The sequence below is a fragment of the Pristiophorus japonicus genome, chromosome 8 (genome assembly GCF_044704955.1).
Source record: "Pristiophorus japonicus isolate sPriJap1 chromosome 8, sPriJap1.hap1, whole genome shotgun sequence".
Lineage (NCBI taxonomy): Eukaryota > Metazoa > Chordata > Chondrichthyes > Pristiophoridae > Pristiophorus > Pristiophorus japonicus.
The window spans coordinates 5,218,361-5,362,539 of NC_091984.1; the positions used below are offsets into that span (position 1 = coordinate 5,218,361).

A 144,179-nucleotide genomic window follows, 5' to 3' on the forward strand; every position below is an offset into this window, starting at 1 on the left:
GACCATCTCAGCACTTTGCTCCGCTGCCCCCTCGGTGGTGGCCAGTGGGAGCCTGATGAACGCGTCAGCGCAATTTTCAGTGCCGGGCCGTGCTGGATGGAGTAGTCATAGGCAGCCAGCATCAGAGCCCATCGCTGTATGTGAGCTGATGTGTTTGCATTGATAGCCTTGCTGTCTGACAACAGGGGTGTTAATGGCTTGTGGTCCGTCTCTAATTCAAACTTCCTACCAAAGAGGTACTAATGCAATTTTTTTCACATGAGAGTCACATGAGAGCGCTTCCTTCTCGACCATCCCATATCCCCGTTCTGCTTGAGAGAGTGACCTGGAGGCATAAGCCACAGGTTGTAGTTGACACTCAGCATTGCCCTGCTGCAACACGCACCCAACCCCATAGGACAATGCATCACATGTCAGATCCAATTTTTTTTACAGGGGTCGTACAGGGTCAACAACTTGTTTGAACAAAGTAGGTTTCGCGCCCCATCAAAAGCCCGTTCCTTACAGTCCCCCCAAAACCAATCGCAACCCTTACGCAGGAGCACATGTAGCGGCTCCAACAATGTGCTCAAGTTCGGCAGAAAGTTCCCGAAATAGTTCAACAGCCTTAGGAATGAACGCAACTCCGATATGTTGCATGGCCTGGGTGCTCGTCGAATCGCCTCTGTTTTGGATTCGGTGGGCCGAATCCCATCTGCAGCAACCCTCCTGCCCAGAAACTCAACCTCAGGAGCTAAGAACACACATTCAGACTTCTTGAGTCGCAGGCCTACCCGGTCCAGTCAGCGTAGCACCTCCTCCAGGTTGTGGAGGTGTTCCTCGGTGTCTTCCTCAGTGTCTCGACCTGTGATGAGGATGTCGTCCTGGAATACGATCATTCCAGGAATGGATTTAAGCAGGCTTTCCATGTTGCATTGAAAAATTGCGGCCGCTGATCGAATGCCAAATGGGCACCTGTTATAAACGAACAGTCCCTTGAGCGTGGTGATGGTGGTCAGTAGTTTAGATTCGTCGGCCAGTTCCTGGGTCATATAGGCTGAAGTGAGGCCCAACTTGGTGAACAGCTTGCCGCCTGCCAGCGTGGTGAAGAGGTCCTCTGCTCTCGGGTATTGATCTTGTAGGGACACCCGATTGATGGTGGCCTTGTAGTTGCCACAGATCCTGACAGAGCCATCCGCTTTTAGGATGGGAACGATCGGGCTCACCCAGTCGCTGAATTCAACAGGCTAGATGATGCCCTCTCTTAACAGCCGGTCCAATTCGCTCGCGATTTTTTTCCCGCGTCACATACGGCATCGCTCTGTCTTTGTGGTGCACTGGCCTGGCGTCCGGGGTGATGTGTATCACTACTTTAGTGCCTTTGAAAGTCCCGATGCCAGGTTGGAATAGTGAATCGAATTGTTGTCGGACTTGTGAGCACGAACTTCGCTCCACCGAGGACATTGCGTGAACATCCCCCCCATTTCCAGATCATCTCAGCTAACCAGCTCCTCCCCAACAGAGCGGGACCATCGCCTGGGACAATCCAGAGCGGCAGCCGATTCAATAACCCATTGTGTGTGACAGCCAACATTGCACTGCCTAGCACCAGAATGATTTCTTTAGTGTATGTCCGTAATTGTGTCTCAATATGTGCTAATTTGGGTCTACTGGCTTTACGTGGCCATAGCTTCTCAAATTGCTGAACACCCATGAGTGACTGGCTGGCCCCAGTGTCCATCTTCATGCATACTGGGATACCGTTGAATAAAACCCTCATCATCATTGGTGGCGTTTTGGCGTATGAACTGTGAAAATTCGCCATATGGATCCACTGAACCTTGGTGTCCATCAATTTGCCCCAAAAGTCATCCTGCCTCAAAGAACCCTCTTCTGGTCCATCCGCCTCATATATTAGTCTGGTTGCAGACTTCCTGCACATTCGAGCTAAGTGGCCACTGAGATGGCAGTTCCTGCAGACAAACTCTTGAAATCTGCAAGATCTAGCTGAGTGTTTTCCCCCACACCTCCAGCATGAGTTAAAGTTTCCATTGTTGGGAACAAAGGGACTATGGCCAGGCATTCCGCGCTGACTGTCCCTTTGACTGCTCTTAAGTAACCTATTAGTGGGTGTCAATGGCCCCATCCCGGGCCGCATTTTCCACTGTGATGGTGTGAATGTCCGTTCAGCCTGCCATTGTCTCTGTTGAAGTCCTACTCTCGGGTCTATTGCTGCCTGGGGAGTGTCGGACTGCCTGCCTGCGGGGCTCTGAGTCGCATTGATGATATTGACTCCCTGATCCATCGCTGCATTAGAGGCAGAATTGCGCACATATCTTATTTTCGTCTCTTCCTCCCCCGCCATGAAAGTTTGAGCTAACAACGCCGCCGCTTCCAAGTTCAAATCCTTGGTCTCAATTAATTTGTGGAAAATTCCCGCATGACCGATGCCCTCGATAAAGAAGTCTCTTAGCATCTCCCCCCTGCAGGCATCTGTGAACTTACAGAAGCTGGCCAAACGCTGGAGGTCCGCTACGAAGTCCGATATGCTCTGTCCTTCATGACGTCAGTGGGTGTAGAATCTGTGTCAGGCCATATGTATGCTACTCGCCGGTTTGAGGTGCTCCCCGATCAATTTGCTAAGTTCTTCAAAGGTTTTGTCCGCCGGCTTTTCGGGTGCTTGTAAGTCCTTCATGAGCGCATTAGTCTTTGGTCCGCAGCTGTTCAAAAGATGAGCCCTTCGCTTGTCGGCCGCTGCATACCCCAGCCATTCTTTCATAACGAAGCTTTGCTGAAGCCTCTCAACAAAATCGTCCCAGTCTTCCCCAACACAGTACTGTTCCTCTGTGCTACCGGTGGCCGTTCCCGTGGGTAGTGAATTCCCGTTTCTCGTCGCCAATGTAAGGTCCTTACTCTACAGTATGAAACCACACGAGGCACATTCTGGAAACAAGGTCACTCTGTGTCTTTAACTCTTTAATCACAGGACTCCAAAAGACGATGACCCTGTGTGGGACCTCCCTTTTTATACCTGTGTGATCAGGTAAGGAGTGTCTCCCACAAGTTCATCCCTTGTGGTCAAGGTGTGCATCTAGGTTGAGTGTATACAGTAATACAGAGGTGTTACATTGTGGTTACATACATGACACACTACATCATATGCACTGCCCTCATCGAAATTCCTCGTTACCTCCTCGAAAAATTCAATCAAGTTAGTCAGACATGACCTTCCCTTGACAAATCCGTGTCTTTCTAAATGTAGATTTATCCTGTCCTTCAGGAGTTTTTCCAACAATTTTGCCACTACTGAGGTTAAAATGACTGGCCTGTAATTACTTGGTCTATCCCTTTCTCCCTTCTTAAACAAGGGTACCATATTAGCATCAGTCATCTAGCACCACACCTGAAGCCAGAGAGGACTGGAAAATGATGGTCAAATCTCTGCCATTTTGTCTTTTGCTTCGCTTAACAGCCTGGGATACGTTTCATCCCAGCCTCGGGACTTATCCACTTTCAAAGCTACCAAATCGCTTAATACCTCCACACCAACTATGTTTATTTGAGCTAATATTTCACACTGCTCCTTGATAGCAGTGTCTGCATCACCCCTCTCTTTTGTGAAAAGAGACGCAAAGTATTCCTCAAGAACCATACCCACATCTTCCGCCTCCACACACAGATTACCCTCATGGACTTTAATAGACCACTCAGCTTGCCTTACTGCCGAACTCTGCCCCCACTATGACCGACTTTCGGTCCAACATCAAAAAAAATCCGAAGTGCTGAAAATCAACGGAGAGGCCGCCTCAACGATCCCGGCGGAAAAATCTTAAAGTAAAAGGAAGTGCGGCAGCTTTCTGGTGGCCCTGAATTTCGCACCCACTTTCTTTCAAAGGCAGACTTACAGACAAAAGAAATATTGTAACTTGTTAAACATTCACAGTCAGGAAAACTTGCACACTTTCACACAAACTGAAATTGCAGTATCCTTTAAGGTTCCTTTCACTCAGTAAACTTGAGATTTATTTTTCTCGGCACAGAAACTGGTCGGTTCAGTGTCGGTTTCAATATTAAGTTTCTTTTTGTTCCTTCGCCTTTTAAACTATCGTCTCAGCAGCTTTTCCTGGCTCCACAATTCCCTGTTTTTTTTTCCTTTTGCTGATTTTTCAGATGGATTTGCCTGCACCTTAGATCTTTTTCCCTCTCCATCTCCCACTGTCTCTCCTGCTCTTTCTGCTTCTCCTCTCTCACCTCACCTTTCCTATAACGTTCATCTGCACCTTTTGTACAGAACTAGGACACATAGGCAAGTAATCCCCTTCCTTTCTCTACCTTAATTTATCATCTACGTGTCCCTGAATAAACTTCACCACCTCTTCATAAAACGATATCTCACTCGTCAAACATTCTGACACTAACATTTGAGTATCCTTAACATTCAACTTACTTAGCTTCTTGAACACTAACTAATTTTGACATCTTTGTGTACCTTTGATTACTGGTGGTTGATTAGATCTCCTACAGGTCCATTAGGTTACCTCCCTAAGATCTGTGGTTGTGCACCCCAACAGACACCGAGGTCCTCTGTACACCAAAATAAACATTAGTCATAAGCCCTCGTGGTCACCAGATTTGTAGGCGGTTTTAACCTCAAACCTAATGATTGGGACATGACTACATATTGGTAATGGTAGATGTTTTATTGTTATACAGCAGAAATCAATTCAGCCGGCAAAGACAAATTTTAACTGACAGTAATTACAGTTGTGAAGGATATGAGCAAAATCAGTCACTGGACAGTGTCGCGTGCAATGTCACCGTTATTTCTTTGATCCGGTCTGGCAAAGAAGAGCGTTAGCCTTTCGCCAGCATGGATTCACTCCTCAATATCACTGTACCAGAGAGACGTTAAGTGCATTTGGCTAGTGTAACTCCATCTCTACAGGTACCATCGTCCTCTTCTCTACATCTGTACATCCCAGGTCAAACAGTATCTGTTTTAAGTCTCCTTTTTTGAGGTCAGTTGACTCTTCTTATCCAATCATTTGTGGCAGATGCAAGACTTCTAGATGTTCCCCCATTCTCTTGTTCTGGGGACAGTTCCATATCTGGTTAATCCAAAAGTGGTCACTCTGATGCAGTCTTTGTATGTTCAATTATGTAGTCATTATCTCATTTTAACCTGTAACATTACTTTTACAATAACAGTACGCAGCTGCAATGGTAGTTGCTGCAAAAGCTCGCTGTAACCCATTCCGACTCTGCAAAAACGTCATAGAACCATACATATCTGATAATTTCAAGAAAATAACTTGTCTGGACCTTGCATGGTCTGACCATTCCTATAAAAACTTGTCTGGACTTTGCACAGACTGATAACTACCAACAGTAATGTCTCATCAGCAGTAAAGCAAGATACATTTTATAATCAAGCTTAATTCATTTAACAATCTTACAAAAGCAAGGTTCACAAATGTTAATACATTTTATAACCTCACAATGATTGTAAACATTTCAACCTTCTCTTTTGCACTCACGTGCTGGGCTCCGCTATCATTGAGGATGGGGATATTCATGGAGCCTCCTCCTCCCGTTAGTTGTTTAATGGTCCGCTACCATTCGCAACTAGATGTGGCTGGAATGCAGATCTTTGATCTGGTCCACTGATTGTGAGATCACTTAGCTTTGTCTGTAGCATGCTGCTTCCAATGTTTAGTGTACATGTAGTCCTGTGTTGCAGCTTCCCCAGGTTGGCACCTCATTCTTAGGGATGCCAGGTGCTTTTCTTGGCATGCTCTTCTGCAGTCCTTATTGGACCAGGGTTGGTCCGCTGGCTTGATGGTAATGGCAGATTGAGGGACATGCCCGGCCATGAGATTACAGATTGTGATGGAAAACAATTCGGCTGCTGCTAATGGCCCACAATGCTTCATGGATGCCCAGTTTTGAGCTGCTAGATCTGTTGAATCTATCGCAGTTATCATGGTGGTAGTGCCACAAAACATGATGGATAGTGTCCTCGGTCTGAAGACAGGACTTTATCGCCACAATAACTGTGGTCATGGCTACCAATGTTGTCATGGACGGATGCATCTGCGACAGGTAGATTGGTGAGGACAAGTTCATGTGGGTTTTTCCCATGTGTTGGTTATCTCACCGCCTGCCGCACTCCCCGTCTGACAGCTATGTCCTTCAGGACTTGGCCAGCTCGTTCAGTAGTGGAGCTACCGAAGTACTCTTTGTGATGGACATTGAAGTCTCCCACCCACGGTATATTCTGTGCCCTTGCGTCCCTCAGTGCTTCTTCCAGTGTACTAAGCTTAAATAAAGAAGATTATGAAGGTATGAGGGTAGAGTTGGCTAAAGTGGACTGGGAAAATAGACTAAAGTGTAGGACGGTTGATGAACAGTGGCATACATTTAAGGAGATATTTCACAACTCTCAAGAAAAATATATTCCAGTGAGGAGAAAAGGGTGTAAAAGAAAAGATAGCCATCTGTGGCTAACTGAAGAAATAATGGACGGTAATCAATTAAAAACAAGGGCATACAAAGTGGCCAAAACTACTGGGAGGACAGAAGATTGGGAAGATTTTAAAAGCTAGCAAATAATGACTAAAAAAATAATTAAGAAAGGGAAAATAGACTATGAAAGCAAACTAAAATGAAATATAAAAACAGATAGCAAGAGTTTCTATCGGTATATAAAATTGAAAAGAGTGGCTAAAGTAAATGTTGGTCCATTAGAGGACGACAATGGGGAATTAGTAATGGGGAACATGGAGATGGCAGAAACTCTGAACAAATATTTTGTATCAGCCTGTACGGTAGAGGACACTAACAATATCCCAACAGTGGATATTCAAGGGGCTATAGCGGGGGAGGAGCTTAACACAATCACAATCACGAAGGAGGTGATACTCAGTAAGATAATGGTATTAAAGATGAATAAATCCCCTGGACCTGGTGGCATTCATCCTCAGGTCTTAAGCGAAGTAGCGGCAGGGATAGTGGATGCCTTGTTTGTAATTTACCAAAATTCCCTGGATTCTGGGGAGGTCCGAGCAGATTGGAAAACGGCAAATGTAACGCCCCTATTTAAAAAAGGAGGCAGACAAAAAGCAGGGAACGAGAGACCAATTAGCCTAACATCTGTAGTTGGGAAAATGTTGGAGTCCATTATTGAAGAAACAGTAGCACAAAAATGGAAAGCATAATTCGGTCAGGCAGAGTGAGCATGGATTTAGGAAGGGGAAGTCAAATTTGCTGGAATTCGTTGAGGATGCAACGAACAGGGTGGATAAAGGGGAACCAGTGGATGTGAGTATTTGGACTTCCAGAAGGCATTTGATAAGGTGCCACATAAAAAGTTACTGCACAAGATAAAAGTTCACGGGGTTGGGGGTAATATATTAGAATAGATAGAGGATTGGCTTACTAACAGAAAGCAGAGAGTTGGGCAAAATCGTTCATTCCCGGGTTGGCAATCATTAACGAGTGGGGTGCCGCAGGGATCAGTGCTGGGATCCCAACTATTTACAATATGTTATGTATTCATGTGTGTATCGTCCTGGTATCTTAAATGTAATGTAAGCACAATGCTACACCACAGAGGGCGCTGTGGTGGGAAACCTGGAAGTACCTGAAACAGGCGCTATAAAAGGCTGACCACCACACCTGAGAGGCACTCTGGAGCTGAACAATAAAGGACGAAGGTCACAGCAGTTAGATTTACACCAGACTGTGTGGAGTCAGTGATTTGTGTGCTACATACACCACATTGGCGACTAGGAAGCAGACAAACTCCATGCAACCATGGCTACTCTGGGCTCGCTAAATGATTTTACCGTGGGCAATGATTGGGAGGCCTTCATGGAAAGGTTCGAGTACTACTTCACAGCAAACGACCTGACGGATGACAAGGATGCAATGAGAGATAAGCGTAAGGTGATATTGCTCTCCAGTTGTGGAGATGAGGTTTACTGTCTCGTCAGGGATTTGCTGGCACCTGGGAGCGCCAGGGACAAGTCATACAAGGAACTGACTGAACTCATTCGTGACCAGTTGAAACCGAAGGAGAGCATCCTCATGGCCAGATACAAATTTTACCATCACTGCAGACCTGAGGGCCAGGATGTCAACAATATGCTGCAGACCTCAGGAGACTCGCGGCGCCGTGTGATTTTGGCGCACACCTTGACGAGGCTTTGCGGGACGTTTTCGTTATGGGGATTGGCCACGAGGGACTCCTTCACAAGCTGTTAGCCACGGAACCCACAGTCACTCTGACAAAGGCCATCGCCATCAGCCGGGCACATATGACCTCGACTTGCAGCACCAAGCAAATAACCCACATAGTCTTGAACCCGGCAGGCACTGTCCACAGGATAGCGCCCACCACGGACAAAACTGCAGAACGTGGTTCTGCCCAGGGCAGAGAGCACGGACCTCGGGATCCTGGAACTCAGTCCGCTGAGGGGGGCCAATCAAGCAGAACCATGCTGGCGTTGTGGAGGAAGCCATGGGGCTCACCGGTGCAGGTTTGCGGAGTATACGTGCAATACCTGCCACGTTAAAGGCCACCTTCAGCGTATGTGTAAAAGAAATCGGACTCACCGTGTGGCTAAGGAGATGGGGGATGATCCATCATCCAGCGAGGAGCAGGCAGAAGATGATGAGGTGTTGGGACTGTACACGTGTACCGACAATTCGCCCCCAGTGATAAGGGAAGTAAAAATCAACGGAGTCCCTGTGAGTATGGAAGTGGACACGGGCTCGGGTCCGTCGTTGATGAGGCGGAGAACTTTTGATAAACTGTGGATTAACCCAGCTGCACGACCCAAGCTGGTCCCGGTCACGGCGAAGCTGCGGACCTACACCAGGGAACTAATACTTGTTCTTGGCAGAGCGATGGTGCAGGTATCCCACAGGAACAAGACGCATGGTTTACCTTTGTGGGTCGTTGCAGGCGATGGGCCGACACTCCTCAGCCAGAGGTGGATGGGAACGGTCCGTGGGAACTGGGAAGACTTCATCACTCCACAGGCTGCTGCTCCCCGGGTTGCTGCCGTGCCCCAGGTCCCCAGAGAACAGCGCCGACCGAGCTGGAGCTGCATCCTCAATCCACCCACAGGCAAGCCCCAGCCCCGGACCTCACACAGAGATCCTGCAGCCTCAGCCCCCACAGGCAAGCCCCAGGCCCGGACCTCAAGCCACAGAGATCCTGCAGCCTCAGCCTCCACAGGCAAGCAGCCCTGCAGAGAGGAGCCTAGTGGGGGGGTGGGGGGGAGGTGAGCCGGCGGGGTGCGAGGGATCCAGGATGGCCGGCGGATCGGAGGGGCCCACGCAGAGGGAGAGTCGGGCGGCGGCAGCAGCTGGAGGTCGGGGACCACGGCGGCCGCATGGGAGGCCGCTATGGAGGCCGCGTGGGAGGCGGCAAGTGCGGCCGCTGGAGAGGCCACGACGGTCGCAGGGGAGGCAGCTACAGTGGCCACTGGAGAAGCGACGACGATGGCTGCAGGAGAGGCGGCAAGTCAGGTGGCAGCGGAGGGGAGTGGAGGCTGCGACGGCGGAGGGCATCCGGAGCGGCGGAGCGCAAGATGGTGGCGGCATCGTGTCCAGAGCAGCAGAGCATCAAAGATGGTGGCACCCAAGGAGAAGCCTCGTGGAATCCTCCTGCATCAAAGATGGCGCCTTAAAAAGGAAATGCACCCGGGAATCTTAAAAGGGCCTTACCATGAGGTGGTCCCCACAAAGGACTTCTGCAAGGCAGAGCGAGTCTAAAATGAGCTATGTTAATGTGAGATGGTGAATTTAGAACAAGAATTAATTTTTTTATGCTGAATGTCCACTGTATTTGTGTAAAATAATGGATATGAAGTACAATTAATGATAAGGGCTAACAAGGAAATCAGGGATCCGTTACCAGTCAATAACTAGTTAATGTACCAGATAACATGTACCATACTAATGCACTGTCTCTGCCTACCTGCCTTCCGTTGGACAAGTGTGATGTTATGTATTGATGTGTGTATCGTCGTCCTGCGTCCTGGTGGGGGGGGGGGGGAAGTGTGATGTTATGTAATGATGTGTGTATCGTCCTGGTACCTTAAATGGAATGTAAGCACAATGCTACACCACAGAGGGCGCTGTGGTGGGAAACCTGGAAGTGCCTGCAACAGGCAATATAAAAGGCTGACCACCACACCTGAGAGGCACTCTGGAGCTGAATAATAAAGGACGAAGGTCACAGCAGTTAGATTTACACCAGACCTTGTGGAGTCAGTGATTTGTGTGCTACATACACCACACAATCTATATTAACGACGTGGAAGAAAGGACCGAGTGTAACGTAGCCAAGTTTGCTGATGATACAAAAATGGGAGAAAAAGCAATGTGTGAGGAGGACACAAAAAATCTGCAAAAGGAAATAGTCAGGCAAAGTGAGTGGGCAAAAATTTGGCAGATGGAGTATAACTTTGGAAAGTGTGAGGTCATGCACTTTTGCAGAAAAAATCAAAGAGCAAGTTATTATTTAAATGGAGAAAAATTACAAAGTGCTGCAGTACAGCAGGACCTGGGGGTAATTGTACATGAAACACAAAAGTTTAGTATGCAGGTACTGGAAGTGATCAGGAAGGCCAATGGAATCTTGGTCTTTATTGCAAAGGGGATGGAGTATAAAAGCAGGGCAGTCTTGCTACCGTTATACAGGGTATTGGTGAGGCCACACCTGAAATACTGCGTACAATTTTGTTTTCCACATTTACGAAAGGATACACTTGCTTTGGAGGCAGTTCAGATAAGATTCACTAGGTTGATTCTGGAGATGAGGGGGTTGACATATGAGCCAAAGTTGAGGAGGTTGGGACTCTACTCATTGGAATTCTGAAGAATGAGAGGTAATCTTATCGAAATGTATAAGATTATGAGGGGGCTTCACAAGGTGGATGCAGAGAGGATGTTTCCACTGATAGGGGAGACGAGAACTAGGGGGCAAACTCTTAGAATAAGGGGCCACAAATTTAATACTGAGATGAGGAGGAATTTCTTCTCTCAGAGGGTTGTAAATATGTGAAATTCGCTGTCACAGAGAGATGTGGAAGCCGAGACATTGAATAAATTTCAGACAGAAATAGACAGTTTCTTAAATGATAAGGGGATAAGGGTTATGGGGAGCAGGCGGGGAAGTGGAGCTGAGTCTATGAGCAGGTCAGCCATGATCTTATTGAATGGTGGAGCAGGTTCGAGGGGCTGTATGGCCGACTCCTGTTCCTATTTCTTATGTTCTGATGTTCTTATGTTCTATTTCTTACGTTCTTCCAAGTGGTGATCAACATGGAGGGGTACTGGTTCAGCAGCTGAGGGTGGTAAGTAGTAATCAGCAGGAGGTTTACTTGCCCAAGCTTGACCTGAATCCCTCCGAATTCATGTGTTCTGGAGTCAATGTTGATTGGGCTAATCAAACTGGTAGCAATACTGTGGAGGAGAATTTCCTGGAATGTGTAAGGGATGGTTTTCTAGACCAATATATCGAGGAACCAACTAGGGAGCAGGCCATCCTAGACTGGGTCTTGTGTAACGAGAGAGGATTAATTAGCAATCTGATCTTGCGTGGCCCTTTGGGGAAGAGTGACCATAACACGGTCGAATTCTTCATTACGATGGAGAGCGACACAGTTAATTCAGAGACTAGGGTCTTGAACTTAAAGAAAGGAGACATCGATGGTATGAGATGTGATTTGGCCAAGATAGACTGGCGAATGATACTTAAAGGATTGACGGTGGATAGGCAATGGCAAACATTTAAAGATCACATGGATGAATTACAACTATTGTACATCCCTGTCTGGTATAAAAATAAAACAGGAAAGGTGGCTCAACCATGGATAACAAGGGAAATTAGGGATAGTCTTAAACCCAAGGAAGAGGCATATAAATTAGTCGGAAAAAGCAGCAAACCTGAGGACTAGGAGAAATGTAAAATTCAGCAGGGGAGGAGTAAGGTTTTAATTAGGAGGGGGAAAATAAAGTACGACAGTAAGCTTGCAGGGAACATAAAAACTGACTGCAAAAGCTTCTATAGATATGTGAAGAGAAAAGGTTAGTGAAGACTAATGTAGGTCCCTTGCAGTCAGAATCAGGTGAATTCATTATGGGGAACAAGGAAATGGCAGACCAATTGAACAAATACTTTGGTTCTGTCTTTACTAAGGAAGACATGAAGAACCTCCCGAAAATACTAGGGGACCGAGAGTCTAGTGAGAAGGAGGAACTGAGGGAAATCCTTATTAGTCAGGAAATGGTGTTAGTAAAACTGATGGGACTGAAGGCCGATAAATCCCCAGGGCCTGATAGTCTGCATCCCAGAGTACTTAAGCAAGTGGCCCTAGAAATAGTCAATGCATTGGTGGTCATTTTCCAAAATTCCATGTCTCTGGATCAGTACCTATGGATTTGAGAGTAGCTAATGTAACCCCACTTTTTAAAAAAAGGAGGGAAGAGAAAACAGGGAATTATAGACTGGTTAGCCTGACATCAGTGGTGGGGAAAATGCTGGAATCAATTATTATAGATGTAATAGGAAAGCAGTGACAGGATCGGTCCAAGTCAGCATGGATTTATGAAAGGGAAATCATGCTTGACTATTCTTTTAGAGTTTTTTGTGGATGTAACTAGTACAGTGGATAAGGGAGAACCAGTGGATGTGGTGTATTTGGACTTTCAAAAGGTTTTTGACAAGATCCCACACAAGAGATTGATGTGTAACATTAAGGCGCATGTTATTGGGGGTAATGTATTGACGTGGATAGCGAACTGGTTGGCAGACAGGAAGCAAAGAATGGGAATAAACGGGTCCTTTTCAGAATGGCATGGAACGACTAGTGTGGTGCCGCAATGTTCAGTGCTGGGACCCCAGCTATTTACAATATACATCAATGATTTAGATGAAGGAATTGAATGTAATATATCCAAGTTTGCAGATGACACTGGGTGGCAGTGTGAGCTGTGAGGAGGATGCTAAGAGGCTGCAGGGTAACTTGGACAGTTTAGATGAATGGGCAAATGCATGGCAGATGCAGTATAATGTGGATAAATGTGGATAAAAACAGGAAGGCAGATTATTATCTGAATAGTGACATATTATTAAAAGGGGAGCTGCAACAAGACCTGGGTGTCATGGTACATCAGTCACTGAAGGTAGGCATGCAGGTACAGCAGGCAGTAAAGAAAGCAAATGGCATGATGGCCATCATAACGAGATGATTTGAGTATAGGAGCAGGGAAGTCTTACTGCAGTTGTACAGGGCATTGGTGAGATAATTGTGCATAGTTTTGGTCTCTAATCTGAGGAAGGACGTGTTTGCTATTGAGGGAATGCAACGAAGATTCACCAGACTAATTCCCGGGATGGCAGGATTGACATATGAAGAAAGACTGGAACGGCTAGGCTGATATTCATTGGAATTTAGAAGAATGAGAGAGGATTTCATCGAAACATATAAAATTATGATGGGACTGGACAGGTTAGATGCAGGAAGAATGTTCCCGATGTTGGGGAAGTCCAGAACCAGGGGGTCACAGTCTAAGGATAAGGGGTAAGCCATATAGGACCGAGATGAGGAGAAACTTTTTCACCAGAGAGTGGTGAACCTGTGGAATTCTCTACCACAGGAAGTTGTTGTGTTCAGTTCGTTGGATATATTCAAAAAGGAGTTAGATGTGGCCCTTATGGCTAAGGGGATCGGAGGTATGGAGAGAAGGCGGGAGTGGGGTACTGAAGTTGCATGATCAGCCATGATCATATTGAATGACGGTGCAGGCTCGAAGGGCCGAATGGCCTGCTCGTGCACGTATTTTCTATGTTTCTATGTTTCTATGACTCTCAGGGGCATCCCTCGCGACTGTATACCACTGTGCCTCCACCTCTGGTGAGTCTGTGCTGCCGGTGGGATAGAACATATCCAGGGATAGTAATGGAGGAGTCAGGGACATTAGCTGAAATGTATGATTATATATGAGGCTGTTAGTTGCATGCAATATTTGTGTCCAATTCTGAGTGTTGCACTGTCGGAAGGATGTGAAGCCCTAAGAGTGGGTGCAGCAAAGATTTAAAAGAATGCTTCCAGGGTTGAGGGACTTCAGTTGCATGGCTGGGTTGGAGAAGCTGAGGTTGTTCTCCTTAGAACAGAGATGGTTGAGGAGATTTGATTGAGGTTTTAAACATTATGGGGGGTCTAGACAGAGTAGATAGAGAGAAACCGTTCCCATTGGAAGAAGGGTCAAGAATCAGAGGACAGAGATTTAAAGTGATTGGCAAAAGAACCAAAGGCGACATGAGGAGAAACATTTTTATGCAGCAAGTGGTTAGAATCTGGAATGCACTGCCTCAGGTGGTGGAGGCAGATTCAACAGTGACTTTGAAAAGGGAACTGGATAAGTACCTGAAGGGAAAAAAAAATGCAGAGCTACGGGGAAAGGACAGTGGAGTGGGAGTAATTAAAGGACTTTTGTAGAGAGCCAGTACGGGCTCGACGGGCCGAATGGCCACCTTCTATACTCTAACCGTTGTATATTACAATTCAAAATAACATTGTAGCAGTATACTGGACTCTATTTGCTGGCCACCACATTATTTGCTGGTCATTCACACCCATTAAAGCAGAAAAATGACAATTAAAATGTTATCTTGGTTCAAAATGATAACCTAAGGAAAAGGAAAATCATAAAATTAGCCATCAAAAATTACGATGTGCATAAAATGGATAGCACACATGTGCTTGTGAGAATGGATTATTATCAATGGGAAAGCTGAATTGCAAGTATTTAGCAAGAAGTTATAGCCTGCGCTATCATTAAGCATTATGATAGTTAATATAGCTTTGTTGCATCTTGTATAAATAATTTAAGGTGCTGAAGTAACTAGATCGTGTAGTGCAAATTGCATTAGTACATTTGCTTTTCATTGAATAGAAATTTGCTGATTAGATAAAAGGTTAAAGCTGTTCCCTACATCTATATCGGAGTAATTTCTAATGTTGGAAGCTAGCTCACTTTTGGTTGAGTTTACTTGCAATGTAAATGATCACATTATGAAAAGATTAAATGATTCGAGCTCACCATTTTCCTCTGAAAGGGCACATTGCATTCCACATGTCTTCAGTTTGCATCGCTGCTATAGGAACAGCACTGTAATTTAGGTAATTTGCATTCCACATGCCAATGCCACGGAGTTTTAATTTCCTCAAGATAGATGCCTTTATTGAAAAACTTTCTGGATCGTCAAACCAGACCTCATGGTATGTAATATTGACCTGCCATAAAAATACAAAGAGAGTTACACAAATAGGAGCAAGGTTTGACTCAGTGCACAGTTCCAGACACAATACTGAACATCTTCAGCAGCAATATGCACAATACATTAAACTTGTACTTACATTAAAAGGTGAGGTTAGGTGGGCTGAGCTAAAGAAAGATGAAAAGGTGGATTTTTCCAAAACTTAGTTGAAATGGATTATGAAAATCACTGCAAACTAATAGAAACTAATTTTTTGAAAAAGTCTGGCTACTGATTCTTCATTCAGTTCACAGAACTTCAAAATGAATAAATTTCAACGTTTTTAGTATTAATGATACTAAAGTTGCCAAAGTCAATGCAAGTACTGACCTTGAAATTACACCGTGGGATACGGTACAATTAATTTAATAGGTTAATGATGCCGTTAAAATAGCGCAAGGCTGATCATTTGATTGAATTAAGTGTTTATCCGCTAACACTCCACAACATGATTTCAAGCCAATTACATAACTATGTTACAGCACTTCAAAGAAACTTATTGTGTGACGCACTTTGAGATGATCTAAATAGACACGATCAAGTACAATATGAATTCCATTCTTAACATCTATTACAACAAGAACAACAACATTTATATAGCACCTTTAATGTCGTAGAGCATCCTAAGGTGTTTCACAGGAGCGTTACCAAATAAAATCTGACACAGAGGCACATAGGGAGATATTAGGACAGGTGACCACATGCTTGGCCAAAGAAGTGGGTTTTAAGCAAGGTGTTGAAGGAGGAGAGGTAGAGAAGTTTAGGAGGGGAATTCAGGAGCTGAGGGCCTAGGCAGTTGAATGCCACCAATGGCCTTCATAAAAGGGAATTCAAAAGTCTTCTATAGGCATCCAGGTATTATACGGGTAAGAGGATGGGTGGGACAAAAAAGGAAACTTCTGAATGGAGGCTGAGGGTATGGCTGAGGAACTAAATCTATCTTCATCAAGGAAGAAGATGCTGCTCAATTCATAGTGAAAGAGGAGGGAGTGGGTATTGTGTATGGAGAAAGAGTCAAACTGAACACTCTGAGCTCAAAGCGAAGTGTGACCTTAGTCCTTTATTGCAGGTCTCCAGAGTGCCTCTCCAATCTGTGAAGCCTCCTTAAATACCTGTGCTCCCAAGGGATTATGGGATCGCTTGGGACTCCGGCGAATGAGCTCTCTGGTGGCTGTACAGAGTAAATACAAGTCCGCATATATAACAACACTCACCCCCCCCAAAGTCAATAATGTAACTATTTACAATGTGAATCGATCTGGGGCCCTTCTTGCCCTGGTTGATCGTCTTGGTGTGAAAGCTGATGTTGTTGAATCATTTATTGGACCCCAGCTGAGCTGCTGTGCAGCTGGCCTTGCTGGGCTGCATGGTGTGTTGGGCCCTGCAGGGCTGCTGTGAATGATGGGTTCTGCTTCGTGGTGCTGGTTGACACTGGTTTGCATGTTGGAGGAATCAAAAAAGGTAGGGTCCAAGGTGGGTTGCTCAGGATATTCCGTGAATCTGAGTTTGATTTGGTCCAAATGTTTACGGTGAATGAGTCTATTTGAAATTTTGACCCGAAACACTCTGCTCCCCTCTTTGGCCACTATAGTGCCGGGAAGGCACTTGGGACCTTGTCCATAATTTAATACAAATACAGGATAATTGATTTCAATCTCGCGTGACACATTTACGCTATCATGGTATGCACTTTGTTGAATCCGCCTGCTCTCTACATGTAGATCAGAGTGAACTAATGAGAGCTTGACTTAAGTGCTCTTTTCATGAGCAGTTCAGCAGGTGGGATCCCAGTCAATGAGTGGGGTCTCGTGTGGTAGCTAAGCAGGACTCGGGATAGGCGAGTCTGCAGTGAGCCTTCAGTTACCCTTTTCAAGTCTTGCTTGATGGTTTGCACTGCTCTCTCTGCCTGACCATTGGATGCTGGTTTAAATGGTTTGATCCCATTACGGGTCATGAATTCTTTGAACTCAGCACTGGTAAAACATGGCCCGTTGTCGCTCACCAGGACATCGGGTAAAGCCGTGTGTAGCAAACATGGCCCGCAGGCTTTCAGTCGTGGCAGCTGACGTGCTAGCCGACATTATCTCACATTCAATCCACTTGGAGTATGCGTCTACAACCACAAGGAACATTTTACCTAAGAACGGGCCTGCTTAGTCGACGTGTACCCTAGACCATGGTTTTGAATGCCAAGACCATAAACTTAGCGGCGCCTCCCTGGGTACATTGCTTAACTGCGAGCATGTATTACATCTGTGAACGCAGGACTCCAAGTCCGCATCGATACCGGGCCACCACACGTGGGATCTGGCTATTGCTTGGATGGGTACTGTGGAGGTCATTGATGAAAGTGTCTCTGCCCTTCTTGGGGACTACTACTCGATTGTCCCACAGAAGGCAGTCTGCCTGTATAGACATTTCATCTTTGTGCCACTGGAACAGCTTTATCTCTTCCTGCATTTCCACTGGGACACTGGACCAGCTCCCGTGAAGCACACAGCTTTTGACTAGAGATATAAGGGGTCCTGCCTTGTCCAGGTTTTGACCTGCCGGGCAGTGACGGGTGATTGCTCACTCTCAAATGCTTCCATAACCATGGCTAGATCTGCGGGCTGCGCCATTTCCACCCCTGTGGTGGGCAATGGCAGCCTACTGAGAGCATCGGCACAGTTTTCTGTGTCTGGCCTGTGGCAGATGGTGTAGTTGTATGCGGACAATGTGAGTGCCCATCTCTGGATGCAGGCCGATGCGTTGGTATTTATCCCTTTACTCTCGGAAAACAGGAATATGAGTGGCTTATGGTCAGATTCCAATTCGAACTTTAGCCCAAACAGGTATTGATGCATTTTCTTTACCCCATAGACACACGCTAACGCTTCTTTTTCAATCATGCTATAGGCTCTCTCAGCATTAGACAGACTCCTGGATGCATAAGCAAACGGTTGCAGTTTCCCGAAATCATTAGCTTGTTGCAATACACACGCGACGCCAAAGAGCTAGGACCATGTGATGCATGTTCATATGGCGTCGGGTGTGTATTGCAACAAGCTAATGATTTGTTTGAGCATAACAATTTTCTCGCTTTTATAAAGGCATTTTCTTGGCTTTTGCCCCAAACCCATTTGCCCCTTTTCGTAGTGAGACATATAGTGGTTCTAGCAGTGTGCTGAGATCTGGTAAGAAGTTACCAAAGTAGTTCAAGAGTTCCAGAAACGACCACAGCTCCGTCACATTCTGTGGCCTCGGTGCATTCTCGATTGCCTCCGTTTTCGCGTTGGTTGGCCTGATGCCATCCGCCGCAATCCTCCTTCCTAGGAACTCCACTTCAGGCGCCAGGAAAACGCATTTCGAGCGTTTTAACCTGAGCCCCATGTGGTTGAGTCAACTAAGGACCTCCTCCAGGTTCTGCAGGTGCTCGACTGTGTTCTGACCTGTGACCAAGATGTCGTCCTGGAAGACCACGGTGTGCGGGACCGACTTCAGTAAACTTTCCATGTTTCTCTGGAATATCGCCGCCGCTGATCGGATTCCAAATGGGCATCTGTTATAAACAAAAAGACCCTTGTGTGTGTTGATGCAGGTGAGGGCCTTCGATGATTCCTCCAGTTCCTGCATCATGTAGGCTGAAGTCAGATCCAGCTTCGTGAACGTCTTTCCTCCGCCAGCATTGCAAAGAGATCGTCGGCCTTTGGTAGTGGATATTGGTCCTGTAGGGAGAAACGATTGATAGTTACTTTGTAATCGCCACAGATTCTGATGGTGCTGCCTCCCTTGAGGACTGGGATAATAGGATTGGCCCACTCGCTGAACTCGATCGGTGAAATTATGCCCTCTCATTGCAGCCGATCTAGATCGATCTCTACCCTTTCTCTCATCATGTACAGTACTGCTCTTGCCTTGTGATGGATGGGTCGTACCCCCGGAATTAGGTGGATCTGCACTTTTGCTCCTTGGAATTTTCCGATGCCTCTTTCGAACAGTGAAGGAAATTTGTTTAAGACCTGGGCACACGAAGTGTCATCAGTGGGCGATAGCACACGGACATCGTCCCAGTTCCAGCGTATCTTTCCCAGCCAGCTCCTGCCGAGCAGCGTGGGAACATCGCCCGGTACCACCAGAGCGGTAGCTTGTGCACCGATCCATCGTAGGAGACCTTTACGGTAGCACTGCCGATTACAGGAATCTGTTCTTTTGTGCAAGTTCTTAGTTTTGTGCAAACTGGAACTTGAGGCCTTGTTGCACCACATCCTTTAGAAAGTCTTTTTGCCCATGATGGACTGGCTCGCACCCATGTCCAGCTCCATTGACAACGGGAGTCCATTTAGTTCAACATTCAGCATTATCGGGGGACAATTCGTGGTGAATGTGTGCACCCCATGTACCTCTGCCTCCTCTATCTGAGGCTCGAGTTCATCGTGATCCTCCGTGGATCTGTCCTCCTCTGCAACATGATGGTTTGTAGGTTTGACAGGCTTAGCAGCTCGCCTGCACACTCGTTGGAGGTGTCCCATTGTTCCACAGCCTTTGCAAATGTACTCTTTGAATCGGTATGAATGGAAACGATGATCACCCCCGCAGCGTCAACAAGGTGTTAACGGCCTTGCATTCATCACCCTTGATGGTGGTCAGCTGCGGACGTGTAGCTGCAGGTATGTGTGACTTGCCCTGTATGTTACGATTCAAAAACAACATCACTTTGTTCACAGTACTTGTAGCAGCATTTGTGTGCTGAGAGATTTGCTTCATATTGTCACTGGTGGCAATGAATGCCTGGACTATCGATATGGCCTTACTCAAGGTTGGGGTCTCGACAGTCAAATGTTTGTGAAGTATCGGTTTGTGGCCAATGCCAGTTACAAAAAAGTCTCTGAGCATGTGCTCCAAATGTCCTTCAAATTCGCAATGTCCTGCAAGGCGTCTTAGCTCGGCGACATAACTCGCCACTTTCTGGCCTTCAGACCTTTTGTAGGTGTAGAATTGGTACCTCTCCATCAAAACGCTTTCCTTCGGATTCAAATGCTCTCGGACCAGTGTGCACAAATCGTCATATGATTTCTCCGTGGGTTTCGTTGGAGTGAGCAGATTTTTCATGAGGCCATACGTTGGTGCCCCACAGACGGTGAGGAGGATCGCCCTTCATTATGCAGTGCTCTCTTCCCCATTTAGCTCGTTGGCCACGAAGTATTGGTCGAGTCGCTCCACAAAAGTTTCCCAATCATCTCCCTCCGAAAATATCTCCAGGATATCCACTGTTCTCTCCATCCTTGGGTTCGCTATCTGCATCTCGTCGCCAGTTGTTGTGTATGGCGAAAGAGTCAGACTGAACACTAAGCTCAAAGTAAAGTGTGACCTTAGTCTTTTATTGCAGGTCTCCAGAGTGCCTCTCCAACCTGTGAAGCTTCCTTAAATATCTGTGCTCCCAAGGGATTATGGTATTACTTGGGACTCCAGGGGATGAGCCCTCTGGTGGCTATACAGTGTAAATACAAGTCGACATATATAACAGTGGGGATACTGGATGGAATAAAAATTGATAAACAAGAGGTACTACTAGTAAGGCTGGCTGCACCAGGACTGAATGGGATGCATCGTGGGATGCTGAGGGAAGTTAAGGGCGGCATCGCACAGGTACTGGCCATAATCTTTTAATTCTCCTTAGATACAGGAGTGGTGCCAGAGGACTGGAGAATTTCAAATGTTACACTCTTGTTCAAAAAAGTGTGTAAGGATAAATCCAGCAACTATAGGCCAGTCAGCTTAACCTCGGTACTGGGGAAGCTTTTAGAAATGACAATCTGGGACAAAATTAACAGTCACTTGGACACGCATGGATTAATTAAGGAAAGGCAGCACAGATTTGTTAAAGACAAATCGTGTTTAACTAACTTGATCGAGTTTATTGATGAGGTAACAGGGAGGGTTTATGAGGGCAATGCAGTTGATGTGGTGTGCATGGACTTCCAAAAAAGGCGTTTGCGAAAGTGCCACATAATAGGCTTGCCAGCAAAGTTGAAGCCCACAGAATAAAAGGGACAGTAGCAGTATGGATACAAAATTGGCTAAGAGACAGGAAACAGAGAGTAGTGGTGAACGGTTGTTTTTCAGACTGGAGGTAGGTATACTGTGGTGTCCCCAGGGGTCGATACTAGGACCACTACTTTTCTTGATGTATATTGATGACTTGGACTTGGGTGTACATGGCACAATTTCAAAATTTGCAGATGACACAAAACTTGGAAGTATAGTGAACAGTGAGGAGGATAGTGATTGACTTCAAAAAGACATAAACAGGCTGGTGAAATGGGCGGACACGTGGCAGGTGAAATTTAATGCAGAACACTTTGAAGGGAAACATTTTGGTAGGAAGAAGGAGGAAAGGTAATATAAACTAAAGGTTAATAAACTAAAAGGGGTGTATGAACAGAAAGATCTGGGGGTATATGTGCACAAATCGGTGAAGGTGGCAGGGCAGACGGAAAAAGGAGTTAAAAAAGCATACGGGATCCAGGGCTTGATAAATAGAGGCAACGAGTACAAAAGCAAGGAATTCAAGATGAACCTTTATCAAACACTGTTTAGGCATCACCTGGAATATTGTGTCCAATTCTGGGCACTGAACGTTAGGAGAGTTCCGAGGGCTTTAGAGAGGGTGCACAAAAGATTTACAAGAATGGTTCCAGAGATGAGGGACTTCAGTTACATGGATGGATGAGAGAAGCTGGTGTTGCATTTCTTGGAGCAGAGAAGGTTGAGAGGAGATACGATGGAGCTGTTCAAAATAATGAGGGGTCTAGACAGAGTAGATAGAGAGAAAGTGTACCCATTGGTGGAAGGATCGTGAACCAGATGTCACAGATTTATGGTGATTGGCAAAAGAACCTAAGTCAACATGAGGAAAAACTTATTTTACGCCGGGAGTGGTTAGGATCTGGAAAGGACTGCCTGAACGGTTGGTGGAGCCAGACACAATCTTGGCTTTCAAAAGGGAATTGGATAAGTACTGAAAGGCAAAAAAAATTGCAGGGCTATGGGGAAAGGGCGCGAGCGTGGGACTAGCTGGAGTACTCTTGCAGAGAGCCGGCACGGTCTCAGCAGGCTGAATGGCCTATGTCTGTGCTAAAACCAGAAAACACTTTATTTTATACTTTCCAGATGATACAAAACTTAGAAATGTGGTCAACGATGAGAACGATAGTAACAGACTTCCATTTGCTTTATAAATGGAAGCATAGAGTACGAAAGCCATTTTTGCCAAACTTTACAAAACATTTGTTGGGCCTATTAGGAGTATTGTCTTCAATTCTGGATAACAAACTTTAGAAAGGATGTCAAGGCCTTAAAGCGGGTGCAAAAGAGATTGGTTATAATGACACCAGGAATGAGAGACATTGGGGGCGAAAATGCCCTTTTTTATGGCCCCGTTAACGTCTCCGGGGCAGTACCACCTCCGTGGGCAAGACAGATTTTGCCCAGGGAGATGGGCACGACCATGGCTGTGCTGTGCCTCATGGTTATGCAAGCGGCGATGACATCATTGCGCTGCATGGCGACCCATCACCGCCCCATGCCGACCCATTAGCACCCCACATGGGAAACTGCCATGCAGGCCGCGAGGCCGCTGCAAGCAAGTGTCAACGCCAACTTTGTGGGTTGCGAAGCTGGCCGACCTCCGCATTCAGGCTGGTGCTTAAAGGGGAAGCCGACTCTTGGATTCTCTCGATGATGGCTGCCCTAGCTTGGTCCGGACTGCCATTGTGCCGGGATGCTGGCCATTATGGAGCATCCGCGTAGCGCTTGACTCTCACCCCAGTAGCACCCCGATTACCGCCTGCAAAGAAAGTGGAGCACGGGAGATTGCATCCGCCTTCCTTTCAGGGGGGGACTTCTTCTTTGGGCAATTCCATGGCAGGGGCGGGACTTCCATACTGGGCGCTAAAAGTCCCGGCCCCGGAATGTTACTGCCCCCAATCGGGGCACAGGACAAATTTGCCCCTTTTATTTCTATGGAGAGACTAGAGATGTTGGGTTGTTCTCCTTGGAATAGAGAAGTTTAAAAGGAGATTTGATAGAGGTGTTCAGAATCATGAACGGTTTTCATAGAGTATACATGTGAGAGACTGTTGCCAGTGGCAGAGAAGTCAGTAACCAGTGCACACAGGTTTAAGGTGATGAGCAAAAGAACTAGAGGAAAAGATTCTTCACAAAGCAACTTGTTGTGATCTGAAAGGCACAGTTTGAAAAGATGGTGCAAGCAGATTCAATTGTAGCTTTCAGACAGAATTGGATAAATTGTTGAAGCGAAAAAAATGACAGGGCTATGGGGAAAGAGCAGGGGAGGGGGACTATTTGTGTAGCTCTGTAAATGAGCCAGAGTGGCATGATGGGTTGAATGGCCTCCTTCCTGTGCTGTATCACCCTATGTCCGTTTCCACAGTAGAAGATACAAAAATCATACCAGAAACAGTGGGGAACCAAGGGCTAGAAATTCCACAGCCTGTTGTTATTTGATAAATAACATCATTTTTGTGAAGAAATAAGAATAAAAATATTGCCGTTTTTAACAGAATATATTTGACAACAAAATCAGCCTGTCATTAAACAACAGCGTTGCACAAGGATTCACGGTGGAAACCGCGATCTCACCAACTTTAGCCCGAGGCCTATCAATGCTAAAAATACAGGCCCTGGGAGGGGAGAAAACACACACAAATAAAAAATTGCAAAAAACAAAAAATCAAAAATCACAAAACATTTACTCGACCATTAACTAAGTAATTGCTGCAAAAGAATTAAAAAATAAAAATGTTAACTTACCTTTTTTGCAGGTCTTCGGGATTGGTTCAAGGACAGAAAACACAATCGGAAAAATGAGGTTATTTTCAGGTTGGCAGGCTAGTGGGGTGCCGCAAGTCTCAGTGCTGGGGCCTCAGCTTTTTACAATCTATATTGATGACTGAGATGAAAGGACCGAATGTAATGTATCTAAGTTTGCTGATGATACAAAGCTAGGTGGGAAAGAAGACTGTGAGGAGGCTTCTCAGCTTCGATGTGGGGGGGTCATCAGCCAGGTGGTGAGGCCATATCGTTAGTCACCAAATCCAGCATTGACCTTGTGGCTGCCTGGTAAATATGTCAGATACAGCGCTCTCATGCAGCATGTGAGCCTCATCGATGTGCCTGGAAATTTGGCATTCACTGCCATAATTATCTGGTTGTGGTCGACAACGAGTTGGACCTTCAGGAATTGAAATCCTTTTTGGTTGCAAAAAACCTCTGCGTCCTGAAAAGGTGCCTGTATGGCGATGTGCGTACAGTCTATTGCTCCCTGCCCCTTGGGGAAGTTAGCAATTCGGTAGAATCCTAGACCCCTGTCAGGCTGAGCTTCCGTGGTCATAAGGAAGCTGATAACGTCCATCCTACATGTGTACAGAGCTTCAGTGACCTGTCTAAAGCAGTAATGTGTGGCATGTTGAGATATAGTGCAAATGTCGCCAGCGGAGGCCTGAAAGGAACCCGATGTGTAGAACGACAGTGCCGCGGTCAGCTTGACCTCGACGGACAGTGCGGTCTTGATGGTGCTGGCAGGCTGAAGATCTGCCGTGATGAGCTGGCATATCTCACTGATAACTACTTTGTGGAAGCACAGTCTCTGAAGGCAGGTGTTCTCGGATAAGTCGAGGTAAGACTGCTTCTCCCTGTAAATGCTGGGGGTGTATGATCTGGTCCTCCTCATCAGTCTGGCATATCTTAGATTGGGCACATAATGCTGTGGATTAGACCTTGTGCCAATTGAACTCTGCAGCATCTGCGTTGTCATCAAGGCAGGCTGAGAAATGGCTGGCCCCATTCCAATAACTATAAGTATAATGCCCATTGTTCACAAGCAATAACTGTCCCCACTAAGCCACCTAACGTAAAATCCAATCATCCACAGTATGATAAGATGTCTGTTCAGATGAACTCATCTTAAATGAACTCCAGAGTACATCCAATCTCCCCAGAAGTTGAAGCAGCCCTTTCAATGAAGCAACCTGCGATTTACAAAATGGTGTCCACACCACTGTGATTAGTTCAGGTCAGTTCAACTATTTCACAGCGGATTTTTCGACGAGTGAAATTGTGGGCGATATGTGTGCGAGGTGCTGAAAGTCACGCTGGGGATATACTGGGCATTAGTTTCGGCAAATGTAATGTTTACGACAAAAAAAATTGGGCGGCAGGTATTATTTATTTACGTGCAGAGAGTATCGCTGGCCGATATCTTGGGCTTTGGTTTGTTCATTCTGATGTTTCCGCCCCAAAAAATTGTGGTGGGTGGTATTATTTTTTGTTAGCGTTACCTACATGCCAAAAGTAACGCTTGGCGATAAGTGATTAAGAAATGGGCGCCAGTTTCCATTTTGTGGCTAAATGGACGATATATCGGCATTACACCTCATTTCAGCGTTAAAATGGATGTTAGTGGGCGGAATGCATGCAAAGATAATGGAAAATCTAGCCCATAATTTCATGAGGTTTAGATTAGCCAAGGGAAACAACAGGGAGCAATTTGGGGTAAAAATACTTAATTGCAGGAAGATCAATCTCAGTGGGATGAGAATGGATTTGTCCCGGGCTAAATTGGATCAAAGATTGGTCGGCAAAACTGCAGTGGAACGGTGGGATGCCTTTAAAGCGGAAATAGTTCGGGTACAGTCGAGGTACATTCCCACTAGGGGGAAATGTAGAGCAACCAGAGCCAGAGCTCCCTGGATACTGAAGGGTGCAACATTCACGAGAATCCCCCCTCTAGTGTTTGGGCTCATTTGAAAGGAAATTCAATTTGGACTATCTACCGGAAAGTTTGAAATACAAAAGTGCTTATGGAAAAACTACGAAATTTAATCGAATTTTGGACTTTTACAAGACAAATTCAAGCCTCTGGACAGGCCTAAAGAACTAAAGAAGCTAACTTGATTATTGGAACTGTCTGGGTGTGGGACTAAGTTAACTTGTTTGGAGGAATGGACATTCAAAAATCCTTCTGCACAAGAGACATTTACATTCCAACAATAACTCAGAGATGGCTAGCCATCAAACCAAACTGAGAAAAGCCATCTTCAATATGAATAAGAACAAAGGGCCCACTACAGCCTGTATGCGAAAAACTAATCAAGGAAGGACATTGCGATTACCAAGCTAATATTTCCATCAGGAAATAGATTTAGAAATGCAACCCACCCAAGACATATTAACTTTTAACAAGCCCGCCAAAATATTACAAAAAGAAGTCAAGCCTGCCAAATTTTAAAAAAGAATCCTGGACTGATTTGGCGCAAAGTTTTAACAGAGGGTATGACACACTTTGCCATACAACCGAGACCACGCTGATGTCATCAAGAAAGGAGAGAAACCAACGCGACAGTTGTAAACTAACTTCTCCAGCCTCAAAGTCCTGAAGCCCTGAAGGAAGGAAGAACATCACCATCGCGACAGCAACCGACCACAGCCAACATGGTGCCAACGAAAAACCACGCGATCGACCAAACTCGAAATAAAACTTCAACAGGAAGACACCAAAGAATCGACAGTTTCCACTCTCCTATCTAAGGCCTGACTACCAACAGGTGAAAACATTACCTAAAGAGACTTTGGACCTATTTCTAATGAAGAAAACCGGGTACTTACCCCATAGATCCAAAACGCGCCTTACCGCATCAGCGGACTCAACCCAACTGAAGATTGCACAGTAAGATGTCTTCTCCGACGTTCGGGTAAGGCAAGCAGAACCTACAGAATTCAACGAACCCCGAAATCGCGAACTACTGCTAACTGACCGGAAAGGATTGGTAAGCATAGTCCCTGCCTGCCCTGGAGTCTAACCTAGCTAGGATTAGGTATTGGGAGGTGGGAGGGGTAATCTTTACTGTAATCCCCTTTGAATGTGTAATGTATTGTTCTTTATTAGAGTGATTATAAGTCTGACATTGTATTTTCTTGTCTGTAATAAAATCAAAGTTCTTTTGCACCAAACCAGTTGTCCTTTGCACTTTATCACATCCCCCCAAATAAACCCAGAGTCGAGAACCCGAGGGAGTGGGAGCGATTCGAACCGCTCAAGTAGGTCAGAGGTGAACCTGACCCCCGGGACCACCCCTTACAGTGGCGAATGAGATAGAGAATAAGATGAAGCAGAAAAAGAGCGCTTATAACCGATGTCAGACTGAGAATACATCTAAGAATCAGGCTAAATATAGAAAGTTCAGAGTAGAATTGAAAATGAAAATAAGAGGATCAAAGAGAGAGTATAAGAATTGAATGGCAGCTATCATAAAAGGTAATGCAAAAGTCTTCTTTAGGCATATAAATATTAAACGGGCATTAATAAATAGGGGTGGGGCCGATTACAGACAAACAGGAGACCTAGACATGGAGGCAGAGAGTATGGGTGAGGTACTAAATGAGTTCTTTGCATCTGTCTTCACTAAGGAAGAAGATGCTGACTGAGACATAATGGGCTCAATTTTCCCCAAAGCTGTCTTTTGGCAAACTCGAAGAGTTATGCCCGTTTTTTTGGGGGCCCAACTACGCCAAAAAATAATCAGCCAACTATCCCCATTTGTATTGTGGACTTCGGCGCTGCACAGCCTGTCCTTTGGCTTTGGGGGTGGAGCCTATGATCGGCATCAAAAAGATCAGGTTGCCAGGGTAACGAGGGACACAGTGCGGGCTGAAACTGGAAAGTGAAACATACAACACATTCTGACCAGCTCACAGCAACCTGCACAAGCACCTTGCACATTGCAGCAGCATTAAATTATTAAAGTGTTTAAGCCAAAAGTCTATCCCTCCCCTCCCCACCTCCTCCCCTCCCAGTGCCGGGTGCTGTTCCTAACCCTGGCCAAAAGGCCTCCCTTCCCCCCGGTGCAGGTTGCTGCTCCAAACCTTGGCCAAAAGGCCTCTCCCCCTCTCTCCTCTCCCCATCTCTCCTCTCAGCCCCTCTCGCCTCCCCTCCCCTTGTTGTGTCCTTACACACTACAGCAAATCAACACGAGGCACATACTGGAGACAAGGTCACTCTGTGACCTGTACCTTTATTCACAGAACCAAGAAGTGATGACCCTGCGTGGGACCTCCCTTTATATACCTGGATGACCAGGTGAGGAGTGTCTCCCACAAGTTCACCCCCTGTGGTCAAGGTGTGCATTTCTCAGGTGTATACCGTGTACAGTGTTGTTACATAAAGGTATGTGAGGTTACAAACATGACATCACCTCCCCGCAACGTCTTTGGGTCAAAGATTGAGTCTTTCAGGTGGTCGACGTTCTCTCGTGGAGCGCCGCAGTTGGGGCTCTGGTTGTTGAGCCTTGGCATGCGTCTCTGTCACCTGTGGTGATTCCGGCTCGTCCAGGCTGACGGCAGGGACTGTGCATGCTGCTGAAAGTTCTTGTTGCTCGTTCACTGGCAGTGGTGTGGGCGGCATCTCATGATTTTCCTCGGGTTCCTCAGTGTCCATGCTCAACCTTTTTTTTTGACTTGGTCCAGATGCTTGCGGCATATCTGCCCATTGTTGAGTCTGACCACTATGACCCTATTCCCCTCTTTACCAATTACAGTACCCTCGAGCCACTTGGGCCCCACAGCGTGATTAAGACCAAATATAGGGTCATCGATTTCTATCCATCTCCCCTTTGAATTACAGTCGTGGCACTCATTTTGGGACTGGCGCTTGCCCTCAACAATGTCTGACAAGACTGGATGAATGAGGGACAGCTGAGTTTTTAGTGTATGTTTCATGAGTAGTTCCGCTGGCGGGACTTCCATGAGCAAGTGCGGTCGGGACCTGTAGGCCAGCAGGAGGCACGATAGACGGTATTGAAGGGAGGGTCCTTGAATCCGGAGCATGCCTTGCTTTATGATTTGGACCGCATGTTCCGCCTGGCCATTGGAAGCTGTCCTGACATGTTTGATGCCATTGAACAACATGAACTCCCGGAATTCATAGCTAGTGAAACATGGGCCGTTGTCACTAACTAGGATGTCCGGCAAGCCGTGGGTCGCAAAGACCGCACGCAGACTCTCCACTGTGGTGGATGTCGTGCACGAATTCAATATGATGCACTCGATCCATTTCGAGTATGCATCAACAACAATGAGGAACATTTTTCCCATGAACGGGCCTGCGTAGTCTACGTGAATACATGACCATGGCTTGGTGGGCCAGGGCCACGGGCTGAGTGGGGCCTCCCTGGGGGCATTGCCCAGCTGGGCACACGTCGTGCACCTGCGAACACAGTGTTCCAGGTCTGCATCAATTCCCGGCCACCATACATGTGACCAGGCAATGGCCTTCATAAGCGCGATGCCTGGGTGCTCGCTGTGGAGTTCCCTGATGAATGCTTCCCTACTCCTCTGGGGCATGACTACCCGGCTGCCCCATAGTAGGCAGTCGGCTTGGATGGAGAGTTCATCCATCCGTCTGTGAAATGGTCTGACGTCTTCAGGGCATGCTCTGTGTGCGGGTGCCCAATTCCCAGTCAGGACACATTTCTTAATCAGAGATAGGAGGGGATCTCTGTTTGTCCAGGTTTTGATCTGGTGGGCTGTGATGGGGGAGCCTGCGCTGTCAAAGGCATCGACAGCCATGACCATCTCCGCGCTTTGCTCCACTGCCCCCTCAGTGGTGGCCAGTGGAAGCTTGCTGAGCGCGTCAGCGCAATTTTTGTTGCCTGGCCGGTGCCGTATGGTGTACGCAGCCAGCATGAGAGCCCATCGCTGTATGTGAGCTGACGCATTGACATTGCCAGCTTTGCTGTCGGACAACAGGGATGTTAACGGCTTGTGGTCCGTTTTTAACTCTAACCTTCTGCAAAAAAGGTACTGGTGCTTCCTTTTCAACTATCCCATCCTCGTCGCCAAATGTTGTGTCCTTACACACTACAGCAAATCAACACGAGGCACATACTGGAGACAATGTCACTCTGTGACCTGTACCTTTATTCACAGGACCAAGAAGTGATGATCCTGCATGGGACCTCCCTTTATATACCTGGATGACCAGGTGAGCAGTGTCTCCCACAAGTTCACCCCCTGTGGTCAAGGTGTGCATTACTCAGGTGTATACAGTGTACAGTGTTGTTACATAAAGGTTACAGTTATGTGAGGTTACAAACATGATATCCCTCTTCCTCCCTCTCTGCTGTTGCTGTCCGGGCCGTGGAACTGCATCAGCTGCACTGCGCTGAATTTGTTAACTGCCCAGAAGGTTTGTCCAGAGTGGTCACATATGCCATTCTAAGAAAAATTGGAGTGAATTGGAGCTGGCCAAACTTGCTTAACTGGCCAGAATTGTTGCGGGTGGCAGGTAATGCCCCCAATAAGGTAAAAAAAACGTAGCCTAAAAAAATCCTACCTAAGTGAATTACGCCAGCGCAGAAACTTTGGGGAAACTTGCAGATTTGAATTTACTCAAAAAAAACGACACACGGCAAAAAAATGGCACAGATAATTGGGGAAAATTGAGCCCAATAAAGGGGGAGATAGAGGAGATACTGGATGGGATAAAAATTGGTACTAGAAAGGCTGCCCGTATATAAAGTAATTCAGTCACCAGGACCAGATGGGATGCAGCCTCAGATACTGAGGGAAGTAAAGGAAGAAATCACGGAGGTACTAATAATAATCTTACAATCCTCTTTAGAAACAGACAAGGTGCCAGAGGTGTTATGTATGTCAACATTGTAACTGTGTAAGACTTACCACCAGAGGGCGCAACTGTTGGAGGTCCAAGGATCACCTGCACTCTCCGTGCAAGGGAGTATAAAAGGTTGTCTGCCATACTGCTCAGGCACTCTGGAGTTGTATTAAAAAACTAAGGTAACATCAGTGTTAGCTCAATGTACTCAGTCTTGTGGTGTTCTTCCATACCTAACAATTGGCGACGAGTAACAGGTTATGAACTTTCATGTGGTTATGGCTGCCGTTGATATTTTAGATAGATCTGTAGAGGGTGATGAATGGGAAGCCTTCATTGAGCGTCTCGACCAGTACTCCGTGGCCAATGAGCTGGATGGGGACAATAAAGTGATCAAGCGCAGGACGATTCTCCTCACCGTGTGTGGGTCCACAATATACGGCCTCATCAAGAATCTGCTAGCACCAGAGAAACCAGTGGAGAAGACATATACAGAGTTGTGTACGCTGGTTCGGAACCATCTCAAACCGAAGGAGAGCGTCTTAATGGCCAGGTATCGCTTCTACACACATCACCGCTCCGAGGGCCAGGACATGGCGAGTTATGTCGCCAACCTGAGACTCCATGCAGGAACTTGCGAATTTGCTGGATTTTTGGGGAAATGCTGCGGGACTTTTTTGTGCTTGACATCGGCCACGAGGTCATTCTTCGCAAGCTGCTGTCCGCCGAATCCCTAGACCTGAGCAAGGCCATCACGATAGCCCAGGCATTCTTATCCATGAGTAATAATACCAGACAGTTATATTCCCAGCATCGAAGCTCACCGGCAAGTACTGTGCATAAAATAATGTCGCGAGCAAGCAGAACTGCATAAGGCAAGGCCTACACGCCTGCAGCTGCAAGACCGAGGATGACTCAGAGTCCGCCATCGGTCATGAATGCCAATCCATTAGCATCATGTTGGAGCTGCGGGGTTAATCATCGAGCCCATCAATATTGATTCAAGCACTATGTGTGCAAAGGCTGTGAAACAATGGGGTACCTCCAGCGAATGTGCAGGAGTCCTGCGACTCACCACATGGCAGAGTGGGCAGAGGATGATCGATCTGGCGCAGCTCACGCAGAACAAAGAAGAGAGGCAACTCAATCTGAGGAAGAAGTGTACGGGGTACACACCTTCACCACCAAATTTAACTGTATTCCAGCATCAATGGAGTTGGATACGGGGTGAGTCAGTCAATTATGAGCCAGAAGGCTTTTGAGAAACTGTGGGGCAACAAGGCACAAAGGCCCAAACTGAGCCCGATTCAGACAAAGCTGTGCACCTACATCAAAGCGCTCATACCAGTCATTGGCAGTGCGGCAGTTAAGGTATCGTACGATGGAGCTGTGCACGATTTATCACTGTGGATTGTACCCGGCGATGGCCCAACGCTATTTGGCAGAAGCTGGCTGGGAAAGATTCGATGGAACTGGGACGACGTCAAAGCACTATCTTCAGTGGATGATGCCTCGTGCGCCCAAGTGCTGAGCAAGTTTCCTTCGCTATTTGAACCAGGCATCGGCAACTTCACAGGTGCCAAGGTGCAGATCCATCTAGTCCCCGATGCAAGGCCCGTTCATCACAAGGCTAGAGCGGTTCCATATATGATGAGGGAGAAAGTCGAGATCGAACTGGACAGACTTCAACGAGAGGGAATCATATCACCAGTCGAGTACAACGAGCGGGCCAGTCCAATTGTTCCGGTGTTGAAAAGCGATGGCACAGTCAGAATCTGCGGAGACTACAAGGTAAAGATCAAACGAGTCTCATTACAAGACCAGTACCCGCTACCCAAAGTGGATGACCTGTTTGCAACTTTCGCGGGGGCGGGGAAGTCGTTCACCAAGCTGAACCTAACCTCTGCCTACATGACACAGGAGCTGGCTGAATCTTCGAAAAGATTGATGTGCATCAACACGCAAAAAGTACTGTTTATATACCACAGGTGCCCTTTTGGGATTCGCTCGGCTGCTGCCATCTTCCAGAGGAACATGGAGAGTCTGCTGAAATCGGTTCCATGTACCGCTGTGGTTCAAGACGACATCCTGATCATTGGTCGTGACACCACCGAACACCTGCACAACCTGGAAGAGGTTCTATGTCGACTAGACAGAGGGGGACTCAGGCTGAAATTATCCAAGTGTGTTTTCCTGGTGCCAGAGGTCGAATTTTTGGGGAGAAAGACAGCGGCAGACGGCATCAGACCCACGGACTCAAAGACAGAGGCCATCAATAATGCACCCACACCACAGAATGTGACCGAGCTGCTTTCGTTCCTGGGACTCCTCAACTAATTTGGTAACTTTCTACCCGGCTAAAGCACTTTGCTGGAACCCTTGCACATGTTGCTCTGCAAGGGTGACAACTAAGTTTGGGGTAAATCTCAAGAGACAGCCTTTGAGAAGGCCAGAAACCTACTTTGTTCTAATAGGTTACTTGTACTGTATGAACCGTGTAAACGATTAGTGCTAGCTTGTAATACATCTTCTTATGGCGTCGGCAGTGTGTTACAGCAAACCAATGTATCGGGCAAACTTCAACTGGTTGCATACGCGTCTAGAAGTCTGTCTAAGGCAGAAAGAGTCTACAGTATGGTCGAGAAAGAGGTTTTAACATGTGTATATAGGATTAAGAAAATGCACCAATACCTATTTGGACTTGGGTTTGAAACCGACCACAAACTGCTCATTTCGCTGTTTTCAGAAAGCAAAAGTATAAACACCAATGCTTCGTCTCACATCCAAAGATGGGCACTGACATTGTCCGCCTATGACTATGTTATCCGCCACAGACCAGGCACGGAGAACTGTGCTGATGCCCTCAGTCGGCTACCATTGCCCACTACCGGGGTGGAAATGGCGCAGCCCACAGACTTGCTTCTGGTCATGGATGCATTTGAGAGCGAGGGGTCACCCATCACTGCTCGCCACATCAGGACCTGGACCAGCCAGGACCCTGTGCTATCTTTGTAAAATGTTGCGTCCTCATTGGGAGCTGGTCGGCCATTCCCGAGGAAATGCAAGATGAAATTAAGCCGTTTCACCGACGCAAAGATGAAATGTCCATCCAGTCGGATTGTCTCTTATGGGGTAATCGCGTGGTGTTGCCAAAAAAGGGCAGGGAAACATTTATACGTGATCTACACAACACCCACCAAGGCATCGTCATGATGATGGCTATAGCCAGGTCGCATGTTTGGTGGTCCTGCATTGACTCGGACTTAGAGTCATGTGTACACTAGTGCAACATGTGCTCACAATTGAGCAATGCACCAAGGGAGGCTCCATTGAGTCTGTGGTCATGGCCCTCCAAACCGTGGTCCAGGATACATGTAGATTTTGCTGGTCCCTTTCTCGGAAAGATGTTTTTAGTTGAAGTGGACGCTTATTCTAAATGGATTGAATGCATAATCATGTCATCCAGCACATCAACTGCCACCATTGAAAGCCTCCGGGCTATGTTCGCCACCCATGGCTTGCCCGACGTCCTTATCAGTGACGATTGACCGTGTTTCACCAGCTCGGAATTCAACAAGTTTATGACCCGCAATGGCATCAAGCATGTCAGGTCTACCCCCTTTAAGCCCACATTCAACGGTCTAGTGGAACAGGCAGTCCAAACTATCAAGCAGAGCTTGAAACGTGTGACGGAAGGGTCCTTGCAGACCTGCTTATCATGGGTTTTGCTCAACTACCGGACGCGACCCCACTCGCTCAATGGGGTTCCTCCTGCAGAATTGTTAATGAAGAGAGCACTCAAAACCAGGCTCTCCTTAGTCCACCCGAATCTAAATGATCATGTGGAAACCCGACGTCACCGGCAAAACAAGTACCACGATCGCACGGCTGTATCGCGTGACATTGATGTTAACGACCCGGTGTTGGTCCTTAATGAAGGTCATGATCCTAAATGGGTCATTGGCACTGCCTTGGCCAAGGAGGGGAATAGGGTGTTTATAGTCAAACTATTGAATGGACAAACATGCAGAAAGCATTTGGATCAGACCAAACTGCGGTTCACCGACAACCAGGAACAACCTGAAGAGGACATCACCATCGTCGATCAACCAACACACACCCAACCAGCAATCGACCTCGCTGTCAATGAAGAGGATGATCCCACCATTTCCAACAGTCCTGTCAGACCAGCCGCGCCACAGTGCAGCAATGGTCCGACCAGCTCACCCATGTCAGAATTTGAACTCAGACGATCAACCAGGGAGCGTAGGGCCCCGGATTGTCTCAACTTGTAAATAATTTGTATCAAAGACTTTGGGGGGGAGTGATGTTATGTATGTAAACATTGTAACTGTGCAAGACTTGCCACCAGAGGGCGCAACTGTTGGGAGGCCCAAGGGTCACCTGCACACCTCGCGCAAGGGAGTATAAAAGGTTGTCTGCCATGCTGCTTAGGCACTCTGGAGTTGTATTAAAGAGACTAAGGTCACATCACTTTTAGCTCACAGTACTCAGTCTTGTGGAGTTCTTCCATACTTAACAAGAGGACTGGAGAATTGCAAATGTTACATCCTTGTTCAATAAATGGTGTAAGGGTTAAACCCTGCAACTATATGCCAGTCAGTTTAACCTCAGTAATGCGAAAGCTTTTAGAAACAGTAATCAGGGACAAAATTAACAGTCACTTGGACATGTATGGATTAATTAAGAAAAGCAAGCATGGATTTGTTAAAGGCAAATCGTGTTTAACTAACTTGATCGAGATTTTTGATGAAGTAACAGAGATCGTAGATGAGTGCAATGTGGATGACGTGGTGAACATGGATTTCCAAAAGGCATTCGACATAGTGCCACATAATAGGCTTGTCAGCAAAGTTGAAGCCCACAGAATAAAAGGGACACTAGCAGAGTGGATACAAAATTGGCTGTATGACAGGAAACAGAATAGTTGTGAGCGGTTGTTTTTCGGACTGGAGGAATGTATTCAGTGGTGTTCCCCAGGGGTCAGTTCTAGTACCACTGCTTTTCTTGATATACATTAATGCCTTGGATGTGGGTGTACAGGGCACAATTTCAAAATTTTCAGATGAAACAAAACTTGGAAGTATAGTGAACAATGATAGGATAGAGGATATAGACAAGCTGGTGGAATGGGTGCATACATGGCAGATGAAATTTAAAGCAGAAAAGTATAAGTGATACATTTTTGTTAAAAGAATGAGGAGAGCAAATATAAACTAAAGGGTACATACCTAAAGGGGGTGCATGAACAGAGCGACCTAGGGGTATATGTGCACATATTGTTGAAGGTGGCAGGGCAGGTTGAGAAAGCAGATAAAAAAAGTTTAGGGGATCCTGGCTTCCTGAATAGAGATATCGAGTACAAAATCATGGCTATTATGATGAACCTGTATAAAACACTAGTTCAGCCTCAACTGGAGTATTGTGTACAATTCTGGGCACGGCACTTTAGGAATGATGTGAAGGTATTAGAGAGGGTGCAGAACAGACTTACAAGAATGATTCCAGGGATGAGGGAGATCAGTTACGTGGACAGACAGGAGAATTTGGGGTTGTTCTCCTTGGAGCAGAGATGATTGAGAGGAGATTTGATAGAGGTGTTCAAAATCATGGAGGGTCTGGACAGAGTAGATCAAGAGAAACTGTTCCCATTGCAGAACGCTCCTGCTACTCACCTCCTTAGCTAACTACAACTGCACCTCCTTGATGAGAGCAGCAAGTTTTAATGTTCCAATGGCTGGGGGAAAATACGTCTCTCCTCCACCTCCTGACTGCACCCAGCAGTAATTCCAGTGAGGCATCATTGAATCTGGGTGCTGCCCTTGCTCTATGTCCACCATCCATGCTGAACATCTCCAATTTACACATAGGCACCGTCCCTTTAAATACAGCTGAGATTATGTCATGTGGGTGTGCATCACGCCCACTGTGCAGCTTGGAGACACAAAACCTTGAAGTCAAAATTAATTGGTACAATTCAGTTCACATTGAAAATTCAGCCCGCTCAGTTGATTTCCGTGTTTCCCCCATGTAATTCCACACCGGAGCACACAACCTGCCTTCAGATTAATATCAGGGTCAACAATATGGAACAAACTTTCAAACCTCATATCATTTTGCTTCAGTTTCAACTCTCTAAAAAATAATTGTTGGAATGTGTGTGTTGCTGCCCATCTCGAGTTGCCCAAAGCGACTGTGTGTCTTGCTAGGTATGTCAGAGGGCAGTTAATGATCAGTCACATTGGTGTGTGACCGAGGTTACATAGAGATCAGACCGGGTAAGGGTAACACATTTCCTTCCCCAAATATGAGTCTCGATTGCCAAATCCTGTACACAGAGAATATTGAATCATGAAAGGCTGTATTGTTCACATTGTACAAAGAACGTTAAATGCACCAATCTCCATTATGCTTTGATTGATAATCTTACCATGTAGTTAAAATATGGAACCCTCGAAACTTCATCTCAATATTTGCCGGTAAATGATTTAGGCAAGAGCTTCATGATATCTTTGTATGGGACCCAGCTTGCCGCGTGATAACTGCAAGGGGCATCTTCCAAATTGTTCCTTTCCAATTCACATCTACCAGGCTGCAAAGTACAAAAAGAATGAGAAAATAATACTTGTGAATATATTTAATTTGGTAACTTCAAAAACACAGGAACAGCATGAACAATCTCCAAATGTAAAGGACAAGACACACCCAGTAGTTTATCTGGAATGTGTAATTAGATCCTGTCTGCCTAATTAATCAAGTACTTTACAAATTGTAATTTAAGCCATTCTGACTGCCAGGCGCCAGTCGGAACAGAGCTCACATAGAAGAGATTGGGCTCACCCTTGTGGCTTAAGACGTACTCCTACCCCCCAAACATGTTTCTAACATTCAGTTCACCCCCTGAGTTTCTGATTTTTTGCCAATCAACAAGTTCCTTACCTCCCCCACCACCCAAGTTCCTGACCTTCCCTTCCACATTTCTGACATCCTCTCCTCACTCAATTTCCTGTCTTTCACCCTCCACCCACCACCCCACCCCCGAGATCCTGACCTTCTCTCACCCTGCCCAAGTATCTGACCTCCCCCCGTCCAAGTATCTGACCTCCTCCTGCCCAAGTATCTGACCTCCCCCCGCCCAAGGTCCTGACCACCCAATGCCCAAGTTCCTGACCTTCTTTACCCCTCTGGGCTCTTTACCTTCTTCCCCTACACCCCGTTTCCCCCCGCTTCCTACCTTTCTCCACCTTCCCAATTTTCTTCCCCCTTCTGGTTCCTGACCTTCTCTCCCCAACTAGTTCCTTACCATCCCCCACCACCCATAGATGGAGCATTGTGTGTGGGTCACAGATTGTTAACAGGTTTATTGGCTATGAAGGGAATAGTAACACAGCATGGCTCAAAGACTGGTGTGGAAGAAATGGGTTTCAATTCATGGGGCACGGGCACCAGTACAGGGGTAAGAGGGAACTGTTCCGTTGGGACAGGTTTCACTTGAACCATGCTGGGGCTCGTGTCCTGGTGAATTGAATAACTAGGGCTGTAGAGAGGGGAGGGCTCAGGTGAGCAGAAATTTAAAAAGACAAAGAGTAAGGTGAAGGCAATAGAGCAGGATAGTGGTGGGGGAAATGATAACCAAAGTGTGACAGGAAGAGACGGAATGTATAAAAATAAGAGTGTATCAGAAAGTGTGGTGAAAGCAGGGCAAAATGGTAAAATCATAGAATCATAGTAACATAGAAATATACACCATGGAAGGAAGGGGAAAATGTTGGAATCAATTATTAAAGATGAAATAGCAGCGCATTTGGAATGCAGTGACAAGATCGGTTCAATTCAGCGTGGATTTATGAAAGGGAAATCATGCTTGACAAATCTTCTCGAATTTTTTGAGGATTTGACTACTAGACTGGACAAGGGAGAACCAGTGGCTGTGGTGTATTTGGACTTTCAAAAGGCTTTTGACAAGATCCCACACAGACATTCGTGTGCAAAAATTAAAGCACATTGGAGTTAAGGTATTGACGTGGATATAGATCTGGTTGGCAGACAGGAAGCAGAATGTAGGGATAAACGGGTCCTTCTCAGAATGGTAGGCAATGACTAGTGGGTTGTCGCAGGGCTCAGTGCTGAGATCCCAGCCATTTACAATATACATCAATGGTTTAGATGAAGGAATTGAGTGTAATATATCCAAGTTTACAGATGACACTAAGCTGGGTGGCAGTGTGAGCTGTGAGGAGGATGCTAAGAGGCTGCAGGGTGACTTGGACAGGTTAGCTGAGTGGGAAAATGCATGGCAGATGCAGTATACTGTGGATAAATGTAAGGTTATCAACTTTGGTGGCAAAAACACAAAGGCAGAATATTATCTGAATGGCGGCAGATTAGGAAAAGGGGAGGTGCAATGAGACCTGGGTGTCATGGTACATCATTCATTGAAAGTTGGCATGCAGGTACAGCAGGCGGTGAAGAAAGCAAATGGCATGTTGGCCTTCATAGCTAGGGGATTTGAGTATAGGAGCAGGGAGGTCTTAATGCAGTTGTACAGGGCCTTGGTGAGGCCTCACCTGGAATATTGTGTTCAGTTTTGGTCTCCTAATCTGAGGAAGGACGTTCTTGCTATTGAGGGAGTGCAGTGAAGATTCACCAGACTGATTCCCGGGATGGCGGCACTGACATGAGGAGAGATTGGATCGACTGGGCCTGCATTCACTGGAGTTTAGAAGAATGAGAGGGGATCTCATAGAAACATAGAAAATTCTGACGGGACTGGACAGGTTAGATGCAGGAAGAATGTTCCCGATGTTGGGGAAGTCCAGAACCAGAGGTCACAGTCTAAGGATAAGGGGTAAGCCATTTAGGAAGGAGATGAGGAGAAACCTCTTCACTAAGAGAGTTGTTAACCTGTGGAATTCTCTACTGCAGAGAGTTGTTGATGCCAGTTCGTTAGATATATCCAAGAAGGAATTAGATATGGCCCTGATGACTAAAGGGATCAAGGGGTCTGGAGAGAAAGCAGGAAAGGGGTACAGAGTTGAATGATCAGCCATGATCTTACTGAATGGTGATGCAGGCTCGAAGGGCCAAATGGCATACTCCTGCACCTATTTTCTATGTTTCTATGTTTATGTTTCTATTTTGGCCCATCGAGTCCACACAGGACAACCAAGAGCTACAGCCTAATCCCACTTTGCAGCTCTTGGTTCGTAGCCCTGTAGGTTATGGCACTTTAAGTGCAAATCTAAGTACCTTTTAAATGTGGCGAGGGTTCCTGCCTCTAACACACTTTCAGGTAGTGAGTTCCAGACCACCACTATCCTCTGGGTGAGGAACTTTCCCCTCATATCCTCCCAAAACCTCCCCCCAATTACTTTAAATCTATCATCATCATAGGCGGTCCCTCACGCGAGGATGACTTGTTTCCACTAGAGTTCACATATGTTTCAAATGAAGGAGCCAATGTTCCAGTCCTGAACTCCAATTGAGGGGGTGGAAGATGCCTGTGTGTGGATTTTTTTAACGTGTGGTGACCATTGCACATCAGTCACCACACAGGCTCAACAGAGCTAGGCCTTCATCCAATGGCAAGTGTTGAACCAGGACGACTGGAGACCTGCTCTGCTGCATATACCTAGTACGCACACATATCGCAGTGTGGGCAGGCCCGTGCTGCCCCTGGGCCCTCGGCTCTTATGGGCTCCATATCCTCATTCGCCGCACCTTCGCCCACAATGTTCCAGGGCCCGGCGCTCCAGCTCTATTGATAGCCCCGACCTGCGGTGGTGTTCTCACACAGATCGGGGCGGCCCACGAAATTCCAGGGCCCAGTGCTCCAGCTCTATTTATAGCCCCGACCTGCGGTGATGTTCTCACACAGATCGGGGCAGCCCACAATATTCCAGGGCCCAGTGCTCCAGCTCTATTTATAGCCCCACCCTGCGGTGGTGTTCGCACAGAGGTCAGGATGGCCCACAAAATCTATGCCACTTGGTTGTTGACCCCTCTGCCAAGAGAAACAGGTCCTTCCTATCCATTCTATCCAGACCCCTCAGAATTTTATACACCTCAAAAAGGTCTCCTCTTAGCCTCCTCTGTTCCAAAGAAAACAGACCCAATGTTTCCTCATAGCCAAAAAGATAAAACAAAAATCTTTTTCTCTGAATGCACACAGTATTCGTAAAAAGATAGAAGAGTTAACAGTGCAAATAAATGTAAATGGGTATGATTTGATAGCCATTACAGAGACGAGGTTATAAGGTGGCCAAGGCTGGGAACTGAATATTCATGAATATTTGACAATTCTGAAGGATAGACAGAAAGGGAAAGGAGGTGGGGTAGCTCCATTAATACAGGATGAGATCAGTGCAGTAGTGAGAAATTATATTGGCTCAGAAGATCAAGATGTAGGGTGGATGGAGATAAGAAATAATAAGGGGATGAAGTCACTGGTGGGGGTAGTCTGTAGATCCCCTAACAGTAGTTACACTGTTGGATGGAGTATAACTCAAGAAATAATGGAGGCATGTAAGAAAAGTACAGCAATAATCATGGGTAATTTTAATCTTCATATTGATTGGACAAATCAAATTGAGGAAGAGTTCGTAGAGTGTATCCTTGCATAACCAACCAGGGAACAGGCTATCTTAGATCTGGTGCTGTGTAATGAACAGGATTAATAAATTATTTCATAGTAAAGGATCTTCGAAGAAAGAGAAATCATTGCATGGTTGAATTTCAAATTCAGTTGTAGGGTCAGAAAGTTGGATCTCAAACCAGTGTCCTGATTCTAATTCAAGGCGATTACAAAAGTATGAAAGCAGAGTTGGCTAAAGTGGACTGGGAAAATAGATTAACATGTAAGACATTTATAAGCAGTGGCAGATATTTAAGGAGCTACTTCATAACTCTCAACAAAAATATATTCCGGTGAGAAGGAAAGACCACCAGAAGGGAGAACCATCCGTGGCTTATTAAGGAAGTAAAGGATGGTATCAAATTGAAAACAATGGCGTACAAAGTTGCCAAGATTAGTGGGAGGCCAGAGGATTGGGAATTTTATAAAACCAGCAAAGGACAACTTAAAAAGTAATAAAGAGAGGGAAGATAGATTATGAGAGTAAATTAGCAAGATATATAAAAACAGAAAGTATGAGCTTCCACAGGGATATAAGAAGGAAGAGAGCAGCTATAGTAAATGTTAGTCCCTTAAGGGATGAGACTGGGGAATTAATAATGGGTAACAGGAAAATAGCAGAGACTTTGAACAAATATTTTGTGTCAGACTTCACGGTAGAAGACAGTAAATACATCTCAATAATGGATAATCCAGGGGCTATATGGAGGGAGGAACTTAAAACAATCACGATCACTAAAGAAAAAGTACTCGGTAAAATAATAGGATTAAAGGTGCACAAATCCCCTGTACCTGATGGCTGGTATCCTAGGGTTTTAAAAGAAGTGGCTGCAGAGATAGTGGATGCATTGGTGGTAATCGACCAAACTTCACTGGATTTAGGAGAGGTCCCAGCAGATTTGAAAACCACAAATGTAACGCCCCAATTTAAAAAAGGAGGCAAACAGAAAGCAGAAAACAATAGAGCAGTTAGCCTAACATCTTTCGTTGGGAAAATGCTGGAGTCCATTATTAAGGAAGCAATAGCAGGACATTTGGAAAAGCATCATTCAGACAAGCAGAGTCAGAATGGTTTTATGCAAGGGAAATCATGTTTGACAAATTTGCTAGAGTTCTTTGAGGATGTAAACAGCAGGTTGGATAAGGGGGTACCAGTGGATGTGGTGTATTTGGATTTCCAGAAGGCATTTGATAAAGTGCCACATAAAAGGCTATTGCACAAGATAAAATATCATGGGGTTGGGGGTAATATATGAGCATGGATAGCAGATTAGAGAAATAGCAGAAAACAGAGAGTGGGGATAAATGGGTCATTTCCCGGTTGGCAAACAATAACTAGTGGGGTGCCACAGGGATCGGTGCTGGGGCCTCAAAAATTTACAATCTATATTAATGATTTGGATGAAGGGATCGCATGAAATGTAGCCAAATTTGCTGATGATACAAAGATGGGTGGGAAATTAAGTTATGAGGAGGACATGAACAATCTACAAAGGGATGTAGACAGGCTAAGTGAGTGGGCAATCATTGGACAGATAGAGTATATTGTGGGAAAGTGTGAGGTTATCCACTTTGGCATGAAAAATAATAAAGCAAATTATTATTTAAATAGAGCGAAATTACAAAATGCTGTACTACAGAGGGTCCTGGGGCTAGATTTTCCACATTTTTTGCAGACTTAACGCCCACTTAATGTCCATTTATCGCTGAAATGACGTATAACGCCCAGATATCACCCATTTAGCCACAAAATTGAAACTGACAGGCATTTTTTGGACACTTATCGCCGAGTGTTACTTTCCCCATGTGCAAAACGACGGGAAAAAATAATACCGCCCAACTACTTTTTTTTTGTCGTAAAGATCACATTTTCTGAAACTAACGCCCAGGAGATCGCCCAGCGTCACTTTCACCACCTCGTACACATATCGCCCACAATATCGCTCACACAAAAAAACGGCCAGAAAAAGTGGAACTAACCAGAAATAATCACAGCGTTATGGACGCCATGTTCTACTTCACATGTCGTATCATTTAAAAGGCTGCTCTGCTTCAAGCTTGGGGGAGTTCGGATGTGCTCTGGAGATCTTTGGAGGGGTTGTGAACATCTGTACAAACATCTTTATCATATTGTGAACGATTGGAATTTAATAGGTGTCTTCATCGGGATATTCATTCTTTGTGACTAATCGGTAGAAAACAGAAAGCTATTGCAATGGGGCCTGTCCTTTCTCACCCTCTCTTGATGACCAATTACATGCTGCAGACTCCGTATCACCCTATCTCGGAACCAATGTGCCGCAGTCATCAGTGCGTACGCCCCCACACTCGATGTAATGGATTAGGCTAAAGACGGTTTTTATTTCAACCTTGAGACATCCTTGTCCTGTGTCCCCACAGGCGACAAATTGATCTTCCTGGGTAATTTTAATGCCAGAGTTGGCAAAGACACAGTCCTCTGGGGAGGCGTGATTGGCAGAGAGGGGGTAGGGAAAGGGAATTCCAGCAGTACCCTACGCCTGACAAAATGTCTTGAACATGAACTCCTCATTACCAACACCCTGTTCCGCCAGAGGGACAAATACAAGGCATCATGGCAACACCCTTGCTGCAAATACTGGCACCTGCTTGACTATGCCATCGTCCGAGCCAGGGATCGCAAGGATGTACGCATCACCCGTGCTATGACAGGAGCTGATGACTGCTGGATGGACCACCGCCTAAACCGATCCATCATCGACATTAACATTGCCCCAAAGCAGAGGGGACAACAGAAGCAGTTCCGCAAAAAAGTTAATGCTGGGTCACTTAGAGACCCAGCTAAGAGAGCCCTATACAGCCAGCGCCTCACAGCCAATCTGGCGAGCCTTGATGACCCTGAGATGCTGAATCCCCATCTCGCTTGGTCTGCCCTCCAGGCCTCTATAACCAGTGCCTGTGAAGAGACACTTGGTCGCTTAACCAGAAAACACCAGGACTGGTTTGATGAAAATGATCAGGAGATCGAAGAACTAATAGATCGCAAGCGCAAAGCATTTCTGAGCCTCAAGCAAAAGCCCAACTCGGGAGCTGCAAAACATTACAGACAGCTCAAGGCTCAGGTCCAACAAAAAACTCAGGACCTAAAGAACAGATGTTGGATGGAGAAAGCACAAGAGATACAACAACTGGTCGACAGCCACGATATGCGAGGATTCTTCACTGCAGTCAAGGCCACCTACGGTCCAAACTCCCAAGGCCCCACCCCACTCCTGGCCAAGAACGGGGAAACACTCATCAAGGACACTGAGGCTGTCAGGGCCCGATGGAAGGAGCACTTTCAAGATTTCCTCAATCAAGACTCTGCCTTTGACTCGAGTGTTCTCGATTCCATCCCGCAGCATGCCACCCGCCACCAGCTCAGTGAAACTCCAACGTTGCACGAGGTTGGCAAAGCCATAAAACAGCTTAAGAATAACAAGGCTACGGGTGTGGATGGAATCCCTGCTGAGGCGCTAAAATATGGTGGAGAGGAGCTGTTGGCGCGGATATATGACCTCATCTCTCTCATCTGGAGGGAGGAGAGCATGCCGGGAGTTCTCAGAGATGTAGTGATTGTGGTCATCTTTAAAAAGGGGAGACAAGTCCGACTACAGAGGACTCTCCCTGCTTTCAGCCACTGGGAAAGTTGTCGCTCGAGTTCTCCTCAATCGTCTTCTCCCTGTGGCCGAGGAGCTCCTCCCGGAATCACAATGCGGATTTTGCCCCCTTTGGGGCACAACAGACATGATCTTTGCAGCGTGCCAGTTGCAGGCAAAATGCAAGGAGCAGCGCCAGCCCTTATACATGGCCTTTTTTAATCTTACAAAGGTCTTTGACACTGTCAACCATGAGGGTCTATGGAGCGTCCTTCTCCGTTTTGGATGCCCCCAAGAGTTTGTCAACATCCTTCGCCTGCTTCAGGATGACATGCAGGCCGTGATCCTTACCAACAGATCGATTACAGACCCAATCCACGACTGGACCGGGGTGAAACAGAGCTATGTTATTGCTCCACCCTCTTCTCAATCTTTACTCTGGAGCATCCACGATGCTGAGAATGACGTAATTAGCACGTGTAGCGAGTTGGTCTTACTGCAGGTGAAGGGTCCACAGCCAGATAGGGACTGGAAGACCAACAGGAAGAGCAGTGCAAGGAAGGTAGTGCAGGGGTCCCCTGCGGTCATTCCCCTGCAAAACAGATACACTGCTTTGTGTACGGTTGGGGGGGATGACTCACCAGGGGACGGCAGCAGCAGCCAAGTTCAAGGCATCGTGGCTGGCTCTGCTGCACAGGAGGGCAGGAAAAAGAGTGGGAGAGCGATAGTGATGGGGATTCAATTGTAAGGGGAATAGATAGGTGTTTCTGCGGCCACAACCGAGACTCAAGGATGGTATATTGCCTCCCTGGTGCAAGGGTCAAGGATGTCTCGGAGCGGGTGCAGGACATTCTGAAAAGGGAGGGTGAACAGCCAGTTGTCGTGGTGCACATTGGTACCAACGATATTGGTAAAAAACGGGATGAGGTCCTACGAGACGAATTTAAGGGGCGAGGAGCTAAATTAAAAAGTAGGACCTCAAAAGTAGTAATCTCGGGATTGCTACCAGTGCCACATGCTAGTCAGAGTAGGAATCACAGGATAGCTCAGATGAATACGTGGCTTGAGCAGTGGTGCAGCAGGGAGGGATTCAAATTCCTGGGACATTGGAACCGGTTCTGGGGGAGGTGGGACCAGTACAAACAAGATGGTCTGCACCTAGGCAGGACCGGAACCAATGTCCTAGGGGGAGTGTTTGCTTGTGCTGTTGGGGAGGAGTTAAACTAATATGGCAGGGGGATGGGAACCAATGCAGGGAGACAGAGGGAAACAAAATGGAGCCAGAAGCAAAAGACTGAAAGGAGATGAGTATAAGTGAAGGGCAGAGAAACCCAAGGTAAAAAACAAAAAGGGCCACTTTACAACAAAATTCTAAAGGTTCAAAGTGTATTAAAAAGGCAAGCCTGAAGGCTCTGTGCCTCAATGCAAGGAGTATTCGGAATAAGGTGGACGAATTAACTGTGCAGATAGCAGTTAACGGATACGATGTGGTTGGCATCACGGAGACATGGCTCCAGGGTGACCAAGGCTGGGAACTCAACATCCAAGGGTATTCAACATTTAGGAAAGATAGACAGAAAGGAAAAGGAGGCAGGGTGGCATTGCTGGTTAAAGAGGAAATTAATGCAATTGTAAGGAAGGACATTAGCTTGGATGATGTGGAATCGGTATGGGTGGAGCTATGCAATACCAAAGGGCAGAAAACGCTAGTGGGAGTTGTGTACAGACCTCCAAACAGTAGTAGTGATGTTGGGGAGGGCATCAAACAGGAAATTAGGGGTGCATACAATAAAGTTGCAGCAGTTATCAGGGGTGACTTTAATATGCATATAGATTGGGCTAACCAAACTGGAAACAATATGGTGGAGGAGGATTTCCTGGAGTGCATAAGGGATGATTTTCTAGACCAATATGTCAAGGAACCAAATAGGGGCAAGGCCATCTTAGACTGGGTGTTGTGTAATGAGAGAGGATTAATTAGCAATCTTGTTGTGCGAGACCACTTGTGGAAGAGTGACCATAATATGGTGGAATTCTACATTAGGATGGAGAATGAAACAGTTAATTCAAAGACCATGGTCCAGAACTTAAAGAAGGGTAACTTTGAAGGTATAAGGTGTGAATTGGCTAGGATAGATTGGCGAATGATACTTAAGGGGTTGACAGTGGATGGGCAATGGCAGACATTTAGAGACCACATGGATGAACTACAACAATCGTACATCCCTGTTTGGCGTAAAAATAAAAAAGGGAAGGTGGCTCAACCGTGGCTATCAAGGGAAATCAGGGAAAATATTAAAGCCAAGGAAGTGGCACACAAATTGACCAGAAATAGCAGCGAACCAGGAGACTAGGAGAAATTTAGAACCCAGCAGAGGAGGACAAAGGGTTTGATCAGGGCAGGGAAAATAGAGTACGAGAGGAAGCTTGCAGGGAACATTAAAATGGACTGCAAAAGCTTCTATAGTTATGTAAAGAAAAAAAGGTTAGTAAAGACAAATGTAGGTCCCCTGCAGTCAGAATCAGGGGAAGTCATAACTGGGAACAAAGAAATGGCAGACCAATTGAACAAGTACCTTGGTTTTGTATTCAATAAGGAGGACACAAATAATCTTCCGGATATAAAAGGGGTCAGAAGATCTAGTAAGAAGGAGGAACTGAGGGAAATCCTTACTAGTCAGGAAATTGTGTTGGGGAAATTGATGGGATTGAAGGCCGATAAATCCCCAGGACCTGATGGACTGCATCGCAGAGTACTTAAGGAGGTGGCCTTGGAAATAGCGGATGCATTGACAGTCATTTTCCAACATTCCATTGACTCTGGATCAGTTCCTATCGAGTGGAGGGTAGCCAATGTAACCCCACTTTTTAAAAAAGGAGGGAGAGAGAAAACAGGGAATTATAGACCGGTCAGCCTGACATCGGTCGTGAGTAAAATGATGGAATCAATTATTAAGGATGTCATAGCAGCGCATTTGGAAAGAGGTGACATGATAGGTCCAAGTCAGCATGGATTTGTGAAAGGGAAATCATGCTTGACAAATCTTCTGGAATTTTTGAGGATGTTTCCAGTAGAGTGGACAAGGGAAAACCAGTTGATGTGGTGTATTTGGACTTTCAGAAGGCTTTCGACAAGGTCCCACACAAGAGATTAATGTGCAAAGTTAAAGCACATGGGATTGGGGATAGTGTGCTGACGTGGATGAGAACTGGTTGGCAGACAGGAAGCAAAGAGTAGGAGTAAATGGGTACTTTTCAGAATGGCAGGCAGTGACTAGTCGGGTATCGCAAGGTTCTGTGCTGGGGCCCCAGCTGTTTACATTGTACATTAATGATTTAGACGAGGGGATTAAATGTAGTATCTCCAAATTTGCGGATGACACTAAGTTGGGTGGCAGTGTGAGCTGCGAGGAGGATGCTATGAGGCTGCAGAGTGACTTGGATAGGTTAAGTGAGTGGGCAAATGCATGGCAGATGAAGTATAATGTGGATAAATGTGAGGTTATCCACTTTGGTGATAAAAACAGAGAGACAGACTATTATCTGAATGGTGACAGATTAGGAAAAGGGGAGGTACAACGAGACCTGGCATGCAGGTACAGCAGGCGGTTAAGAAAGCAAATGGCATGTTGCCCTTCATAGCATGGGGATTTGAGTACAGGGGCAGGGAGGTTGTACAGGGCCTTGGTGAGGCCACACCTGGAGTATTGTGTACAGTTTTGGTCTCCTAACTTGAGGAAGGACATTCTTGCTATTGAGGGAGTGCGGCGAAGGTTCACCAGACTGATTTCCGGGATGGCGGGACTGACATATCAAGAAAGACTGGATCAACTGAGCTTGTGTTCACTGGAGTTCAGAAGAATGAGGGGCGATCTCATGGAAATGTTTAAAATTCTGACGGGTTTAGACAGGTTACATGCAGGAAGAATGTTCCCAATGTTGGGGAAGTCCAGAACCAGGGGTCACTGTCTAAGGATAAGGGGTAAGCCATTTAGGACCGAGATGAGGAGAAACTTCTTCACCCAGAGAGTGGTGAACCTGTGGAATTCTCTACCACAGAAAGTTGTTGAGGCCAATTCACTAAATATATTCAAAAAGGAGTTAGATGTAGTCCTTACTACTAGGGGGATCAAGGGGTATGGCAAGAAAGCAGGAATGGGGTACTGAAGTTGCATGTTCAGCCATGAACTCATTGAATGGCGGTGCAGGCTCGAAGGGCCGAATGGCCGACTCCTGCACCTATTTTCTATGTTTTTATGTTTCTATGTTTCCTCGCCGCCATGCTCCACCTCACAATCAACAAGCTCCCCGCTGGAGTGGAACTAAACTACAGAACCAGTGGGAAGCTGTTTAACCTACGCTGCCTCTAGGCTAGGTCCAAGATCACCCCAACCTCTGTCATTGAGCTGCAATATTTGAACAATGCCTGCATCTGTGCAAATTCAGAGGCTGAACTCCAGGATATAGTCAATGTATTCACTGAGGCATATGAAAGCATGGGCCTTACGCTTAACATCCATAAGACAAATGTCCTTCCTCAGCCTGTCATCGTCACACAACACTGCCCTCCAATCATCAATCACCATTTCCCATATCTTGGGAGCCTCTTACCAACAAAGGCAGACATTGATGCGGAGAATCAGCATCGCCTCCAGTGCGCCAGTGCAGCCTTCGGCCGCCTGCGGAAAAGAGTGTTTGAAGACCAGGCCCTCAAATCTACCACCAAACTCATGGTTTGCAGGGCTGTAGTAATAGCCGCCCTCCTGTATGGATCTGAGACATGGACGATTTACAGAAGGCACCTCAAATCGCTGGAGATATATCACCAACGATGTCTCCGCAAGATCCTGCAAATCTCCTGGGGCACCAACATCAGTGTCCTCGACCAGGCTAACATCCCCAGTATTGACGCACTGACCACACTCGATCAGCTTCGCTGGGCAGGCCACATAGTACACATGCCAGATACGAGACTCCATAAGCAAATGCTTTATGCGGAGCTCCTTCATGATAAACGAGCCAAAGGAGGAGAACGGAAATGTTATAAGGACACCCTCAAAGCCTCCCTGGTAAAGTGCGACATCACCACTGACACCTGGGAGACCCTGGCCGCAGACCGCCTGAGGTAGAGAAAGTCCATCCGGGAGGGCGTTGAGATCTTTGAGTCTCGACGCAAGGAGCATGAAGAGGCCAGGTGCAGGCAGCGGAAGGAGCGCGCGGCAAACCAGCCCTACCAACCCCTTCCCCCGACGAGTGTCTGTCCCACCTGTAACAGGGTCTGTGCCTCTCGTATTGGACTGTTCAGCCATCAGAGAACTCACTTTGGGAGTTGAAACAAGTCTTCCTCGATTCCGAGGGACTGCCTACGATGATGGCTGCAGACTCGAGATGGCCCAAGGTACGCTCCACATCACTATGTGCCCAATGTAAGATGTGCCAGACTGATGAGGACCAGACGTTACACCCCCCGCAAGTACAGGGAGAAGCAGTCTTACCTCGACTTGCCCCGACACTACCTGCCTTCAGAGACTGCGCTTCCACAAAGAGGTTATCACTGGGGTATGCCAGCTCATAAGCGGAGATCTGCAGCCTGCCAGCAACATCAGTACTGCACTGTCCATCGAGGTCAAAGTCACCGTGGCACTGTCGTTCTACACATCGGGTTCTTTTCAGGCCTCAGCTGGTGACATTTGCGATCTGTCTCAGCATGCCACACATTGATGCATTAGACAGGTCACTGAAGCCCTGTACACACGCAGGATGGACCTGATCAGCGTCCCTATGACCAGGGAGGCTCAGACTGAGAGGGCTTTAGGATTCTCCCAAATTGCTAACTTCCCCAAGGTTCAGGGAGCAATAGACTGTACGCACATCTCGATGCAGGCACCTTTTCAGGATGCAGAGGTTTTCAGGAACCGCAAGAGATTCCATTCCCTGAATGTGCAACTCGTTGTCAACCGCCAGCAAATTATAATGACAGTGAATGCTAAATTTCTGGGCAGCATCCATGATGCTCACATCCTGTGTGAGAGCACTGTAACTGACTTGTTTAACAATCAGCCACAAGGTCAATGCTGGATACTTGGTGACAAAGGATATGGCCTTGCCACCTGGCTGATGACCCCCCTGCGTGACACCCACACCGAACCTGAGAGGCAATACAACGAGAGCCGCAGAGCCACTCTCAATATCATGGAGAAAACCATTGGAGTGCTTAAGCAGCGCTTCAGATGCCTGAACCACTCAAGAGGCGAGCTCCAATACCTCCCTGAGCAGGTAACTCAATTCATGGTGGTGTGCCCCATGCTGCACAACTTGGCCATCAGGAGGGGACAAGAATTGCCTGAAGAGTCTGACAGTCCAGCTCACCAGAGAGAGGAAGAGGAGGACGAGGAGGTGGACGCTGACATTGGCCCAGACAATCAGGCTGATGCTGAAGCCATGCCCCCACCCCCCTACCAACCTCATGAAAGGGCCCGTGGTGGCATGATAGCTACAAGATTGTTATATCAGGAGCTCATCAATGATCGCTTTTCCTGAAAGAACGTTGGTGGTATTTACAAAGCTGACACACTGCTGGGTGTGCAAGTCATATATCAAAGGTGGGCATCACCTTGATGATAGTTAAAGTTTAAGTTGATTGCAGTTAAGTGTAATTGTGCCCTTTCATGTTAAGGAATCACCAGTGTGTAATGGTGCAGCTATCTGAGACAATGCGAAACAAGGTCTTGTTAAATAAAACACATTTAAACCGAAGATTGTCTGAAATTTTAAGTATTTCTGTAAAAAACACCCCTTCACCCCACCACCTCACTTCTCCTCCCCCACCTCTACCCTTTCCCCTTCCCCTCCAGATCCCAAGCCGCCTGGCCGAGGAGCACCTCAGATGATGCTTCATTGCGGGAGCGGGGGGGAATGGCGGCCGAACCGTTGTTCAGACATATACGGGAAAGGACAGTCCCGAGTGGGAACGTGCTCTGAGCCAGAAGCAAGGGGATGCGGCACCTTGGGGTGCAGTGCCGTGATCTGGGACCACTGGGAGCCCTCTGCCACCAGTGTTCCTGGCTACCAGCTCCAGGGCCTCCTCCATCCTTTCCATGTTATATAGAAACATAGAAACATAGAAAATAGGTGCAGGAGCAGGACATCCGGCCCTTCGAGCCTGCACCGCCATTCAATAAGATCATGGCTGATCATTCCTTCAGTACCCCGTTCCTGCTTTCTCTCCATACCCCTTGATCCCTTTAGCTGCAAGGGCCATATCTAACTCCCTCTTGAATATATTGAACGAACTGGCATCAACAACTCTCTGCGGTAGGGAATTCCATAGGTTAACAACTCTCTGAGTGAACAAGTTCCTCCTCATCTCAGTCCTAAATGGCTTACCCCTTATCCTAAGACTATGCCCCCTGGTTCTGGACTTCCCCAACATCGGGAACATTCTTCCTGCATCTAACCTGTCCAATTTTTGTTGGACAAAAACTTGGTGCCAACGATGTTCTTGGTGCTTAGTAGACTTTTTGCTGCTGGTGAATCTCCCTCGTGCCTCCCACAACAGCCAAACAAGCACACATCACACAGCCACACACAATTTCAGTCCCTCTCAGCTGCCTCTCTCTCTGTCTCCTCTTCTGTGCATGTCATGATGAGCCTTGACCTCTTGAATGGCGGGAATCGAGCGGTACCATGCTGTTGCTAAGGACGGCGACACTTTACGGCACATGGTCAGAGAGATTTAACGCGACTGCCCATTTCATATCGCTCGCGGTAACGCCCAATTTAAAAAATGGAGACTGGTTGCTTTGAGAACTGGCGAGAAGCTGGCGATCTGAAAACCCATTTTTACCGCCCACGTCCGAAATAATGCCCAATTGAACAAATACTTTGGTTCTGTCTTCACGAAGAAAGACACAAATAACCTTCCAGATGTACGAGGGGACCGATGGTCTAGTGAGAAGGAGGAACTGAAGGATATCCTTATTCGGCGGGAAATTGTGTTGGGGAAATTGATGGGATTGAAAGCTGATAAGTCCCCAGGACTTGATAGTCTACATCCCAGAATACTTAAGGAAGTAGCCCTAGAAATAGTGGATGCGTTGGTGATCAATTTCCAACAGTCGATCGATTCTGGATCAGTTCCTATGGACTGGAGGGTAGCTAATGTAACACCACTTTTTAAAAAAGGAGGGAGAGAGAAAATGGGTAATTATCGACTGGTTAGCCTGACAACAGTAGTGGGAAAAATGTTGGAATTAATCATTAAGGATTAAATAGAAGCGCATTTGGAAAGCAGTGACAGGATTGGACCAAGTCAGCATGGATTTATGAAAGGGAAATCACACTTGACAAATCTTCTGGAATATTTTGAGGATGTAACTAGTAGAGTGGTCAAGGGAGAACCAGTGGATGTTGTGTATTTGTACTTTCAAAAGGCTTTTGACAATGTCCCACACAAGAGATTGGTGTGCAAAATCAAAGCACATGATATTGGGGGTAATGTACTGACGTGAATAGAGAAGTGGTTGGCAGACAGGAAGCAGAGAGTCGGGATAAATGGGTCATTTTCAGAATGGCAGGCAGTGACTAGTGGAGTGCCGCAGGGCTCAGTGCTGGGACCCCAGCTCTTTACAATATACATTAATGATCTAGAGGATGGAATTGAGTGTAATATCTCAAAGTTTGCAGATGACACTAAACTGGGTGGCAGTGTGAGCCGTGAGGAGGACTCGAAGATGCTGCAGGGTGACTTGGACAGGTTAGGGCAAATGCATGGCAGATGCAGTATAATGTGGATAAATGTGAGGATATCCACTTTGGGGTTAAAAACACAAAGGCAGAATAAGATCTGAATGACGGCAGATTAGGAAAAGGGGACGTACAGCGAGACCTGGGTGTCATGGTTCATCTGTCATTTAAAGTTGGCATGCAAGTACAGCAGGCGGTGAAGAAGGCAAATGGTATATTAGCCTTCATAGCTAGGGGATTTGAATATAGGAGCAGGGAAGTCTTACTACAAAGAAACATAGAAACATAGAAAATAGGAGCAGGAGTAGGACATTTGGCCCTTCGAGCTGCACCGCCATTCAATGAGTTCATGGCTGAACATGCAACTTCAGTACCCCATTCCTGCTTTCTCGCCATAACCCTTGATCCCCCTACATCTAACTCCTTTTTGAATATATTTAGTGAATTGGCCTCAACAACTTTCTGTGGTAGAAAATTCCACAGGTTCACCACTCTCTAGGTGAAGAAGTTTCTCCTCATCTCGGTCCTAAATGGCTTACCCCTTATCCTTAGACTGTGACCCCTAGTTCTGGACTTCCCAACATTGGGAACATTCTTCCTGCATCTAACCTGTCTAAACCTGTCAGAATTTTAAACATTTCTATGAGATCCCCTCTCATTCTTCTGAACACCAGTGAATACAAGCCCAGTTGATCCAGTCTTTCTTGATATGTCAGTCCCGCCATCCCGGAAATCAGTCTGGTGAATCTTTGCTGCACTCCCTCAATAGCAAGAATGTCCTTCCTCAAGTTAGGAGACCAAAACTGTACACAATACTCCAGGTGTGACCTCACCAAGGCCCTGTACAACTGTAGTAACACCTCCCTGCCCCTGTACTCAAATCCCCTCGCTATGAAGGCCAACATGCCATTTGCTTTCTTAACCGCCTGCTGTACGTGCATGCCAACCTTCAATGACTGATGTACCTTGATACCCAGGTCTCGTTGCACCTCCCTTTTTCCTAATCTGTCACCATTCAGATAATAGTCTGTCTCTACGTTTTTATCACCAAAGTGGATAACCTCACATTTATCCACATTATACTTCATCTGCCATGCATTTGCCCACTCACCTAACCTATCCAAGTCACTCTGCAGCCTCATAGCATCCTCCTCGCAGCTCACACTGCCACCCAACTTAGTGTCATCCGCAAATTTGGAGATACTACATTTAATCCCCTCATCTAAATCATTAATGTACAATGTAAACAGCTGGGGCCCCAGCACAGAACCTTGCAATAGCCGACTAGTCACTGCCTGCCATTCTGAAAAGTACCCATTTACTCCTACTCTTTGCTTCCTGTCTGCCAACCAGTTCTCATCCACGTCAGCACACTATCCCCAATCCCATGTGCTTTAACTTTGCACATTAATCTCTTGTGTGGGACCTTGTCGAAAGCCTTCTGAAAGTCCAAATACACCACATCAACTGGTTTTCCCTTGTCCACTCTACTGGAAACATCCTCAAAAATTCCAGAAGATTTGTCAAGCATGATTTCCCTTTCACAAATCCATGCTGACTTGGACCTATCATGTCACCTCTTTCCAAATGCGCTGCTATGACATCCTTAATAGTTGATTCCATCATTTTACCCACGACCGATGTCAGGCTGACCGGTCTATAATTCCCTGTTATCTCTCTCCCTCCTTTTTTAAAAGGTGGGGTTACATTGGCTACCCTCCACTCCATAGGAACTGATCCAGAGTCTATGGAATGTTGGAAAATGACTGTCAATGCATCCGCTATTTCCAAGACCACCTCCTTAAGTACTCTGGAATGCAGTCCATCAGACCCTGGGGATTTATCGGCCTTCAATCCCATTAATTTCCCCAACACAATTTCCCGACTAATAAGGATTTCCCTCAGTTCCTCCTTCTTATTAGACCCTCTGACCCCTTTTATATCCGGAAGGTTGTTTGTGTCCTCCTTAGTGAATACCTAACCAAAGTACTTGTTCAATTGGTCTGCCATTTCTTTGTTCCCCGTTATGACTTCCCCTGATTCTGACTGCAGAGGAACTACATTTGTCTTTACTAATCTTTTTCTCTTTACATATCTACAGAAACTTTTGCAGTCTGTCTGAATGTTCCCTGCAAGCTTCCTCTCGTACTCTATTTTCCCTGCCCTAATCAAACCCTTTGTACTCCTCTGCTGAGTTCTAAATTTCTCCCAGTCCCCGGGTTCACTGCTATTTCTGGCCAATTTGTGTGCCACTTCCTTGGCTTTAATACTATCCCTGATTTCCCTTGATAGCCACAGTTGAGCCACCTTCCCTTTTTTATTTTTACGCCAGACAGGGATGTACAATTGTTGTAGTTCATCCATGCGGTCTTTAAATGTCTGCCATTGCCCATCCACAGTCAACATCTTAAGTATCATTCGCCAATCTATCCTAGCCAATTCATGCCTCATAGCTTCAAAGTTACCCTTCCTTAAGTTCTGGACCATGGTCTCTGAATTAACTATTTCATTCTCCATCCTAATGTAGAATTCCACCATATTATGGTCACTCTTCCCCAAGGGGCCTCGCACAACGAAATTGCTAATTAATCCTCTCTCATTACACAACATCCAGTCTAAGATGGCCTCCCCCCTAGTTGGTTCCTCGACATATTGGTCTAGAAAACCTTCCCTTCTGCACTCCAGGAAATCCTACGCCACTGTATTGCTTCCAGTTTGGTTAGCCCAATCTATATGCATATTAAAGTCACCCATGATAACTGCTGCACCTTTATTGCATGCACCTCTAATTTCTTGTTTGATGCCCTCCCCAACATCACTACTACTGTTTGGAGGTCTGTACACAACTCCCACTAACGTTTTTGCCCTTTGGTGTTCTGCAGCTCTACCCATATAGATTCCACATCATCCAAGCTAATGTCCTTCCTAACTATTGCATTATTCTCCTCTTTAACCAGCAATGCTACCCCACCTCCTTTTCCTGTTGTGCTGGGCCTTGGTGAGGCCTCACCTGGACTATTGTGTTCAGTTTTAGTCTCCTAATCTGAGGAAGGACATTCTTGCTATTGAGGGAGTGCAGCGAAGGTTCACCAGACTGATACCAGGGATGGCTGGACTGACATATGAGGAGAGACTGGATCAACTGGGCCTTTATACACTGGAAGGATGAGACGGGATCTCATAGAAACATATAAGATTCTGACCGGGCTGGACAAGTTAGATGTGGGAAGAATGTTCCCGATGTTGGGGATGTCCAGAACCAGGGGACACAGTCTTCGGATAAGGGGCAGGCCATTTAGGCCTTAATTTCCCTTGTTAGCCATGGTTGAGCCACCTTCCCTGTTTTATTTTTACTCCAGTCAGGGATGTACAACTGTTGAAGTTCATCCATTGATCTATAAATGTTTGCCATTGCCTATCCACCGTCAACCCTTTAAGTATCATTTGCCAGTCTATTCTCGCCAATTCACGCCTCATGCCATCGAAATTACCTTTCCTTAAGTTTCAGACCCTAGTTTCGGAATTAACTGTGTCACTCTCCAACTTTAATAAAGAATTCTACCATATTATGATCACTCTTTCCCAAGGGGATTCACACAACAAGATTGCTAATTAGTCCCTTCTCATTACACATCACCCAGTCTAGGATGGCCAGCTCTCTAGTTGGTTCCACGACATATTGGTCAAGAAAACCATCCCTAATACACTCCAGGAAATCCTCCTCTACTGCATTGCAACAGTTTGGTTAGCCCAATCTATATGTAAATTAAAGTCACCCATGATAACTGCTGTAACTTTATTGCACACATCCCTAATTTCTTGTTTGATGCTGTCTCCAACCTCACTACTACTGTTTGGTGGCCTGTACATAACTCCCACCAGCGTTTTCTGCCCTTTGGTATTCCATACCTCCACCCGTACTGATTCCACATCATCCAAGCTAATGTGCTTCCTTACAATTGCATTAATTTCCTCTTTAACCAACAATGCCACCCCGCCTCCTTTTCCTTTCTGTCTATCCTTCCTAAATGCTGAATACCCCTGGATGTTGAGTTCCCAGCCTTGGTCACCCTGGAGCCATGTCTCCGTGTGCCAATCACATCAAATCCATTAACTGCTATCTGCGCAGTTAATTCGTCCACCTTATTCCGAATACTCCTCGCATTGAGGCACAGAGCCTTCAGGCTTATCTTTTTAACACCCTTTGCCCCTTTAGAATTTTGCTGTAAAGTGGCCCTTTTTGCTTTTTGCCTTGGGTTTCTCTGCCCTCCACTTTTACTATTCTATCTTTTGCTTCTGACTCCATATTATTTCCCTCTGTCTCCCTGCATAGTTTCCCATCCCCCTTCCATATTAGTTTAACTCCTCCCCAACAGTGTGCATGTGCAGAAGGGGATCAGGTGCGCATTGGTGGCACCGGGATACCGCAGCATGCGCAGAAGGCCATAAAGATGTTCGGCAAATACTCACAGTGACTGAATATAACAGATTAAGGGCTGATCTAATTGATGAGTTTAACATGATCAAAGGAGTTGATTGGGTAGATAGAGAGAAAGTAATTGCACTGGAGGGTGAAGTCCTGAACAATGCATTTCGGGGTTGGCTTTAATGGAATACAATATTAAATAACATGGATAAGGTAAGCCCAGAGACTAAGCCAATAGATGTAAATGGAAATTCGTGAAAAGTAAACATGGAACAGAAATTAAAAAAGTGACGATTTTGAAATAGTGTACAAAGCAAACCAACAGAGGCAAAAACACTGGGCTGTTCCAAACTACAATTAGATATCCTGATGAGACAATTAATGTACCAGATGGATGAGTTTCAGGTGAATTGATTCTACACCCATTTCTTGTGTAATACAAACTAACCATTTTGCCTTACCTCAAAAAAGTGCTTGCAAGTATAGTCATAACCAAACAATGCAAGTGCCAACACGAGCTTTCTGGATTCAATACCCAGATTGATATAAGCAGACAGACCTAAATGGGCAAAAAACAACAATGAGGTTCTTAGATTAACATTGATATAGGGCAGGTAGACCCTGAACCTGAACATCTTATTGTACATACCTGATACAACCTGGTGATAAGGAGCATTTGACATTGCAAAACACTCGTTCATCGTTTCCTCATGCATATCATAGGATTTCACAATCAAAAAGTCACAATGTTTTGCAATTGTTGCAAAGTCATAGCATTGGTCCTCTATGCAGTTTGGAGACCAAGGCACAGTATATGTGATCTAAGGGCCAAAGAATAACACGAAGAAGTTAATTAGTAGCATTTTAGGTTAACAAAATATTAATCATGTTTAGTACCTCATCATTCACCCAAATTCTTCTGACAATTTTTCTGTCAATTATCTCTCCTCTCCTAGAGGCATCAAGTTGTGACCAAATTGCAGTCGCAAAACTACCAGCCATGCTCCAATACCTGATCAAAGTGATGCAAGAAATTGTGAATTGGAAGAAGTACCTTGAGACCAAGATGTCCCTTCAGACTGGTGTTAGAATAAAGGATTCATTCCCTGTTACAATAGCTGAAGCGACTTGAACAGCGTGAACATCAATAACTGATAACAGGCAGCTCCAAACATCTGAAGGCCAAGAATGGCATGTCTGACTCCAACCTTGGGAGGATGTGAAGAGGAGGGTTTCACCCAAGAGTTGAGACAAAGAACCCAACATACAATAGGTTAAATGATCCTGTCCATATCCTACACCAGGTCCATCCCTAAAAAGAATAAAAAAGAAAGACCCAGAAGGCATTTCAGGGCAGACGGTGAAGAAAAGAACTGTTCATACCATCAGCCGTCTGTGCGAGCGGGACTAATAACAACTATTTATCACGGTCGTAGGTCTACTATGTCTATCCTGATTGTGTGTTGTGTTTGACTATATTTGAATTATCAATTCATTTGCCTTATAACTCCTAAGACCCTTTGGGTATCTGTGAGTGACCTGTGATCCTGAATCTTACAGTGATCACATTTGATCACGTGAGGCCAGATATTAATGAGTCGAAATTCGCGACCACTGTTTTTGAGACGGGGTCACCGCTTGAGTGCTGATTTTACCGCCAGGCATTAGGTGCAGGCTCTAACGACCAAATTCAGTTTTTACACCCAAAGGTGGCAGAGCAGCGCTGAAAAGTGGCGTTGCACACACATCCTCGGGCGGAGGCTCAGGAGGCTACCGCCATGCTCGGAAAAACAAGCGGAAGAAAAGAGAAGGAAAAGTAAATTATTAAAACTTCTCCGATCCACACACACACATTTCCCCACTCTTAAAACTAATGAAATCATGCAGAAATAAATAAAGAGAAAAATGTACCTTCCTTTCTCGGCGATTCCCCTCATAACTGCTCTTGAACCACCACTTTTTTCAGTCTGTATGGCAGCAGTGCAAATCAAATATCCCGACAGAGCCATTGTTTGCTGATGATGTCACTATTAGGCGTTAGCTGGCTCAGTGTTGTCTCTTGGCATCTCTGCCAAAGAGCCTACTCTATTTCAGCCAGGCTGTGGACGCCACTTAACGATGATGGGAGGCTGTTGCCGGTCATTTGCCACCTACCGCCGGTGGTAACGGGCGGCATCCACAACCAAATTTCGACCACTGAGTGCTGGCAGGATATTAAACTGTGAGGGGAGGAGCAAAGCAGTTGGTGTCCTTGCCCAACATCTGCACTGCAGTTTCAATGGGTGGTTCCAGATAGCAATCAGATGGTTCATTTGACCCAGTGGCACAAGGGGCAAATTTTTCCCTCCAATATTCCAGCTGCGAATGGACCATGGGCTAGACTTTCCACTTTTATGCAGATCGCCCAAAAATGGTCGTTATTTCCAGCGTGGGTGGAAAAAATGGGTTTTGAGATCGCCGGATTATCGCCCATTTTCAAAACCCGAACTTTCCATTTTTGGACATTACCGCGAGTGAGCTGAAATGGGTGTTAGCGTTACATTTTTTTGACCTTCTGCCATAAAGTGTCGCTGACCAGAGCAACAGCATGGTAACGCTCATTTCCCGCATTTCAGGAGGTCAGGGGTCATCATTACATGCGCAGAAGAGGAGGCAGAGTGAGAGGGAGCAGAGAGGAACTGAAACATGTGTGGGTGTGGTGTGTGCTTGTTTGGCTGTTTTGGGAGGCATGAGTGAGATTTACCAGCAGCAAAAAGCCTACTAAACACAAAGACGGTAGTTGGCACCGAGTTTTTGTGGAACAAATAATATTTAACTTGGAAGGAATGGAGGAAGTGACCTAGCACAGTATGGAGACTGACGCTGGTGAAAACAGTGAGCTGGGAGAGGAACAATTGGGAGGACAAAAAAGAGCGAGGAAGTTCTCGGACGAGGCAAATGCGTCCCTCATGCAGGAGGTCAAGTCACGCTGGGGTCAATTGACCCAGGCAGGGCATGGGACACCCACTCCAAAGGCCTACCAGAAGATATGGCCGAGATAGCCAAGGTGGTCTTGTCGGCGACCAACGTGGTGCGTGAGGGCAACCAAACCTGCAAGCGATGGAACGACCTTGTCGGATCCACCACAGTAAGTATTACATTTATTTACAAGTACTTATATATTTCTATAATTGGAATTGTAAGTGTAATGAGTGATTAAAATCAGATGTGATGTCTTGCACTTATACCGGGAAGGTTACTCAAAGCCTGCGGTCACGGTGTATGTCGTTAGGTAAAGAATGATCATTTTCATTATAATAATGATTACATCTGTCGGTTATGTGTTGTATCAGTCTCTGTGACAGTACCGAGCAATGATATCACGCGATGATCTCATGCCATGTTGTGCTATTGTTACCTTTTATAGAAGAAGCTTTTGAGGAATAGGGCCGAGCAGAGGCGAATGGGTGGGGGGCCACCAGTCATCAGCGACATCACTGAAATCAAGGAGTGGATGTTGGCACTAGTGGGGAGCCACCCCCCGGTCGGTCACGCAAGCAGCAGCAGAGCCTGATGTGATGCCACGTGAGTAAAGTATTCATCATTGTGTGATGTAAAGTCAATAGATGCCACACACACTCATATCCGACCACTATTATATGATAGATGAATCATAAAATTCTTGTCTAAATAATGATGTCCTCATGAGAATCATTGCATTGCAGAATTTGGTGATAGTCATGAAATGTGATGTCTTGATGATCTTGATAGTGGTGTTTTTGTCGTGCATATGCTGTGTGTAGTGCTAGACTCACCATGTGCCCCTAGCACCCCCTTCTCCTCTAATAACCTCATTTATGTTTAGCAGCTCAGCCAGCAGCACGGCCCCAGGCAAGGCCACAGAGGCCAGAAGGTGAGGGCGCGGGGCCGGACTCACCGGACGATCCTCCATGTGGTGCTGAGGAGCACCGATACTCACCCGTGCACCTGCCGGGTCCCTTCTCAACGGATGACAGTGCTGACTTCGAGGAGCCTGCATCCCCAACTTCCATATTCCATTCAACACTAATGACATTTAGTACTCCTGCGGCCATTCGCACATGCAACATGGAGGTACCGGGCCCAAGCAACTTGCCACAGGGCGCCCCAGTGGTCTCCAGGATGGCGCCGACCAAGCGGAGGTTGGTTATATGTGGCAGGTCTGCACCACGAGCAGCAGATATGAGCAGGGACATGGTACACTTGTCCAGGAGGAGTGTTGACATAGGTCAGCAGATCCAACAAATAATGGGGGGCAAATCCCTCCAGCTGGCCAGCATGTCCGCCACTATGATGGCGTACATGCCACAGCTGGTGGAGGCCATGGAGCCAATAGCCAGGAACACTGATGGCGGAGGCCTTCCAGTGGTCCCGGAGCACGGCACTGCGCCCCAAAGTGCCGTACCCCCAATGCCAATGACACATGAGAGCCAGGACGAAGATATTGCTTTTGGCCCGGAGGACATTTCCACCTCGGGACCGTCCTCTCCCGTATCCGTCCAAGCAGCGGTTCTGCCGTCATCCCCCCCAATGAAGCAGCACCTGAGGAGCTCCTCAGCCAGGCTGCTTGGAGGCAGGAGGGGAAGGGGAAGGGGTAGAGGTGTGGAGTAGAAGCGGAGGGGGGAAAGGAAAGTGAGGTGCAGGTGTTGTCTTGGGCATATTTTTATGTTGTTTGTGCTATTTTGGTGAGAGGTTCGAGGGAAGGGGTGAGGGGGCTATCTTGCCGGTTTGCATTTGTGTTCTGTGTTGCTGGAAATGGTGACCATTCGAATGATATAAATGTGATAAATTTGTTGTGAGGTGGGGAGAGGTGTATTTTACAGTTATAATTATGATTTCACACAAATGGTCGGATTAAATGTTTTATATTCAACATAACTTTGTTGCACAGTGTCTCAGATAGCTGCACCATTACACACTGGTGATTCCTTAACATGAAAGGGTATAATTACACTTAACTTGAATTAATTTAAACTTTAACAGTCACCAAGCTGATGCACACCAGTGATGTATGACCTGCACACCCAGCAGTGTGCAGCTTTGTAAATAACCACAACGTTCTTTCATTTATGAGCTGCTGACATTAGTTTCCATTTTGTGGCTAAATGGCGATATATGGGCATTATACCTCATTTCAGCATTAAAATGACGTTAAGTGGGTGATATGCATGCAAACATAACGGAAAGTCTAGCCCCATGATTTGTACGGCTTGCATATTCACTGCCTTAACACAAGGCATTAATGAGCCGACACTTAAGAATTAAATGACTGCACATCAGGTTAGCAAGGTCTGTCATATAAAAACCTCATAACAATAAAATCTGCTTCAAGCATCATTGAATAAAAATGCAGCAAGTGCTTTAGATCTATTTAATGGTCCTTAATTTCAAAATAAACCATCGCGTGTAAATAACGGGACATTTCCGAAGAATGTTATAGGGCTCTGCATAAATACAAGTTTCTCTTCCCTTTATGAAAGATTTTGATAGAATAAGTCAGAATAAACTGTTTTCAGTGGCAGGAGGGTCGGTAACCAGAGGACCCCGTTAAGGTAATTGCCAAAAGAACCAGAGGTGACATGAGGAGGATATTTTTCACAGCGAGTTGTTGGTAACTTTCAAATGCAATTGGATAAATACTTGAAGGAAAAAAGTTATAAGGCTATGGAGAGAGAGCAGGGGGATGGGAGTGATTGGGCAGTTCTTTCAGAGAGCAGGCACAGGAACGATGGGCCAAATGGTCATCTTCTGTGCTCTATTGTTCTATGAACTTGTGTGAATATTACAGTTTGAACCATGCCATTCATGAAAGCTGGGCTTCAACTAACGGTAGAATTCTGGGCTACAAGTGGTGCAACACCAAGTTTGCTGTATATCCAGTTGAAGCTGATTCAAATTAAAATTTCTAACCTCAACTTTGGTCAAAGCAGAATGGAACCAGATGGTGCACTAATAAACAGCAGCTAAATATCACTATTTCCATTTTCTTCTCCAGAAAAATATCAATGTTCCTTTATAATTAAATAGAAACAAAATTGTTATCCTCATTTTTTTAAATGGCTCCTTTACTTTAACTCTGGACTCCTTACTATGACCATCAACATATTCCCTGTCACTCCCGGGAAATGTGCATCCCTATAATTGCTACATAACCAGGCTGATGTAACTTCAGTTTTTCCCTATGTCCAGTTGCGTGCGCAATTTGACTGTCACTTCGAACCTGAGACATTCACTTCTATTTCCACAACTTCTCCCGCTTGATCTTTTCTCCCTATTCCCCCCTGACCTTCTCTCCTGTCGTCATGCTGCCTTTCAACTCCCCTCTCTCGGTTACTCTGTCCTCCCAAATCCCTACCCCGACCCTTCATTACACTTCGACCTTCCTCCTCTCCTGCCGCCGTCGCAGGCTCGACTCGCTCTTAGATAAGCCTGCAGCTTCTCTCTGTGCCTCTCTTGGTATGCTCCGAAGGGCCCACCGTGGCACTCGTCACTGTCTCCTCAGGGGTAGTGTCCCCAACGGTCCCATCCCACTCTCCCACCGACCCTGTCACCCAGCTAGCCCACAGGGAGATGACCTTCGTCCAACTCATCCCTCCAAGTGCTGACCCTGTGGATGCTGGCAGTGGATCATCCATCACCGACCCTCTCCGCATTTCCCTCCAACAACTGCCTTGCCATCCATGAGTTTATCGTGGATGATTGCATCGACATCTTGGACGTGACGGAAACTTGGCTGAGGGGTGATGAAACCTTGGGGCTGAAATTGCCCCTTACTTTAAGGCCTGTTACCGCCGGAAATCAGCGGCCACGCTGCGGAGTGCAATGGCCGCCGATTTTACATGTAATGGCCACATTTAAAAATTCCACTCCTGCAGTATCCCGTCAGTGACCCACTCCCCCCCACCGCTACTCTGCTGTCTATCAATCCTTAGTGCGTCATAAGCGCGTGCATCCGCTATGGCGAAATTCCGCCGAACAAATCATGCTCCCACAGCACGGTGCCAAAAGTTGCTGTTTTCTGCCGGTGCAGTGAGGCTGTAATCCTTGTAAAATGGCGGTGCGGCTCCCATTAATGGGAATACCTACTACCACGGCCACCATGTTATATTTTTTGTCGGCCAACTGCCATGTCGGGGTAACAATTATACCCCCGGGTTCGGCCGGGCCGCCAACAGGAAACCTGCCACCCCCTCTTTGGTGCCAGGCCACTGGCCCGGCCTAAACATTCCCTGGTGGCCCAGTGGACCGAACTTAAACAATCGCGCAGGTTCTCCCCTTTAAGTGAAGGGGAGAGCCGTGGTGATGCGGCACCGTGATGACATCATCAGCGCTACGCTGATGACTGACAGCGGCGGCCACCCCGCCCAACCCCAACGTCCTCCGCTCGAGTGTGCTCACTGCCGCACTTCCGCCCCTGTTATGACCGACTTCCGATCCACCGGGAATAAAAAGCCAAAGGGCGGAATTTCATTCAAGTGGCCACTGCAACCAACATCATTATCATAGGCTGTCCCTCGGAATCGAGAAAGACTTGCTTCCACTCTTAACATGAGTCCTTAGGTGGCTGAACAGTCCAATACGAGAAACACAGTCCCTGTCAAGGTGGAACAGATAGTCTTTGAGTGGTGAGTGGAGCAGGTTTGCCGCATGCTATTTCCGCTGCTGCGCTTGATTTCTGCATGTAGTCGGCGATGAGACTCGAGGTGCTCAGCGCCCTCCCGGATGCACTTCCTCCACAGGGCGGTCTTTGGCCAGGGACTCCCAGATGTCAGTGGAGATGTTGCACTTGATCAGGTAGGCTTTGTAACGTTTCTTCTGCACACCTTTGGCTTGTTTACCATGAAGGAGTTCCGAGTAGAGCGTTTGCTTTGGGAGTCTTGTGTCAGGCATGCGAACAATGTGGCCCGCCCAGTGGAGCTGATCAAGTCTGGTCAGTGCTTTAATGCTGGGGATGTTGGCCTGGTCGAGGACACTAAAGTTGGTGAGCCAGTCCTCCCAGGGGATTTGTAGGATCTTGCGGAGACATCATTGGTGGTATTTCTCCAGCGACTTGAGGTACCGACTGTACATGGTCCACGTCTCTGAGGCATACAGGAGGGCGAGTTTTACTCCAGCCCTGCAGACCATGAGCTTGGTGGCAGTTTTGAAGGCCTGGCCTTCAAACACTCTTTTCCTCAGGCGTCCGAAGGCTGCACTGGCGCACTGGATGTGGTGTTGAATCTCGTCGTCAATGTCTGCTCTCGTTGATAAGCTCCCGAGGTATGGGAAATGGTCCATGTTGTCCAGGGCCGCGCCATGTATCTTGATGACTGAGGGGAGTGCTATGCGGCAAGGACAGGCTGGTGGAGGGCCTTTGTCTTACGGATGTTTAGCGTAAGGACCATGCTTTCATACGCCTCAGTAAATACGTCGACTGTGTCCTGGATTTCAGCTTCTGTATCAGGGCAGATGCAGACATCGTTTGCATTCTGTCACTCGACGACAGAGGTTGGGGTGGTCTTGGACCTGGACTTGAGACGGCGAAGGTTGAACAGGTTCCCACTGGTTCTGTAGTTTAGTTCACCTCCAGCGGGCAGCTTGTTGACTGTGAGGTGGAGCATGACAGTGAGGAAGATTGAAAAGAGGTTTGGGGCGATGACGCAGCCCCGTTTGACCCTGGTCCGGACGTGGATTGGGTCTGTAATGGATCCGTTGGTAAGGATCATGGCCTGCTTGTCGTCGTGTAGCAGGCGGAGGATGGTGACGAACATTTGGGGTCACACGAAACTGCGGAGGACGCTGCATAGACCCTCACGGTTGACAGTGTCAAAGGCCTTTGTAAAGACGAAGGAGGCCATGTATAAGGGCTGGCGCTGCTCCCTGCATCTTTCCTGCAACTGTCGTGCTGCAAAAATCATGTCCGTTGTGCCCCGTGGGGAACGAAATCCACGCTGCAACTCCGGACGGAGCCCCTCAGCTACTGGGAGAAGACTGTTGAGGAGGACACTAGCGACTCCTTTCCCAGTGACTGATAGCAGGGAGATTCCTCTGTAGTTGCCGCAATTGAACTTGTCCCCTTTTTAAAAGATGGTCACAATCACTGCATCTCTGAGATCTCCCAGCATGCTCTCCTCCCTCCAGGTGTGCGAGATGAGGTCATGCATTCGCACCAACAGTGTCTGTCCGCCATACTTCAGTGCCTCAGCAGGGATTCCATCCTCTCCCGTAGCCTTGTTGGTTTTAGGCTGTTTTCTATCTTGTGCAGTGTTGAGGTTTTGCCGAGGGGGTGGCGGGTAGCATGCTGCGGGATGGAGTCGAGAACTCTTGGGTCAAAGGCAGAGTCTCGGTTGAGGAGATCTTCGAAGTGCTCCTTCCAGCGGGCCCCGACTGCCTCGGTGTCTTTGATGAGTGTTTCCCCGTTCTTGGCCAACAGTGGGGTGGGGCCTTGGGTATTTGGGCTGTAGGTGGCCTTGACTGCGATGAAGAATCCTCGCACATCATGCTGTATCTGCTGTGCTTTCTCCATCCACCACCTGTTCGTTAGGTCTCGGGTTTTTTGTTGGGCCTCAGCCTTGAGCTGTTTGTAATACTGCTTTGCTGCTCCCGAGTTGGGTTTTTGTTTAAGGCTCAGAAATGCCCTGCACTTGCAATCTGTCAGATCTTGGATCTCCTGATCATTCTCATCAAACCAGTCCTGGTGTTTCCTGGTTGCGTGATCGAGCGTCTCTTTACAGGCACTGGTTAAGGAGGCCTGGAGGGCAGACCAATCGTTGTGGGCATTCTGCATCTTGGGGTCATCAAGGCGCTCGAGGCTAGCTGTGAGTCGCCGACTGTATAGGGCTCTCTTAGCTGGGCAACTAGTACGCCGGTAAAAACATGAGGAACAGGTGAGGTGTGCCTTGTTTCCAGCGGCAAGCAATTTCAGTCTCTTTACCTTTAAATAAAGCCTCCACACCCGGCTATACCTTCCACCACTTGCCCTTCCCAGACCGCTTGGTGGCGATGTGGCTCTCATCACCAAATCTTACCTTGGTCTATCCCCCTACTCCTCCTGCACCTTCTCCTCCTTTGAACATCTCACCTTATTCCACCCCTCTCACCTCTCATTTAAAATTCTCCTTCTCTACCACCCACCCAAGCACAATAAAAATGTAATGACGGATATATCCTCACTGCTTTCCTCCCTCAGCCTCTGCACCCAGCGACTTCTTATCCTCGGTGATTTCAACCTTCATCTCAATTCATCATACTGTCTCTCCACTGAGTTCACTACTCTCCTATCCTCGCTTAATCTCTCCCTCCATGTGAACTCCCCAACCTATATACACGACCTCTCCCTTGACCTTGCCATCTCTCGTGGGCTCGCTATTCCTACTGTGTCAATTGCAGATCAGATAATCTCTGACCATTTCCTTGTATCGCCCTCCACCCACATCCCCCTTCCCCCAAACAACGCTACTTTCTTCTACATCTGCCCCTGGAAAAAACTCTCTCCCAACTCTCTTACAACTGCACTTATCAACTCCAATCTGTCCAGCCTTTGTCCCTCCATTCACCATGACATTTCTGCAGCCACCGATCTGCTCATCCACACCCTCATCACCACCTTTGTTACCCTACTCTCTATTAAAACAATTATTCTCTCTCATCCTGGCTTTTCCCCCTGGTACGACCCTCATCTTCATTCCCTCAAGTCCAAGGGGTGCAGATTTCAACGGATGTGTTGGACAACAGGTTTAGCCATTCACTGCCAGATCTGGCTGGACCATATAAAGCATTATCGGGTTTGACTCTTATCTGTCAATACTGTTCACTATTCCAGGATCAAACTGGAATGCAAAGATAAGCCCCAGTTACTATTCTCTATTGCCAACTGTCTTCTTAAACCCCTCCCCCTTGTTGCCATCACACTCACCTCCAACAACAAGTGCAAGGAGCTCATCATAGAATCTTAGAAATATATAGCACGGAAGGAGGCCAATTCAGCCCATCGTGTCCGTACCAGCCAACAAGAAGCTATCCAGCTTAATCCCACTTGCCAGCTCTCGGTCCATAACCCTGCAGTTTACAGCACTTCAAATGCACATCCAAGTACTATTTAAATGTGGTGAGAGTTTCTGCCTCTACCACCCTTTCAGTCAGTGAGTTCCAGACCCCCAGAATCTGCTGGGTGAAGAAATTTCCCCTCTAATCCCCTCTAAACATTCTATCAATTACATTAAATTGTTGCCCCCTGATTGTTGACCCCTCTGCTAAGGGAAATAGGCCCTTTCTATCCACTATATCTAGGCCGCTCATAATTTTATACACCACAATGTGGTCTCCCCTCAGCCCCCTCTGTTCCAAGGAAAACAAACCCAGCCCATCCAATCTGTCCTCGTAACTAAGATTCTCCACTCCCGGCAACATCCTCGTAAATCTCCTCTGTATCCTCTCGAGTGCAATTACATCCTTCTTGAAAAATGGTGATTAGAACTGCACGCAGTACTCTAGCTTTGGCCGAACTACAGTTTTATACAGTTCAAGCATAACCCCCTTGCTCTTGTATTCTATGCCTCGGCTAATAAAGGCAAGCATTCCCTGTGCCTTCTGAACTATCTTATTTAACTGGCTTGCGACCTTCAGTGATCTATGGACGTGCACTCCAAGGTCCCTTTGTTCCTCTACACTTCTTAGTGTCCTATCATTTAATGTGTATTCCCTATCCTTATTAGCCGTCCCCAAATGCATTAACTCACTTTTCTCCGCATTAAATTCGATTTGCCCAGCTGACCAGTTGATTGATATCTTCCTGCAGTCTACAGCTTTCTTCTTCATTATCAATCACACAGCTGGTTTTAGTATCATCTGCAAACTTCTTAATCATACCCCCTATATTCAAGTCTAGATCATTGATGTAGAGCACAAAAAGCAAAAGACCTAGTCCTGAGCCCTGCAGATCATCATCATAGGCAGTCCCTCAAAACGAGGATGACTTGCTTCCACGCCAAAAAGGGATGAGTTCACAAGTGTTTCAGTGAAGGAACTAATATTCCAGATCCCGAACTACATGTTGAAGGGTGGAAGATGCCTGTGCATGGATTTTTTAACGTGTGGTGGCCGTTGCACACCAGCCACCACACGGGCTTGTTAGAGCTAGGTCTTGGTCCAGTGGCAAGGATTAAACAAGATGACTGGAGACCTGTCTGCTGCACAGGCCGAGTGCTCACACATATCGTAGTGTGGGCTGCAGAACCCCACTGGAAACAGCCTTCCAGTCACAAAACACCATCAACCATTACCCTCTGCTTCCTGCCTTTGAGCCAATTTTGGATCCAACTTGTCACTTTGATTTGGATCCAATGGTCTTTTACTTTCGAGCCCAGTCTGCCACGTTGGACCATATCAAAAGCCTTGCTGAAATCCATACACACTACATCAAACACACTACCCTCATCAACCCTCCTTGTTATCTCCTCAAAAAATTCAACTAAGTTAGTCAGACACGACCTGCCATAAACAAATCCGTGCTGACTGTCCTTGATTAATCCGTGGTCTTTCTAAATGAAGATTTATCCTGTCCTTCAGAAATGTTTCCCACTGATTTTCCCACCACCGAGGTTAGGCTGACTGGCCTGTAATTGCTCGGACTGTCCCTTTCTCCCTTCTTAAACATAGGTACCACATTAGCAGTCCTCCAGTCCTCTGGCACCACACCTGAAACCAGAAAGGATTGGAAAATATGGTCAAAGCCTCTGCAATTTCTTCTTTTGAGACCAGCTGATCAGCTGCCTCTGCCACTTCCTTTCCTTCCCCTCGCCCATCGGGCCAAATTTCCTCTGAGTTTCCCCCCTGCCTTAGCCCTGAACTCACATCTCTCCCCAGTTTCTCTCTGATAGCCCCTCTTGACCCCTTCATGCTCATATTGTCCATGAGACCCACTTCCTGCTCCTTTGATCCTATTCCCACTAAACTGCTGACCACCCAACTTCCTTTTCTGTCTCCCATGTTAGCCGACATTGTTAATGGTTCTCTCTCTCAGGTACTGTCCCCTTCTCCTTCAAATCTGCTGTCATCACCCATCTCCTCAAAAAAACAACCCTTGACCCCACTGTACTTGCAAGCTACCGCCCCATTTCCAACTTCCCTTTCCTCTCCAAAGTCCTTGAACATGTTGTCACCTCACAAATCTGTGCCCACCTTTCCCAGAACGCCACGTTTGAATTTCCTCAATCTGGTTACCACCCCAGCCACAGTACTGAAACGGCTCACATCAAAGTCACAAATGACATCCTTTGTGACTATGACAAATGTAAACTATCCCTCCTCATCCTTCTCGACATGTCTGCAGCCTTTGACACGGTTGACTACTCCACCTTCCTCCAATGCCTTTCCGTTACCGTCCAGCTGTGTGGGACAGCACTCGTCTGGTTCCATTTTATCTATCTAATCCTAGCCAGAAAATTACCTGCAATGACTTCTCTTCCCATTCCCACATCATTTCCTCTGGTGTCCCCCAAGGATCTAACCATGCCTCCCTCCTATTTCTCAATTATATGCTGCCCCTTGGCGACATCATCTGAAAACACGGCGTCAGTTTCCACATGTACACTGACAACACCCAGCTCTACCTCACCATCACTTCTCTTGACACTTTCATGGTCTTTAAATTGTCAGACTGCTTGTCCGACATCCAGTTCTAGATGAGCAGAAATTTTCTCGAATTAAATATTAGTAAGAACAAAGCTATTGTCTTTGGTCCCTGTCGCAAACTACATTCCCTAGACACTGAATCCATCCCCCTCCCGAGCATCTGTCTGAGCCTGAACCAGACTGTTCACAAGCTAGGTGTCATATTTGACCCTGAAATGAGCTTGCGGCCACAAATCGGCAGCAAAAATGAAACCGCCTACTTCCACCTCCGTAACATTGCCCATCTCCGTCCCTGCCTCAGCTAATCTGCTGCTGAAACCTTCATCCAAGTCTTTGTCACTTCTAGAGTACACTACTCCAATACACTCCTGGATGGCCTCCTACATTCTACCCTACATAAACTGAGTTCATCAAATACGTGACAGTCCGTGTCCTAAGTTGCACCAAGTCCCGTTCATCCATCACCTTTTTGCTCGCTGATCTACATTGGCTCCCAGTTAAGCAATGCTTTGATTTCAAAATTCTCATCCTTGTTTACAAATCCCTCCATGGTCTCGCCCCTCCCTATCTCTGTAATCTCCTTCAGCCTCACTACCCGCTGAGCTGTCTCCACTCCTCAAGTTCAGCCCTCTTGAGCATCCCTGATTATAACTGCTCAACAATTGGTGGCCGTGCCTTCACCTGCCTGGATTCCAAGCTCTGGAATTCCCTCCCCAAACCTTTCCGCCTCTCTGCCTCTCTTTCCTCCTTCATGACGCTCCTTAAAACCTACCTCTTGACTAAGCTTGTGTCATCTGCCGTAATTTCTTCTTACGTGGCTCAGTGTCAAATTTATTTGCTTTTTCTTATAGCACTCCTGTGAAGCACCTTGGGATATTCTACTACATTAAAGGCACTATATAAATACAAGTTGTTGTTGTTTACCTGAGATCCAGGTATTTCACGGTGGAAGGTTTGTGTGGTTTCGCGAACTAGCTCAATCATTTCGGAACGATATAATTCATCGTTTTCCAAATATTGCCGATAATTCACAAGGAGTCCATCCATAAATTGCCTTTTTGCCAACTGTATTTTAGAATTTATCCAATCTGTTCGCATTTCAGAGCTGGTAAATAGCTCTCTTGTTAAACGTCCTAATGAAGAAAGAAGAAACAACTGACATTTATTCAGCATCATTTGTAGAACATAGAGCCCAAGGCATTTTACAGAACAGAAGTGCAAACATCAAGTAGTAAGTAGGAGAGGAAGATTTAGCTAGAACTTGCACTTACATAGTGCCTTTCACATCCTCGGGATGTCCTTACATGACTCAGAGCCAAATAATTATGTTTGAAATGAAATCACTTGTTTTATAAGCAGATGTGGCAGCTAATTTGTGCCAAATAAGGTCCCATAAATAGGAAATGAACACAAAAGGTAATTCTAAGGATTTTTATAGGCATATAAATAGTAAACGGCTAATAAGAAGAGAGTTGGGGGGCATTTAGGGATCCAAAAGGAGACCTACGCATGGAGGCAGAAGGTTATGGCTGAGTTACTAAATGAATACAGTGCATCTGTCCAAGATGCTGCCATAGACATAATGAAAGAGGGGGTAGTTGAGATACTGGATGGGGTATAAATTGATTAAGAAAAGGTACTAGAAACGTGAGCTGTACTTAAAATAAATAAGTCACCAGGATTGGATGGGATGCATCCTAAGAAACTGAAGGAAGTAAAGGAAGAAATCACGGAGGTATTAGCGATAATCTTCCAACCCTTCTTAAAAACGGGTGTGTTGCTCGAGGACTGGAGAGTGGCAAATGATAAACCTTTGTTCAAAAAATGATGCAAAGATAAAGCCAGCAACTATAGGTCAGTTAGTTTAATCTTGGTAGTGGGGAAGATTTGAGTAACAATAATCAGGCACAAAATTAACAGTCACTTGGACAAATGTGGATTAATTAAGGAAAGCCCACATGAATTTGTTTAAGGCAAATCGTGTTTAACCAACTTGATCGAGTTTTTTGATGAGGGAACAGGAATGGTTGATGAGGACAATGTGGTTGATGTGATGTACACAGATTTCCAAAAGGCATGCACAAAGTGACGAAAAACTGATCATCCTCGGTGACTACAACGCCAGGGTCGGCATGACACAGCCCTCTGGGGAGGCGTGTTTGGCAGAGAGGTGGGTAGGGAAAGCCAACTCCAGCGGGTACCCTGCTCCTGACAAAATGTGTAGAACATGAACTTCTCATCACCAACATCTTGTTCCGCCAGAGGGACAAATCCAAGGCATCGTGGCAACACTCTCGCTTCAACTATGTCATTATCCAAGCCAGGGATCGCAAGGATGTGTGCATCACCTGCGCCATGACAGGAGCTGATGACTGCTGGATGGACCACCGCCAAATCCGATCCATCATTGACATCAGCATAGCCCCAAAGAGGAGGGGGCAGCAGAAGCAGTGCAGCAAAAACGTCAATGCCGGGGCACTTAAGGACCCAGCTAAGAGAGCCCTATACAGTAAGTGCCTCACAACTAACCTGGCGTGCCTTGATGACCCTGAGATGCAGAATGCCCACAACACTTGGTCTGCCCTCCAGGCCTCCATAACCAGTGCCTGCAAAGAGAGGCTCGGTCACTCAACCCGGAAACACCAGGACTGCTTCGATGAGAATGATCAAGAGATCCAAGAGCGAAATATCCTCCGAGCGAGCATTACCGGTGCCAAACGGGGCGATAATCAATTTTTAGCCCTTAATCTACCGATATCTCGTTGTGTTTTTTTCAGTGATAAAATTAGTTACCTGTCAGAAAAACTCGAACGTTATTCGCATGAGCGTGACACAAAAGCTCAGGGTCATACGCTCTCATGGGTATAATAGTTGTGACCTTAGACCAGTCATAATGCTTCCAATCTTTTCCACCAATATCAAAGACAACAACCTAGTACAAAAATAAAGCTGTCAACTTCCATTTAAAAATATAGATTTTCCAAATCAATATAACTGTCCCCAGGCTACGTGACCAGGGAGGGCTGGTGAACACATCTATCCTGCAGGTTATATTGGTGGTGCTCTTGTTGCTGTCACACTGCCCACTTAATAACATTACTCTGACCTCATCAGCTACATCAGTTACATACAATCATTTGCCACCAATGTTTTGTTTTCAACGATCTAATAAGTTATATGCAGTGTAATCATGGCCAGGGTCACACTTTACATTGACTGATTAAGACAAATCCCCTTTTTATTACATGGGATTCCAGAATTTTTAACAGGTGTTTTGGGGTCATAATCTGTGCAGACCGCAAACCTTAACCATGGCATTAGGCAGTAAGAGGTAGATCACATGTCATTTAAGACACTTCACGATAAAAAAAAGTACATTTTATTGACATTACACATGCGAAAATCGATTGTCCTATTTTATACAGGCTGCAACTAAACCAACATTAACATTTTAACATAGGAATTATAATACGATACTCTGCATTTCCACCATATTCGAACTTGATCCTGACACCGTTCCATGAGCTCCACCTGTTCCCGATCCCAACCCAGATCACTTTTCCGGATACTTGGCCAGCGACCACTCTCCCCCGTGACACAGGCTGGAGCTTGACCGGTGCCATCTCTTTCCCCGCCCCAGCCCAGCCTGTGCACCCAAGCCCAGCGTGTGTATGTTGTACCCAGCCCGTGACTGCCATGCAGCTCAGCACAGCTCGGCTTGAGACACCCAACCCAGCCCAGCCCGAACCCACCAACCCAGCCCAGCCCAAACCCACCAACCCAACCCAGCCCGAGCTCACCCCAACCCAGCCCAGTCCAAACCCACCAACCCAGCCCAGCCCGAGCCCCCCCAATCCAGCCCAGCCCGAGCCCACCAACACAGCCCTGCCCGAACCTGCCAGCCACAGCCCAAACCAGCCAGTACCCCCAACCTAACCCAGCCCAGTCCCAGTGTCTCCACCCAGCCACAACCCGCCCGAGTCCCCCAAACCAAACTAACCCAGCTAATGCCCCCAACTCAACCCGGTGCAGCCTGTGTCCCCAACCCAACACAACTCAACCCGAGTCCCCAAACAAACCAACCCAGTGCCCCCCAACCTAACCCCACCCAGCCCGACCCGCCCAACTCAAGCTAAGGCAGCCTGTGCCCCCAACCCAACTCAACCCAGCCCGAGCCCCCCAAACAAACCCAACCAGTGCCCTCTGTCATAACCCCGCACAGCCTAAGCCCCCAGTACAACCCAGCCTGAGCCCCCCATCTCGGTCCCCTAGGGGGAAAGTGCCAGGGGGTGAAGAATGACCCCCCACCCGGGAAAGAACAACCTAAAGAGGAGAATCTCTCAAATCTTCCACAACAGTGTGGGTGAGAGGAACAAAATGAAGAAAGGAAGGAGCTCACATCCCAATCTCCATTCCAAGGGCTGCTGCTCAATACACTTCAACAGACAACTTAAAGTAAAATAACTTTTACACGAGGGAATTTATTGGCCCTCGACACCCACCTCGACTTAGTGCTGAATGTGTGCGGCCACGGGTTGGCACAGAGAGGGATTCGAGCATTGACACTCGATACTGGTGTCGGATTCACCGGCGAACCACAGTGCGGCCAGGGCCAGAACCTGCGCCAATGCCAAACTCGAGCGCATCCTCTCTGCCAGAGATGAAAACTTATCAGACACTGTGCGACAATGTATTTATACTGACCGGCATGTGACTGATGACACCTCCTGGATCTCTCTATCTCTTGGTATGTGTGGTAATCGTGAAATGTTGACGCAAGCTTCAGACTGTCAAATGCAACTTTGTTGGGACGTTCTCTTCTCTCCCTCCCTACCTCTCTTCCCTGAATTCATCCCTGAACCATGTCTCCCCCACTTCCTCATTAACATCGAAACATAGAAACAAAGAAATATACAGTGCAGAAGGAGGCCATTTCAGCCCATCGTCTCCGCACCGGCCAACAAAGAGCCACATGGCTCTCGGTCAGCAGCCTGAAGGTTACATATAAACCTATGAACAATGAACAACAGCGGAAAGGTAAAAAGCACCCAGCCCAACCAGTCCACCCCACAGAACCGCGACACCATTTGTACTGAAACATTCTACACACCATCCCAACCGGAGTCATGTGATCTCCTGTGAGAGGCAAAACCCAGATAAAAACCCATGCCAATTGTGGAAAAAAAATCTTGGAAAATTCCTCTCTGACCCATCCAGGCGATCAAAACTAGTCCAGGAAATCACATTAGACATATTCGATTCCCTGCAGTATTTATCATCGTATCTGCACCAGCCAACAAGAGGTTCTCCAGTCTAATCCCATTTACCAGCTCTAGTTCTGTAACCCTGCAGATTAAGGCACTTTAAGTTCCCATCCAAGCACCTTTTAAATGTGGTGAGGGTTTCTACATCCATCACCCTTCCAGGCAGTGAGTTTCAGATCCCCACAACCCTCTGCTTGAAGAAGTCTTCTCTCAGATCCCCTCTGAACCTTCCACCAACCACCTTAAAACTATGTCCCTTCGTAATTGACCCCTCCACCAAGTGAAATAAGCCCTCACTATCCACTCTATCCAGGACCCTCAAAATTTTGTACACCCGAATGAGGTCTCCTCTCAACCTCCTCTGTTCCAATGAGAACAAACCTAGCCTATCCGATCTGTCCTCATAGCTAAGATTCTCCATTCCAGGTAGCATGCTAGTCAATCTCCTCTGCACCCTCTCTCATGCAATCACGTCCTTTCTATAATGCGGTGACTAGAACTGCACGCAGCACTCCAACTAACATTGGGCAACATTAATCCTGAACCTGTCTCCACCCCCTTCCTCCTTAACATTGAGCAACCTTCATTCCTGAACCGATGTCCCTCACTTTCTCCTTAATATGGGCAACATTCATCCCTGAACCTCTCTCCATTCCCTCCTCTTTCCTCCTTAACTTGAACACCATTCAACACTGCACCTCTATCCCCCATCCCCTCATCCTCCCTGCCTTGACCAATATTCATCACTGAACCCCTATCCTGCACTTATTGTGTGTCTTTACCAACATTTATCTCTGAATCTCTCTCCCATCTTCCTCTCTGTTGAGACCAACATTCGTCTTCGAATCTTTACCCCACTTCCTCCATGTTTTGGTCAACTGTCGCCCTCAAACCTCGCTTCCCACTATTTCCATGTCTTTTTTTTCATTCGTTCCTGGGATGTGGGCATGTTGGCAAGGCCAGCATTTATTGCCCATCCCTAATTGCCCTTGAGAAGGTGGTGGTGAGCCAATTCTTGAACCGCTGCTTTCTGCGTGGTAAAGGTAGTCCCGTAGTGCTGTTCGAGAGGGAATTCCAGGATTTTGATGGAGGGAAGTTCATTGATGAAGCAGCTGAAGATGATTGGGCCTAGGACACTGCCGTGAGGAACACCTGCGGTGATGTCCTGGGGCTGAGATGATTGGCCTCCGGCAACCACAACCATCTTTTTTTGTGCTAGGTATGGCTCCAGCCAGTGGAGAGTCGTTCCCCTGACTCCCATGCTGCTTCCATTGTTTAGCAAATATGTAGTCCTGTGTTGCAGCTTCCCCTGGTTGGCACCTCATTTTCAATATCCTGGTGCTGCTCCTGGTCTGCTCTTTTAAACTTCTCATTGAATCATGGGTAGTCACCTGGCTTGATAATAAAGGTAGAGTGAGGGATATGCCGGGCCATGAAGTTACAAATTGTGGTAGAATAAAATTCTCCTGCTGCTGATGGCCCACAGCTCCTCACGGATGCCCGGCTTTGAGCTGCTAGATCCATTCTGAATCTCTCCCATTTAGCACACTGGTAGTGCTACACAACACGATGAAGGATGCCCTCAGTGTGAAGATAGACCTTTAGCTCTACAAAGACTGTGCGGTGGTCACAGCTACCAATACTGTCATGGACAGATGCATCTGCAACAGGTAGATTGGTGAGAACGAGGCCAGTTCGGTTTTTCCCTCGTGTTGCGTACATTCTGTGCCCTTGCTACCCTCAGTGCTTCTTTCAAGTGATGTTCAACATGAAGGAGTATTGATTCAGCAGCTGAGGGAGGGAGATAGGTGATAACTAGCATGAGGTTTCTTTGCTTATGCTTGACCTGAAGCCATGAGACTTCATGGGGTCAATGTTGAGCACTCCCAGAGCCACTCCCTCCCAACTGTAGACCACTACGATGACACATTTTGTGGCTCTCTCCTGCCGGTGGGACAGGACAGGACAGGACAGTGATGATGATGGAGGAGTCGGGGACATTGGCAAAAAGGCATGATTCTGTTGGTATGACTATATCAGGCTTTTTCCTGACTAGTGTGTCGGACAGCTCTCCCAATGTTGGCGCAAGTCCCCAGATGTTAGTGCGGAGGACTTTGCAGGGTCGACTGGGCTGGGTGTGCCATTGTCTTGTCCGATGCCGGTGCCGAGGTTGGTGCCGAGTGGTCCATCCGGTTTTATTCTTACTATTGTTTCTTATAGCTGTTTATTACAACTGAGTAACTTGCTCGACCATTTTAGAGGGCAGTAAGAGTCAACCACATTGCTGTGGGTCTGGAGTCACATATCGTGCAGACCAGGTAAGGACGGCAGATTTCCTTCCCCAAAGGACATTAGTGAACCAGATGGATTTTAAAGAAAACCCGGTACCTTAATGGTCATCATAACTGGTACTAGCCTTTTATAACCCATTTATTTAATTAACTGAATTCCACAGCTGCCGTGGTGGGATTTGAACTCACATCTTCGGATTAGTTTACCCACACAAAATTGCAAACCCCTTTTCACCCCGGGGCAGGCGGCAGAAACGCCACCCCCAGAATTGCACCCATTATTGTGGGGGCTATAATGGTTTTGTGCTGAACCTCCCGATCAGCCTCGGGTCGGGGTGTACACGGTGATGATGCCATTGCCGTGCGCACCGACTCCTTATCGTCCCGGGCTGACCGCTTTGAGCCCCGTGGGGGAAATTGGTCTGCGGGACGCGAGGCTGGCGTGGGGCAATGCCAACACCAGCTTTGTGGGGCGCGATGCTGCCGTACAGGAGCCGCCGGGTCGTTACTTGAAGGGGAAGGCCTTTGTGCCACGGCCGCCATGTTTTACAGTCGGCCCAACAATGGCGGTCGGTCTGCCATCATGAAGCCCACCACCCCCTCTTAGGGGCCGGGCCGCTGTCCCAGCCTAAAACTTCTCCGGTGGTGCCCACCAAAGGGTCTGCAGTGTTCACAACGGCCCTCCCCTGTAAATGAAGGGGAGGGGTGTTGTGTCGTGTCAGCACTACGCAGAAAGGCCATGTAGCATTGATGTGATCAGCGTGTCGCAGAGCTGCAAGCCCTGTTACTGCCCCGGGAGGGCCTTGGAAACGATGCAGAATGCCTCAGACAACACTCCGCCTCGTCTCTGAGGTGATTCATTGTGGGTGCTGCAGGCTGCACAACTTGGCTATAATGAAAGTGCAGGCATTGCCAGTGGGGATTGCAACCCCATCTCAGGAGGAGGACAAAGAGGAAGAGGAGCCTGCCAAGGCCCCGAATGGCCAACCAGATGAGGAGGAAGAACAGCAGCCACAGAGGAAGCACCGTGGCAATGCTGCCACTGCAAGAGCGGCTCATAATGCATCGTTTCTCTTCAATGGAGGAAGCTGACGGAAGCAGCTAATATTGACCGTGCTGTGCGCTATGATAATGGCTCAGTGAAATTCCACATTAATAGTCAAGACAGCAATGCACACGGTCAAATTAACATTTTAATAACTGCATCAAAAATTTTGCCTCAAACAGCACACCAAAAAAACCCTCACCAGCAACTAATAAAAAATGTAACAAATGCTCCTTGAAACAGCATAACACACAATCAACTTGAGCAATATGTGTTCAAACGCCCCAGCCATTTGTAATTCCACACCAGCTTCAATGTGCCATATTAGGACCAGACCCATACACCAATAGCAGGCATCAAACAACAGCAACGATATATTTACAATTATATTTATAGAATGAAGACATAGAAACATAGAAACATAGAAAATAGGTGCAGGAGTAGGCCATTCGGCCCTTCTAGCCTGCACCGCCATTCAATGAGTTCATGGCTGAACATGCAACTTCAGTACCCCATTCCTGCTTTCTCGCCTTACCCCTTGATCCCCCTAGTAGTAAGGACTTCATCTAACTCCTTTTTGAATATATTTAGTGAATTGGCCTCAACAACTTTCTGTGGTAGAGAATTCCACAGGTTCACCACTCTCTGGGTGAAGAAGTTTTTCCTCATCTCGGTCCTAAATGGCTTACCCCTTATCCTTAGACTGTGACCCCTGGTTCTGGACTTCCCCAACATTGGGAACGTTCTTCCTGCATCTAACCTGACTGAACCCATCAGAATTTTAAACGTTTCTATGAGGTCCCCTCTCATTCTTCTGAACTCCAGTGAATACAAGCCCAGTTGATCCAGTCTTTCTTGATAGGTCAGTCCCACCATCCTGGGAATCAGTCTGGTGAACCTTCGCTGCACTCCCTCAATAGCAAGAATGTCCTTCCTCAAGTTAGGAGACCAAAACTGTACACAATACTCCAGGTGTGGATAACCTCACATTTATCCACATTATACTTCATCTGCCATGCATTTTCCCACTCACCTAACCTATCCAAGTCACTCTGCAGCCTCATAGCATCCTCCTCGCAGCTCACACTGCCACCCAACTTAGTGTCATCCACAAATTTGGAGATACTACATTTAATCCCCTCGTCTAAATCATTAATGTACAATGTAAACAGCTGGGGCCCCAGCACAGAACCTTGCGGTACCCAACTAGTCGCTGCCTGCCATTCTGAAAAGTACCCATTTACTCCTACTCTTTGCTTCCTGTCTGCCAACCAGTTCTCAATCCACGTTAGCACACTACCCCCAATCCCATGTGCTTTAACCTTGCACATTAATCTCTTGTGTGGGACCTTGTCGAAAGCCACCTGAAAGTCCAAATACACCACATCAACTGGTTCTCCCTTGTCCACTCTACTGGAAACATCCTCAAAAAATTCCAGAAGATTTGTCAAGCATGATTTCCCTTTCACAAATCCATGCTGACTTGGACCTATCATGTCACCTCTTTTCCAAATGCGCTGCTATGACATCCTTAATAATTTATTCCATCATTTTACCCACTACCGATGTCAGGCTGTTTTCTCTCTCCCTCCTTTTTTAAAAAGTGGGGTTACATTGGCTACACTCCACTCCATAGGAACTGATCCAGAGTCTATGGAGTGTTTGAAAATGACTGTTAATGCATCTGATATTTCCAAGGCCATCTCCTTCAGTACTCTGGGATGCAGACCATCAGGCCCTGGGGATTTATTGGCCTTCAATCCCATCAATTTCCCCAACACAATTTCCCGACTAATAAGGATTTCCCTCAGTTCCTCCTTCTTACTCGACCCTCTGACCCCTTTTATATCCGGAAGGTTGTTTGTGTCCTCCTTAGTGAATACCTAACCAAAGTACTTTTTCAATTGGTCTGCCATTTCTTTGTTCCCCGTTGTGACTTCCCCTGATTCTGACTGCAGGGGACCTACGTTTGTCTTTACTAACCTTTTTCTCTTTACATATCTATATGGACTCATTCACCGGAAACACTTGGACCAAATCAAACTCAGATTCACGGATTATCCTGAGCAACCCACCTTGGACCCTACCTTTTTTGATCACCCAACATACACACCAGTGGCAACCAGCACCACGGTTGACCACGAAGCAGAACCCATGGTCCACAGCAGCCCTGCAGCGCCCAACACACCAGGCAGCCCAGCAAGGCCAGCTGCACAGCAGCCCAGCGAGGGCTCAACAAATGATTCAACAACACCAGATATCACACCGAAACGATCAACCAGGACAAGAAGGGCACCAGATCGACTCACATTGTAAATACTTACATTATTGATTTTGTGGGGGAGTGTTGTTTTCTATGTGGGCTTGTATTTACTCTGTACAGCCACCAGAGGGCTCATCCCCTGGAGTCCCAAGGGATCCGATAATCCCTTGGGAGCGCAGGTATTTCAGGAGGCTTCACAGGTTGGAGAGGCACTCTGGAGACCTGCAATAAACGACTAAGGTTATACTTTACTTTGAGCTCACAGTGTTCAGTCTGACTCTTTCTCCATACACAACAGACAGCACCTTCCATTTCCAGTAAAGCCTCAGCATCCGGAGCTAGATTGCTGACCTGCTTCGGCACCATCACTTCCCCAGAGAAGTTGGTGTTTACATGGCATCAATCTTAGACTGACCCACAGATCACTGAGTCTTAAACGCTGCAGTCTGAGAATTGATGCCAGTCACCAGTGACTGCGTCATATCACGAAGGCCTTGCGTGGCTTCGGCCTGTGATGTGATAGCTGCTGCATTGCCAGCCATGGCACGCGGCATCACCTCTGGGATTCTACTTTCGCTCGTTGAGCCTATCTCCCTCTGGAGCCGGTCAAGGATGGGCTCGGTAGGCTGCTGGGAGGCTCGGCCAAAGCTTGAGGCTGCCTCCTCCAACCTCAGAGTAAGTGCATCCATGCTCTGCGGGATGCTTTCCAATGCACCCATAAGCTTACGGTGAATTACCATGGACTCTCTCGACATAGCCTCCAAGTCCATGTCCACATCTGAGTGTCTCCGAGTAGGACTCATGGACAGATTCACCCTCCGGGGAGCTTGCCTCGAGATACCCCTCGTGCTGTGCGTTGTTGCAGGCCACTCGGGCCAGGAGCCTCAGGCTCTTCAAAGCCCAATAATGGCGTGTCTTCCACCGAGATGGTGTCCCGACTTGGTGCAGCTGATGGAGGGTCACACTCTGTCGCAAAATTTTCGTCCCCTTCCTCCTCGTCTCCCCCACTGTTCGATGTGGAGGGCTCACGGTGAGGCTGCTGTGCTTCTGGCTCATCATCTGTAAGCACAAAGCAACAGAATTGTGGTTAGCAGCAGGTGAGGGGCAGGAAGGGAAGAAAGAGCTGGCATTGGACATTTATATGTAAAGGGGGTAGGGCATGTGGTCTCAAGGGTAAAGGGCCTCACATAAAACACAAAGGGCATTAACATACTGCCAGGGCGCTCGGCTTCACCAACCGCTACTGCACCAACTGGTGTGTCCACGAGGGCGGACACTCGCTCCTACACCTCCGTGAGGTCCTCGATGTCAGGCTCCCCTCCTCCGGTGCACCTCTGCTCGTGCCTGTTGTGTTAGTTTCGACTGCAATAACAAACACAAGAAGGTGTGAGTGAGTGTGCAGCTCATCGTGTGCCACATGTGCCTACCTTCGTTGAATAGTGGTGACTGTGTGGAAGTGTGCAGATCTCCATTTGAATCTGTGTGGCTGCGCAGAGTGGCTGGGTGAACGGTGGGATTAGGTGATTACCACCTAAGATGAAGGATAAGGCTGAAGTGTTGTGAACGCATATCAAGAGTGAAACGGTAGTGCGAATCGGAGTCAGGCTGAGTAGGGAATACGAAGGTCAGCGACGATTGGATGGCCAATCCATGGCTGCTGAACTGAGCCTGAACTTTAATGGTGTCTTCATTAATGAAGACCATCGCCTCGGTACACATCGTGCAGGAGCAGGTACTGCAAAGTCTTGACATTGTGTGAGACAGTGAGCTTCACATTAAGGCATTGCAACGTGAATAGAAAGGGTACTCACCCTGACTATCCTAGTGAGGTTGTTGAACTTCTTGTGACATTGTGTCACAGTTCTGGCGACTGTGTTCCTGGCGGAGACGTGCTGGGCCACCTCCCTCCATCGCCTCCTGAAGACTCTGGGAGCGGGCCTCTTTCCACTGGAAGGTTGCAGCAGAATCCACCGCCTCTCCACTCCCTCCACGAATGCCTCGACGACCGTGGGCGAGATGCGGTGGTCACGCTGGCGACCAGCTTCCTCCTCCATTTTCCCACTCTGAGCAAACGGAGAAGTTGGAACTGCGCATGCGCATACTTATCTTACCACGTCTTTAAGAATTGACTGTCCACAGGATGTATAACGGCTTTCGCAGCATTTGCATTCGCTCTGGAAATTTATTGTTGAGATTTTCAGTTCCACCACCGTTAGAGAATTGTGCAAGGATTGATTTTGTGCTCCCTTTCCCGCTTGGGGCGCTGAAACCTAATTTTGCGGCAGGCGGCGCAAACTTTCAGGGGGAGCTATAGTTACTGCCCCAACAGGATTAACCCCTCAAAATGGGCGGTACCGAATTACTAGCCCAATTCCCCGATATCAGTGTTAAATTTACTTTACATCTTATTTCCCTGGCTGCAATGATGCTGGAGCTCCCAGTCTCTGCCGTGTGTGATACAGAGTGGGCACCCCAAAGTTATACTGAGATCAGTGGCGAATGAATAATGTGCATGTATGGATGGATACTGGTGCAGAGCTCCACTTTCTGCCAGCTATTATTTAATGACAATGAGGGAGAGAATGGGAGCGTCTGACTTCATCGAACAATAAAAACATTTCAGAGCAAGTTTGTATAGTTCTCGGGGATTTTAAAATGCTGCTTTGCACCAGGCGGATATGATAGTGCAGCCGGTACGATCTCAAGCTGGTGCGGAACAGCCTCCAGGACTGGGGAAGAGGGGAACACAGTGTCTCACGTTACTTGTCTTTAGTACCATTGCCAGTTAGATTGCTGGCCTGACATCTAAGTTATACGACTACTTCTGTGGAACTCGCTACCACAAGGAGTAGTTGAGGCCAATAATAGATTAATTTAAGGGGAAGCTAGATAAGGGCATGAGGGAGAAAGAATAGATGAATATGATGATAGGGTTAGATGAAGAGGGGTGCGTTGAGGCTCATGTGGAACATAGACAGTGACATGGACCCAATGGGCCGATCGGTCTGTTTCTGTGCTGTACATTCTAAGCATGTAACACCTTGTTGATTTGTACTTGAAAATGTTTCACATTGATGCAAAATGGCATTAGATACTGAATGAAAAATGTACTGGTATATTCTGTATCTAGCATAATGAATGAAATGTTTATGAAAAGCTTCAGTGACGGCAGCAGATAAGAGTATGAATTACTTCGACCTTGAGCCACATGCACAAGTTCTTCTCTCCCATCCCCTTCACTCCCTTACTGACATTGTCAACCATCCAACCAATAAAGAACAGTGCTCTACTGACCCTGACAGAACAGAAATGTAATATACTTAACAATTATGGTACAGATGCAGAACACAGAGATTCAACCTCGATGGGTGTAAGATACTCTCGTCATGATTAAAGTCTTTGGTTTCTTTTTACTGAATAAAATGGTTAAAACATTATGGGCAGGAAATTCCAAACCTTAGCGGCAGCGGATATCACTAACGGTGCGCTCGAGCATTATCGCCATTGGAAAGCCCCGGCGCTGGCGCTAACTATATCGGTGCACCGGTCCCGAGCGAGCAAGGGAAGGTGCTGAAAGGGCACTTCTACTTCCGGGCACTGTAAGAGAAGGGGGAAACCCCGCCCCAGTGTTTGGACTCATTGGAAAGGAAATCTAATTTGGAACTATCTACCAGAAAGTTTTAAATCCCAAAATGCTCATGGAAGAAACTACGAACTTTAATCGAATTTGCGATTCTACTCGACAAATTAAGTCTGTGGGCAGGTCTAGAGAACTAAAGAAGCCAGTTTGTTTATTGAACATTTCTGAGGCATTGAAACTAAAATAAATTGTCTGGAAAATGGATACTCGAAAACCCTTCTCCACAAGAGACGTTAACATTGCAACAATTAACTCAGAGATGGCCAGCTATCAACCTGAACCTGGAAAGCCATTTTTAGCCTGTGCATAAAAACAAAAGGCCCACTCCAGCCTGCATGCAAAACCCAAGCACAAAGAACATTGCGATTACCAAGCTAATATTTCCATCAAGAAACAGATTTAGAAGATCAACCCACCTGAGACATATTAACTTTTAACGAACCCACCAAAATATTACAAAGAAATGTCGAGCCCGCCAAAATTAAACAAAGAATTTTGGTCTGATTTGGCGCAAAGATTAGGACAGCTCCTACAGTATAACTGGCCCCTGTTTTAACAAAGGGTATGCCATACTACACCTACGCCATCAAGAAGGGAGAGAAATCAACGCGACAGTTGTAAACTAACTTCTCCAGCCTCGACGTCCTGAAATCGAAAAGGAAGGAAGAACATCACCATCGCGGCAGCAACCGACCACAGCCAACGTGATAGCACTAAAAACCACCGTGATCAACCAATCTCGAAACAAAACTTCACAAGGAAGAAACCGAAGAAACAAAAGTTTCCACTCGACAATCTAGGCCTGACTACCAACAGGTGAAAACGTTACCGAAAAGGACTTTGAAATCTATTTCTAACGAAAGAAAATGGGTACTTACCCCACAAATCCAAAACGTGCCCTGCCGCATCAGCGGACTCAACCCAACTGAAGATTGCACAGTAAGATGTCCTCTCCTACGTTCGGGGTATGGCAAGCAGAACCTACAGAATCCAACGAACCCCGAAACCGCGAACTACCGCTAACTGACCAGAAAGGATTGGTAAGCATAGTCCCTGTCTGCCCTGGAGTCTAACCTAGCCAGTATTAGGTATTTGGGAGGTGGGAGGTGTAATTTTCACTGCAACCCCTTTGAATGTGTGATGTACAGTTCTTTATTAGTGTAATTATGTGTGACATTGTATTTTCTTATCCTTAATAAAATCAAAGTTCTTTTGCACCAAACCAGTGGTCTTTTGCACTTTATCACATTCCCCAAATAAATCCAAAGTCTAGAACCCAAGAGATTGGGAGCGATTCGAACCACTCAAGTAGGTCAGAGGTGAACTTGACCCCCGAGAGCACCCCCCTTACAGCGGGCGGTAACCGGAGTAGGTTGTTGGGGAAAATTTTGGGAAGGAACATCGGATCTGATCCATGTCAACGGTCGGTGAAAGGGCTTGTGGAGCTGAACAGGGCAGTACTGAGCATGTGTGGCCGCGCCTTGGCTGGACGCAGTGACAGCAGTAAAGCGGCACTCTGATTTCCAACTGATAAGTACACAGGTCAACGAAGAGGCATCCACCGGAACCAGGCGGGTCGCACACCGGGATGCATAGCAGGAGTCCCGGAAACCTATGGAGGCGGACCTGTTAAAACCGTGGGGATGGAGCCTGCTGTCTGCGGGTGGAAAAGTCACCTTGCCTCGGTGGTTAGTTTTCCGTTGTGTGATCGGCGCTATTGGGGCGGTCTGGTCGGATGCGTTTTGCTCCAGAGTCCCGTGTCCGAATTCCTCCGGTGGTGGCTCATAGGAAAGCAAAAGAAAGGTGAAATGATTAATAAAAAAAAAGCTGGAAGAATGAGAAATCATTAACCAGAGACCAAGTCTAAAAGGGGAAATGATTAACTACAGAATATGGGAAATGATTAACCAAAATTTGCAAAGTGCTTGCAGAGACTAAGTCCAAACATGGTAAATACATTTTGAAATTCATTTATCAATAACCAGTGACCACATTTACAACAAAAATATTAATGATGCACCTTTGTGCAATGGCTCGTTACTGTGCCTTTGCCTGCTCTAGTGCTCCTACAAAGTGTTGGCCCAATAGCTGCAGCACGGCTGGTGGACAGCTGCTGAGTGTCCGTGCGGGGGACTTCAGATGACCTTGCAGGACACCCTCGACCGACTCTGGGCCGGGAAGGTCCGGCTGCAGACTGCACCATCTCAGCAGGGGCGGCAGCAGTCTGGGGTAGCTGGATGATAGACAGTGACAGGGGCAATGGCGGTGTGGCTGTGGTGTAAGCAGAAATGTTATCATCCTGAGAGAGGACAGCAACTTCCTGTTCCACTGACCCACTCCATTCCCCCGCGGCAGCACCTCAGCATCCCTAGCAATCTGTTGGAGCACAGATTGATGGCCTGCTGAGACGCCAAGAAATCCTCGGTCGATGGTGGTAGACCCAGCCATGATGGCAGCAGTCAGAGCTTGCGTGACATCAAGTTGAGACTGCATGAGAGCAGTCTGAGATTGGATGCCACCAAGCATAGACTGCATTACAGCACTAATATTTGCGTCGCTTCCGCCTGTGCTGCACTGGAAGCTGCCAGATCGCCCATCACACGCGGCATCATGTCTGGATCACCACGGTCTCACTGGGAGTCTACCATCCTTTGCAGATTGGAAATGATTGTCTCCATGGTGTGCTCAGAGTCTTCTGCAATGTTGGAGGTGGACTCCTCCACACTCCTGGTCATTACCGAGAGACTGTCATGCTCCCATGCCATTGGACCTATTATCGCCGTGTGCATGCCCATCACACTTCTTGTAAATGCCTCAATATGGAGGTCCTCATCTGTGTCCTGTGTAGCACAACTCACACGTGAACTTGCCCTCTGGGGAGATGGCTCCCGAGCTACCCTTTGCCCCGACCTCACTGTCACCCACTCATCCCCGGTGCCTCACCATGTGCAGATCTCGCGACTGTGGCCTCTAAACAACAGTGTCTGAGCTGGTGCCTGTGGGTGAGATCCGCCTCGCTCTCTACGCTGACCTCAGGGACAGGCTTCTCAGTTGCTTGTTCGTTGTCTGCAATAATAGTCTCACACGAGTCAGGTAAAGGAAGGGAGAATTGTATGCATACAGCATGATTAGCTGGAAAGTCTGATACGCTTGTGAGGTGAGGGGGCAGTGGGATTTGAGAAGAAGGAGTAGGGATGAACATACCGTGGTTTCCCCAAGGGGGTCTACGTCGCCGATGGCCAAGGCGCCCTCCACCCAATAATACGCAGCACTCTATTCTCCAGTGCAGACAGTGGTTGGGTGTCTGCTTGTCCCCTGCCTGTGCACTCCTGCTCCGTCCTGTTTTGGGCTACCTTGGCCTGCAAGAGCAAGGAAAGTGTGTGAGTGAGTATGCAGCAATGTGTTTGGGTGATGTGCCTGCTGTAGTTGAATAGCTTTCATTGTGGGAAAGGTGTGAGATGTAGGTGTGAATGTAGGTAGGTAGAGATTGTGGTGGGGGAGTGCTGGGGGTGTGGTTGTTTGGACAGTGTGTTAAGACTGTGGTTCAGATAGTGGTACGTAGCATTTGTAGAAGCATTCATTCACCCTGACCACCCGAGTGAGGTTGTTAAACTTCTTCCTGTACTGTGTGTGGGTCCTGGGGACCACTGTGCTGCCCAAGACATCATGCGCTACCTCCCTCCACATGCTGCACAAGGCTTGCGGCGAGCGGCTCCTGCCACTTGCCGGGTCGAGCACCGCTCTCTGACTCTCCACACCGAACACCAAGGCTCCATTGCAGAATTTGTGGGCTCTCACCCTGGGTCATTGATCCTCCATGTGTGCAGCAGCTTCAGTCCGTTAGCTCCTTCTCCTTCTAGCTGTACAGAGACTCCAGGGAAAAACCATGAATTGTTCATCCAGCACACCCGGCACCAACATCAGAGATGGAGATAGGGGCCTTCGCCCACCCCGCCACCACCCTCCGGCCCAGCGGGCGGGGTATTTCAGTTAAAATCTTCCACCAGGTCGAGCAGTTCCTGGGAGATGTCGGGGCGACTGGGCAAGCTCAGCCTCATCGGCCTCGCCCGCCTCAGCTTACAGGACGACCGACCCAGCAATGATTAATGGTTGTGGTATGGTGGTAACTGTGGACGGCTCCACAGCCCCCACAACAGGCAGGGCTTCTTCCCCATCCCCAGGAGGCCCAGGCTGGACAGAAGTCGCTGTCTCACCCTCCTGAGGGATGGGCGACTCCCGCCGACGGCACGTCTTGGTAATGGTGGGGGGGTGGGGTGGGGGGGGTGCGCGACCCGCAGCAAGCGCCAACTACTCTTGCATTGAGGGACCTCCCTCCTCTTGGTCCTCCTCCGCTTCCAAGGAGTGGCGCTTTCTTTTTAGTCTGGATGGACACGGAGGCACGGAGACTTCTATGTTTGCCTCTGCCTCTGCCTCTGCTCCCTCCTTCTGTTTTTGTTTCTCGGGCCCGAGGCTGACCGCGGGTCGTATATTCTCCGCAGGAGTGGGTCCGGTCACGGGGTTGGTCACGGGATTACCTCGTGCTCACGTTCACCATTTTGGTGTTTGGGGAAAGCGCGGTTATGGGGTAATTTGAGTTTTCTTAGTGACTCGCCTCGAGATGTTTTTTTCCCTCCACACCTTCCTTCTGCTCAGACGCACTCCCTTTCCCCCGCCGGAGGCCGTGTTGGTCTTTTTCTGACATCGCCCGTGCCTCTACTGGTTCCGACGAAAGCGGGTGGGGGAGGAGTGGCGGCGACACCAGCCTCGGTCACCTTAGCTGGTTTAGCGGACTTGGAGGTCGGAGTCGAGGATGACTTGCTTCCACACTTGAAATGAGTTGTCAGGTGACTGAAGAGTCCAATGAGGGACCCACAGTCTCTGTCACAGGTGGGGCAGACGGTTGTTGAAGGAACAGGAGGGTGGGGTGCCTGGGTTGCCGCGCGCTCCTTCCACTGTCGACGCTTGGCTTCAGCTTGCTCTCAGCGAAGAGGCTCGAGGTGTTCAGCACCATCCCGGATGTTTTTTCTTCACTTTGGGTGGTCTTGGCCAGGAATTCCCATGTGCCAGTGGGGATGTTACATTTTTTCAAGGAGACTTTGAGGGTGTCCTTGAAGTGTTTCCTCTGCCCACCTGGGGTTCGCTTGCCATGTCGGAGCTCCCATAGTGCGCTTGTTTTGGGAGTCTTGTGTCACGCATGCGGGCAATGTGACCCGTCCAGCCGAGCTGATCGAGTGTGGTCAGTACTTCGATGCTGGGCATATTGGCCTGAGCGAGGACACTGATATTTATGCACATGTCCTGCCAATGGATTTGCTGGATCTTGCGGAGGCAGTATTGCTGGTACTTCTCCAGTGTTTTGAGGTGCCTGCTGTACATAGTCCATGTTCCTGAGCCATATAGGAGGGCGGGTATCACCACTGCTCTGAGCCCATGAGCTTGGTGCCAGATTTGAACACTCTCTCCCTCAGGCGACCGAAGGTTACAGTGGCACACAGAAGGTGGTGTTGGAACTCGTCGTCGATGTCTGCCCTTGTTCACAGTAGGCTCTCGAGGTATGGAAAATGTTCCGCTTTGTCCAATGCCTCGTTGTGGATTTTGATAATCGAGGGCAATGCTGTGTGGCGGGGCAGGTTGGGACCTTTGTCTTACGGATATTTAGTGTAAGGCCCATGCTCTCCTCGTCTTGGTGAAGGTTTTGACGATGACTTGGAGTTCGGCCTCTGAGTGTGCGCAGACGCAGGCATCGTCTGCATACTGTAGTTTGATGGAGGATGGGACAACCTTGCATCTGACCTGGATGTGGCTGAGGTTGAACAGATTCCCGTTTGTCCTGTAATTTAGCTCCACTCCAGCGGGGAGCTTGCCGAGGGTGAGATGGAGTGTTGCAGCAAGGAAGACCGAGAAGAGCGTTGGTGCGATGACACAGCCTTGCTTGACCCCAGTCCGAATGAGGACTGGGTCTGCGGTGGATCCGCTGGTCAGGATCACGGCTTGTATGTCATCATGGAGCAGGCGGAGAATGGTGACAAACTTTTGAGGGCAGCCAAATCTGAGGAGGACATTCCATAATACCTCACGATTGACAGCGTCGAAGACTTTTGTGACCTCGGTGGAAGACTCGCCATTATTGGGCTTTGAAGAGCCTGAGGCTCCTGGCCCGAGTGGCCTGCAGCAACACACAGCGCGAGGGGCATCTTGGGGCAAGCTCCTCGGAGGTTGACTCTGATTGAGTCCTACTCGGAGACACTCAGATGTGGACATGGACTTGGAGGCTATGTCGAGAGAGTCCATGGTAATTCACCGTGAGCTTATGGGTGCATTGGAAAGCGTCCCGCAGAGCATGGATGCACTTGCTCTGAGGTTGGAGGAGGCCACCTCAAGCATTGGCCAAACCTCCCAGCAGCCTATCGAGCCCGTCCTTGACCGGCTCCAGAGGGAGATAGGCTCAACGAGCGACAGTGGAATCCCAGAGGTGATGCCGCGTGCCATGGCTGGCATGCCAGTAGCTATCACATCACTGGCCGAAACCATGCAAGGCCTTCGTGATGTGATGCAGTTATTGGTTACTGGCATCAACTCTCAGACTGCAGCGTTTCAGACTCTGTGTTCTGTGGGTCAGTCTCAGATTGATGCCATGCAAACACCAACTGCGGCCATCCTCTCTGGGGAAGTGATGGTGCCGAAGCAGGCCAGCAATCTAGCTCCGGATGCTGAGAGGCTCTGCTGGAAATGGAAGGTGCTGTCCTTGCTCAAGATGACAGCATTCCGGCTCCCACCACTGCCACTCCACCTTTGCACCTGCCGCGATCTACACCCCAGCCATCCAAGACTGCTGCCGCCGATACTGAGGCAGTGCAGTCCGCTGCAGGCCCTTCCGGTCTCAGAGCTGGTCCAGGGCATCCTGCTAGGCCGTCTGTAGTGTCTGCCTTAGAGACACAGCAGCCTTAAAGCAGCCTTGCTGCAGGCACTGCGGCCCCATTAAGGAGGAGCAGTAGGCGTGGGAGGAGGGATTAGGAAAGGTTGGGAAATAAAGATTTTGGCCACCATGGACAGATGTCTTCATCCTGTAAATATCATTGTAAATATATTGTTGCTGTTGTTTGATGCCTGCTATTGGTGTATGGGTCTGGACCTAATATGACACATTGAAGCTGGTGTGGAATTACAAATGGCAGGGGCATTTGAACACATATTGCTCAAGTTGATTGTGTGTTATGCTGTTTCAAGGGGCATTTGTTACATTTTTTATTGGTTGTTGGTGAGGTTTTTTTGGTGTGCTGTTTGAGGCAAAATTTTTGATGAAATTATTAAAATGTTATTTTGACCGTTTGCATTGCTGTCTTGTCTATTAATGTGGAATTTCACTGAGCCATTATCATAGCACATAACATGGTCAATATTAGCTGCTTCCATCAGCTTCCTCCATTGAAGAGAAACGATACATTATGAGTCACTGATGATTGGCCCTTGCTGCGGCAGCATTGCTACGGTGCTTCCTTCGTGGCTGCTGTTCCTCCTCCTCGTCTGGTTGGCCATTCGGAGCCTTGGCAGGCTCCTCTTCCTCTTTGTCCTCCTCCTGAGGTGGGGTTGCAATCCCCACTGCCAATGCCTGGGACCTCATTATAGTCAAGTTGTGCAGCATGCAGCACACCACAATGAATAGTGACACCTGTTGATTGCAGTATTGAAGGCTGCCACCAGAGCGGTCCAGGCATCGGAACTGTTGCTTCAGCACCCCTATTGTCTACTCGACTCTGTTGCGGGCGGTCGCATGGCTGCTGTTGTAGCGATGCTCCAATTGGGTGGTGGGAATGTTTAGAGGGGTCATTAGCCAGGTGGCAAGGTCGTATCCTTTGTCCCCGAGCAGCCAGCCATGTCCTTCCCATGGTGGCTGAAACATTCGTGGCACAGTGCACTCATGCAGGATGTATGCATCCTGTGTGCTGCCAGGATAGCAGGCATTCACTGCGAGGATGCGCTGCGTGTGGTCACACAGCAGCTGCACATTCAGGGAGTGGTATACCATTCAGTTTCGGAAGACCTCGACATTCTAGAATGGTGCTCGCAAGACCACATGTGTGCAGTCAATGGCTCCTTGAACCATTGGGAAACTCGCTATCCTGGCAAACCCATATGTCTGCTCATACGATTTATCCCTGCTCATTGGGAATGTTATGAATTGCATTCTCCATCTGAACAGAGCCCGGTAAACGTGAACCAAATTTCCCAGCGGGACACAACAACCTGCGTGGCTGGGTGGTAAGCCTTTCGAGATGCATTAATGCAGTGATGTGCAGCAAATTGAGAGGCGCTGCCGATGTCCTCGATGCAGCCTGGAAGGAGGCGGAGGCATAGAAGGTCAGTGTAACACTGGCCTTCACTGCGATGGGCAGCGCAGTCCTGGTGCCGATGTCAGACTGCAGGTCAGGCTGCAGAAGATGGCATATCTCTGTCAGGACCTCTTTTCGGAATGCAGCCTTCTGACACACTGCTCCTCTGACATGTCGAGGTGTGAGTGTTGCTCCCATTAAACCCGTGGGGGGTAAGGCCTCCTGTCCCAACATCAATGGGTCTCCTCAGTTGTGGGCCATGCTCTGTTGAAATGTTGCACTCACTGTGACCTCCAATTAACCCGGTTGCTCCTCCCTTCAAATAGCCTCCAGGTATGACCTAACTTACGTGGGATTGCCTGGTTTCTCTGGCGTGTGCAGCGGCAGACGCTAAATGAGGCGGACACACCTCATTTTGCCAGCGGTGCGCTAGCGGGTTGCTGCACGTGAACTGACGTCATGATCTAACTGATTTTGGACGGCGAGGCGTTTTGCGCCGCCGGTAAACGTGAACCAAATTTCCCGGCGGGGCACAACAACCTGCGTGGCTGGGCGGTAAGCCTTTAGAGATGCATTAATGCCCCTAAATGAGGTGCTACAAACCAAATTTCATGTCTACAGAGTGATCAACATAGGGAAAGAGTTCCCACATCCAGTAGCTGGGACCGAATTCTTGTAATCATTTAAGAAACAACTGGATACAAAAAAGGGGGGGATATTTTGTTTTTTTAAGGCTGGGCCAGCGGCCCGGACCCTAAGAGGGGGTGCGGGGCTACATGATGGCAGCTCAGCCTTACCAACAGCCGCTATTGTTGGGACGACTGAAAATTCGTCCGACATAAAAGCATGGCGGTCACGGTTCAAAGGCCCTCCCCTATAAGCTGCGCCCCGGTGGCTCCTGTACAGCAGCATCGCACCCCGCAAAGCTATTGTTGGCATCGCCCCATGCTAGCCTTTCATCCCGTGGGACACAAAGGGGTCAGTGCGGGGCGATAGGTTTTCAGTGCAGGGTGCAAAGTGGTCGGCCCAGGTGATAAAGGGTTGGCGTGGGGTGATAAGTGGTCGGCGCACATGGCGATGGCATCACCGTGCACACCCCATCCCGAGGCTAATCGTGAGGCGCAGCACTAAGCCATTATCACCCCCACAATAACGGGGGCAATTCTGGGGGAGGCGTTTCTGCTGCCTGCCCCGGGGTGAAAAGGGGTTTGCAATTTCACGGTCAACGTCTTGCAGTGCAGTCACCGTCATTATGAAGGCAAAATAATCCAATCACGTAAGTTCAAATTCCACCAAGCCTGCTATGGAATTTAAATTCAGTTAATTAATAAGTCGGCAATAAAAAGCTAGTAATAGTAATGATGACCATTAAAGTACCAGGTTGTCTTAAAATCCTCTCACTGATGTCCTTTAGGGAAGGAAATCTGCTGCCCTTACCTGGTCGGCACTACATGTGACTCCAGACCCACAGCAATGTGGTTGACTCTTAACTGCTCTCTGAAATGGCCATGCACACTACTCAGTTGTAATAAACAGCTACAAGAAACAAAAGTAAGAATAAAACTAGATGGACCACTTGGCATCAACCTCGGCACCGGCATCGGACAAGACAGCGGCACACCCAGCCCAGTCGACCCTGCAAAGTCTACCGTACTAACATCTGGGGACTTGCGTCAAAATTGGGAGAGCTGTCCCACACACGAGGCAGGAAAAAGCCTGATATAGTCATACCAATAGAATCATGCCTTTTTGCCAATGTCCCCAACTCCTCCATCACCATCACTGAGTATGTCCTGTCCCATTGGCAGGAGAGAGCCACCAAATGTGTCATCGTAGTGGTTGACAGTTGGGAGGGAGTGGCTCTGGGAGTGCTTAACATTGACTCCATGAAGTCTCATGGCTTCAGGTCAAGCATGAGCAAGGAAACCTCATGCTGGTTATCACCTATCGCCCTCCCTCAGCTGCTGAATCAGTTCTCCTTCGTGTTGAACACCACTTGAAAGAAGCACTGAGGGTAGCAAGGGCACGGAATGTACTCAACACGAGGGAAAAATCTACCTGGCCTCATTCTCACCAATCTACAGATCGCAGATGCATCTGTCCATGACAATATTGGTAACTGTGACCACCGCACAGTCTTTGTAGAGCCGAAGGTCTGTCTTCACACTGAGGGCATCCTCCATCGTGTAGTGCAGCACTACCAGCGTGCAAAACGGGAGAGATTCAGAATGGATCTAGCACCTCAAAGCCAGGCATCCATGAGGTGCTGTGGGCCATCAGCAGCAAGAGAATTTTATTCCACCACAGTTTGTAACCTCATGGCATATCCCTCACTCTACCATTAACATCAAGCCAGGTGAGTAACCATGATTCAATGAGAAGTTTAAAAGAGCAGACCAGGAGCAGCACCAGGATACAGAAGAATGAGGTGCCAACCAGGGGAAGCTGCAACACAGGACTACATGTATGCTAAACAATGGAAGCAGCATGGGAGTCAGGGGAAAGGCTCTCCACAGGCTGGAGCCATACCTAGCACAAAGGAAGATGGTTGTGGTTGCCGGAGGCCAATCATCTCAGCCCCAGGACATCACCGCAGGTGATCCTCAGGGCAGTGTCCTAGGCCCAATTATCTTCAGCTGCTTCATCAATGAACTTCCCGCCATCAAAATCCTGGAATTCCCTCTCTAACAGCACTACGGGACTACCTTTACCATGCAGAAAGCAGCGGTTCAAGAATTGGCTCACCACCACCTTCTCAAGGGCAATTAGGGATGGGCAATAAATGCTGGCCTTGCCAATACACTCACATCCCAGGAATGAATGAAAAAAGAGACATGGCAATAGTGGGAAGAGAGGTTTGAGGGTGACAGTTGGCCAAAACATGGAGAAAGTGGGGTAAAGATTCAAAGACGAATGTTGGTCTCAACTGAGAGGAAAGTGGGAGAGAGATTCAGAGATAAATGTTGGTAAAGACACACAATAAGTGCAGGAAATGGGTTCAGCAATGAATATTGGTCAAGGCAGGGAGGATGAGGGGATGGGGGATAGAGGTGCAGTGTTGAATGGTGTTAAAGTTAAGGAGGAAAGAGGAGGGAATGGAGAGAGGTTGAGGGATGAATATTGCCCATATTAAGGAGAAAGTGAGGGACATCGGTTCAGGAATGAAGGTTGCTGAATGTTAAGGAGGAAGAGGGTGGAGACAGGTTCAGGGATTAATGTTGCCCAATGTTAGTTGGAGTACTGCGTGCAGTTCTAGTCACCGTATTATAGGAAAAATATGATTGCACCAGAGAGGGTGCAGAGGAGATTTACTAGGATGCTGCCTGGAATGGAGAATCTTAGCTATGAGGATAGATTGGGTAGGCTAGGTTTGTTCTCATTGGAATAGAGGAGTTTGAGAGGAGACCTCATTAAGGTGTACAAAAGTTTGAGGGGCCTGGATAGAGTGGATAGTAAAGGCTTATTTCACTTGGTGGAGGGGTCAATTACGAGGGGGCATAGTTTTAAGGTGGTTGGTGGAAGGTTCAGAGGGGATCAGAGGGGAGACTTCTTCACGCAGAGGGTTGTGGGGATCTGAAACTCACTGCCTGGAAGGGTGATGGATGCAGAAACCCTCATCACATTTAAAAGGTGGTTGGATGGGCACTTAAAGTGCCGTACCCTGCAGGGTTACGGACCTAGAGCTGGTAAGTGGCATTAGACTGGAGAACCTCTTGTTGGCTGGCGCAGATACGATGATAAGTACTGCAGGGAATCGAATATCTCCAATGTGATCTCCTCGACTAGTTTGGATCGCCTGGATGAGTCAGAAAGGAATTTTCCCAGATTTTTTTCCCCCAATTGGCCTAGGTTTTTATTTGGGTCTTGCCTCTCCCAGGAGATCACATGGCTCTGGTTGGGGTGGTGTGTAGAATGGTTCAGTGCAAGGGGTGTCGCAGTTGTGTGGGGTGGACTGGTTGGGCTGGGTGCTCTTAACCTTTCCGCTGTTGTTCATTGTTCATAGGTTTATATGTAATCTTCAAGACTGCTGACTGAGAGCCATGTGGCTCTTTGTTGGCCGGTGCGGAGACGATGGGCCAAAATGGCCTCCTTCTGCACTGTAGATTTCTTTGTTTCTTTGTTTCTCTGTTAAGGAGGAAGTGGGGGAGACAGGTTCAGGGATGAATCTTGCCCAAGAGAGGTAGGGAGGGAGAGAAGAGAACGTCCCAACAAAGTTGCATTTGACAGTATGAAGCTTGCGTCAACATTTCACTATTACCACACATACCAAGAGATAGAGAGATCCAGGAGGTGTCATCAGTCACATGCCGGTCAGTATAAATACATTGTCGCACAGTGTCTGATGAATTTTCATCTCTGGCAGAGAGGATGCGCTCGAGTTTGGCATTGGCGCAGGTTCTGGCCCTGGCCACGCTGTGGGTCGGCGGTGAATCTGACACCAGTATCGAGTGTCAATGCTCGAATCCGTCTGTGTGCCAACCCGTGGCCGCGCACATTCAGCACCAAGTCGAGGTGGGTGTTGAGGGCCATTAAATTCCCTCGTGTAAAAGTTATTTTACTTTAAGTTGTCTTTAGAAGTGTATTGAGCAGCAGCTCTTGGAATGGACATTGGGATGTGAGCTCCTTCCTTTCTTCATTTTGTTCCTCTCACCCGCACTGTTGTGGAAGATCTGAGAAATTTTCCTCTTTAAGTTGTTCTTTCCAGGGTGGGGGGGCGGCGTTCTTCATCCCCTGGCACTCCCCCATTGGACCGAGATTGGGGGGTTTGGGCTGGGTTGTACTGGGGACTCAGGCTGTGCTGGGTTATGACAGAGGGCACTGGTTGGGTTTGTTTGGGGGGCTCGGGCTCGGTTGAGTTGGGTTGGGGGCACAGGCTGCATTAGGTTTAGTTGGGTGGGTCGGGCTGGGAGGGGTTAGGTTGGGAGGCACTGGATTGGTTTGTTTGGGGGCTTGGGATGGGTTGAGTTGGGTTGGGGCCACAGGCTGCAGCGGTTTGAGTTGGGGGCATTAGCTGGGTTAGTTTCTATTGGGGGACTCAGGCGTGGTCTGGCTGGGTGGAGGCTCTCGGACTGGGCTGGGTGGGCTCGGGCTGAGGCTGGCAGGTTTGGGCTGGGCTGTGTTGGGGGGCTCAGGCTGGGCTGGGTTGGGTGGGCTCGGGCTGGGCTGTGCTGAGCTGGAAGGCAGTCACGGGCTGTGTATAACATATACGCGCTGGGCTTGGGTGCACGGGCTGGGCTGGGGCATCATCCTTCATCATAGCCAGTCCCTTGGGATCGAGGAAGACATGCTTCCACTCATAGCATGAATTCTTAGGTGGCTGTACAGACCAAGATGAGAACCACAGTTTCTGTCACAGGTGGGACCGATAGTCGTTGAGTGAAAGGGTGGCAGGGAGCCTGGGTTGCCGCACGTTCCTTCTGCTGCCTGCGCTTGATTTCTGCATGCTCGCGGCGACGATACTCGAGGAGTTCAACGCCCTCCCGAATGCACTCCCTCCAGTTAGGGCGGTCTATGGCCAAGGACTCCCAGGTGTCAGTGGGGATATCGCACTTTATCAGGGAGGCTTTCAAGGTGTCCTTGTAACGTTTCCTCTGCCTGTCTTTGGCTCGTTTGCCATGGATGAGTTCCGAGTAGAGCGCTTGCTTTGGGAGTCTCGTGTCTGGCTTGCGAACTATGTGGCCTGCCCAGCGGAGCTGATCAAGTGTGGCCAGTGCTTCAATGCTGGAGATGTTGGCCTGGACGAGGACGCAAATGTTTGTGTGTCTGTCCTCCCAGGGGATTTGCAGGATCTTGCGGAGATATCGCTGGTGGTATTTCTCCAGCGACTTGAGGTGTTTACTGTACATGGTCCACGTCTCTGAGCCAGACAAGAGGGTGGGTATTACTACGGCCCTGTAGACCATGAGCTTGGTGACAGTTTTGAGGGCCTGATCTTCAAACATTCTTTTCCTCAGGCGGCCGAAGGCTGCACTGGTGCACTGGAGGCGGTGTTGGATCTCATCATCAATGCCTGCTCTTGTTGATAGTAGGCTCTCGAGATAGGGGAAGTGGTCCACGTTGTCCAGGGCCCCGCCGTGCATCTTGATATTTGGGGGTCAGCGCTGTGCGGTGAGGATAGGCTGCTGGAGGACCTTTGTCTTACTAATGTTTAGTGTAAGGCCTATGCTTTCATATGCCTCGGTAAATACGTCGATTATGTCCTGGAGTTCAGCCTCTGTGTGTGCACAGACGCAGGCGTCATCCGCATACTGTAGCTCGATGACAGAGGTTGGAGTGGTCTTGGATCTGCCCTGGAGATGGCGAAGGTTGAACAGCTTCCCACTGGTTCTGTAGTTTAGCTCCACTCCAGCGGGGAGCTTATCAACTGTGAGGTGGAGCATGGCGGCGAGGAAGATTGAGAAGAGGGTTAGGGCGATGAAGCAGTCCTGCTTGACCCCGGTCCGGACATGAATTGGGTCTGTGACGGATCCGTTGGTAAGGATCACGGATCACGGCTTGCATTGCGTGGAGCAGGCGGAGTATGGTGACATACTTTTGGGGGCCTCCGAAACGGAGGAGGACGCTCCATAGACCCTCGCGGTTGGGGCAGGAAAGAGATGGCACCGGTCAGGCTCCAGCCTGTGTCATGGGGGAGAGTGGTCGTTGGCCAAGCATCCGGAAAAGGCTGAGGGGTTGGGATCGGGAACAGGTGAAGCTCGTGGAACGGTGCAAGGGTCAAGTTAGAATATGGTGGAAATGCAGAATATTGTATTATAATGCGTATATTAAAATGTTAATGTTGGTGTAGTTGCAGCCTGTATAAAAAATAGGACCATCTATTGAGCTGTGCAAAGATATTTTTGCAAGTGCAACGTCAATAAAATGTGTTTTTTTTTCATTTGAAGTATCTTAAATGACATGTGATCTACCTTCTACTGCCTAATGCCATGATTAAGGTTTGCGGTTTGTACAGAATATTGACCCCAAAACACCTGTTAAAAATTCTGGAATCCCATGTAATAAAAATGGGATTTGACTTAATCAGTCAATGTAAAGTGTGACCCTGGCCATGATTAAACTGCATATAACTTATTAGATCGTTGAAAACAAAACATTGGTGGCAAATGACTATGTAACTGATGTAGCTAAGGTCTAAGGTCACGACTATTATACCCGTGAGAGCGTATGACCCTGAGATTTTGTGTCACGCTCATGCAAACGACGTTCGAGTTCTCCTGATAGGTAACTCATTTTTTCAACGAAAAAACCACAACGAGATATTGGTAGATTAAGGGCTAAAAATGGATTACTGCCCCGTTTGGCACCGGTTTCTCATAGGCAGTCCCTCGGAATCGAGGAACATTTGCTTCTACTCTTAGAATGAGTCCGTAGGTGGCTGAACAGTGCAACACGAGAGCCATAGTCCCTGCCACAGGTGGGACAGACAGCCGTTGAGGGGAAGGGAAGGTGGGGCAGGTTTGCCGCACGTTCTTTCTGCTGCCTGCGCTTGTCTTCTGCATGTGGTCGGCGATGAGACTCGAGGTGCTCAGCGCCCTCCCGGATGCACTTCCTCCACTTAGGGCGGACTTTGGCCAGGGACTCCCAGGTGTCGGTGGGGATGTTGCATTGCTAGGTACTGTCACAGAGACTGATACATCATATAAGCAACAGATGTAATCATGATTATTAATTCTTTACCTAAAGATGGACAAGGTGAATGCCGGCTTGGAGTACAGCATTCCCGGTAAAAGTGAAAGACATCACATCTGATTTTAATCAATCATCATACTGACAAGTCAAATTATGTAAATATATAAGTACATGTAAATAAATGTCATACTTTGGCGGATCCGACAAGGTCGTTCCATCACTTTCGGCATTGGTTGCCCTCACGCACTCGTTAGTCGCCAACGAGACCACCGCGGCTATCTCAGCCCATATCTTCTGGTAGGCCTTTGGGGTGGGCTTCCCACGGCCACCCTGTGTCAATTCACCCCAGCGTGACTTGACCTCCTGCATGAGGGAGGCATTTGCCATGTCCGAGAATCTACTCGCTCTCTTTCGTCCTCCTAATTGTACTTCTCCCAGCTCACTGCTCTTGCCAGCATCAGTCTCCGCAGCGTGCTGTGTCATCTCCTCCACTCCCTCCATTATAGGCACCAAATGAGCGAAAATATCTGGCTGGTAACAGCTAACTTTTTTCTCACAATGTTGCATTAAGGTCAAAATTCTTCCTCCTACCTCCCAAAACAGACAAACAAGTACCCACACCACACCCACACACGCCTTCACTCCCTCTCTGCTCCCTCTCTTTCTGTCTCCTCTTATGTGCATGTAATGATGACCCCGACATCCTGAAACATGGGAAACGAGCGTTGCCATGCCGTTGCTAAGGACGGCGACACTTTACGGCAGAAGGTCAGAGAAATTTAATGCTAATGCCCATTTCAGATTGCTCGCGGTAACGCCCATTTTATAAAATAGAAAGTAGGCGTTTTGAAAGAGGGCGATAATCCGGCAATCTGAAAACTGATATTTACTGCCCACGCTGGAAATAAGGCCCATTTTTGGGCGATCGGCACAAAAGTTGGAAGTATAGCCCGATGATCACTATTCCCTAAATGTTCACCTGCTGTCACTTGCCCCACTTGACCCACCCCATTCCCCAGAACCAGATCCAGAAATGTCTCCTTCCTCATTGGACCAGAAACATGACTAAGAAAGCAATAAAGAAGGGAAAGATAGATTACGAAGGTAAACTTGCGCAAAACATAAAAACGGATAGTAAAAGCTTTTACAGATATATAAAGCGGAAAAGAGTGACCAAAGTAAATGTTGGTCCCTTTGAAGATGAGAAGGGGGATTTAATAATGGGAAATGTGGAAATGACTGAGACCTTAAACAATTATTTTGCTTCGGTCTTCACAGTGGAAGACACAAAAACTATGCCAAAAATTGCTGGTCACGGGAATGCGGGAAGTGAGGACCTTGAGACAATCACTATCACTAGGAGGGTAGTGCTGGACAGGCTAATGGGACTCAAGGTAGACAAGTCCCCTGGTCCTGATGAAATGCATCCCAGGGTATTAAAAGAGATGGCGGAAGTTATAGCAGATGCATTCGTTATAATCTACCAAAAGTCTCTGGACTCTGGGGAGGTACCAGCGGATTGGAAAGCAGCTAATTTAACGCCTCTGTTTAAAAAAGGGGGCAGGCAAAAGGCAGGTAACTATAGGCCGGTTAGTTTAACATCTGTAGTGAGGAAAATGCTTGAAACTATCATTAAGGAAGCAATAGCGGGACATCTAGATAGGAATAGTGCAATCAAGCAGACGCAACATGGATTCATGAAGGTGAAATCATGTTTAACTAATTTACTGGAATTCTTTGAAGATATAATGAGCATGGTGGATAGAGGTGTACTGATGGATGTAGTGCATTTAGATTTTCAAAAGGCATTCGATAAGGTGCCACACAAAAGGTTACTGCAGAAGATAAGGGTACGCGGAGTCAGAGGAAATGTATTAGCATGGATAGAGAATTGGCTGGCTAATAGAAAGCAGAGAGTCGGGATAAATGGGTCCTTTTCGGGTTGGAAATCCGTGGTTAGTGGTGTGCCACAGGGATTGGTGCTGGGACCACAACTGTTTACAATATACATAGATGACCTGGAAGAGGGGACAGAGTGTAGTGTAACAAAATTTGCAGATGACACAAAGATTAGTGGGAAAGCGGGTTGTGTAGAGGACACAGAAAGACTGCAAAGAGATTTGGATAGGTTAAGCAAATGGGCTAAGGTTTGGCAGATGGAATACAGTGTCGGAAAGTGTGAGGTCATCCACCTTGGGAAAAAAAACAGTAAAAGGGAATATTATTTGAATGGGGAGAAATTACAACATGCTGCGGTGCAGAGGGACCTGGGGCATGAATCCTTGTGCATGAAACTCTTTTTGGGAGTAAACAAAAAACATTAAACCGTGCCCCCCCCGATCTGGGGGAAACACCAAACATTTACAGGCCCTTTTTTTTTTGTGGCATTTTTTTGGGTTTTTTTGGGCACAAAAACATATTTTTTCTCCAAGTGCCCCCTATAAAAGGGGAGGGGGACACTAAGAGCACCGGCAATTAAAACAAATTAACTTAAAAACATAAAATCAAATTAAAATTTGGTTGCCGGGCGTGATGATGCACTCCAGTCCCTCGGTGCCCACCTCTCGCGGAAGGCCGCGAGCGTACCGGTGGACACCGCATGCTCCATCTCCAAGGACACCCTGGACCGGATGTATGCGCGGAAGAGAGGCAGGCAGTCTGGCTGAACGACCCCCTCGACCGCCCGCTGCCTGGACCGGCTGATGGCACCCTTGGCCGTGCCCAGGAGCAGTCCTACGAGGAGGCCCTCGGACCTACAATCCCAAAAAGTTAGTTTGCAGGTGCAGCAGGTAATCAGGAAGGCGAATGGAATGTTGGCCTTCATTGCGAGAGGGATGGAGTACAAAAGCAGGGAGGTCCTTCTACAACTGTATAGGGTATTGGTGAGGCCGCACCTGGGGTACTGCATGCAGTTTTGGTCACCTTTCTTAAGGAAGGATATACTAGCTTTGGAGGGGTTACAGAGATGATTCACGAGGCTGATTCCGGAGATGAGGGGGTTACCTTATGATGATAGATTGAGTAGACTGGGTCTTTACTCATTGGAGTTCAGAAGGATGAGGGGTGATCTTATATAAACATTTAAAATAATGAAAGGGATAGAAACATAGAAACATAGAAAATAGGTGCAGGAGTAGGCCATTCGGCCCTTCTAGCCTGCACCGCCATTCAATGAGTTCATGGCTGAACATGCAACTTCAGTACCCCATTCCTGCTTTCTCACCATACCCCTTGATTCCCCTAGTAGTAAGGACTTCATCTAACTCCTTTTTGAATATATTTAGTGAATTGGCCTCAACAACTTTCTGTGGTAGAGAATTCCACAGGTTCACCACTCTCTGGGTGAAGAAATTCCTCCTCATCTCGGTCCTAAATGGCTTCCCCCTTATCCTTAGACTGTGTCCCCTGGTTCTGGACTTCCCCAACATTGGGAACATTCTTCCTGCATCTAACCTGTCTAACCCCGTCAGAATTTTAAACGTTTCTATGAGGTCCCCTCTCATTCTTCTGAACTCCAGTGAATACAAGCCCAGTTGATCCAGTCTTTCTTGATAGGTCAGTCCCGCCATCCCGGGAATCAGTCTGGTGAACCTTCGCTGCACTCCCTCAATAGCAAGAATGTCCTTCCTCAGGTTAGGAGACCAAAACTGTACACAATACTCCAGGTGTGGCCTCACCAAGGCCCTGTACAATTGTAGCAACACCTCCCTGCCCTTGTACTCAAATCCCCTCGCTAGGAAGGCCAACATGCCATTTGCTTTCTTAACCGCCTGCTGTACCTGCATGCCAACCTTCAATGACTGATGTACCATGACACCCAGGTCTCTTTGCACCTGCCCTTTTCCTAATCTGTCACCATTCAGATAATAGTCTGTCTCTCTGTTTTTACCACCAAAGTGGATAACCTCACATTTATCCACATTATACTTCATCTGCCATGCATTTGCCCACTCACCTAACCTATCCAAGTCGCTCTGCAGCCTCATAGAATCCTCCTTGCAGCTCACACTGCCACCCAACTTAGTGTCATCCGCAAATTTGGAGATACTACATTTAATAGACAAGATAGAGGCAGAGAGGTTGTTTCCACTGGTCGGGGAGACTAGAACTAGGGGGCACAACCTCAAAATACGGGGGAGCCAATTTAAAACCGAGTTGAGAAGGAATTTCTTCTCCCAGAGGGTTGTGAATCTGTGGAATTCTCTGCCCAAGGAAGCAGTCGAGGCTAGCTCATTGAATGTATTCAAGTCACAGATTGATAGATTTTTAACCAATAAGGGAATTAAGGGTTATGGGGAGCGGGCGGGTAAGTGGAGCTGAGTCCACGGTCAGATCAGCCATGATCTTGTTGAATGGCGGAGCAGGCTCGAGGGGCTAGATGGCCTACTCCTGTTCCTAATTCTTATGTTCTTATGTTCTTATGTATACTGATCAAACGTCCTCCTGAACAGACTTTAGAAATTATTTCCCCTGTCTGCCCTTTGCTCTATGATCATCCCAGTCAATATATAGGATAGTTGAAGTCCCCATTATCTCTACTCGATATTTCTTGCATCTCTCTGTAACTTCTCTGTAAATTTGCTCCTCTATATTTTTCCCACTAGTTGGTGGCCTATAGTATATAATGTCACCTCTATTATTTCTTAACTCTAGCCATGTAGATTCTGTCCTTGACCCTTCCAGCACATCCTCTCTTTCCAGCACTCTAACATTTTCCTTAACCAATACTGCCACACCACCTCCTATCTTTCCTTCCCTATCTTTCCTGAACACCCTATAGAATCATAGGGGTAAAATTGTCCACCTGTCGTAATTGGGGTACACGCACCCTGTTTCGATGTTTATTACCGCAGCTGCAGTTCAGGTCGACTCTTTCGGGGAATTCCGTTCTTGTGTTTTTTGTTTTCATCTGGTGGTCGGTCATAATAGGGGGCTGTGACTACACCTCGGGCGAAAATGCGGCAGTGACAGCAACTGAGGTGCGGAAGTTGCGGGGGGGGCGGGGGTTCCCAGGAGGGTTGTCAGGCTGCCTGTTGGCGGCCCAGCCAAACACGGGGTCAACATTTACGGGCCGATCTGGCAGTCGGCCAACAAAAAAATCATGGTGGCAGCGGCAGTGCGCCCTCTCCTTTCAGGGAAGCCACACCACCGCTGCAAAAAGGCCACAGCCTCCCTGGACCACCGGGGGAAAGTTTGCAATGTTTTTAGGAAAGGGGCAATTTCAGCCCCATAGAATCTTAGAAAATTACGACACAGAAGGAGTCAATTCAGCCCATCATATCTGTGCCGGTTGAAAAAGAGTAACCCAGCCTAATCCCACCTTCCAGCTCTAGGTCCGTACCACTGTAGGTTATGTCTCTTTAATTGCACATTCAAGTACCTTTTAAATGTGATGAGGGTTTCTGCCTCCTCCACCATTTCAAGCAGTGAGTTCCAGAGTCCTCCCACCCTCTGGGTGAAGAAATGTTTCCTCATCTCCCCTCTAAACCTTCCAGCAATTACTTTACAGCTGTGTCCCTGGTTCTTGATCCCACTGCTGAAGGAAATAGGTCCTTTCTATCCACTCTATCTAGGTCCCTCATAATTTTATACGCTTCAATTAACTCTCCTCTCCACCTCCTCTGTTCCAAGGAAAATAATCCCAGCCTATCCAATCTTTCCTCATAGCTAGTTTTCCAGTCCTGGCAACATCCTCATAAATCTCCTCTGCACCCTCTCTAGTGCAATCACATCCTTCCTGTAATGTGGTGACCAGAACTGCACGCGGTATTCAAGCTGTGGCCTATTTAGTGATGTATACAGTTCTAGTATAACTACCCTGCTCTTATATTCTATGCCTCGGCTAATAAAGGAAAGCATTTCGTATGCCTTTTTAACTACCTTATTGACCTGTCGAGCGACCTTTAAGGATCTGTGGACATATACTCCAAGCTCCCTCTGTTCCTCCACACCTCTCAGTATTGCCCCATTAATTATGTATTCCCTTGCCCCTCCCGAAATGAATTCCCTCACACTTTTCCGGATTTAATTCCGTTTGTCACTTTTCTGCCCAACTGACCAGTGACGGCTGCTGCTGCTCATGCTCCGAAACCCAGAGCTCGAGCTCCTCCAGCTGATGACATCTTCTGCAAATGTGGTTGTCCAGGACACGAGAAGAATACTGGAGTTCCCACATGGCACTGTGCATTCTGCTGGACCCAGTTGCCCTGCATTGCCTTTATTTATTCAACTATTAACTAACTTTACAGAAACTTTAGACTAAGATGTATCTACTTCAAGTTATTAATATAATATAGTATTACAATTACAAATTGAATATAGAAATTAACATTTGCTAATTTAATATCGTATTAATAGTTACTAATCTCCAAGCTTCTGCTTAATCCCGAACCAGGAACCCCGACCCTTAAATTGAAATTGAAGAGCAATCAGTTCCCAGCTATCCTGTGATCTCACTCATGGATCTTTTTTCTCAGCCGCTGCTCTCTCTCTGTCTGGGCTTATCTCTCTCTCCTCTGCTCTTTATTCCCCCCATCTGCTCCATCTCCAACCAGGTCCATGCTCGCCACTGCTATTGGTGAATCTGGGCTTATCTCTCTCTCCTTTGCTCTTTATTGCCCCGGTCTCTGTTCCATCTCCAACCAGGTCCATGCTCGCCACTGCTATTGGTAAATCTGGGCTTATCTCTCTCTCCTCTGCTCTTTATTCCCCCGGTCTCCGCACCGTCTCCGACCAGGTCTGTGCTCGCCACTGCTCTTGGTGAATCTGGGCCTATCTATCTCTCCTGCGCTCTTTATTCTCCCGGTCACCGCACTGTCTCCGACCAAGTCCACACTCACCGCTGCTCTCGGAACCTCTGAACATTGTAGGCTTTGTATCCCCCTCACAGCCTTCTTTCCCATCTAGCTTTGTATCATCAGCAAACTTAGATACATTACCTTTGGTCCTTTCATAGAAACATAGAAACATAGAAAATAGGTGAAGGAGTAGGCCACTCAGCCCTTCTAGCCTGCACCACCATTCAATGAGTTCATGGCTGAACATGAAACTTCAGTACCCCCTTCCTGCTTTCTCGCCATACCCCTTGATCCCCCGAGTAGTAAGGACTTCATCTAACTCCCTTTTGAATATATTTAGTGAATTGGCCTCAACTACTTTCTGTGGTAGAGAATTCCACAGGTTCACCACTCTCTGGGTGAAGAAGTTTCTCCTCATCTCGGTCCTAAATGGCTTACCCCTTATCCTTAGACTGTGACCCCTGGTTCTGGACTTCCCCAACATTGGGAACATTCTTCCTGCATCTAACCTGTCTAAACCCGTCAGAATTTTAAACGTTTCTATGAGGTCCCCTCTCATTCTTCTGAACTCCAGTGAATACAAGCCCAGTTGATCCAGTCTTTCTTGATAGGTCAGTCCCACCATCCCGGGAATCAGTCTGGTGAACCTTCGCTGCAATCCCTCAATAGCAAGAATGTCCTTCTTCAAGTTAGGAGACCAAAACTGTACACAATACCCCAGGTGTGGCCTCACCAAGGCCCTGTACAACTGTAGCAACACCTCCCTGCCCCTGTACTCAAATCCCCTCGCTATGAAGGCCAACATGCCATTTGCTTTCTTAACCGCCTGCTGTAACTGCATGCCAACCTTCAATGACTGATGTACCATGACACCCAGGTCTCGTTGCACCTCCCCTTTTCCTAATCTGTCACCATTCAGATAATAGTCTGTCTCTCTTTTTACCACCAAAGTGGATAACCTCACATTTATCCACATTATACTTCATCTGCCATGCATTTGCCCACTCACCTAACCTATCCAAGTCACTCGGCAGCCTCAAAGCATCCTCCTCGCAGCTCACACTGCCACCCAACTTAGTGTCATCCGCAAATTTGGAGATACTACATTTAATCCCCTCGTCTAAATCATTAATGTACAATGTAAACAGCTGGGGCCCCACTAGTCACTGCCTGCCATTCTGAAAACTACCCATTTACTCCTACTCTTTGCTTGCTGTCTGACAACCAGTTCTCAATCCACGTCATCACACTATCCCCAATCCCATGTGCTTTAACTTTGCACATTAATCTCTTGTGTGGGACCTTGTCGAAAGCAGTCTGAAAGTCCAAATATACCACATCAACTGGTTCTCCTTTGTCCACTTTACTGGAAACATCCTCAAAAAATTCCAGAAGATTTGTCAAGCATGATTTCCCTTTCACAAATCCATGCTGACTTGGACCTATCATGTCACCATTTTCCAAATGCGCTGCTATGACATACTTAATAATTGATTCCATCATTTTACCCACTACTGAGGTCAGGCTGACCGGTCTATAATTCCCTGTTTTCTCTCTCCCTCCTTTTTTAAAAAGTGGGGTTACATTGGCTACCCTCCACTCGATAGGAACTGATCCAGAGTCAATGGAATGTTGGAAAATGACTGTCAATGCATCCGCTATTTCCAAGGCCACCTCCTTAAGTACTCTGGGATGCAGTCCATCAGGCCCTGGGGATTTATCGGCCTTCAATCCCATCAATTTCCCCAACACAATTTCCCGACTAATAAAGATTTCCCTCAGTTCCTCCTCCTTACTAGACCCTCTGACCCCTTTTATATCCAGAAGGTTGTTTGTGTCCTCCTTAGTGAATACCGAACCAAAGTACTTGTTCAATTGGTCTGCCATTTCTTTGTTCCCCGTTATGACTTCCCCTGATTCTGACTGCAGGGGACCTACGTTTGTCTTTACTAACCTTTTTCTATTTACATACCGATAGAAACTTTTGCAATCCGCCTTAATGTTCCTTGCAAGCTTCTTCTCGTACTCCATTTTCCCTGCCCTAATCAAACCCTTTGTCCTCCTCTGCTGAGTTCTAAATTTCTCCCAGTCCCCGGGTTCGCTGCTGTTTCTGGCCAATTTGTATGCCACTTCCTTGGCTTTAATACTATCCCTGATTTCCCGAGATAGCCACGGTTGAGCCACCTTCCCTTTTTTATTTTTACGCCAGACAGGAATGTACAATTGTTGTAGTTCATCCATGCGGTCTCTAAATGTCTGCCATTGCCCATCCACAGTCAACCCTTTAAGTATCATTCACCAATCTATCCGAGCCAATTCACGCCTCATACCTTCAAAGTTACCCTTCTTTAAGTTCTGGACCATGGTCTCTGAATTAACTGTTTCATTTTCCATCCGAATGCAGAATTCCACCATAGGTATGGTCACTCTTTCCCAAGGGGCCTCGCACAATGAGATTGCTAATTAATCCTCTCTCATTACACAACACCCAGTCTAAGATGGCCTCCCCCCTAGTTGGTTCCTCGACATATTGGTCCAGAAAACCATCCCTTATGCACTCCAGGACATCCTCCTCCACCGTATTGCTTCCAGTTTGGCTAGCCCATTCTATGTGCATATTAAAGTCACCCATTATAACTGCTGCACCTTTATTGCATGCACCCCTAATTTCCTGTTTGATGCCCTCCCCAACATCACTACTACTGTTTGGAGGTCTGTACACAACTCCCACTAACGATTTTTGCCCTTTGGTGTTCTGCAGCTCTACCCATATAGATTCCACATCATCCAAGCTAATGTCTTTCCTAATTATTGCATTAATCTCCTCCTTAACCAGCAATGCTACCCCACCTCCTTTTCCTTTTATTCTATCCTTCCTGAATGTTGAATACCCCTGGATGTTGAGTTCCCAGCCCTGATCATCCTGGAGCCACGTCTCCGTAATTCCAATCACATTATATTTGTTAACATCTATTTGCACAGTTAATTCATCCACCTTATTGCGGATACTCCTTGCATTAAGACACAAAGCCTTCAGGCTTGTTTTTTTAACACCCTTTGTCCTTTTAGAATTTTGCTGTACAGTTGCCCTTTTTGTTCTTTGCCTTGGGTTTCTCTGCCCTCCACTTTTCCTCATCTCCTTTCTGTCTTTTGCTTTTGCCTCCTTTTTGTCTCCCTCTGTCTCCCTGCATTGGTTCCCATCCCCCAGCCATATTAGTTTAACTCCTCCCCAACAGCACTAAGTCATCTAAGTCATTAATATAGATTGTAAAAAGCTGATGCCCCAGCACTGATACTTGCGGCGCCCCACTAGGCTACCAACCTGAAAATGACCTAACTTTTCCGATGGTGTTTTCTGTCCTTGAACCAATCCCGAATAGCTGCAAAAAAGGTAAGTAAAATTTTTTATTTTTTAATTTGTTTGCAGTGATTACTTAGTTCATGGTCTAGTAAATGTTTTGTGATTTTTGATTTTTTGTTTTCTGCAATTTTTTATTTGTGTGTGTTTTCTCCCCTCCCAGGGTCTGTATTTTTAGCATTGATCGGCGTCGGGCTAAAGTTGATGAGATCACGGTTTCCACCGCGAATCCTTGTGCAATGCTGTTTTTTAACGCAAGGCATATTTTGTTGTCAAATTTACTCCGTTTGGCTTTTGAACTCAATGTCAAATTCTATCAAATTATGATCACTGTTCTCTAGAGGATTCCTTACTCTGAGATGTATGAGAACACCACCTTCTCCAAGTTCTCCCTCGAAGTCACACTCCATCCGGACTTGAAAAAATATTGCTGTTCCCTCATCATCGCTGGGTCAAAATCATGGAACTCCCTCCCATCAGCATTGTGTTGGTACCTTCATCTTATGGACTTGCAGCGGTTTAAGAAGTTGTCTCACCAGCACCTTCTCATGGGCAATAAGTGCTGGCTGTGCCAGTGATGGCCACATCCCGAGAATGAATCATTAAAAAAAATTAAGCAAGACACGATATAAAATAGCCGCTTCCCTGGTTGGTTCCACAGACCCCAGCTTCAAGAGAACAATACTGTTCTAGCAAACTATCTAGAATGCATTCCATGAACTTGTCCTCCAAACTACTTTTGCCAATTTGATTTGTCCATATGAAAATTAAAGCCAGTAGGTCTGACTAATTAAAGATGATCTTCCAGTGTCAGTAGGACATAGGGTGATATAGCACAGGAAGGAGGCCATTCAACCCATCATGACACTGCTGGCTCATTAACAGAGCTATACAAATAGTCCCCCTCCCCTGCTCTTTTCCCATAGCCCTGTCATTTTTTTCGCTTCAACAATTTATCCAATTCTGTCTGAAAGCTACAATTGAATCTGCTTGCACCATCCTTTCAAGCTGTGCCTTTCAGATCATAACAAGTTGCTTTGTGAAGAATCTTTTCCTCTGGTTCTTTTGCTCATCACCTTAAATCTGTGTGCACTGGTTACTGACTTCTCTGCCACTGGCAACAGTCTCATATATGTACTCGATGAAAATTGTTCCTGATTCTGAACACCTATATCACATCTCCTTTTAATCTTCTCTATCCAAAGGAGAAAAACCCAACATCTCTTGTCTCTCCATAGAAATAAAGGGGGCAAAATTGTCCTATGCCCCGATTGGGGGCAGTAATATTCCGGATTCGGGACTTTTAGCACCCGGTATGGAAGTCCCGCCCCCACCGTGAAATTGACATAAGAAGAAGTTCCCCCCCTGAAAGGAAGCCGGATGCAATCTCCCGTGCTCCACTTTCTTTGTGGACGGTTACGGGGTCGCAACTGGGGCGGAGAATCAAGCGCTATGCGGATGCTCCATAGTGGCCAGCATCCTGGCACAATGGTTGTCCGGACCAAGCTAGGGCAGCCATCATTGAGAGAATGCGAGAGTCGGCTGACATAAAGAGATGGCGGCCCAGGGCGGTGGCGCCCTCCCCTTTAAGCACTGCCCTGAGAGCAGATGTTGGCCAGCTTCGCAACCCACGAAGTTGGCGTTGACACTTGCTTGCTCCGGCCTCGCGGCCTGCATGGCAATTTCCCATGTGGGGTGCTAATGGGTCGGCCGGGGGCGGTATGGGTCGCCTTGCAACGCAATGATGTCATCGCCACTTGTGTAACCATGAGGCACAGCACAGCCTAGGTCGCGCCCAGCTCCCTGGACAAAAGCTGTCTTGCTCCCCATTGGAGCTACCCCGGAGGTGCTAACGGGGCCATAAAAAAGGGCAATATCGCCCCCAGTTTCTCTCATTCCTGGTACCATTATAACCAATCTCTTTTACACCCGCTTTAAGGCCTTGACGTTCTTTTTAAAGTGTGTTATCCAGAATTGAAGACAATACTCCTAATAGGCCCCACAAATGTTTTGTAAAATTTGGCAAAAATGACTTTAGTACCCTATGCTTCCATTTATAAAGCTAATGGAAGTCTGTTACTATCATTCTCATCGTTGACCACATTTCTGAGTTTTGTATCATCTGGAAAGTTTAAAATAAAGTGTTTTCTGGTTTTAGCACAAACGTAGGCCATTCAGCCTGCTGAGCCTATGCCGGCTCTCTGCAAGAGCATTCCAGCTAGTCCCACGCTCGCGCCCTTTCCCTGTAGCCCTGCATTTTTTTTGTCTTTCGGTACTTATCCAATTCCCTTTTGAAAGCCAAGATTGTGTTTGGCTCCACCAACCGTTCAGACAGTACTTTCCAGATCCTAACCACTTCCTGCGTAAAATAAGTTTTTCCTCATGTTGCCTGAGGTTCTTTTGCCAATCACCATAAATCTGTGACCTCTGGTTCACGATCCTTCCACCAATGGGAACAGTTTCTCTCTATCTACTCTGTCTAGACCCCTCATTATTTTGAACAGCTCCATCAAATCTCTCTCAAAGTTCTCTGCTCCAAGAAATGCAAACCGCAGCTTCTCTCATCCATCCATGTAACTGAAGTCCCTCATCCCTGGAACCATTCTTGTAAATCTTTTGTGCACCCTCTCTAAAGCTCTCGGAACTCTCCTAACGTGCAGTGTCCAGAATTGGACACAATATTCCAGGTGATGCCTAAACAGTGTTTGATAAAGGTTCATCATAAATTCCTTGCTTTTGTACTCGTTGCCTCTATTTATCAAGCCCAGGATCCCGTATGCTTTTTTAACTGCTTTTTCCATCTGCCCTGCCACCTTCAACGATTTGTGCACATATACCCCCAGATCTTTCTGTTCATACTCCTCTTTTAGTTTATTAACCTTTAGTTTATATTACCTTTCCTCCTTCTTCCTACCAAAATGTTTCACTTCAAAGTGTTCTGCATTAAATTTCACCTGCCACGTGTCCGCCCATTTCACCAGCTTGTTTATGTCTTTTTGAAGTCTATCACTATCCTCCTCACTGTTCACTACACTTCCAAGTTTTTTGTCATCTACAAATTTTGAAATTGTGCCTTGTACACCCAAGTCCAAGTCATCAATATACATCAAGAAAAGTAGTGGTCCTAGTACTGACCACTGGGGACACCACAGTATACCTACCTCCAGTCTGAAAAACAACCGTTCACCACTACTCTCTGTTTCCTGTCTCTTAGCCAATTTTGTATCCATGCTGCCACTGTCCCTTTTATTCTGTGGGCTTTAACTTTGCTGGCAAGCCTATTATGTCGCACTTTAGTAAACGCCTTTTTTGGAAGTCTATGTATACCACGTCAACCGCAGTGCCCTCGTCAACCCTCCCTGTTACCTCATCAATAAACTCGATCAAGTTAGTGAAACACGATTTGTCTTTAACAAATCTGTGCTGGCTTTCTTTAACTAATACATGCGTGTCCAAGTGACTGTTAATTTTGTCCCGGATTATTGTTTCTAAAAGCTTCTCCAATACAAAGGTTAAGCTGACTGGCCTATAATTGTTGGATTTATCCTTACACATTTTTTTGAACAAGGGTGTAACATTTGAAATTCTCCTGTCCTCTGGCACCACTCCTGTATCTAAGGTGAATTGAAAGATTATGGCCAGTGCTTGTGCGATTCTGTCCTAAACTTCCCTCAGCATTCCACGATGCATCCCATTCAGTCCTGGTGATTAATCTACTTTAAGTACAGCCAACCTTACTAGTAGTACCTCTTGTTTATAGAAACCATCGAAAATAGGTGCAGGAGTAGGCCATTCGGCCCTTCGAGCATGCACCACCATTCAATAAGATCATGGCTGATCAATTTTTATCCCATCCAGTATCCCCAATACCTCCTCTTTCACTGTGAATTGAGCAGCATCATCTTCCTTGGTGAAGATAGATGTAAAGTGTTATGTTTGTAACTACAATGTAACACCACTGTATTACTGTATACACGCAACTCAGTTGTGCACCTTGACCACAGTGGGTGAACTTGTGGGAGACACTCCTTACCTGATTACACAGGTATATAAAGGGAGGTCCAATGCAGGGTCATCACTTCTGGAGTCCTGTAATAAAGAGTTAAGGTCACAGAGTGGCCTTGTCCCTGGAATGTGCCTCGTGTGGTTTCATGCTGTAGAGTAAGGACTTTACATTGGCGACAAGAAATGGGAATTCACGACCCACGAGAATGGCCACCAGTAGCACAGAGGAATGGTACTATGTTGGGGAAGACTGGGGCGATTTTGTCGAGAGGCTTCAGCAAAGCTTCTTTACTAAAGACTGGCTGGGGGATGCAGTGGCCGACAAGCGAAGGGCTCATCTCCTGACCAGCTGCGGGCCAAAGACTTATGCGCTCATGAAGGACTTATTGGCACCCGTAAAGCCGTCGGACAAAACCTTTGAAGAGCTTAGCAAATTAATCGGGGAGCACCTTAAACCGGCGAGCATCGTACACATGGCTCGACACAGATTCTACACCCACCGACGTCATGAAGGACAGAGCATATCGGACTTTGTACCGGACTTCCGGCATTTGGCCAGCCTCTGCAAGTTCACAGACACCTGCAGGGGGGAGATGCTAAGGGACTTCTTTATCGAGGGTATCAGTCATGCGGGAATTTTTTGCAAATTAATTGAGACCTTGGAAGCGGCGGCGTTGTTAGCTCAAACTTTCATGGCGGGGGAGGAAGAGACGAAAATGATTTACGCGCGCAACTCTAACGCGGCGATGGATCTGGGAGTCAACGTCATCAATGCTACTCAGAGCCTCGCAGGCAGGCAGGGGCAGTCCGACATTTATCAGGCAGCAATAGGCCCCCAGAGCAGGACCTCAACAGAGACAATGGCAGGCTGAACGGACGTTCACGCCATCACAGTGGACAATTCGGCCCGGGATGGGGCCATTGACCCTCACTAATAGGGTATTTAAGAGCAGTCAAAGGGACAGTCAGCGCGGAATTCCTGGCCATAGTCCCTTTGTCCCCAACAATGGAATCTTTAACTCATTCTGGAGGTGTGGGGAAAACACTCAGCCAGATCTTGCAGATTCCAAAAGTTTGTCTGTAGAAACTGCATTCTCAGTGGCCATTTAGCTCGAATGTGCAGAAAACCTGCAACCAGACTAATATATAAGACAGATGGACCAGAAGAGGGTTCAGTGAAGCAGGATGACTTTTGGGGCAAATTGATGGATGCCGAAGTTCAGCGGGTCCATGTGGCGAATATTCACAGTTCATACACCAAAATGCCACCAATGATGATGAGGGTTTTGTTGAACGGTATCTCAGTACGCATGGAGCTGGACACTGGGGCCAGCCAGTCACTCATGGGCGTTCAGCAATTTGAGAAGCTATGGCCACTCAAAGCCAGTAGACCCAAATTAGAACGTATTGAGACACAATTATGGACTTACACCAAAGCTGGAGCGATGCCATATGTAATGCAGGAAAAAATCGAGAGCGAATTGGACCGGCTGTTCCGAGAGGGCATCATCTCGCCTGTTGAATTCAGCGACTAGGCGAGCCCCATCATTCCCGTTCTAAAAGCGGATGGCTCTATCAGGATCTGTGGCGACTACAAGGCCACCATCAATCGGGTGTCCCTACAAGACCAATACCTGCTCCCGAGAGCGGAGGACCTCTTCGCCACGCTGGCAGGCGGCAAACTGTTCACCAAGTTGGACCTCACTTCAGCCTATATGACCCAGGAACTGGCTGACGAATCCAAACTACTGACCACCATCACCAAGCACAAGGGACTGTTTGCGTATAACAGGTGCCCGTTTGGCATTCGATCAGCGGGCGTGATTTTTCAACGTAACATGGAAAGCCTGCTTAAGTCCATTCCGGGAACAATTGTATTCCAGGACGACATCCTCATCATAGGTCAAGACACCGAGGAACACCTCTACAACCTGGAGGAGGTGCTACGCCGACTAGACCGGGTAGGCCTGCGATTCAAGAAGTCTAAATGCATGTTCTTAGCTCCTGTGGTTGAGTTTCTGGGCAGGAGGGTTGTTGCAGATGGGATTCGGCCCACCGAATCCAAAACAGAGGCGATTCGACGAGCACCAAGGCCCTGCAACACATCGGAGCTGCGTTCATTCCTGGGACTGTTGAACTATTTCGGGAACTTTCTGCCGAACTTGAGCATGTTGTTGGAGCCACTACATGTGCTCCTGCATAAGGGTTGCGATTGGTTTTGGGGGGAATGTCAGGAACGGGCTTTTGATCGGGCGCGAAACCTACTGTGTTCAAACAAGTTGTTGACCCTGTACGACCCCTGTAAACGTTTAGTTCTGACTTGTGATACATCGTCCTATGGGGTTGGGTGCGTGTTGCAGCAGGGTAATGCTGAGGGTCAGCTACAACCTGTGGCTTATGCCTCCAGGTCGCTCTCTCAGGCAGAACAGGGATTTGGGATGGTCGAGAAGGAAGTGCTTGCATGTGTCTATGGTGTAAAAAAAATGCATCAGTACCTCTTTGGTAGGAAGTTTGAATTAGAGACAGACCACAAGCCACTCACATCCCTGTTGTCAGACTACAATGTAACTGCAATGTAACACCACTGTATTCCTGTATACACACAACTCAGGTGCACACCTTGACCACAGGGGGTGAACTTGTGGGAGACACGCCTTACCTGATCACACAGGTATATAAAGGGAGATCCCACGCAGGGTCATCACTTCTGGAGTCCTGTAATAAAGAGTTAAGGTCACAGAGTGGCCTTGTCCCTGGAATGTGCCTCGTGTGGTTTCATGCTGTATAGTAAGGACTTTACACAAAGTACTCATTTAGTACCTCAGTCATACCCTCAGCCTCCATTCATAAGTTTCCTTTTTTGTACCACCCATCCTCTTACCCGTATATTACCTGTATGCCTATCGAAGACTTTTGAATTCCCTTTTATGAAGGCCATTGGTGGCATTCAACTGCCGAGGCCCTCAGCTCGTGAATTCCCCTCCTCAATGTCCCTACCTCTCCTCCTTCAAGACCTTCCTTAAAACCCACTTCTTTGAGCAAGCATTTAGTCACCTGTCCTAATATCTCCCGATGTGCCTCTGTGTCACATTTTATTTGATAACGCTCCTGTGAAGCACCGTAGGATGCTCTACTACATTAAAGGTGCTACATAAATGTGGTTGTTCTTGTTGTAAAAGATGTTAAGAATGGAATTCATATTGTACTTGATCGTGTCTATTTTAATCATCTCAAAGTGCGTCATACAATAAGTTTCTTTGAAGTGCTGTAACATAGTTATGTAATTGGCTTGAAATTATGCTGTGGAGTGTTAGCGGATAAACACACAATTCAATCAAATGATCAGCCTTGCGCTATTTTAACAGCGTCATTAACCTATTCAATTATTTGTACTGTATCCCACGATGTAATTTCAAGGTCAGTACTTGCATTGCCAACTTTCGTATCGGAAAGAACTAAAAAAGTTGAAATTTATTCATTTTTGAGGCTGTGTGATCTCAATGAAGAATCAGTAGCCAGATTTTCAAAAATTAGTTTCTATTAGTTTGCAGTGATTTTCATAATCCATTTCAACTAAGATTTGAAAAAATCCACCTTTCATCTTTCTTTAGCTCAGCCCACCTAACCTCATCTTTTAATGCAAGTACAAGTTTAATGTATTGTGCATATTGCTGCTGGAGATGTTCAATATTGTGTCTGGAACTGTGTACTGAGTCAAACCTTGCTCCTATTTGTGTAACTCTCTTTGTATTTTTATGGCAGGTCAATATTACATACCATGAGGTCTGGTTTGACGATCCAGAGAGCGTTTCAATAAAGGCATCTATCTTGAGGAAATTAAAACTCCGTGGCATTGGCACGTGTAATGCAAATGACCTAAATTACAGTGCTGTTCCTATAGCAGCGATGCAAACTGAAGACATGTGGAATGCAATGTGCCCTTGCTGAGGAAAATTGCGAGCTTGAACCATTTAATCTTTTCATAATGTGATCATTTAGTTTTGCAAGTAAACTCAGCCAAAAGTGAGCTAGCTTCCAACATTAGAAATGACATGAATATAGATCTAGGGAACAGCTTTAACCTTTTATCTAATCAGTGAATTTCTATTCAATGAAAAGCAAATGTACTAATGCAATTTGCACTACAAGATCTGGTCACTTCGCCACCTTAAGTTATTTACAAGATGCAACAAACCTATATTAACTATCATAATGTTTAATGATCGCGCAGGCTAAAACTTCTTGCTAAATACTTACAAATCAGGCAACAATTCAGCTTTCCCATTGGGTGATAATCCACTTCTCACATTCACATGTGTGATGTCCATTTTATGCACATCTTAATTCTTGATTTTTTTTTAATGATTTTCCTCAGATTATAATTTTGAACCAAGATAACATTTTAATAGTCATTTTCCTCCTTTAATGGGTGTGAATGGCCAGCAAATAGTGTTGTGGTCAGCAAATAGGGTCCAGTATACTGCTACTATGTTATTTTGAATTGTAATATACAATGATTAGAGTATAGAATGTGGCCATTCAACCTGTCGAGCCCGCGCTGGCTCTCTGCAAAAGCTCTTTAATTACTCCCACTCCACCGCCCTTTCCCCATAGCTTTGCAATTTTTTCCCCCCTTCAGGTACATATCCAGTTCCCTTTTCAAAGTCACGATTGAATCTGCCTCCACCACCTAAGGCAGTGCATTCCAGATCCTAACCACTCGGTGCATAAAAATGTTTCTCCTCATGTCACCTTTGGTTCTTTTGCCAATCACCTTAAATCTATGTCCTCTGGTTCTCGACCCTTCATCCAATAGGAACAGTTTCTCTCTATCTACTCTGTCTCGACCCCTCATGATGTTTAACACCTCGATCAAATCTCCTCAACCATCTCTGTTCTAAGGAGAACAACCTCAGCTTCTCCAACCCAGCCATGCAACTGAAGTCCCTCAACCCTGGAACCATTCTTTAAATCTTTTTTGCACCCACTCTAAGGGCTTCACATCCTTCCTACTGTGCGATACTCAGAATTGGACACAAATATTGCATGCAACCAACAGCCTCATATATAGTCATACTCACAGAATCATACATTTCAGCTAATGTCCCTGACTCCTCCATTACTCTCCCTGGATATGTTCTATCGCACCGGCAGGACAGACTCACCAGAGTGGCGTCACAGTGGTATGCAGTCAGGAGGGATCCCCCTGAGATTTATAGAAATATAGAAAATAGGTGCAGGAGCAGGCCATTCAATTCGGCCCTTCGAGCCTGCAGCGCCATTCAAAATTATCATGGCTGATCATGCAACTTCAGTACCCCACTCCCACCTTCTCTCCATGCCCCTTGATCCCCTTAGCTGTAAGGGCCACATCTAACTCCCTCTTGAATATATCCAACGAACTGGACTCAACAACTTTCTGTGGTAGAGAATTCCACAGGTTCACCACTCTTTGGGTGAAAAAGTTTTGCCTCATCTCAGTCCTAAATGGCTTATCCCTTATCCTTAGACTGTGACCCCTGGTTCTGGACTTCCCCAACATCAGGAACATTCTTCCTGCATCTAACCTGTCCAGCCCCGTCGTAATTTTATATGTTTCTATGAGATCCTCTCTCATTCTTCTAAATTCCAGTGAGTATAAGCCAAGCCAATCCAGTCTTTCTTCATATGTCAGTCCAGCCATCCCAGGAATTAGTCTGGTGAACCTTCACTGCACTCCCTCAATAGCAAGCCGTCCTTCCTCAGATTAGGAGACCAAAACTGAACACAATATTCCAGGTGTGGTCTCACCAAGGCCTGTACAACTGCAGTAAGACCTCCCGGCTCCTATACACAAATCCTCTCGCAATAAAGGCCAGCTTGCCACTTGCTTTCTTTACTGCCTGCTGTACCTGCATGCCTACCTTCAGTGACTGATGTACGATGACACCCAAGTCTTGTTGCACCTCCCCTTTTACTAATCTGTCAACATTCAGATAGTAATCTACATTCCTGTTTTTGCCACCAAAGTGGATAACCTCACATTTATCCACATTATACTGCATCTGCCATGCATTTGCCCATTCACCTAACCTGTCCAAGTCACCCTGCAACCTCTTAGCATCCTCCTCACAGCTCACACTGCCACCCAGCTTAATGTCATCTGCAAACTTGGAGATATTACATTCAATTCCTTCATCTAAATCATTAATGTATATTGTAAATAGCTGGGGTCCCAGCACTGAGCTTTGCGGCAGCCCACTAGTCACTACCTGCCATTCTGAAAAGGACCTGTTTATTCCACTCTTTGCTTCCTGTCTGCCAACCAGTTCTCTATCCACGTTAATACATTACCCCCAATACCATGTGCCTTAATTTTGCACACTAATCTCTTGTGTGGGACCTTGTCAAAAGCCTTTAGAAAGTTCAAATACCACATCCACTGGTTCTCCCTTATCCACTCTACCAGTTACATCCTCAAAAAACTGAAGATTTGTCAACCATAATTTCCCTTTCATAAATCCATGCTGACAAGGACTGATCTTGTCACTGCTTTCCAAATGTGCTGCTATTACACCTTTAATAATTGATTCCAGCATTTTCCCCACCATCAATGTCAGGCTAACCGGTCTATAATTCACTGTTTTCTCTCTCCCTCCTTTTTTTAAAAAGTAGGGTTACATTAGCTACCCTCCAATCCATAGTTACTGATCCAGTATCCATGGAATTTTGGAAAATAACCACCAATGCATCTACTATTCCTTAAGTACTCTGGGATGCAGACTATCAGACCCTGGGGATTTATCGGCCTTCAGTCCCATCAGTTTCCCGAACGCCATTTCCTAATAAGGATTTCCCTCAGTTCCTCCTTCTCGCTAGACCCTCGGTCCCCTAATATTTTTGAGAGATTATTTGTGTCTTCCTTAGTGAAGACAGAACCAAAGTATTTGTTCAATTGGTCTGCCATTTCCTTGTTCCCCATTATGAATTCACCTGATTCTGACTGCAAGTGACCTACATTAGTCTTCACTAACCTTTTTCTCTTCACATATCTATAGAAGCTTTTGCAGCCAGTTTTTATGTTCCCTGCAAACATACTTTCATACTCTATTTTCCCCCTCCTAATTAAACCCTTAGTCCTCCTCTGTTGAATTCTAAATTTCTTCCAGTCATCAGGTTTGCTGCTTTTTCTGGCCAATTTATATGCCTCTACCTTGGATGTAATACTATCCCTAATTTCCCTTGTTAGCCACGGTTGAGCCACCTTTCCTGTTTTATTTTTACACCAGACAGGGATGTACGGTAGTTGTAATTCATCCATGTGCTCTTTAAATGTCTGCCTTTGCCTATCCACCGTCAAACCTTTAAGTATCATTCGCCAGTCTATCCTAGCCAAATCACGTCTCATACCATTGAAGTTTCCTTTCTTTAAGTTCAGGACCCTCGTCTCTGAATTAACTGTGTCGCTCTCCATCTTAATGAAGAATTCTACCATATTATGGTCACTATTCCCCAAGGGGCCACGCACGAACAGATTGCTAATTTATCCTCTCTCGTTACAAAAGAACCAATCTAGGATGGCCTGCTCTCTAGTTGGTTCCTCGATATATTGGTCTAGAAAATCCTCTACACTCCAGGAAATCCTCCTCCACAGTATTGCTACGAGTTTGGCTAGCCCAATCAACATTGACTCCAGAACACATGAATTCTGATGGATTCAGGTCAAGCATGGGCAAGTAAATCTGCTGCTGATTACCACCTACCACCCTCAGCTGCTGAACCAGTACCCCTCCATGTTGATCACCACTTTGTACTCCCTAAAAGAGTTATTGATCACCACTTGGACGAACATAAGAAAGAGAACATAAGAACTAGGAACAGGAGCAGGCCATACGGCCCCTCGAGCCTGCTCCGCCATTCAATAAGATCATGGCTGATCTGATCATGGGCTCAGCTCCACTTCCCCGCCCACTCCCCATAATCCCTTATCCCCTTATCGTTTAAGAAACTGTCTATTTCTGTCTGAAATTTATTCAAAGTCCCGGTTTCCACCTCTGAGGCTGCGAATTCCACAGATTTACAACCCTCTGAGAGAAGAAATTTCTCCTCATCTCAGTTTTAAATGGGTGGCCCCTTATTCTAAGATCATGCCCTCTAGTTCTAGTCTCTCCCATCAGAGGAAACATCCTCTCTGCATCCACCTTGTGAAGCCCCCTCATAATCTTATACGTTTCGATAAGATCAACTGTCTCATTCTTCAGAATTCCAATGAATTAAGTCCCAACCTCCTCAACCTTTCCTCATAAGTCAACTCCCTCATCTCCAGAATCAACCTAGTGAACCTTCTCTGAACTGCCTCCAAAGCATGTATATCCTTTCGTAAATGTGGAAAACAAAACTGCATGCAGTATTCCAAGTATGGCCTCACCAATACCCTATATAACGGTAGCAAGACTTCCCTGCTTTTATATTCCATCCCCTTTGCAATAAAGGCCAAGATTCCATTGGCCTTCCTGATCACTTGCTGTATCTGCATACCAACCTTTTGTGTTTCATGCACAATTACCCCCAGGTCCCACTGTATTGCAGCACTTCGCAATTTTTCTCCAGTTAAATAAAAACTTGCTGTTTGATTTTTTTTCTGCCAAAGTGCATGACCTTATACTTTCCAACATTATAGTCCATCTGACAAATTTTTGCCCACTCACTTAGCCTGTCTATTTCCTTTTGCAGATTTTTTGTGTCCTCCTCACATTGATTTTCCTTCCATTTTTGTATCGTCATCAAACTTGGCTACATTGCAATTGGTCCTTTCTTCCAAGTCGTTAATATAGGTTGTAAATAGTTGGGGTCCCAGCACTGATCCCTGTGGCACCCCACTAGTTACTGATTGCCAAACCGAGAATGAACCATTTATCCCGACTCTCTGTTTTCTGTTCGTTAGCCAATCCGCTATCCATTTTAATATATTACCCTCAACCCCGTGAACTTTTATCTTGTGCAGTAACCTTTTATGTGGCACCTTGTCAAATGCCTTCTGGAAGTCCAAATACACCACATCCACCGGTTCCCCTTTATCCACCCTGTACGTTACATCCTCAACGAATTCCAGCAAATTTGTCAAACATGACTTCCCTTCTATAAATCCATTTTGACACTGCCTGACTGAATTATGCTTTCCAAATGTCCTGCTACTGCTTCTTTAATAATGGACTCCAACATTTTCCCAACCACAAATGTTAGGCTAACTAGTCTATAGTTTCCTGCTTTTTGTCTGCCTCCTTTTTTAAATAGGGGTGTTACATTTGCAGTTTTCCAATCTGCTGGGACCTCCCCAGAATCCAGGGAATTTTGGTAACTTACAACCAGTGCATCCACTATCCCTGCCATTACTTCGCTTAAGACCCGAGGATGAATGCCATCAGGCCCAGTGGATTTAGCCATCTTTAGTACCATTATCTTACTGAGTACCACCTCCTTCGTGATTGTGATTGTGTTATGTTCCTCCCTCCCCCCATAGCCCCTTGAATATCCACTGTTGGGATATTGTTAGTGTCCTCTACCGGACAGACTGATACAAAATATTTGTTCAGAGTTTCTGCCATCTCCATGTTCCCCATTACTAATTCCCTGTTGTCATCCTCTAATGGACCAACATTTACTTTAGCCACTCTTTTCCTTATTATATACCTATAGAAACTCTTGCTATCTGTTTTTATATTTCGTTCTAGTTGACTTTCATAGTCTATCTTCCCTTTCTTAATCATTTTTTGGTGGCATTTAAAAGCTTCCCAATCTTCTGTCCTCCCACTAGTTTTGGCCACTTTGTATGCCCTTGTTTTTAATTGGTTACCGCCCTTTATTTCTTTACTTAGCCACGGATGGTTATCTTTTCTTTTACACCCTTTTCTCCTCACTGGAATATATTTTTCTTGAGAGTTGTGAAATACCTCCTTAAATGTATGCCACTGTTCATCAACCGTCCTACACTTTAGTCTATTTTCCCAGTCCACTTTAGCCAACTCTGCCCTCATACCTTCATAGTCTCCTTTATTTAAGCTCAGTATGCTGGAAGAAGCACTGAGGGACACAAGGGCACAGAATATACCGTGGATGGGAGACTTCAATGTCCATCACCAAGAGTACTTCGTTAGCTCCACTACTGACAGAGCTGGTCAAGTCCTGAAGGACATAGCTGCCAGACGGGGAGTGCGGCAGGTGGAGAGAGAACCAATACAAGGGAAAAACCCACATGAACTTGTCCTCACCAATCTACCTGTCGCAGATGCACCGTCCATGACAACATTGGTAGCCATGACCACAGTTATTGTGGAGACAAAGTCCCGTTTTCAGACTGAGGACACTATCCATCATGTTTTGTGGAACGACCACCATGCTAACTGGAATAGATTCAGAATAGACCTAGCAGCTCAAAACTGGGCATCCATGAAGCGTTGTGGGCCATTGGCAGTAGCTGAATTGTTTTCCATCACAATCTGTAATCTCATGGCCGGGCATATCCCTCAATCTGCCATTACCATCAAGCCAGTGGACCAACCCTGGTTCAATAAGGAGTGCAGAAGAGTATGCCAAGAACAGCACTTGGCATCCCTAAGAATGAGGTGACAACCTGGGGAAGCTGCAACACAGGACTATATGCATGCTAAACAGTGGAAGCAGCATGCTATAGACAAAGCTAAGCGATCCCACAATCAGTGGACCCGATCAAAGCTCTGCATTCCAGCCACATCCAGTTGTGAATGGTGTGGACCATTAAACAACTAACTACATGAATATCCCCATCCTCAATGATAGCGGAGCCCAGCACATGAGTGCAAAAGGGAAGGTTGAAGCACTTGCAACCATTGTGAGATTATAAAATGTATTAACATTTGTGAACGTTGCTTTTGTAAGATTGTTAAATGAATTGAGCTTTATGATTATAAAATGTATCTATCCAGCTTTATTGCTGATGAGACATTACTATCGGTCTGTGCAAAGTCCAGACAAGTTTTTACAGGAATGGTCAGACCTTGCAAGGTCCAGACAAGTTATTTATATTGAAGTCATCAGACCGTGCATGGTTCAATGACGTTTTTGCAGAGTGGGAATGAGATACAACGAGCTTTTGCAACAGCGACCATTACAGCTGCGTACTGTTATTGTAAAAGTAATGTTACAGGTTAAAATGAGATCATGGCTACATAATTGAACATGCAAAGACAGCATCAGAGAGACCACTTTTGGATTAACCAGATATGGAACTGTCCCCAGAACAAGAGAATGGGGAAACAGCTAGAAATCTTGCATCTGCCACAAATGATTGGATAATAAGTAGGACCTCAAAAGTAGTAATCTCGGGATTGCTACCAGTGCCACGTGATAGTCAGAGTAGGAATCGCAGGATAGCGCAGATGAATACGTGGCTTGAGCAGTGGTGCAGCAGGGAGGGATTCAAATTCCTGGGGCATTGGAACCGGTTCTGGGGAAGGTGGGACCAGTACAAACCGGACGGTCTGCACCTGGGCAGGACCGGAACCAATGTCCTAGGGGGAGTGTTTGCTAGTGCTGTTGGGGAGGATTTAAACTAATATGGCAGGGGGGTGGGAACCAATGCAGGGAGACAGAGGGAAACAAAAAGGAGGCAAAAGCAAAAGACAGAAAGGAGATGAGGAAAAGTGGAGGGCAGAGAAATCCAAGGCAAAGAACAAAAAGAGCCACTGTACAGCAAAATTCTAAAAGGACAAAGGGTGTGAAAAAAACAAGCCTGAAGGCTTTGTGTCGTAATGCAAGGAGTATCCGCAATAAGGTGGATGAATTAACTGTGCAAATAGATGTTAACAAATATGATGTGATTGGGATTACGGAGACGTGGCTCCAGGATGATCAGGGCTGGGAACTCAACATCCAGGGGTATTCAACATTCAGGAAAGATAGAATAAAAGGAAAAGGAGGTGGGGTAGCATTGCTGGTTAAGGAGCAAATTAAGGCAATAGTTCGGAAGGACATTAGCTTGGATGATGTGGAATCTATCTGGGTAGAGCTGCAGAATACCAAAGGGCAAAAAACGTTAGTGGGAGTTCTGTACAGACCTCCAAACAGTAGTAGTGATGTTGGGGAGGGCATCAAACAGGAAATTAGGGGTGCATGCAATAAAGGTGCAGCAGTTATAATGGGTGACTTTAATATGCACATAGATTGGGTTAACCAAACTGGAAGCAATACGGTGGAGGAGGATTTCCTGGAGTGCATAAGGGATGGTTTTTTAGACCAATATGTCGAGGAACCAACTAGGGGGGAGGCCATCTTAGACTGGGTGTTGTGTAATGAGAGAGGATTAATTAGCAATCTCGTTGTGCGAGGCCCCTTGGGGAAGAGTGACCATAATATGGTGGAATTCTGCATTAGGATGGAGAATAAAACAGTTAATTCAGAGACCATGGTCCAGAACTTAAAGAAGGGTAACTTTGAAGGTATGAGGCGTGAATTGGCTAGGATAGATTGACGAATGATACTGAAGGGGTTGACTGTGGATGGGCAGTGGCAGACATTTAGAGACCGCATGGACGAACTACAACAATTGTACATTCCTGTCTGGCGTAAAAATAAAAAAGGGAAGGTGGCTCAACAGTGGCTATCAAGGGAAATCAGGGATAGCATTAAAGCCAAGGAAGTGGCATACAAATTGCCCAGAAATAGCAGCGAACCCGGGAACTGGGAGAAATTTAGAACTCAGCAGAGGAGGACAAAGGGTTTGATTAGGGCAGGGAAAATGGAGTACGAGAAGATGCTTGCAGAGAACATTAAGACGGATTGCAAAAGTTTCTATAGATATGTAAAGAGAAAAAGGTTAGTAAAGACAAACGTAGGTCCGCTGCAGTCAGAATCAGGGGAAATCATAACGGGGAACAAAGAAATGGCGGACCAATTGAACAAGTACTTTGGTTTGGTATTCACTGAGGAGGACACAAACAACCTTCCGGGTATAAAAGGGGTCGGAGGGTCTAGTAAGGAGGAGGAACTGAGGGAAATCCTTATTAGTCGGGAAATTGTGTTGGGGAAATTGATGGTATTGAAGGGCGATAAATCCCCAGGGCCTGATGGACTGCATCCCAGAGTACTTAAGGAGGTGGCCTTGGAAATAGTGGATGCATTGACAGTCATTTTCCAACATTCCATTGACTCTGGATCAGTTCCTATGGAGTGGAGGGTAGCCAATGTAACCCCACTTTTTAAAAAAGGAGGGAGAGAGAAAACAGGAAATTATAGACCGGTCAGCCTGACATCGGTCGTGGGTAAAATGATGGAATCAATTATTAAGGATGTCATAGCAGTGCATTTGGAAAGAGGTAATATGATAGGTCCAAGTCAGCATGGATTTGTGAAAGGGAAATCATGCTTGACAAATCTTCTGGAATTTTTTGAGGATGTTTCCAGTAGAGTGGACAAGGGAGAACCAGTTGATGTGGTATATTTGGACTTTCAGAAGGCTTTCGACAAGGTCCCACACAAGAGATTAATGTGCAAAGTTAAAGCACATGGGATTGGGGGTAGTAGAAGAAACATAGAAACATAGAAAATAGGTGCAGGAGTAGGCCATTCGGCCCTTCAAGCCTGCACCGCCATTCAATGAGTTCATGGCTGAACATGCAACTTCAGTACCCCATTCCTGCTTTCTCACCATACCCCTTGATTCCCCTAGTAGTAAGGACTTCATCTAACTCCTTTTTGAATATATTTAGTGAATTGGCCTCAACAACTTTCTGTGGTAGAGAATTCCACAGGTTCACCACTCTCTGGGTGAAGAAATTCCTCCTCATCTCAGTCCTAAATGGCTTCCCCCTTATCCTTAGACTGTGTCCCCTGGTTCTGGACTTCCCCAACATTGGGAACATTCTTCCTGCATCTAACCTGTCTAACCCCGTCAGAATTTTAAACGTTTCTATGAGGTCCCCTCTCATTCTTCTGAACTCCAGTGAATACAAGCCCAGTTGATCCAGTCTTTCTTGATAGGTCAGTCCCGCCATCCCGGGAATCAGTCTGGTGAACCTTCGCTGCACTCCCTCAATAGCAAGAATGTCCTTCCTCAGGTTAGGAGACCAAAACTGTACACAATACTCCAGGTGTGGCCTCACCAAGGCCCTGTACAATTGTAGCAACACCTCCCTGCCCTTGTACTCAAATCCCCTCGCTATGAAGGCCAACATGCCATTTGCTTTCTTAACCGCCTGTGTACCTGCATGCCAACCTTCAATGACTGATGTACCATGACACCCAGGTCTCGTTGCACCTCTCCTTTTCCTAATGTGCTGACATGGACTGAGAACTGGTTGTCAGACAGGAAGCAAAGAGTCGGAGTAAATGGGGACTTTTCAGAATGGCAGGCAGTGACTAGTGGGGTACCGCAAGGTTCTGTGCTGGGGCCCCAGCTGTTTACACTGTACATTAATGATTTAGATGAGGGGATTAAATGTAGTATCTCCAAATTTGCGGATGACACTAAGTTGGGTGGCCGTGTGAGCTGCGAGGAGGATGCTATGAGGCTGCAGAGTGACTTGGATAGGTTAGGTGAGTGGGCAAATGCATGGCAGATGAAGTATAATGTGGATAAATGTGAGGTTATCCACTTTGGTGGTAAAAACAGAGAGACAGACTATTATCTGAATTGTGACAGATTAGGAAAAGGGCAGGTGCAAAGGGACCTGGGTGTCATGGTACATCAGTCATTGAAGGTTGGCATGCAGGTACAGCAGGCGGTTAAGAAAGCAAATGGCATGTTGGCCTTCATAGCGAGGGGATTTGAGTACAGGGGCAGGGAGGTGTTGCTACAATTGTACAGGGCCTTGGTGAGGCCACACCTGGAGTATTGTGTACAGTTTTGGTCTCCTAACCTGAGGAAGGACATTCTTGCTATTGAGGGAGTGCAGCGAAGGTTCACCAGGCTGATTCCCGGGATGGCGGGACTGACCTATCAAGAAAGACTGGATCAACTGGGCTTGTATTCACTGGAGTTCAGAAGAATGAGAGGGGACCTCATAGAAACGTTTAAAATTCTGACGGGTTTAGACAGGTTAGATGCAGGAAGAATGTTCCCAATGTTGGGGAAGTCCAGAACCAGGGGACACAGTCTAAGGATAAGGGGGAAGCCATTTAGGACTGAGATGAGGAGGAATTTCTTCACCCAGAGAGTGGTGAACCTGTGGAATCCTCTGCCACAGAAAGTTGTTGAGGCCAATTCACTAAATATATTCAAAAAGGAGTTAGATGAAGTCCTTTCTACTAGAGGAATCAAGGGGTATGGTGAGAAAGCAGGAATGGGGTACTGAAGTTGCATGTTCAGCTATGAACTCATTGAATGGCGGTGCAGGCTAGAAGGGCCGAATGGCCTACTCCTGCACCTATTTTCTATGTTTCTATGTTTCTACTGACCTCAAAAAAGGAGATTTAAAACAGGTACTGTTTGACCTGGGATGTACAGATGTCGAGAAGAGGACGATGGTACCTGTAGAGCTGGAGTTACACTAGCCAAATGCACTTAATGTCTCTCTGGTGCAGTGGTATTGAGGAGTGAATCCATGCTGGCGAAAGGCTAACGCTCTTCTTTGCCAGACCGGATCAAAGAAATAACGATGACATTGCACGCGACACTGTCCAGTGACTGAATTTGCTCATATCCTTCGCAACTGTAATTACTGTCAGTTAAAATTAGTTTTTCCGGCTGAACTGACTTCTGCTGTATAACAATAAAACAACTAACCTTACCAATATGTAGTCATGTCCAAATCATTAAGTTTGAGGTTAAAACCTCCTACAAATCGGGCGACCATGAAGGGACATGACTAATGTTTATTTTGGTGTACAGAGGACCTCGGTGTCTGTTGAGGTGCACAACCACAGATCATAGGGAGGTAACCTAATGGACCTGTAGGAGATCTAATCACCCACCAGTAATCAAAAGTAGTTAGATGTCAAAATGTGTTCAAGAAGCAGTAGCCCAAGATTGAAGTAAGTTGAGTGTTAAGGATAGTCAAATGTTAGTGTCAGAATGTCTGACGAGTGAGATATCGTTTTATGAAGAGGTGGTGAAGTCTATTCAGGGACAAGTAGATGATAAATTAAGGGAGAGAAAGGAAGGGGATTACTTGCCTATGTGTCCTAGTTCTGTACAAAAGGTGCAGATGAACGTTATAGGAAAGGTGAGGTGAGAGAGGAGAAGCAGAAAGAGCAGGAGAGACAGTGGGAGATGGAGAGGGAAAAAGATCTAAGCTGCAGGCAAACCCATCTGAAAAATCAGCAAAAGGAGAAAAAACAGGGAATTGGGGAGTCAGGAAAAGCTGCTGAGACGATAGTTTAAAAGGCGAAGGGAAAAAAAAGAAACTTAATATTGAAACCGACACTGAACTGACCAGTTTCTGTGCCGAGAAAAATAAATCTCAAGTTTGCTGAGTGAAAGGAACCTTAAAGGTTACTGCAATTTCAGTTTTGAGAAAGTGTACAAGCTTTCCTGACTGTGAATGTTTAAGAAGTTACAATATTCCTTTTGTCTGAAAGTCTGCCTTTGAAAGAAAGTGGGTCCGAAATTCAGGGCCACCAGAAAGCTGGCGCACTTACTTTCTCTTTAAGATTTTTCCGCCGGGATCGTTGAGGCGGCCTCTCCGTTGATTTTCAGCACTTCGGTTTTTTTTTGATATAGGCCCGAAAGTCGGTCATAGTGGGGGCGGAGTTCGGCGGGAATGAGGGCTGAGGGGCTGAATTTGGGGCGGGAACGGGACTCTGTCGCTGTCATTCAGCGGCGGAATGGTGGTGATGTCATAGCGCATGTGCGTCACCATATTCTCTCCCCTCCATTAAAGGGGATAGAATCGGCATTTTATATTAAGAATAAGAGGATAAAGAAAGGCCAGGGCCTATTAAAGACTGTGAGGGTAATCTGTGTGTGGAGGCGGACGATGTGGGTATGGTTCTTAATGAATACTTTGCGTCTCTTTTCACAAAAGAGAGGGGCAATGCAGACACTGCTTTCGAGGAGGAACATAAGAACATAATAAGAACATAAGAATTAGGAACAGGAGTAGGCCATCTAGCCCCTCGAGCCATTCAACAAGATCATGGCTGATCTGGCCGTGGACTCAGCTCCACTTACCCGCCCGCTCCCCATAACCCTTAATTCCCTTATTGGTTAAAAATCTATCTATCTGTGATTTGAATACATTCAATGAGCTAGCCTCAACTGCTTCCTTGGGCAGAGAATTCACAACCCTCTGGGAGAAGAAATTCCTTCTCAATTCGCTTTTAAATTGGCTCCCCCGTATTTTGAGGCTGTATCCCCTAGTTCTAGTCTCCCCGACCAGTGGAAACAACCTCTCTGCCTCTATCTTGTCTATCCCTTTCATTATTTTAAATGTTTCTCTACGATCACCCCTCATCCTTCTGAACTCCAACGAGTAAAGACCCAGTCTACTCAATCTATCATCATAAGGTAACCCCCTCATCTCCGGAATCAGCCTAGTGAATCGTCTCTGTACCCCCTCCAAAACTAGTATATCCTTCCTTAAGTAAGGTGACCAAAACTGCACGCAATGCTCCAGGTGCAGCCTCACCTATACCCTGTACAGTTTCAGCAGGACCTCTCTGCTTTTGCACTCCATCCCTCTTGCAATGAAGGACAACATTCCATTCACCTTCCTGATTACCTGCTGCACCTGCAAACTAACTTTTTGGGGACCCCCAGGTCTCTCTGCACCGCAGCATGTTGTAATTTTTCCCCATTCAAATAAGTCCCTTTTGCTGTTTTTTTTTCCAAGGTGGATGACCTCATATTTTCCAACATTGTATTCCATCTGCCAAACCTTAGCACATTCGCTTAACCTATCTAAATCTCTTTGCAGCCTCTCAATGTCCTCTACACAACCCGCTTTCCCACTAATCTTTGTGTCATCTGCAAATTTTGTTACACTACACTCTGTCCCCTCTTCCAGGTCATTTATGTATATTGTAAACAGTTGTGGTCCCAGCACCGATCCCTGTGGCACACCACTAACCACCGATTGCCAACCCGAAAAGGACCCATTTATCCCGACTCTCTGCTTTCTGTTAGTTACCCAATTGTCTATCCATGCTAATACATTTCCTCTGACTCCGCGTACCTTTATCTTCTGCAGCAACCTTTTGTGTGGCACCTTATCGAATGCCTTTTGGAAATCCAAATACACCACATCCATCGGTACACCTCTATCCACCATACTCGTTATATCCTCAAAGAATTCCAGTAAATTAGTTAAACATGATTTCCCCTTCATAAATCCATGTTGCGTCTGCTTGGTTGCACTATTCCTATCTAGATGTCCCGCTATTTCTTCCTTAATGATAGCTTCAAGCATTTTCCCCACTACAGATGTTAAACTAACCGGCCTATAGTTACCTGCCTTTTGTCTGTCCCCTTTTTTAAACAGAGGCGTTACATTAGCTGCTTTCCAATCCGCTGGTACCTCCCCAGAGTCCAGAGAATTTTGGTAGAGGAGGAGTGTGAAATATTAGATGAAATAAATAGAGAGAAGAGGTATTAAGGGGTTTAGCAGCTTTGAAAGTGGTTAGTCCCCAGGCCCGGAAGAAATATATACCAGGCTGTTCAATGAAGCAAAAGACAAAATGGCAGAGGCTTTGACCATCATTTTCCAGCCCTCTCTGGCTTCAGGTGTGGTGCCAGAGGACTGGAGGACTGCTAATGTGGTACCCTTGTTTAAGAAGGGAGAAAGGGATAGACCAAGTAATTACAGACCAGTCAGCCTAATCTCAGTAGTGGGAAAATTATTGGAAAAACCCTGAAGGGCAGGATAAATCTACATTTAGAAAGACACAGATTAATCAGGGACAGTCAGCATGGATTTGTCAAGGGAAGGTCGTGTCTGACGAACTTGATTGAATTTTTCAAGGAGGTGACGAGGAAGGTCGATGAGGGCAGTGCATCTGATGTAGTGTATTTGGATTTTAGCAAAGCTTTTGATAAGGTTCCACATGACAGACTGGTCATGAAAGTAAAAGCCCATGGGATCCAGGGCAAAGTGGCAAGTTGGGTCCAAAATTGGCTCAGAGGCAGGAAGCAAAGTATAATGGTTGATGGGTATTTGTGTGACTGGCAGGATGTTTCCAGTGGGGTTTTGCAGGGCTCAATACTAGGTACCTTGCTTTTTGTGCTATACATCAAGGCTTGAATATAGGGGGGATGATTAAGAAGTTTGCAGATGATACAAAAATAGGCTGTGTGCTTGATAATGAAGAAGCTGTGGACTGCAGGAAGATATCAATCAACTGGTCAGGTGTGCAGAACAGTGGCAAATGATATTTAATCTGGAGACGTGTGAGGTTAAGCATTTGGAGACGGCTCGAAAAAAAAGGGAATACATTAAATGATAGGACATTGAGAGGTGTAGAGGAATATAGGGACCTTGGAGTGCATGTTCACAGATCCCTGAAGGTTGCAGGCCAAGTAGATAAGGTGGTTAAGAGGGGAAACAGCCGAGGCCTAGAATATAAGAGCAGGGGGGGTTATGCTTGAACTGTATAAAACACTGGTTTAAGCCACAGCTAGAATGCTGCATGCAGTTCTGGTTGCCGTATTATAGGAAGGACGTGATTGCACTGGAGAGGGTACAGAGTAGATTTACGAGGATTTTGCCAGGAGTGGAGAATCTTAGCTATGAGGACAGATTGGATAGACTGGGTTTGTTTTCCTTGGAACAGAGGAGGCTGAGGGTAGTCCCACAGCTGTTTGAATTTTTTCCAGTTTGCTTTCAAATCGGCGGTCACCTGCAATGGAGGTGGGAGAGGAATGTGCGCGGGAGTTGGCACCGTGGTGGTCATGATCGCTCGCTAAAGTTTAGGACTTTGAGTTTGTCACATACTTGCAGATAGTTCAAATAACCAGAGGATTCGAACAAGTCTAATAATAAAATATTGTGGCCATGTATTTGTAGAAATATTTTTTCAATCAAGACTCTACAACAGCTTATGCTACCTTAAGTTTACTTTACAAATGTCTCTAGATTACTTTACAATCCACGCGCGACGTGTATGAAGCACGGTCTGCATTGCACTGCTTAACATCGATTTCAATAAGCTCGCAAAAGTCTCAGTTCCAATATTTCGATCGTAGATGCATTCGACGAAAGATCAGAAGTCTCCACTTCTGACACCATGTGTTTTATCGTCTCTTGAACATTTAGTTCAAATTAACTATTTATTTGGGAGATCTCAGACAGCCGTGTGCAGTTTTAAAATGGAGTTCCTCCTCAGACAAGGAGCTTTCTTCAAAACAAATTCCTTGGGCCCGAAATCGGTGAAACCCAAGGCCCGGCCAAATGCCACCCAAAGGACTGCCTATGGCCGCCGAGAGACCGGGCGATACTTTGCCAGGAAGATTCCACTAAAAAAGGTGGCAGTGCCACCCAGCGGCAAAATAACTGTTTGTGCCATCAATCTGGGCGGCAGTGGGCAGGAGCTCTCAATCTTGGCGGTAAAGGGTCTTGCCGCCCAAGTGCCGCTGAGGGTGGAGTCAGGCCCAGGGAGAGTGGAAAACTTGAAAATAAAAATTACAAAGAAATAAAACACCGGAACACCTTCAGGGGACCGCACGCAGGTAAGTCGCTGTAAAAATAAATGTGTTAAAGATGTTCACTGACCTTGTTTTGCAGGTCTTCGTACTTACCGTCAGGGTTAGACCAGCCTCCATGCAGCGGTCCTTCCCTCTGCTGGCGCCGACTCCCGCCCGCACCAATCTGGCAGCTCAGCGGGCAGGAGGTCACTTACACTACTTGGCCATCAGCGGCCGTCAGCAGGCGGTTTCCGGCGGTGTTCCCTTCTCGCCTGCTCCAGCCCAAGTGGAAAGTGGCTCACAGGGGAGACCGGAGGCAAAACTCAGCGGCAGTGGGCGGTAAGGCCATCAATATCAGGGCCCAGGACTCTATACCTCTGAAATAGAGGGCGCTATACATTATATCGTTACCCATGAGCATGCTCAACACCCTTCTTGTAAATGGCTCACTATCAAGGTCCTCATCTGTGTCCTGTGTAGCAGAACTCACGTGTGAACACGCACTCCGGGGAGCTGGCCCCCGAGCTACCCTTTCCCCTTGGCCTTGCTGGAGCCCACTCAACCCCGGTGCAGTGACACGGTGTGTTTTTTCTCCTCCTCTTCTCCTGCCTCACTCTCTACCGTGCCCTCAGGGACAGGCTGCTCAGTTGCTCGCTCAGTATCTGCAAGCATAAAGACACAAGAGTTGCGTTAAGGTGCGGGGGGTGGGGGGCAGGAAGGGAGAATTGCTGCATACAGCATGATTGGCTGGAAAGTCTGATACGCTTGTGGGGTGAGGGGGAAATGGGATGTGAGAAGAAGGAGTAGGGGTGAACATACTGTGTTGTCCCCAAGGGCCAACATCGCCGATGGCCAGGCGCCCTCCACCCGGTGCCCAATAATACGCAGCACTTTATTCTCCAGTGCAGACAGTGGTTGGGTGTCGGCTTGTCTCCTCCTGTGCACTCATGCTCCGTCCTGTTTTGAGCCACCTTGGCCTGCAAGAACAAGGAAAGTGTGTGAGTGAGTGTGCAGCAATGTGTTTGGGTGATGTGCCTGCTGTAGTTGAATAGCTGTCATTGTGGGCAAGGTGTGAGATGTAGGTGTGAATGTAGGTAGGTAGAGATTGTGGTGGGGGAGTGCTGGGGGTGTGGTTGTTTGAACAGTGTGTTAAGACTGTGGTTCAGATGGTGGTATGCAGCATTTGTAGAAGCATTCACTCACCCTGACCACCCGGGTGAGGTTGTTAAACTCCATCCTGTACTGTGTGTGGGTCCTGGGGACCACAGTGCTGCCCAAGACATCATGTGCTACCTCCCTCCACATGCTGCACAAGGCTTGCGGTGAGTGGCTCCTGCCACTGCTGGATCAAGCACCGCTCTCTGACTCTCCACACCGAACACCAACGCCTGCAAGGCTTCATTGCAGAATTTGTCTTCTCTCTCCCTGGACCATGGATCCGCCATGAGTGCAGCAGCTTCAGTCCAGTATCTCATTCTCCTTCGCAAGCAATGCTGACTCTCATTAAAATTCAACCACGTGCGCCCTTGTTAAAGGGGCACAACCAATATAACCTGTAAATTAATGAAAAAATTCAAATGAACCTTAACAAATCAAACCAAGATTACACTCCAGTCGTGGAAGGCCTCAAGCATGCCGGCTGACACAGCGTAGTAACTGCGGAAGAGAGGCAGGCAGTTGGGCTGAATGACCCCCTTAACCGCCCGCTGCCTGGACTTGTTACTGGCCATTTTGGCCAGGCCCAGGAGCAGCCCTACGAGATGTTCTTCCAACTTACCAGCTCCCTCCCGCAACATGAACCGCCTCCGGGAAATCCCTTCCGTGCCTTTCCATTCTGCACAGAGGTGATTCCTGTATGGGCTGCTCTTGTACACCTGCCATTTAGCCATCCTCGTCTGCCATCCGGAGGAGGCAGGAGTCCCCAATGGAGGTCTCTCCAAAAGGGAGTCCCAGAAGAAATCACACAGGATGCTAGACCGGTCCATCACAAGGCCAGAGCTGTACCCTATGTGATGAGGGAAAAGATTGAACACGAACTAGACAGGCTTCTGCGGTAAGGCATTATATCACCTGTAGAATTTAGCGACTGGGCAAGTCCCATCGTCCCAGTCATGAAGCCTGATGGATCCGTACGAATCTGTGGGGACTACAAATCTACCATAAACAGAGTCTCCCTACAGGACCAGTACTCGCTGCCCAGAGCGGAGGACTTATTTGCCACATTGGCTGGAGATAAACTTTTCTGAAAATTAGACCACACATCTGCGTATATGACGCAAGAATTGACCGAGGAATCCAAGCTATTCACCACCATCAACACACATCGAGGCCTTTTCATGTACAATCGATGCCCATTCAGCATCAGGTCGGCAGCTGCCATATTCCAGCGCAACATGGAGAGTCAGCTCAAGTCCATCCCGGGGACGGTTGTATTTCAAGACGACATACTTATCACGGGCAGGGACACCGATTCCCATCTCCGTAATTTGGAGGAAGTACTAAAGCGGTTGGATCGGGTAGGCCTACGAGTCAAGAAATCCAAGTGCCTGTTTCTCGCACCCGAGGTTGAATTTTTGGGCAGAACGATTGCCGCTGATGGAATCCGCCCAACAGAGTCCAAAACAGAAGCAATTCACCTGGCACCCAGGCCCCGGAATGTCTCAGAACTGCGCGCCTTTCTCGGGCTACTCAATTACTTTGGGAACTTTATGCAGAACTTAAGCATGCTGCTGGAGCCTCTCCATGTGCTACTCAGGAAGGGATGTGATTGGTTTTGGGGGGACGCCCAGGAACGCGCCTTCAATAAGGCACGCAACCTTCTGTGTTCCAACAGTGTTTTGACTTTCTTTGATCCAGGTAAAAAGCTAGTTCTCACATGCGATGCGTCAGCGTATGGGGTCGGGTGCATTCTGCAACATGTCAATAGTGCGGGCAAATTACAACCCATAGCTTATGCCTCCAGGTCACTTTCGCGGGCGGAGCGCGGGTACGGAATGGTAGAGAAGGAGGTGCTTGCGTGTGTGTATGGTGTCAAAAAGATGCACCAATACCTTTTCGAGGCCAAGTTCGCATTAGAAACCGACAATAAGCCCCTCACGTCCCTCCTATCCGAGAGCAAGGCAATAAACGCCAACGCCTCAGCGCGAATTCAATGGTGGGCACTCATGCTGGCGTCCTACGACTATGCCATAAGGCACAGACCAGGCTCAGACAACTGTGCCGACGCGCTCAGCAGGCTATCCCTGGCGACCACGGAAGGGTCTGATGAACAGGACTGTGAGATAGTCAATGCCTTTGAGTCCACAGGTTCGCCCATGACGGCTCACCAAATCAGAGCCTGGATGGCCAGCGACCCCACGTTATCCTTCGTAAAAAGATGTGTCCTAAACGGTGACTGGGCAGAGGCTCGCGATGCCTGCCCCGAGGAATTAAAACCTTTTCACAGGCGCATGCATGAGCTATCACTACAAGCAAACTGCCTGATGTGGGGCAGCCGAGTAGTCATGCCTCTACGAGGCAGAGAGGCATTTGTCCGGAGCTCCACCGCGAGCACCCGGGGATCGTTCTAATGAAGGCCATAGCCAGATCCCACGTCTGGTGGCCTGGTATTGATGCGGACTTGGAGCTCTGCGTCCGAAGGTGCACCATTTGTGCCCAACTCAGCAATGCCCCCTGGGAGGCTCCACTGAGCCCCTGGCCCTGGCCTACCAAACCGTGATCGCGGGTGCACGTAGACTATGCGGGCCCATTCATGGGCAAAATGTTCCTCGTAGTTGTAGATGCATTTTCAAAGTGGATCGAATGCACCATTTTAAACTCGAGCACAACCTCCACCACTGTGGAGAGCCTCGCAACCATTTTTGCAACGCACAGAATCCCTGACATATTGGTCAGTGACAATGGTCCGTGCTTCACCAGCGCAGAATTCCAAGAATTTATCATTGACTACGGCATAAATCACGTCAAGACGGCATCGTTCAAGCCGGCCTCCAACGGGCAGGCAGAGAGAGCAGTGCAAATCATTAAACAAGGCATGCTTAAAATCCAAGGTCCCACGCTGCAGGGTCGCCTGTCGCGACTGCTGCTGGCATACAGATCTCGTCCGCACTCATTGACTGGGACCCCCCTCGCGCAACTGTTGATGAAAAGGACTTTAAAAACAAGGCTCTCATTAATCCTCCCAGACATGCACGAAATCGTTGAGGCAAAGCGCCGTAAGCTGACTGAGTACCATGACAGAAATTCGAGGGGGAGATGGAATGAGATAGGGGACAAAGTGTTTGTACTAAACTATGGCACGGGTCCCAAATGGCTTGCAGGGACAGTAACGGGCAAGGAAGGAAACAAGCTACTGGTAGTACAAATGGACAATGGCAAAACCTGCTGGAGGCATGTAGACCAAGTCAAAAGCAGATTTACCAACAACACTGCGGAACCAGAGGCAGACTACAATGTGGAACTCGCACCACACCTGGTGGCAAGACAGAGGGAACAACCTGAGGAAAGGGCAATCCCAACAGACAGCCCAGGCGAGTCAACAACAATCACACCAATCAAAACAGACAGCCCAGGCGAGATATCAGCAACCACACCCAAAGAAAAACAGACACCAAGGCAAACAACTGAACCACAGCTCAGATGCTCCACGCGAGAGCGTAGACCATCTGAGAGACTGAACCTATAAAGACAATAAGACCTTGGGGGAGGGTGATGTCATGTATCTTACATTATTATATATAATTGTATCCTAACATGCTATACATGACTGTAATAAGATATGACCTGTAACCACCAGCATACCTTACCACCAGGGGTGCACTTGAAAAAGACAGGTATATAAGGACAGGTCTCAGGCAAGTGCAGCATTCCAGAGCTGTGAAATAAAGGTGCAGGTCACCAATGCCTCCACTATTTCTTGGGCCACTTCCTTAAGTACTCTGGGATGTAGACTATCAGGCACTGGGGATTTATCAATGTTCATCCCATCAATTTCCCTAACACAATTTGCTGACTAATAAGGATTTCCTTTAGTTCCTCCTTCTCGCGAGACCCTTGGTCCCTAGTATTTCCGGAAGGTTATTTGTGTGAATACAGAACCAAAGTATTTGTTCATTTGGTCTGCCATTTCTTTATTCCCCATTATAAATTCACCTGATCCTGACTGTAAGGGACCCACATTTGTCTTCACTAATCTTTTTCTCTTCACGTATCTTTAGAAGCTTTTGCAGTCAGTTATGTTCCCTGCAAGCTTACTCTCATATTCTATTTCCCCCCTCATAATCACACCCTTTGTCCTCCTCTGCTGAATTCTAAATTTCTCCCAGTCCTGAGGTTTGCTGCTTTTTTTGGCCAATTTATATGCCTCTTCCTTGGATTTATCACTATCCCTAATTTCCCTTGTAAGCCATGGTTGAGCCACCTTCCCCATTTTATTTTTATGCCAGACAGGGATGTACAATTGTTGAAGGTCATCCATGTGATCTTTAAATGTCTGCCATTGATTATTCACCGTCATCCCTTTAAGTATCATTTACCAGTCTATCCTAGCCAATTCACATCTCATACTGTAGAAATTACCTTTCTTTATGTTCAGGACTCTAGTCTCTGAATTAACTGTGTCACTCTCCGTCTTAATTAAGAATTCTACCATATTATGCTCACTCTTCCCCAAGGGGCCTCGCACAACAAGCTTGCTAACTAATCCGCTCTCATTACATAACACACAGTCTAGGAAGGCAGGCTCTCTAGTTAGTTCCTCGACATATTGGTCTAAAAAGCCATCCCTTATACACTCCAGGAAATCCTACTCCACCGTATTGCTACCAGTTAGTTTAGCCCAATCTGTATGTATACTAAAGTCGCCCATGATAACTGCTGTACCTTTATTGCACGCATCCCTAATTTCCTGTTTGATGCCATCCCCAACCCCAACCTCACTATGACTATTTGGTGGTCTGTACACAACTCCCACTAGCGTTTTTGCCCTTTGTTGTTCCGCAGCTCTACCCATACAGATTCCACCTCATCCACGCTAATGTCCTTCCTTACTATTGCATTAATCTCCTCTTTAACCAGCAACGCTACCCCACCTCCTTTTCCTTTGTCTATCTTTCCTGAATATTGAATACCCTTGAATGTTGAGTTCCCAGCCTTGGTCACCCTGGAGCCATGTCTCCGTAATCCCAATTGCATCGTATCCGTTAACAGCTATCTGCACAGTTAATTCATCCACCTTATTACGAATGCTCCTCGCATTGAGACACATAGCCTTCAGGATTGTTTTTTTAACACTCTTTGTCCTTTTAGAATTATGTTGTAATGCGGCCCTTTTTGATTTTTGCCTTTGATTTTTCTGCCCTCCAATTTTACTTTTCTCCCTTATACCTTTTGCTTCAGATCCCATTTTACTTCCCTCTGTCTCCCTGCATAGGTTCCCATCCCCCTGCCCTATTTGTTTAAATCCTCCCCAACAGCACTAGCAAACACTCCACCTTGTACATCGGTTCCGGTCCTGCCCAGGTGCAGACCGTCCGGTTTGTACTGGTCCCACCTCCCCTAGTACCGGTTCCAATGTTCCAGGAATTTGAATCCCTCCCGCTTGCACCATTCCTCAAGCTACGTATTCATCTTAACTATCCTGCTATTCCTACTCTGACTAGCATGTGGCACTGGTAGCAATCCTGAGTTAACTACCTTTGAGATCCTACTTTTTAATTTAACTCCAAGCTCCCTAAATTCATAGAAACATAGAAACATAGAAAATAGGTGCAGGAGTAGGCCATTTGGCCCTTCGAGCCTGTACCACCATTCAATGAGTTCATGGCTGAACATGCAACTTCAGTACCCCATTCCTGCTTTCTCGCCATACCCCTTGATCCCCCTAGTAGTAAGGACTACATTTAACTCCTTTTTGAACATATTTGGTGAA

General features: G+C 46.9%; 1 pseudogene; it reads right to left on the reverse strand.

Annotated features, from left to right (window-relative positions):
* Positions 1–15,095: 15,095 nt before the first annotated feature.
* LOC139268365 (di-N-acetylchitobiase-like) lies at positions 15,096–75,373 on the reverse strand (annotated as a pseudogene).
* Positions 75,374–144,179: the final 68,806 nt, after the last annotated feature.